This window comes from Oppia nitens, unplaced genomic scaffold, assembly GCF_028296485.1.
Source record: "Oppia nitens isolate AA-2021 unplaced genomic scaffold, nextdenovo-longstitch-racon4-pilon3 scaffold11_pilon_pilon_pilon, whole genome shotgun sequence".
NCBI classification, from domain to species: Eukaryota; Metazoa; Arthropoda; class Arachnida; order Sarcoptiformes; family Oppiidae; genus Oppia; species Oppia nitens.
The window spans coordinates 90,001-225,000 of NW_026533190.1; the positions used below are offsets into that span (position 1 = coordinate 90,001).

Here is a 135,000-nt window from a genome sequence, read left to right on the forward strand (position 1 = left end):
TGTTTGTGTGCTTATTATCGATTGTGTGGAAATTTTTTTGTTTGTATGAGACTTGAAATGATATATCATATCATGTAATGATATTTTGATGGACACAACACGTCCTCAGAGAAACATATATATATACGGTACACAGTTTACTGTATATATTAATACAATATATATATATAGTTTTTTTAGTCATATAGAGATATAAATAAAAATATTGAATTTGATTTTTATTTTTGTGACAAATCTATAGAGAATTTTTTGTTTTATAAAAGCATAACAACTCGTGAATTGTTATATATATATATATATATGTGTGTGGAAATATACACTGATTTTTTTATACAGTATGTATGATATAACTTATATATATATTCAATATATATATATATATATATATATATATATATATATATTGAATATATATATAAGTTATATCATACATACTGTATAAAAAAATCAGTGTATATTTCCACACATATCTAATATATATTTTATTTTTTTTATATACAGTATATCAAGTCAAATACATATATAATATATACAGTATATATATATATATACAATAAATTATATGAATGTTTACTTTGATTATGTTTTATGTATTATAAAAATATATTTTTAGAAAAATATTAATGTTTCATCTTATAGTAAGATTTAAAATAAATAATTTTATTTTTAAATATATTATTAATAATTAAAATGATATACCGTATATGTATCAATGTTAAATATTTGTTTTTTAATTATAATTAAATTCATATGTTAAACAAAAATAACATTTACAATAATTTTAGTAATAAATCATATAAATTAAATTATAGTTTTATGATATAATATTATTATAATATTAAAATAGTCTAACTAAAATAGTTTTTATATTTTTAAATAAAAATATAATAAATAAATTATTTAAAAAAATAGTTATCAATATATATATATACTATTTTTAACACTCTCAAGTGTTTTGTTTGTTATAATAGAAAATAGACTTATTATATAATATATATATTAAATATATATATAAATAAAGATATAATAGGACTAAATGGTTATATAATACTAATAATAATTGTTAGACAATAACACTAATAATAATAATACTGTAATAATCAGTGTTTGTGTTCAAATGCCGGAAGTGTTTTGTCATCAAAACATTATTTTTTTGGTTGAAGACATCAATATAATCATTGGGATATCATATCATCAAATATATAATATAATAGTAGTGTCAGTCTATCATAGCTTCTATAATATAATAATAATAATAATAACTAATAATATCGTCTCCACTAATCCAATAGATATTGTGATATTGTGTTCGCTTGTCTTCACAATACTATTACTCGTGTATCGACTTATTGTTTGTCTACTACACACACACACACACACACACATACATACATACAGTATAAACACAGGCACTGGTATTAAAGCTTTGTATTATAGCCCTATCGATCCACTCGTAAAAATAAAAAGATAAACAGACCGATAGATAATAAGTTAGTAAATGGAGAAACAGAGAGAGAGAGAGAGAGAGAGAGAGAGAGAGAGAGAGAGAGAGAGAGAGAATCTTAAGATTGCAGTAATCATCATATGGTCTCCACTTTCATTGTTTTACTCTCTCTCTCTCTCTCTCTCTCTCTCTCTCTCTCTCTCTCTCTCTCTCTCTTCGATATCCTTTTCTAATTTTTTTCTCTTCATTTTCATCAATACATTGTTAATACAATCCCTTGTCTATACCCCCCCTATAATATGTTATTATTTTTATGGCTCTTAATATTGCTATTATTATTATTATTACAGTATTATGGCATCACTTCATTGTAATATTATATCAATTTATCACTTGTTTATCTAATTATTAACTTTAATAACACTATTATCTCTCTCTCTTTCTCTCTCTCTCTCTCTCTCTCTCTCTCTCTCTCTCTCTCTCTCTCTTTTCTATTACAATATTTAATTATTTATATAGTATGTATAATATTTATCTATTTATTATTATTATTATTACCAGGAAAAAAAGAGTTTACTTATTTAATTAGATGCTTAAATATAATTATAAATTATTTAATTTAATTTCTAAACTCATATACAATAGTAAACACACACACATAATAATAGTATACTATATTTATATAATAAACACATTAGTTGAGTAAACATAAAAATAATGATATTTGAAAATTAATGTCAACTAAAAGTAAAGTATAGTATAGTAAAAATAGATAGTAAAACTAATTAATCAGCAAAATGTGGACAAATGTGTTACTAATATATCTAATGTTTTACTACGAAAGAGAGAGAGAGAGAGAGAGAGAGAGAGAGAGAGATCAATAAAAACATAGCAAATAATAATAATAATAATGCCCTGAGAGTTGTTGTATAGTATAAAACTTAATGCACTTTCTCTTATATACAGTATATATCAATATATATATATATATATATATATATATATATATATATATATAGCAAATGCATTGATATTTTATTGTAGTGTTTAATGTCATGCAATTTAATGCACAATATTTATAAGGAAAATAGCTTTAAGTATCGCTAATACAGTGGGTTATGTTTGCATTAATAATGCCTAAAACATATCATTAGTGCTGTTTTTTTTGTTGTTGTTGTTGCTGTTGTTAGTGTTGTTGTTGTTGTTGTATTCACATTATAAATATCTTATATATAATATATATTATATTAACGTTAAGAATAGTTATACATAAATATTGATTTCTCTCTCTCTCTCTCTCTCTCTCTCTCTCTCTCTCTCTCTCTCTCTCTCTTTATAATAGAATCAATTTTTTTTATATCCTTAAAACAAAAATATCTTAATATTGTAAATTATTATTTAATCTATAAATTGCACACACATACATACATACATTTAAAGTTGAGTACATAATATGTACTATACTATGTATATACTTATACTGTACTAGTATATACTGTATATTAATAATCACTAATATAATATAATAAATGATAAAACATAAAAAATAATAATATTAATACTATGTATGTGTGATAGTATACCTTTTTTAAAAAAAAACAGTTAAAATCTAATATTGTTTTTCATTATTAAACTTTAAAACAATATGATGTTATTTATATTTATTATTATTATTTTATACTATACTACAGTATATATTGTTATTAAATGCTAACCACACACAACATTATATTGTTTATAACATATATTAGATTAATATTTATAGTCTAATATAATAATATAAATATTTTTTTAAAAGTATTACTTACAATTGGACAAAAAAAATTTATTTAATAATTTAAAAGTTATTTAAAAATTTATATATTCATAATATATTTATTATTATTATAATTACAAAAATAACCTATTAGTCTATATCATTAAATTAATTGCTATTATATACTGATTAATACAATGAAATTTTTTTCATCAAAGTTAATTAATATTAAATATTTAATTTATTTTTTTGTTAAATACTTTATAAATTACAAATTTTATATTACATATTATTTTTATTAAATCATAATTGTGAATAAAATATATTGATATTAATTTTATTAATTTTTTATTATATAATATATATTTTTAGATCATTCATATTTATTTTGATTTACTTTATATAATCAATTACAGTATATTATATATATATATATATTGTATAAGTTAAATATGGCATTAAATAGAAAATATATTACTGTATATATATATAGTATATATAATATATACTATATATCTTAAATAATGATTGATAAATAGTTAGGTTTATTTTAATAGTAATTTATTAACAAAATTTATATACTGTATATGATACGTATAAATAATTGTGATAAATATAATATAATAGTGTAGTTTAGGCAAAAATATATATATATAAAAAGTCGACAATTTATTTGAATATTATATATTAAATGCTAATAGTGATAATTGCAAAAAAACATGTATAACTTATTATTATTATATACAGTATATAGCCCTTAAACAGCTATAAAAATATGCAGATTTATTATACATATATATACAGTATATATATAACTGACTGAAATTAAATGTTGAGATAAAAGTATTGTATGAATATATATATATATATAGCAAAAGTCACATACGATTAAAATGAACGTCAAATATAATAACAATAATATTATTACTATATATATATACACTGTATATACAGTTATTATATAATGAAAAGTCATTCATGTCTTTCATAATTTAGTGCTTATTATTAAAAATAAATCTTCATTTGAGAGGAAAGTCTGGCAACAAATAAAAAATTATGAGAAAACGTAATAATTTTAATCGTCAGATGAGAGTAGTAGTAGTAGTAGTAGTAGTAGTAGTAGTAGTAGTAGTAGTAGTAGTAGTAGTAGTGCTAATGTTATGTAATTTACTATTAATTTTTTTGACTTTCACATCCACTACTACTACTACTTGACTGTATACTGATTGTAGTTATAATATCATATATAATATATTGTATAATATAGTTTGGTTTGGTTGGTATAGTTTAGGAGTACAGTACAGTATAGACTACTGTCAGATAACTGTGCGCTCGACTGGTCTTCAATTTATTAAAGGATATCATTTAATGAATTGTGCGCCAGATTTATGAACTAAAAGCACTCATTATTAAAGTGTTTGTCAGACTATGTGTGCAAAACTATCTCTCTCTCTCTTTCTTTCTTTCTCTCTCTCTCTCTCTCTCTCTCTCAACACATGATATGATGACATTTGAATTATACCACAATTGCTGCCAAAAAAATAGTCCAAAAACTATTTGGCTATTGTGTACTGAAAATTTTATTTCTCTCTCTCTCTCTCTCTCTCTCTCTCTCTCTCTCTCTCTCTCTCTCTCTCTTTCATCTCGACGTTATTACCCAAAGAATATTCTGTTTTCAGTGTTCAGTCTATTATAAAACACATTATATATATATATATATTTCTCAACAAAAAACGATAAAATAAGAACAAAACAATACAACAACACAAAAAAAGTATAGTTGAAAAACATTAACACTTGAAAACATTAGTCTATAATAATAATACGGTATACTATAGGAAAAAGGTGTTTACAATTTATGCCACATAAATAACAAATTTTTTACACTCAACATAACTACCAGTAGTTTCAAACTAACACAACATTTAAACAACAGTAAACTTATAACAATATATATATATATATATTCCTATCCCTGAAATTTACTGCAAACATTGCAATTGTAGTTTTATATATATTTTTATTTTTCCTATGAATTAAGTCCCCAAAAAAATAAAAATAAAATAAAAACATTTCAACTATATATATAAGTTATATTCAATGTACTGTATTGAGTAAACAGATTTTTTGTTAGTATTTATTTTTTTTCTCTCTCTCTATGTATAATCATTTTAGTCAATACCATAGTGTTTACTATTATATAATAGATATTAGATTTATGAGAGATTAAACATATCTGTAAAACTGTAGTTTAATTTGTTTTCAATTGACTAAATTTTTAGTTTTTTTAGTGTATTTAGTTATTTAATATATAAATCATTTATAGTTTAATACCCAGGGTATTATTATTATTATCCATTTAAATCATTTTATACTCTATATATATATAGTATATATAAATATAGTGAATAAAGTATATTAGAAAATAATTTATTTGTTAAACATATTGTTCAACTCTATTAGAAAACTTAACTAATCTATTAAAATAAAAAAATAAATTTAAAAATTGTATTAAAGTTTTTTTCCTCAATATATATCTACAACAACAACAACAAAAAAATTATATATAATTATTTTGGCCAGTGAATACAAAAAAAATTATATATTATTGTTTAGTATTAAGTTTTTTTCATATATATATATATATATAATATATTGAATATACTACTACTAGTATATAAGTTATATAATATATAGTATTAGATAATAGTGTACCCAATAAATGATGATATGCTTTAGGTTTTTATCAGCCAATATGTAATTTAGTTAGGATTGGATGCACACACATATAGATAGGATAGACACACTTGGATTTATTGATTATTATAGTAAATTGATTGACCACCTACCTATACAATTGTATTATATTATATAATATATATAATATACTATTATATTATACTATATTATATATAATAGACTAATGTTTTTGAGTGCTCAGTACGTGTTATTAAATAGATTGTTGTCTCAAACAGTGGTCTCTCTCTCTCTCTCTCTCTCTCTCTCTCTCTCTCTATCTATCTATCTATCTATCTATCTATCTCTTTATACTGAATATCATAATATTTATATATATATAAAGTATACAATATAGTAGTATATCTTACCTCTGGTACTATTTTTCAAAACTAAATTATTGATATTTATTTTTTTGAAACAATTATTTAAATAATAATAATAATACTGTAATACTTGTATTTTATGATTTGCATATTATTATTATTATTAATTTATAATTATTTAGAAATATATATTTATATATAAAATATATATTTTATTTTAAAGAATTTATCTTAACATTTGTTAAACTAATAGATTATTATTAATTTTTTTTCTCTTCAATCAAATTATATATTAATTTGATTGTATATATATTATATATATACAGTATATATTGTAATGTAAATACAATAAAAACAATAGATAATAGACCTGTTAAAATTGTTGTAAATAAGTAGTCTATTAAATTAGTACCCAGTATTTGTCACTGAGTATTAGTGTATTTATTTGGTAAAATACAAACAACAAAAAAATAATTTTTTTTATTTCAAAAAATATATATAAATATAGGAAATTGCTTTTCTCTCTTTCCAAAAAAAATAAATAAATAAAATAAAATCCAAAACCTATTAATCATTAGGTTTACAATACTGACTATATATATATATATATTGTATTTTATTTTTTTATATAACATATTAATTTTTTTATTTGTTATTATTATTGTATTATTTAGCCGATAATCTGTTAATCAATAGATTAAGTTATTTACAAAAGAATTTATTAAATAAATAAAGTTAACACACAATTGCAAAGAAATTTTTATATTTAAAAAAAATTACATTTTATTATTATTATGGAAAGTAATAATAATAATAATAATATAAAAGATTTTTCTAAATAAAATTACAATTTTGTTGTTAATAAATAATTTATTTAATAAATTATTAACAACAAAATTGTTTAACATATTTTTAATAAAAATACTGTTAAAACACGAAACTATTTCAACACAACAATTGATTATATCTATAATTAATATATAAAGTTTATATTTATAATATATATATATCTGTTTAATAAAAATATACATAATATTTTTTTCATAAATTGTATACATTAATAAAATATTTACAAATATATATATATATATATATTATATATATATATATATTGTGTGTGTGTCAAATTATAAATATTATGTTTATATACTGTATATATATATATTATAGTAAACTCAAGATATTTTTATTTATACAGACAACGAAAAAATATATATAATATATTTTAATAGTTTTAAACAAACAATTTATTTATATAATGTAAATGATTTGTATCACGAATCACATAAATTAATGTAATTATCAGCTAATTATTGCAATTTTTTTGATTATTATTATTATTATTATTATTATTGTAAAACATTTGTTAAACATTACATTTATTTATTTATAAATTTGATTTTTTTTTCAAATATTGATATTACATTGATTTGTTGCGGTCAAATTAATTATAAAATTTTTATTTATTATGTTATTCAATATATATATATATATTTTTGTTAATAAATTATCAAATCAATTAATCAAAAAATTTAGGAAATTGAAAACTGTTATTATAATTATTAAAAATTTTATCAATTAAACTAATTTTTTTAACAACAAAAAAAACTTAATTATTATTCAATAAATCTATCAATAAATTAAATTAAATTTATTAAATAACAATATAAAAAGATTTATATATATGAATAATAATAATAATAATATTGATAGTTTAAATAAATATTAAACTGTTCCGGGTAATGTACCACACAATACAATAGATACTATATATTTAAATAAAATATTTAATAATAATTATAATAATATGTATACAATGTTTTTTAATTTTGTGAAACATAAAACATTTTTTTAGTAGACAATTGATTTTATTTTTTTGATAAGTCTATTGTTAGTCTATCTCTTTTTAATACTATAAATCTCTCTCTCTCTCTCTCTCTCTCTCTCTCTCTCTCTCTCTCTCTCTGTCTATAAAGTTATTGAAACATCATTTCTTCGTTTGATTATCTGATTAGTTGATTGTCTATTAAAAAGAAAAAAAGTTTTGAAAAAAAAGTTTTAAACTTTTTATTTTAAAACCCCAATAATTCAATTGATTGAAAATCAATTTAAACTGAGTCACAAAAATATATCTAACATTTATTATATAGGGATTAGTTTTTATTTGTTGTTTAAGTATTACATGACTTATCTTACATTTACAGTAACCATATGTTGTTGTAGTTGTTGTTAATACTGTTTTTTATTTGTGAATACAAAATTGTTTTTTATTTAAAAATAAATATTATTAAAATTTAATAATAATATCTTAAAGTATTTTATTATTAAAAAAAACTTTTTAAAAAATTATTAATATATATATATTAATAGAGGAATGATATCATTATCTAAACTTATTTAACATAATAATAATATTTAAATCAATTATAAATACAGTTTATTAATATTATAAATATTATTATTAGGTTAAATAAGTTTAGATATTTTTATTAATAAAAAAAATGATATAATTATTTTGTATGCATTTTTTTAATGTTGGTTATAAATAAACTATGTATAATATACAGGGTTAAATATTTTTTAAAAATTATAAACTGTAATAAATTAATATTATTAAAAAAATTTTTAGTAACATAAATATAATATTTCTATTAAATATATTTTTAGTCAATGTATTACAAATTATTTTTTACATATAAATAAATAATTATTTATTTATTTTTTAAAATAGTATAAATCAACTAATAATTAAATAACAATAAAATCAATAAAAAAATAACTAAATAATAATACATGACTTATCTTACATTTACAGTAACCATATGTTGATTAGTGTTTTAGTTATTATTTGAATAATTTTTTTTTGTTAATTTAAATATATATATATATAATAAATAATTTAACATAAAATCTTTATTTAAAGATTATTAATATTTAGTATCATTTTTATTGCACAACTTTTAATTTAATATTTATTATTTATTATAATATACTGTATATCTAATATATATATATATATATATTGTGCAAATAAATATCCAATCAGTAAATTAAATGTAAAATATATTTATGAAATTTTATTTATTATTATTAACTGTTATAAGTTATAATTAATTTTACAATCATACATAAATAATAATAATAATAATCAAATTTTTTATTTCTAAATCGTGATATATTTGTTTGCATTGATATAATATTTAATAAATATAACAATATATTATATATATATATCAAAAATACATAATTTATAATTATTTCATCCAAATTTAATGCCCATTTAATTGTCGCATAATTCATGTTTTTTTAAAAAAAAATCATATATTTATAAGGCATATATAAAGGCAATTATTTATTATTATTTTTTTTAAAAAAAAGGATTACCTGAATAATAATAATAATAATAATTGATTGATTATGTAATAAATAAAATATGTATTTATTAAAATTTATGCCTTTTTACTGCACATTATTAATATTCAATTGTAGAAAAATATATTCAAAAAAAATTTTTTATATCGATTTATGCAAATATTGCGGTAAAAAACTTATTATATATCTATTGTATAATCGATTTATTGCTGTCCCAGAAATTTATTTGAAAACTATATTATATATTAATATCAATGAATACTAAATACGCCTATATTTGTTATTTATATTTTTTTAATATATAAATATATATGTATATATATATATATATATACTCTACAGTATATTTACTATATATGCATATATTTTCAACCAATATTATCAACAATAATAAATTTATTGAGTTTATAATATTTTCATATATATATATATATATATATATTTATTATACTTGTTTTTATTACTTATTATTATTATGAAAGTTCATGTTTTGAAAGTATTGTTAAATACATTAAAACAATTAGAAAAAAACATTAATAATTAAAAACATTAAACAATTAGGGGAAAAAATTAATAATTAAAAACATTTTTTTGTTGATATTTTAATTATTAATTGTTATTATTGATTGATTAATTAATTATCTATCTAAAGTATTTTTTTTTAATTATTATTAATAATTTTTCTAATAATTGTTAAATTATTAATTCAATTTAATTATTTTTGTTTTTTCAGTAATTTCTAATTTGAATATAAAATTCATATACTAGAGTATTATTGTATAATAAATAATTTTATTAATTTTTAAAAAAATATGATACTAAAATCAAAATTTCTAATATCAATAAATTTAAACAATTATTTAATATAATTATAAATAGATATATTGTTAAAATTTATTAATTAAATATCTTAATAGTAGTTTCTATCAAATATTATTGAATCAATAAAATAAATAAATCTATCATTAAATCAATATCTTATTTACTTTTTTTTTATGGCAAACATTAATCAAAAATATGTGGTAATCTTACCGATTATGTCAATAAAAAAATAGCTAAACAAATATTATATAAATCTCAATATTATTATTATTATTATTATTATTATCATCTATACTCTTATAATAAATATGAAAAATATATTTATATATATATATATATATAAATTATAATTACAAAATTAATATTCTGTAACAAAAAAAATAAATAAATGTTTAGAGTATTAAAATAAATTTATAAAATTATTTTATTTTTAATAACATATGTTTTTGTTTGAATCAATAAAATAATCTTAATTAGCATAATATTTGTTGCACACAAATAATAAAAATAATAATAAAAAAACAATACTCGTGTCAATACACTCCCACATAATATATAATTGTTTTTTTTTTAATTTTTATATTTTTTAGTTAAATTTTTTTTCATAGGTTCCGGCATCTAATTATCCGACAGTGAAATTTTATGCACAAAATTTTTTTTTTAATATATCTATCAAACTATAAACTTAATATTTATATACAGTATATAACTGTTATTAGATACTACCGTATGAATGTTTTATAATAATAGATAAATAACTTAAAAAATATATACAGTTTTTAGTAAGTTTCAAAAAAAATTAAATATTCATTCAAAAATTTTTAAGTATTTTATTTTAAATATTATTTCATATCTACATAATTAGTATAACTATACATAAAAAAATACAAGTTTTTCTTGCAATAATATTTATGAATATATTAATTATAATTATTTGTGAAATATGTATGATGATTATTATATATATATATTAAAAACATTATGATTTGTATAATTGTATAAATCACATAACATTTTACTTCAAAAAAATATTTTAGTATAAATTATATTATATATAAATTTTTAAGTATAGAATATATAAATAAACATTTACAAAAATTATAATTTTAAGTAATTTTTAATTATAGTTAACTTTTATTTAGAAAATACAATTATATTTTTCTATACATATTAAATAATCGTTAATAAAAATATTAATAAATTAAATCTGATTAAAAAAAATAATAATCATATAATGTTTTTAAAGTTGGAAATTGTTTAGTAATATGAAAATAGAAATAAACAAATAAACAAAATGTAAAAAAATTAATTTATTTTTATTTAAATAGTTTGGTTATGTAATAATTGATTTAAAAAGCATTAGGCTATCAAATAATAATAATAATAATAATAATCACAAAAATACTTATATATTTTTAGATAACTAAATAGTTAATCGCATTTGAATTTCTAAATACACAGTAAATACAGAGGAAGTGCTTATTATATAACAATTGAATTAAAATAAATTATTTATCAGTTTTTTTTGTGTATTGAAAAATATGTGAAACAAACAATAAATACTTTTATTTTTTAAAAAAAATATTATATATTTTTATAATCAATGACCTGTTGTATATATAAAAAACACATAAATAATAAATCACTAAAATATAAAAAAATAATATTAATACTATCATGCTAATATATATTTATTTCAAATTTAATTTACTAAAATATATTGATACAAGATTGGGAGTATTGATAAAACCTAAAAAAATTTACATTCAATTGTTATGAAAATAATTTTTTAAAAATATATATTTCATACTAATTAATTATTTTATATACATTGTTAAAATAATTAAAACAATACTGTATAATAATAAAAATAATAATAAACTAAAATTATAACTTTTTTTTATAAAAAAAATGTATAAAACATTAAGGAATATATTCAATAATATATAATAACAATTAGTCAATTAGTATTATTTTTTTATTGTAAATAACTAGTGTTGAAATTGTGTGTAATTAAAAAACATAAAAAATGTTTTATCAGTTAATTTTAAAGTAAATTTATATAATATATATAAGTTATTATATTAGTATTTAATTAGTGAAATTTTTTTTGTTAGTTGCTTAATGAGAGTACAAAACAATATATATATATATATATATATATATATATATATATATATTATATATATATAATTATTTTATTTATCAATACATATATTGAGGTCAAGACAACCAATTGATTATTTAATTCATCTTTTAAATGAAAATATTTTTTTCTCTCTAAAATATTTAACTTATTTTTTATGACCGCAACTTTTTTTCAAAAAAAAACATATAATAATTATTATTATTGTTATTATAGTGATAATAAATAATTATATAATCTCTTCATAATAAATTTAAATCCAATATAAAGACAATATATATATGTATATAAAATAAAAATATATTTATATAACTTTTTTTTAATTTTATTTTATAGCTTTCAACAAAACAATATCAATGTTTTTAAATTATAGTTATAATAATTTTATTTTATAATATTTGCAATAAATTTTTTTCAAAAAAAAATTATTAGTAAAACACATGATAAAAATTTTATAGAAAAAAAATTTAACTATTGATTTATTTATCATTATTACAAATGATTTTTATTTATTTATTAATATAATATTATTTACAATAAAAAAAAATTATTTATTAATACCTTAAATATATTAATTTTTATGATTTACTATCATTATATAAAAGATTATTTTTATATAAAATTATAATTATAATTATTAATAGTACATAACAAAAAAATACTACAAAAATTGATTATTTTAAATACTTGCAATTATTTTTTGTATTTTTATTATTATTATTTAAAAAAAATAATTAAAATAATTTTAATAAGATATGTAAATATTTGTTTTTCAAAAAAAAAAATAATTAATTCATCTTTAATCAACAACAAAAATAATGAAAACATTTTTTTAATTGTAATTAAATTGCAAACAATACATATGTATTGAACTAAATATTATTTTTTTATAATAAAAAATATATAGATATATAGATACATATATTTATTTTTCGAAATAATAATAATAACTTTATTTTCTTACTTATTTATTGGGATTGCAATAGCAATAGTTATTATTATTATTATTATTATTATTACAGTATATAATAGTTATTATTGTGAATGTAGGCTAATATGGATCAACAATTGCCGGCCTCATCACCAGTCAAGTTGTTGGTGTTGTTGTTCATCACTTTCCCCAATACTAAGGAGTATTAGGAGCTAAACCTGATTAGTGATGCTATAGTACGGCCCACTTTCACTATGTATGGGCTCTCTCTCTATCTCATCCCTGTTCTCTCTCTCTCTCTCTCTCTCTCTCTCTCTCTCTCTCTCTCTAACAATAACTTTTGATGTCCACTCTTTTTTAACGTTGTTTTGTTTATAACAATTGTTAATCTCTCTCTCTCTCTCTCTCTCTCTCTCTCTCTCTCTCTCTCTCTCTCTCTCTCTCTCTCTCTCTCTCTGCATACCAGCCCTTACAATACAACCTTTTTTTTTGTTGCTTAACAGTATTATCTATGTTAATACAGATAGACAGACCCATATAGCCGATGGCATACATATATATATATATATATACATATATATATATATACAGTATATATACAGTATATATATAAATAAAACCATATATATATGTATATATATATTCAGGTATAAAATCAAATAGATTTTCACATATAAAAAGTGAATCTCTTTTAATATTTTTCTTTAATATGAAATAAAAGTGAAAACATTTTCTCACACATCAAATGAATTCATCAAAACAATCGATTCGTTAAAATAAAAATTGTTTCAAATTTATTGATTTATGTTTTATTATTATTTTATACTAACTTTTTTTTATATATAGTGTTATATATTTTGCTGTTGAATGTAATGATTAACAAAGTTTGACAAAACTTTTTTTTTTAGTTTTAATTTTATTTATTTGTTAACTTAATTGTTGTGAACGTGTAAAATAAATTATTATTTATTGGTTATTATTATTGTTATTGATTTTTGGTAATATTAATAATTATCAATTTTAGTTTTTTTTCTTAAAATTATTTTTTTTGTTTAGTTAATCACTGTGTGAAACAATTTTTATTGATTATTGTGATTGATTCACAAATAAAAAAATATATATATATATTAGACATCCCATCCCAATTGATTTGTTATTTTTTAAACAGGTATAGTTATAACTAAACTTTTACTTTTAAAAATCTATTACATTATTTAAGTAAATATTTAATCTGAAATTAATTTTATATATAAAACATAATCAGTTGATGTGTATGTTATATCAATTTTGATACAAACATTTAATTATATAACAGTTTTTTTAAGTTTATAAATAATATTATTTTCTTCTATATATATACTTAAAATTAAGTTATAGTTATATTAATTAATTAATTATAGTTAATTAGATTTTAACAAAATTATTTGATTGTTTAAATTATTATTATTATAGAAATAATCGCAAAAATATTTGTTATATACATCCAATACAATGATTGATAAAAATATATTTTTCATATTGGGTAAGTTATAATTATCTATTTATTTATTTATTTATTTAATATAAATCGATAATAAGCTATATTATCAAAAAATAAAATTACTATAATTTATTAGCATTTGATAAAAAAAAATGTTGAATACTTTTATCAACAAAAAAAATAATAAACTTAAATATCTATATAATCATAGATATACTAAATATCATCAATTTTATTGCAAAATTATAGTCAAAGCTAATAGTTTGATAATACAGTATCAATAATAATATGATATATTGTACATTGAATTATATATACTGTATATATTTAATAGTTATTTTTTATTTATTCAATGTAATGTCCATTATTTAATATATGAGAAATAAAAGTATTTTAAAAGCCTATAATTTTAATATATATACTGTATATATATATATATATATATATATATATATATATATATAGAAAAATTTGTTTTATTATAAATAAATATTTATTTATTTCCTCATGTTTATCAATAATTTATTTTATTAAAAAAGATTTTTTTATAATAATTTAGTCGATATCTAATTATTAAGTATTTATAAAAAATATAACTATTAGTATATCCAAACTATTAGTGTTATAATTGGTAGTAAAAAACATAATTTTTATTAATATACAGAAAAATAATAATAAAAAACTAATAATAATAAATTCACACATTTTTACATATAATTATTTATTTATTTTGTTGTTGTTGTAGTAAAATATTTTTTAGTTAAGTATTTTTGGAGTAATAAATATAATGTAATTTAATGAAAAGTTTTTTTTTAAAAAAGTTAAAAATATACTTTTAATTTGAATTATAAAGTTTTTTTTTGTAAAGTCAATGAATAGTTAAGGATCGTATTGTTGTTGTTGTTGTTGATTATAAATTATATTTTAAATTATTGTAATTGTTTTTAACTATTTTTAATGATTATTATACAACAATAATAATAATAATAAAAAAAACCGCAAACATTAATTTGCATACATTATAACCATTTAAATTATATACATTTTTTTTATTAATATAATAATAATATTATTATAAACCGAAAATAAACACTTTTATTATTATTATTATTATAAACAGGTTTATTATTAGTAGTATTAGTGCCGATAATTAGCGGACAAATAAGTTTTTTTGATAACAACTTTCCGCCGGCACCGGCAACCAGACGGGTATTACCGCAAAACCGGGCCGTAAATAATGGTGTCGTCAGCGGCGGCGGCGGTAGGACTTCGGCGGCACTTCTTCTACAGGAAGAACAGCCGTCCGTAAGCGGTGATGACCACCGACTAGTGGCTGACCAACAGATATCGCAAACACATGAACAAAACGATCACGAATTTGGCGGCCAATTGCCCGCCGATGATGTCAATGATGGACAACCTATCGTACAGACTCAGGTGCCATCACTGGCGACAACTCGTAAGCCATTTATACAGCAAACTAGTCGTCCATCAACTGGTGGTGCACTTCCAACCACAAGACAACCTCCTATTCAACGACAACCACAACAACAAACACAACAACAGTTTGAAGATATACCACAACTTCAGGTGGCTTTTGATGAAGGTTTGTCTTTATTTTAATTATTTTTTTTTGCTATTAGTATATCATTTAATTAATTATATTTTATTTATTAAAAAAAATAATATTAGAAATATTATTGAAAACTATTAATTGAATTTTAGTCTATAAATATATTTTTTAGACATTAAATTATTATAAAATTATTGTATTTTATTTTATTTATTTTTTTTTTGGTATAATAGTTGTTAGATTTTGATGAAACATAATTTAGTAATTTTTTTTGCTAAAGTATTATTATTATTATATTTTGAAACACTTTTTTTAATTAAAAGTGACTTTTATTAGCGATTTATATTTATTTTAGTCAATTTATTTGTTTTAATTTTATTATTAAATGACAGTAATCTTATTTATTTTTTTAAATAAAAAATCTTAAGTAAATAGTTGTTAATTAAAAATGTGTTTTTATTATATATATAGACTAAGATTTAAATTAAAAAATTTAATACAGATTTACTCTAATTAAAGATAAGGAAGTTTTTTTTCAACAAAAAAAATATATAAATAAATAACTAAAATGCAAATATTTTATACTTATATTTGGCAAATAATTTTATTTTATATATATATACTGTATAATGCAAATAATTTTATTTTATATATATAATGCAAACAACTTAAATTATATTATAATTTATTTATTATAACATTCATTGTTTCAATTATAGTATCAAATATTATATATATATATATATATATATATATATATATATATATATATATATATATATATATATATATATATACTGTATATATATAGATGTTTGAAATATTTGTAACATAAAAAAATGATAATTTATTCAAATCTTACTGTTATTTTTGTTGTTATTACTGTTTAACACAAATAAAAATATATCACATTATTAGAGTTGAGATGAAACAAAAAAAAACAAATTAAGATTTTTTTTTATATTCACTATAAGTTTTAAATTAAGTTTTATTTATTTATTTAGTTATTATTATTTGAAAGATAAGTAGTTACTACCGTTGCTGCTATAAAAAAAATATGAGTTAAATTATATACTACTAATTTTTTGTTGTTAGTTATATATATAAATAACTTTAACTATACAACAATAAAAAAAAATATTTTATCACACATTTTATCTAACATAACAACAACAACAACAACAACAATAGATTTATACGTTTGTTAAAAAACTACTTAAATATTTAATACATTTAACACTTTGTTTAAAAATCAAGTTTTTTTTTGTTGTAAACATTTTTTTTTATTTATTTAAACTCTATATACATTAATACAATTTTTTTTAACAAAAAAATATCTTATTTTATTTTTTTTTGAAAACATTGTATTTGTATTATTAAATACAAGATTATTAAGTTACCACAAAAAAAACAAAAAAATAATAAAATTTTTAATTTTTAAATTTTTATTATATATTCCTTATAACAACAAATGTCATATGGATTATACAGTATTATATATCCATCAAATAAATTAACAAAAAATAAATATCTAATAAAATTATTTTTTTTAAAAAAAATTATAGGAAATATAGGATCAGATGAACAGTTGACTCAGAAACAGGACTCAACGTTGACGGACATCAGTATGGAAGATGTGTCGACTGAAGGAGGTGTCAGCTCAGGAGGAGGACAGGGAGGACAGGGAGGACAACAAACTGGTTTTACAAGCGCTGATGATTTGGTGATAACAACGCCACGAACAACAACAACAGTAGTGACAACAACTACCGGTGCCCTAAATGGTGGACAACAACGAAAAGGCATACAAAAGCCGAAGACTGGCGGCGTCAACGGTGGCGTCGGCGGCGGCGGCGCTCGTAGACAGCCATCAAAAACTACTGGAACTGTCGTCAACACTGGAACTGTTGGTCAGAAGTCGTCGAAAACAGTACCGTCAGCTATGCGGAGGAAACCGGCTGTTATTATCAATAGACAACCAGCAGTAACAATGATAAGTCAAATGGCCGACGACACCACCACTGATGATGATGGCGATGGAAGTACTCAGACAATAGCGCAAGGATTTGATGGACAACAACAACAACAACCACAGCAACAACAGACTGATGATGGAGTTAGTGGTGGTGATGATGGTCATCAACAACAACAACAAGTAGACCAACAAACACCAACAACTGATGATATGAGTGTTAGAGGTGGTGGTGGTAGTGATGATACCACTGGTCAGTATCACGGTGGTGGTGGTGGCGATGATGTTGATGGTGGTGCTGGACATGATCATCATCATGGTTCAGGTGATCCCATTCAATGGCTACGCGATGCTGTTCGCGGCGAACCGGGAGCCGATTATCCGATATTCTATGAGCCGCCAGAAACCGGATTCAAGTGTCAGGAACAACAATATCCCGGTTATTACGCCGATATGGAAGCCCGGTGTCAGGTGTTTCATATTTGCCAGGAAAATGGCCGATCGGATGCCTTCCTCTGCCCGAATGGTACCATATTTTCACAGCAAAACTTTGTCTGCGTTTGGTGGCATGATTTTGATTGCGCCACTGCCTCACAGTACTACTCGTTGAACTCAATGCTGTATACGGCACCGGCAGCACCGGCACAGGCCGACAGTCAGCCATTGTCACCGCCGACGGACAGTGGTTTTGAGAGACCAGTGACCACAACCAGTGATGGCAAACAACCAGAATTGGATACTCCTAGACGTACTGGTGGTGGTGGTGGTGGCGGCGGTCGTCGACCGACGACTGCTGAAGAACTAACACCAACGGTTGTAGACAGCGATGTAATTGGTGGCCGACCCGATAGTGCCGGTGGACCGGCTGATGAACGCATTCAGACTGGTATAGACTTGTCGGATGATGTCCAACAACAACAACAACAACACGAATTTGGTAGTGTTTTGGATACCGAAGCACCGAAAACACAGTCAGTAGTAACGGTTGGATCAGTACTAGAGGACGATGTGGTGATGATTACTGGTGTCGATGAAGACATTGCAACTGCTACTACAGCAACACCGACACAACAACAACAACAAACCGGTTTGAGATCACCTAATGGTAGACCAATTGGTGGCATCAAAACAGGTGTCAAAACAGGTGTCCGAAGAAAAACTATTAATGGAGTCAAAGAAGTTGTCGTCAAAAGGCCTACAAAAGGGTTTGTTTGTATTGTCTATTAATTTGAATGTAATTTTAAGCAAAAATTTTTTGTTTGTTTGTTTGTTTTAATTGGTATTTACAGAGATGTCGGTCCATCGAGAAGTATGACTAGAAAACCGACAAAAAAACCATTGCCAGGTCCTCAACGTATAACAACTACCAGACCTATTGAAATAACTGGTCCTGCTAAAAAGACCATTGCTACTGCTACCGGTGCTAAAGGACAACCATCATCGTCATCATCAGGTGCACCATTGTCTCCGGCAGACACTGGACGTAGAAATGGTGGCCAAAAAACAACACCGCAAAAACCTCAACAAGACTTTGTTCAGACAGTGTCCAAACCGAGAGGACCTACCGGTGCTACAAAAACTGTATTTCATAGGATAGCCCAGAGACAGGAGGAACAGGAGGCTCAACAACAACAACAGTCGGCCTCTAATTGGTATTACTCTTTCAATCTTTAAAAATAAATAAATCAATTAATATATCAATCAATAGTTTATATACTGTATAAGTCATTAAATATTTCATTTTATTTTTAATTTTTTTTTAAATATTACATAAATATCATAATATATATCATATATATATTCAACTATTATTTTATTCATAAACTCTTTAATTATTATTTTATTTTTTTTGTAGAAATTTAAAAAATTTTTCTATATATATATATAAATTTTTATCATTTTATTATCAATTATCAATTTTAATATTATTATTATTATTACTGTTTAAAAATTCATGATTATATTAAATTATGCATTTATTATCATTTTTTTACCCCTTAATAATTGAATGTATTTTTTTCAATTGAATTTAAATAAATTAAATAAATAATTTAATAATAATAAAACCATCTATCATTTTATATGATAATTTATTTTTTTTATTAAATATTAATAAAAAACAATTAAATTATCATTGTTAAAATTAACCTAATAAACTAAAATTCAATAATATTTGATAAAAATAGACAAAAATGTAATAATTTACATAAATTTATTATTTAATTTTTTTTGTTGCTATATGCCAATTAAAATTAAATTTAAAAATATTTTTAAATAATAATAATTGAATTCATTGGCACTATTGTTTTGGGAAGCATTTAATAATTCAATTTATTATTTAAAAATTATTATTTTTTTACTTAAAACAAAAGTTGAAAAATAATTTTTTTTCTTTAATACTAGTGTTGAGTAATTTATTATTTTGATAAATGTAATTGTTTTATAAATTTATTAGTTAGTAAAATACAAATATATAATTACAATTACAATAATCAAATAAAAATTTTATAAATTTCTTATATATAATTTGTATATACAATATATATATATATATATATTATTTGGGTCATCAAAATAAAGGTATCTAACAATAAAGTTATTATTGTTACTGTATTTTTTAAATTAACATTTCTATCTTTTTTTTAATTTTAATGATATTTCAAATCAATCAAAAAATAATAATAATTTTATGAATATTTTTTTTTAAAAAAACAATTAATACAAATTGAAAATATTGATATTTCAATAGGATTTACTATTATATACTTATATATATATACCTGTATTATTTGTTTAATATTGCTTTTATTGAATTATTGAATAATAAGGCTTTCAAATTGATTTTTTTTATATATTAAATTAAGATATATTATTATTATTATTAATATTTAGTTTTTATTAAATTATTATCATTAATTAAACTGCACACACAAACACATAATAAATTTTTATATAATTTTTATATATATATATATATTGATATTAATAAAAATAAACCAAACAAATTAACATTGGTTTTTTTTGTAATAATAGTCTATTAAATATATTATTATTACTATTATTATTAATAATCTAATTTAATAAAGTATAATTGCTATAATAAAAATAAGATAATTTTTTTTTTATAATAAGCATTAAGTTATATGTGTAGTCTATATAGTTTAGTTCATTATTATAATATAATATTATATATCATATCATTATCTAAATATTATTATACAGTCAATTAGTTAAAACATTTTACTGTACAGTATTATTATTAATTTTTTTATCAATTAGATATAAATTTCAATATCAATTATATGTATAATTTATATATCTAATTAAATTATATATATATATATTAATTAAAACTCTTATGAATTTAAATTGCATATTCTATTGAAATTTTTTTTTATCTACAAAACATTTCTAATATAAATTTATTAATATAAAAATATAATTAACGATTGAAAATAATTGCAAGTATATTTAAATAAATTGAAATATTAGTAATATTACGGTAGTTATAGTAAATAAATTTTTTCATTGTTTTATATTTTTATATTAAATACCTTATTTTTTTTAATTAAAATATTATTTAAATTATATTATATAAATAAAATTTAGATTATTTTATTTATATTTTTCTAACAACAATTTTGTATTTTACAATAATAAATAATTACATAATAAAATAAATTATTCTAATAAAATGTTATATGATTTTATTGTTTTTTTTATTATTATTTACATACAAATATATATAAAATATGATAAATTATAGGTAATATACTGTATATATATATATATAATATACTGTATTATAAATAAAACTTATGGCAAATAAATTACTGGAAAAAATCGATAAAACTTAAAGATTTCTCTCAACTTATACTAACAAAACTTGAGTTTAAATCATTTTTTATATATACAAATATACTTAGATTTATATATATATATATATATATATATACAGTATATAATAATATTTTTATATGTTTACACACACACACACTCTCTCTCTCTTTATATGTATAATATACATGTAAACAAAAAATAACTCATAATATATATACACACAGTAGTAGTAGTAGTAGTAGTAGTAGGCATACCTTTTTTTATGTATATTTGTTGTTATGTGTATTATTATTAATAAATAAAAAAAACACTCCTAACCTAACTGTTATTATTATAGACATTACAAAAAGTATATGTAATTTTCTATAGTCTATAGTTTTATTTTATTTGGTTTGTATCCATTGGATACACAAATATATTTTATATGCAAAAAATATAATCAAAAAAATTTATATATATATATATATATTCAATGAAAAAATCATACCAAAAAAATTTTTGTGCAAAACAATAAGTACAATAAAGTGTGTGTGTGTTTATAAATAGTAAAACTATACAGTAGTATATGAATCATAAGTATACATATTATTACATCAATCACTTAGATTTATAAAATCATTACTTAATTAATAACTTAAAAAAATATTTGTATATATATGTATAGTTTATTTTATTATTAAACTTAAATAAATACTTATAAATGTATATAATTTGTGATAATATTGTTATATACAGTTTAATTAATTGAATTAAAATATAATAAGAAAAGTTATTGTTGAATATAAAAGTTATAATCAAATATTTTTATACAATATATTATATATTTATAATTTTAACAACAACAACAAAAATGTTTGTCAACCAAATAATTTTTTAATGAGCTTTTTTTTATTATATGTTTTGTTTTGTTTAAAGTGTTTTGTTAAAACTACATATCAGTAATAATTTATTGAATACTATTTTTTTTAAAAAATATGTTGTAATACCTAAATAAATTGTGTGTTAATATATGTTAAAAGTGCCTAAAATTTTTTAAAACACCAAAAAAATTTTTTATATATAAAAACCAAACCCCATAGGGATTACACCATCAAAAACAACTAAAACACAAACAAAAAATGAGTGAAACCGAGAACGTAAGGGTCGCCGTCCGGGTCCGACCTTTCATATCCTTTTCAATTAAAAATTAATAATAATTTAAATATTTAAAAAAATTATTTTAATATATAACTCAATATATTTAATATATATGTTGTCTATAATTTAATTTCTAATTACAAATATTTTCATATATATATATAACTAAATATATTCAATATATATATATTGTCTATAATTTAATTTCTAATTACAAATATTTTCATATATATATAATTTAATATATTCAATATATATATTGTCTATATTTTAATTTCTAATTACAAATATTTTCATATATAACTCAATATATTTAATATACTGTATATATTCTATAATTTAATTTCTAATTACAAATATTTTCATATATTACTCAATATATATATATTGTCTATATTTTAATTTCTAATTACAAATATTTTCATATAGTATAGTTGTTTTATAAAATTGAATGTATTATATTTGTGTATATAACTAATGTTTAAAATTTTAGTAAGTAATCTAAAATTTTTTTAACCTATATGATTTTTTTATTCAATTATAAATTACTAAATAAGTTTAATTTAATTAGTTTAATCAAGTAATCAAGTGTCAATTATTTTTTTGATAATTATATTGTTATTGATTTAATATTCAATATCTAATGGTATTTAAAGTTTTTTTTTTTAAATTTATTATTATCATAATAGCTATTAAACTTGCATTTTAGTGTGTAAAACATGTTTTGACCTATATCACTTATTATTGTTTTTTTGTTGGTATTATTATTTAATTTTTTTTGATTGATTTCCATAAAGATTTTTAATTATATAACATTTTTTAAATGTATATAAAATATATATTGATTTTTTAAACAATTTTTATATATTAACAATAAGCAATATAATAATAATAATAATAATTCAATATGTGGGCAGAAATATAAATCTAAATAAATCGTATTAAAAAGCATAAAAATCATTATTAATTTAATAAATATATAGACTATAATAATAATAATGTTGTTTATTATTATTATTACAAATAAATATATAATACATCACTTTAACTAAACTAATAAATTATTAGCAAATAACAACACAAATAATAATAAAAAAAGAGTTCAATATATATATTAAATTATATATAAATTAATATAATAATAGTTAGTTCCTCTTTAATACTTATTTATTCATTATAACATACAGTATATAAATATATATATTCAATATATTTAATTCATATAAACAAATCAATATTAATAATAATAATAAAACATGCGATTGAATCACAATAAATCAATATACCCTGAAAATTGATTGTTAACTATCTTAACAACTAATAAATTATGTTTGATTTTTTTATATTATTATTTAATATTATTGCTATTGTCTAGAAATTTATATTAGTTTTTATATACAGTTTATATTCAATCATCAATAATGAATACAATTAAAAAAATCTATGTTTAATTTTATAAACATAATTTTTTTTTTTAAATTATTATATTAGTAATATCATAGACTAAATAAATTTGTTAAATATTAGATATTTTCGTTATTTTTGTTGTTTAATATTTATTTTAGCAATTAATTTTAACTAATAATAAAAATAGATTATGTATTTATATGTAAATATTTTAAATTGTTATAACAAACTTTTTAGTAGTATTTAAATTATGTTTATTATTATTATTATTATTATTATTATTATTTTGTATAATATTGTATACATTTGATAATCATAGGCAATGAATTACAGCTATAAAAAAATATTAAAACAACAAAAAATGATATACTATTATCTACTAGCCCTCTATGTTAGTAAAATTTATATTATTATTATACTAATACTCTCTCTCTCTCTCTCTCTCTCTCTCTCTCTCTCTCTCTCTCTCTCTCTCTCTCACTAAACAATTGTTTATCATCATCATATGATACAGTAATGCATGTTATTAATAAATATTTAATATAGTGAAAGTGCATAATATTATATAATATTATTAATAGTAGTAGTAGTAGTAAATATATATATTGCCATTATATATACAGTAATTGCAGTGATAAACAAATACAGTATAAAAAACACAATACAAATGAGTGCATTGACTGCTCTATTAAATTTGTGTGTGAAAACTAAACTAACCAAATATACAATCAATTGGTTTATAGTATATAAATTATATATATATATATATATATATATATTGATATATATTAAAGCATCAAATTATTATACTATTTGCATGCTTTTATATAAATTAAATTATAATACCATTTTTTTAGTATTATTTGTTGCTACAAATACAATATGCACTTAAATTGATTTATCAGTATATATATATATATATATATATATATAATTATATATATAAAATAGATATATTAGTATAACACCCAATATTAATAGTCAATATAAAGTTAACATACAAAATTTTACCAATAATAAAAAAAAAGTTTTTAATTTTAACTATTTTCTTTTTAAAAAAGTTTAATCAATAATTTACTGTATTATTATTTATTTATTTATTGTCTATTAATTTTTTATTTGCTAGATTTATGATAAATTAATTGTATGTGTGTTTATTGATATGTATTGATAATATCAGTAGATTTGTTTTTATTAGCAAACTATTGATATTTACTTTGATTACTATTTTTAAGTAAAAACTAAAAATAAATAAAACTAAATTAAAAATTAAATAATAAGATTTACTATCGATTATTCAAAAAGATTTTATGATACTATAAAAAATATAATACAATATAATATACAATATAACTATCATATAAATAGAGATAATATAAACAATGATTAGTATTTTTTGTATGATTACAATATATTACACTATATTTTGCGATATATTTTCCTTAACTGTCTTCAAAAAAAAATATAAAATAAAATCTTTTGATTGACACCAACAACAACAAAAAAACCAAACAAACAAAAAATGTTTACAATTCACGTGAAAAACAACGAAACGCTCAGTCGATTGTGGCGATGGACGACAACACGACACTCCTGTTTAGTGTCGACACCACCGCCTCCGTCGCCGCCGCTGACGAACCCAAAAGGTTTACATTTGATCGGAGCTATTGGTCGCACAACGGATTTACTGAAGCCGATAATGGCTTATGTATTGCCGATGATAATCATGAAAATGGACTCAAATATGCCGATCAGGTTATTATTAACCAAAAACAATATCACATTAAAAACTTTTATAATGTTTTTTTTGTGGGCTATTTTTATTTTAATACATATTATATACATGTTTATAAAAATTTAATACTTATACTACTACTAATAATAATAATAGGAAACAGTATATCGAGACTTAGGACATACACTATTGATGAACGCATGGGACGGCTATAATGCAGCCATGTTTGCCTACGGACAGACAGGTTCGGGAAAGTCATACTCTATTGTAGGGTACGGTCAGAATAAAGGTATATATACTGTATATATAAAACAATTAAAACAAAATGAGATAACAATCAATAAATAAATCAACAAAAAAATAGGTATAGTTCCCAGATTTTGTGAGGAAATATTCCAGACAATTGAACACCGATCGGGTGACGGTATGCAAGTTGAAGTTACGCTGTCGATGCTAGAGATATACAATGAAGTTGCCAAAGATTTGCTAAATGTTCAAAAACTACAACAACAAACTAATGATAATAATAATAATAGTAATAATAACAGCAAAAATCAAAGCAAATCAAAGAAAAAGGGTCTCAAAGTTAGAGAACATCCGACTAAAGGATTTTATGGTATTTTTTTGTTTGTTTAACTAAATGTTTTTGTTGTGTGATTTTGATTAACAATTTTATATATATATATATATAAAATATAACTCATTATTAATCCATCCAAACAGCTGAAGGTCTGAAATCATTTTTGGTAACCAATTATAAGGAAATTGAAGACCATATCAATGAGGGTACGACTAATAGGAGTATTGCGGCCACAAATATGAATGAGACGTCGTCGCGGGCGCACACCATCATTGTCATCAATTTGATACAAAAGTCTAATAACACAACTAAACAGTCGTCAATTAATTTGGTAGACTTGGCCGGAAGGTGAGTCGACTGGGGGGTGGGGTGGGGGTGGGGTGTTAATTGTTAACATAATAAATTATGATTTTTAGGTGTTAGGTGTTTATTTTCTCAATTAAGTAATTATATAATTATAACATACAGAACATACATACACATACATACACATACATACACATACATACACATACATACACATACATACACATACATACACATACATACACATACATACACATACATACACATACATACACATACATACACATACATACACATACATACACATACATACACATACATACACATACATACACATACATACACATACATACACATACATACACATACATACACATACATACACATACATACACATACATACACATACATACACATACACATACATACACATACATACACATACATACACATACATACACATACATACACATACATACACATACATACACATACATACACATACATACACATACATACACATACATACACATACATACACATACATACACATACATACACATACATACACATACATACACATACATACACATACATACACATACATACACATACATACACATACATACACATACATACACATACATACACATACATACACATACACATACATACACATACATACACATACATACACATACATACACATACATACACACACACACATACACATACATACACATACATACACATACATACACATACACACACACACACATACATACACATACATACACATACATACACACACACACATACACATACATACACATACATACACATACACATACATACACATACATACACATACATACACATACATACACATACATACACATACATACATACTGTAAATCTACATACATGCACACACACACATACATCCACACACACACACATACATCCACACACACACATACATCTACATATATCCACATATATCCATATACATACACACACACACACACTCACACACATAGACATACACACACATACATCCACACACATATATCCACATACATACACACATACACACACACACACACTCATACATAGACATACACACACATTCATCCACATATATCCACATACACACACACACATAGACATACAGTGTCATACACACACACTTTAATTAAAAGCTGCTAAACACCGGTTACAACAATTAGCGCCCTATTATTATTATTATTTGTTAATATACTAAATACTCATTTAGTTTTTTTTCATCATAACATACCAGTAGATTATAATAATAATTCAATTATAAATAGTAATAGTATTTTATGTATAGTAGTTGTCCATTAAAAAAGTAATTATTCAAATGTATGTGTTTTTTGTTGTTCAAAGTGTTTGTTATCGTGTGTTTGCTAATGACATTAGGAGTTATTTATTTTTTTTATCACATAATAGAAAATGTTGTTTTTTTAAAAAAAACATTAAAATATTTTTTTTGAGGAGTATAAATGTAATTAAATAACAAACAAAATAACAATTTAAATATAATAGTGTTAGACAGTACCGTAATAGTAGTACATGTAGTAGTAGTAGTAGTAGTAGTAGTGATAAACAAGTTGTCGGTGAAATAAAAACATTGTTTCATTTTTAGTTATACAATACCTTAAAAATAAAAATTATTGAATTATTTTCACTAATACTACACTGTAATAGTAGATGAAAATACTATAGTTTTTTTCTGCATAATTATTATTATGTATAGTATTAGTCAATTACTACACTATATAAGCGCATCATTACTAGAGTTGTTAGCAATTAAGTTAGTCTACAGTCAGTTAGTAATTAAATTATTAATTATAATAATTATCCGTTAATTTAATTTATTTTTTTAGTGAACGTCTATCTGGTACTCAAGCAACCGGTGACCGACTAAAAGAGGGCGTATCGATAAACCAGTCGCTCAGTTGTGTCGGCAATTGTATCCATGCGTTGGCCGAAAAAGCTCAGGGAAAAAATGTTAAGGTTCCCTATCGGGACTCTGTCCTAACCCGACTGCTCCAGAATGCATTGGGCGGCAATAGCAAAACGGTAATGTTGGCCACCATTAGTCCAGCCGATATCAACTACGATGAAACACTATCGACACTGAGATACGGTAGGTATCTGTCATATGATATATACCCGTCATATATACCCTCATATATATATACCCATCATATCCATGGCCATACCCTCACATACATTATACCCGTAGAAACAATAAGATTATACACTTTAGATAAACTTAAGATATATTGATTGATATTACCGGTTAGTATAATACTCTACTGTTATAGTACCAGTGCTGCCGTCAATGTATATGAATACTACACTACTATTAAAGATCTTTTTTTAAAAAAAATTTTAAAGAATATTCTATATAAGTATTAGTGTTTAAAATTTTAAAAATAATAATTTGAAATTTTTTTGTTATTAATGTCTAATTATGACTGATATTTGATGATTATATATATACTATAACTACCGGTGCTTAATAGCCGACAGAGCCAAACAAATCAGAAATCACGCAAAGATTAATAAGGATTCAACTGATAAATTGGTTCGCGAGCTGCGCGAAGAAAATGAAAAACTTAAACGCTTAATGGAAACGGGAACTACCGGTTCGGGTATGGCCAATGGGTCGGCCACTCCTACGCCGATCAACGGTATGATTATGATGGGWGCAATGTCACCGGATGCGCTCAATGAGGCCAAACAGAGATGGGAGGACGAAATGCGGGCAGCGATGGAGGAAAACGAGCGACAAATGGCACAAATGAAACAGTCGTATGAGGAACGGCTCAGTAAGGAAGCTGAGGACAGGGCTGCCAGACATAAGTCAGATCAGCCGTCCGGTGGTGGTGGTGGTGGTCAGGATGACCGTCAGCAGCTAGAACTGGACAAACGGGACAATCCGTATCTGTCGAATCTGAATTTTGATGAACAACTATCCGGTAAAATCTGTTATATCATACGAAAAGGTGTCAACACTATTGGCAAATCGGAGGACTGTGCCATACAATTGATGGGTCCATCAATTCAGGAACATCACGCACTGGTACATCGGCTGGACAGCGGGAAAGTCATACTCGAGCGGTGTTCCGATGATTGTCGGGTTCTGCTGAACGGCGATGTTGTCAATACTAAAGTCAATCTAAGCCATAACGATAGGCTACTGTTCGGTACGACCCAGTTGTTTGTCTTCACCCATTCGGATCAGACACTCAAGTCTAAGATGACTTACGCTGACGTATCGTTTGAGTTGGCACAGGAAGAGATTGCTACCAAAGCCGGGTTTGCACTGAACAATGACGACCAATCCATGGAACAGGCATTGTTGAACAAGGATCTGCTTGAAGTGATACCTACTGTCGACGAGGCCAATGCCATCAGCGAAGAACTGGAAAAGTTTGTCCGTTTCGAGATAATGCTGGTATCGCCGCAATTCTTGGGCAAACCGGGCGACCGAACCGAAGTATTTTGTTGTTGTCATTATTATTATTATTATACCGAAAAATGTCTTGTATTTTAACCAAATTATTATCTAATTTTGTTTGTTTATCTATTCCTCTTGAGGTATACGTACGGATGCGTAACATTGAAAGCGGTCAGGAGTTTGAATGGACTAAAGATGAATTTCTTAACCGACTTTACGTAATGAAAGAGATGTACCAAAACTACGAGTCCGGCGAAGAGGACTGGGATCTGCCGCCAGTACTGTCATTATTATCTAAAATAATTATTTTTACCGATAAAATCTAATATATATAAATCAATTGTCGTTGTGATTAGGAAAGAGATCCGTTTGTCGAGGAYGCGCACCGGGAGTGTCATATCGGTACGGCTCAAGTCTATCTACAATCGCTGGCTTTTATGATTGAACTCAAAGAACAGTTGTCTATTAACGACTATACCGGCAGCGAAGTCGGTATTGTCAACGTCGAAGTGGTTCCGTGCGATCAAGTGGGCAACGAATACGACGAAAGGGACGACGTCTATGTTGATAGTCCTCAGGAACTGATGGGCCGATCCATACATTTTGTTGTCAAAGTTAACGGCTGTCGTGGACTGCCGTCAAGATTTACTGTTAGTTATTATCAATTAAAATGCTAATCAATTGATTGTTTGTTTGTTTTTAAAAAAAGGATATTTATGTCCGATTTCGGGTATTTCTCGACGAAGAGGACATCCGTACGGATACAATGTCCGACACATCGAATCCGGATTTTAATTTCAAAAAAATCTATTCATTCAGTAGAGTTACCCAACAGTTGGTCGACTATTTGAAGGACGGGTTTATTAATTTGCAAATCTGGGGCAAACAGTCGGTAAAGTTTACAAATATTGGTAAACAGTCGACAATCGGTGGCCGAAATACGAAACAATTGTTTCAGGAAGAGCTGGACAAACAGGGAAACGAATTGATGACTGGTTTCAAAATGAATGGTCGTATAGTTGATCCAAACAAACAAAGTATTATCGTTGAGCTGTTGCTGATGAAGAAACAACAGGCCCGACAACAACAGCGTATTGTATGTCCGAAAAAATAAATAAATTAATATAATAATAATTAATTAATTAATTATTATTATTATCAATAACAAAAAAAAATAAATACTATATAATATTGTTGTTGAAATACATACATAATAATAATAATAATATATACAGTATAATCTAATAATGTTAATTTTATTTTAGCTAGATTAAATTTAATCAACTAATTGTTGATAATAATAATAATAATAGTATATATACAGTATAATCTAATAATGTTAATTTTATTTTAGCTAGATTAAATTTAATCAACTAATTGTTGATTAAAAATATACCGTATTGTATGACCGAAAAAAAATTAATATAATAATAATTAATTAATTAATTATTATTATTATTATCAATAACAAAAAAAAAATAAATACTATATAATATTGTTGTTGAAATACATACATAATAATAATAATAATAATAGTATATATACAGTATAATCTAATAATGTTAATTTTATTTTAGCTAGATTAAATTTAATCAACTAATTGTTGATTAAAAATATACCGTATTGTATGACCGAAAAAAAATAAATATTATTATAATTAATTAATTAATTATTATTATTATTATCAATAACAAAAAAAATAAATACTATATAATATTGTTGTTGAAATACATACATAATAATAATAATAATAATAATAATAATAGTATATATACAGTATAATCTAATAATGTTAATTTTATTTTAGCTAGATTAAATTTAATCAACTAATTGTTGATTAAAAATATACCGTATTGTATGACCGAAAAAAAATAAATATTATTATAATTAATTAATTAATTAATTAATTATTATCAATAACAAAAAAATAAATACTATATAATATTGTTGTTGAAATACATACATACAATATAATCTAATAATGTTAATTTTATTTTAGCTAGATTAAATTTAATCAACTAATTGTTGATTAAAAAATATACCGTATTGTATGCCCGAAAAAAATTATTATTATTATCAATAACAACAACAAAAATTAAATACTAATATTGTTGTCGAAATATTTGAATATCTATTTTCAAGTTTCTATAGTTAATAATAATAATAATACATACAATATAATCTAATAATGTTAATTTTATTTTAGCTAGATTAAATTTAATCAACTAATTTTTGATTAAAAAATATACCGTATTGTATGCCCGAAAAAAATTATTATTATTATTATCAATAACAACAACAAAAATTAAATACTAATATTTTTGTTGAAATATTTGAATATCTATTTTCAAGTTTCTATAGTTAATAATAATAATAATATATACATTATAATCTATTAATGTTAATTTTATTTTAGCTAGATTAAATTTAATCAACTAATTTTTGATTAAAAATATACCAGTATCTATATATATATATATATATAAAATAATTTACCGTATAGATTTATTAAATTTAATCTAGCTAAAATAAAATTAACATTAATAGATACTGTATGTATGTATTATTATTAACTATAGAAACTTCAAATAGATATTCAAATAGTTCAACAACAATATCAAAAACAATAAAAATAATTATATTTATAGTATTTTTGAAAACATATGTTACAAATTTATTTATTAAATTATAGAAAATATTATTATTTATATAGTATTTTATAAATTTCATTGATTGACACCAACAAAAAAAACATTGATTTTGTTTTGTTTAGTAATACGAATATTATTAAATTTAATTTGTTTTTTTTGTATCATTTATATTATCACTTTTTCAATAGTAAATTAGTCAATCAAAATCATTAAATCAAATATTTTTTATAAACATTATATTTACTAATCATTTAGTTGATTAGTTAATTATTGGCGACACTAAACTGTCACTAATATATAAATATATTTTTTCATAATAATAATAATAGTTATCAAAAAAACATTTATTATAAAATTTTAATCAATTTTTTTATTAATATATTATTCATATTATTAAATATTATATACGATATTACTAAACAAATGAAAAAATCAATTATATTCAATCATTATATTTATACAATACTTAWATAATAATATTTTAATAACATATTTTGTAACATATGTTTTAAAATACTTAAATTAAATTTTTATWTATATATAAATATTTTATTAGGACATTATTATAAATTTAAAATCTCTAAAATTTTTCTATATTTAAAAAAATAATACATAACTATTACTTAAATTTAGCTAGATTAAATACCATTATTATTGAATTATAAATACCAGATTATATAACTTAATTGTTGGAATTTTTTTAAAAAAAATACTCATTATATTTAGTAAATGTACCGTAAAATTAAAATACCGTAAAATCTATTTATATATATATATATATATCCAAAATATAGAGTATATAATTGCAATTATAATAATTTAATRATAATAATGCTATATATATATAATCAATATTTTTATTTTTTAAAAAACATATACCAATTGATGAATTTATTTTAATTAAAATATATATTTAATTTTTTTTTAAAAAAAGGAAAATATCAGACGTTTAGTAGAAATGGCAGAAAATTGTAGGAAAAAGAAAATATCGGTTCAATTGGTTAAGGATTTACTTTTTACGACTACCCCTGAAATGGCCGATGCGCTCATCAATCAGGTGCCCGAAGGTATTATCAGATTTTTATTATTATTATTATATAATATATTTTTATTATAAAATAAATTYATATCAACAAAAAAAATATTTTAACATATAGAGTAGATTTATCTAAAAAAAAAATAATTTATTTTATCCAAAATATACTATTTTATAATTATTACTACTAATAATATTTCGCAATTTTTGTACTTAAAATTTTCTCTATAAATTATCAATTAATTAATTAATTAATTAGATATATAGATATATATATTTAAATAGATAATTAATATAAAGTACTTAGAAATATAGATATTAAATTTAATTGTCTATAATTTTTTTTTATTATTAGTACTGTAGTCATCATTAATAATGAAAATGTTAACCTAATTTAAATAATAATAATATTATTATTTTGTATAAAAATAATTATTTAAACTATTTTTACATGAATAGGTGCTTATTATATATATATTATAATATCTATACTTATTAAAATATAAATTTATATTTATAACTACAGTAGTAGTAGTATTATTATTATAATTATGTTGTAATAAATTTTTTAATATTAAAACAAAAAAAGTAATGATGAAATATGATATTTAGTATTATATTACTTTAGTTTTTTTTGTATAGCATTTTACATTATCAATATATATATATATATAAATACAATGCAATTCATTTTATTAATTTATTATAATATGTATTAAACAAAAAAATTATGATATATTTATTATCATTGCTATTATCATATTTAATCAATAGCGACCTTTATACCAATATAATATAAAATAATAATATATAGTGWATATATATATATATAATATATAATAATATCTATATAAGTATATTAATATCTAATATTTTATCTACATATTATAAATTAATATAATTATATATATATATATATATATATTATATTTATCATGCAATAAAAATGCTGTTTAATTTCATTATTATATATTATGATTATTATTATTATTAATACTAGTTATAAAATTACATCATATAAAAATGATATGAAAATTTAATTTAAGTCATATATATAGGATATAATATATATATATATATATATATATATATCATAATTTAATTCATGTGATTTTTATGATTATTTGATAGTTTACATATTGTTTATAATATCTAATATGAATTTCAATTTTAATATCATTTTATATATTTTTTAAAATATATAAATTACTTAATAATAATAATAAGATTACTGCAAATTACTGGATAGGACTGGAAAATAGCAAAATTAAAAAAACATAAGTCAATTGATTATAAAAAAAATCATTGATTTTTTTTGTCAGTATTTATTAAACTAAAAGCAAAACATAAATCTATCAAAAAAAAAGTTTATGTTATATTAACAACACGTAAACAAATAAATAAATAAATATACGGTTAAAATATTATAAGTTACTATAGTTTTAGGGAAATTTATCAGAAATATATACTATGTGTATGTGTATGTGTATGTGTATGTGTATGTGTATGTGTATGTGTATGTGTATGTGTATGTGTATGTGTATGTGTATGTGTATGTGTATGTGTATGTGTATGTGTATGTGTATGTGTATGTGTATGTGTATGTGTATGTGTATGTGTATGTGTATGTGTATGTGTATGTGTATGTGTATGTGTATGTGTATGTGTATGTGTATGTGTATGTGTATGTGTATGYGTATGCGTATGCGTATGCGTATGTGTATGTGTATGCGTATGTGTATGAATGTGTGTATTATTATTATTATTGTTGTATTAACATATGTAATTGAAATCATAGGAAAAATTATTATTAATATAATTTCTCCAAAAACGTTAAAAATTCATTAGAAAAACAAAATATTTATTATATTAGTCATATAATATATATATATATATATATATATATAATGTATTTAAAGTATGTTTAGAAATGATATATATAATATCTATCTATTTATTTTTTTTATAAATATAATCTCTTTATTTAATAGATTGAAATACAATCACACAAAAAAACCATATATTGATATATTGATAATAAATTAAAAACTATTACTCTATTATTAAATACTTTAAGGATATTTATAAAAAAAAACAATTGACTAAATTATATATATATATATTCAAATATAATTCAAACAATTATTATGCTTGAAAAAATTATGATGATGATAAAATTTTTTAATTAATAACTAATTTCAATGATAATAAACTTATATATATATATATATTAATATATGTATATATATATCTCATATATATATATAATAATACTGTATTATATTAGATGATCAATACGATAGTCTCAAGTCATCATCGTCTATATGTACTATACTATGATGATCACCAAAAAAAAAATAATAATAATAAAATTAAATAAATAAATTAAAAATTATTTAACATCACTACATCATTGCATCGATTTTTTTAAATTTATTGTAAATTTTTTTTATTTATTTAAATAAATATATGTAAATTTGTAATTTAATAAAAAAAATAAAATTTCTATATTATATTTTCTAACTAATGTAACAATTTGTGTGTGTGTGTGTTTTAAATTTATTTATTTATTTCATCAGCAAATAAATTTATTTTTTTTTAAAAAAAACTAAAAATATAAATATCAATTTACACTACACTAGTAGTTATTTTACGTTATTTTTGGTTAATATGTGGAACTTTTATTGTACGGTACAGTATATGTAGTGTTGGAAAATATACGTAAATTTATAAAGTAATAATATTAATAAATGAGTTCAATACAGTGTATAAAATTTATAAATACTACAGTATAAATAATAATAATATTTATTGACAATTAAAAAAACATTACAAACTAGTATGAAATCATTTTAATTTTTTTTAAAAAAATTATATCTATAATTTAAAAAAAAATATATCTATAATTTTAAAAAAAGTAAATCAAGTCTAAGACAATTATAAAATTTACTAATATTTTAAAAATAATTTATTAATATAAATTAATAAATAACTAATAAGTTTTTTTAAAAAAAATTGTTAGTTTTAATTTGTTTGGAAAAAAATTAATTAATTAAATAATTAAATAATATACATGTATAATTTCTAATACATATATATTTCTAAACTTTTTATACCTACAAAATTCATTAAAAATCATTTTAAAAAAAACTTAAACTATAATTACTATCATAACTAAAAAAAAAATTTCAACACTAACTACCCATTAAAATGTATTATTAATAATACAGGGCGGTTTTTCCCTTAGACCTTTTGAAATTACCCTGCTAAATTAAAAACTATAAATATTTGTAAATTTATTTTTACATAGATGGGGTTAGGGGTAGTTGGAATAGTTATTGTTGTTTTGAAAATCAAAACAGTTTAAAAATGGCGTCGGCACGCATTACAAAATATGCAACATTTTGGCACAAAAAAACCATTTTTGACGATTGCTCGGCAATATATATGGTGTGCTATCAAAGACGAAGAAGTTATTGCGTCAATATTTCTAACTTAAAGTGTAACATTAGAAGTTTACAAGACACAAATCACTGAAACGTTCAGCGCTACTATACCAAGAAAACGTTTGGCAAACAATCATTGGTTTTAACTTGACGGAGAAAGACAGCACAGAACACAGGATGTGTTCAATACTCTTAAAGAATGTTTTGGAGAGCATATCATTAGTTTTGATGCGCCAAAAAAACAGGAGGCGGCATTGATTGGCCATCATATTCACCTGATCTCAACCCTTGTGATTACTTTTTTTGGGGATATTTGAAAGATAGGGTTTAAGTTTCTCAACCAGAAACCATTGATCAACTTAAAAAAAACATTGAACGCGAAAAAAGGGCGATTCCAATGGATATGCTTCAAAGAGTTGCGCTAATTTTGAAGGCCGGATTCGTCATTTAATTGCAATTAGTAGCGGCCATTTTGAAAATTTAATTTATTAAAATTTAAAAGCTCCATTAGATAATTTTATATTAATTTTTATTTGAATAAAATATATATATATATATATGTTTTTAAAAGGACTAAGTGAAAAACCACCCTGTACTAATAAAAGTACATGTAATATATGTTTAATTTAATATTAATAGTAAATATATATTTTTTCCATTGCGTCAACATTTATTGTACACTCAATACAGTACATACACTAYACATAAATAACATAAAACTACTACTAAACYATAGATAGGMTATTATTATAGGTTTTTCTAACCTAACGTTTTAGTACTGTATTAGTTCAATGATAAACAGTATTGCATTTSAAAAACACTACACACAACACAACACAACACAATAAAACTTGTTTTAAACATTAGATATACTGTATATATAAACGCATTGAAAACTATATATATATATATATTTGGACGCCATTATAATATTGCAATAGATTTATATATATATATAAAGTATACTTAACTTATAATATCATATATTAATTAATTAATAATATTATTTAAAGTCATATATAAATTTAGAAAAAAAACTTATTAATTAATTAATAAAATAGTTTTTAATTTAAAGTTTATTTAAAAACTAAATAAAAATATCATTGAATTGATTGACTATTATTTGTGTGAATACTGAGTGTATAAAACCATTGGATCTCATATAACAACATAAYATYATAATACTTACGGTTATTATAATGTCTATCATTGATAACGACGTCGACATTTCCTGCGACTCCCGCAGACAATGTGGCCAAAGTGTCGACTCGTCCGCCGATGATATGACTGTTGCTAGTGGTAGTAGTGGCGGCGGCGGCGGCGGAGGACAACCAATGGCCAAACGATGTCGATTGAGTACCGAAGCGGATGACACGACAACACCGACGGGAGTCGTCGACAGCRACRAYAATAACTCCATGACTACWCCATCGATAGCCTATTGGCTGACCAAACCAGTGGCCAACAGTCAACCCGAACAGATCAATCAGTTGTGTCCCGAGGTTTTTCCAGATAATTTTGGCCAAATATTTGAAGGCAACCAAYTGGCGWCGGCTGGTACCGCTACGRTTGGTSTGCAAGTATTGGCGCAACAATATCGACTCGTATCTGGCCTCCCGACACGGTTTCCAGTATACGGGTCGYGTKACTAAGGGGGCGCCGCCGCCCGTCATGAACTACTACGAGTTCAATGCTATGTTAAGTTTTTATCCAAATYTGAGGCAATTGATTGTGAAAAACTTTACCGTCAGCGACCATTTGGTGGCCATTTTACGGCAAAAYGTTCMCCACATTTGGAACGTATCAGTYTGTACGGCTGCCCGAACCTGACCTGGAAAGGYATAACCATACTGGCCGTACGTTTTCCTCAATTAAAGTTTATTGATGTATCCAATTGTGAATTGGATGAAAACCGGTTTGTATTTTGATATTTACAGTTAGCTATTGATCTCATGTTTTAATTGAAAAACTTTTTGTTTGTTTTGCTTTTGCTTACAGATTAAGTATTTTGATTGAAAACTTGCAAAACTTGAAGATAATGAATGCGATTAATCCGGGCCGCGACGTCACTGGCCAATGTCTGGCCCGATTGGGTCCAAACATTCAGGATATATGGATCGGTTTGAATCATTTACGTGACGTTAATCTAGCTTTGCGGTCACTAGTGTCGGGCAATGGCAAGAATTTAGTACATTTCGGTCTAATTGTGTCCAATTTTGCTACGACTGACTTCTCCATCATAACCGATAATATGAAAAATTTGAAAAGTCTTAAACTGACGTTCGGGTCGTACAAGAGTTCGTCGCTGAAAGCGTTGGCAGCCCTGAAAAATCTGGAGTTTCTCGTATTGGCCGAAGACTCACGAAACGATAGCCAATCGGTACTGACTGATGACTCGCTGATTAGTGTACTCAAAGGCTGTACGCAACTGAGATCGCTGGCCATTGCMGGTACTAAACCGAATACCTGCCGGTTTACCCATCGATCCATAGCACAGATACCACAACTGTGCCGACATATGGAACAGATTCGCTTCTTGAATGCCCATAACTTGGCTGATGAAACCCTAGTAGCATTGGCATCGATACCGACACTACTAGTCCTGCATTTATCGTCGATGAACGGTATAACCGATCGTGGTGTATCGGAATTTGCCAAATTGGCTACGAAAGCCCGAAATTTTCGGGTCAGCGATTGTACAAATATTACCGAAGAAATTATCGACGCCTGGATAGAAGTGGCCACTAGACGATCGGACGAACGAATCAAATTGTTTGTCGAAGGTATCAATGTTACCCGCGATTTATCCGATTTACCCGATAATCTGAAATTGGATATCAAAAAGTTGCCGGATGTATGATTTTTGGATWTGGACTGTTTAGGTTACCGTTAATTATTTTTTTTTATAGAAAAAAAAACCAAACAAACGTCTAATATAGACATAAAACAAAAAAAATTGTCATTAAATTGTCGATATATATATATTTATGATATGGATATATATATTTAATTTTTGTCATTTAAAATATATATATATATTATTTATTTGTAATAATTTTTGAATTAATAATTATAATTATTATCTAATTTTTTCCTCTCTTTCTTTTAGTAGTTTTCTCATTCCATTTATACTAATTGATTATTTATATAAAAAAAATTGATTGATTGATTGATATAAAAATGTACATGGTTAAATATGTATAAAAATTTTTGCATTTTGTGTGTGTGTGTGCATATATTTTATCTGTTTCTAATAATAATAATTAAAATATTAATAATAATAATAATTTGAAAGCTTTTTAATTTTTTTTAAAAACAAAACTAAATGTACAAATGTTTGGAAAAAAAATTTATTTATTTGCAAATTAATTACATATTTTTTTTTTTTTGAGTGTATGGTGACTGACTGTAATAATTATATATATATATAACTATACAATATTTATAAGTTATTTGTCTTTTTATAACTTTTTTCTAGTGAGTATATAAATATATAGTTTTTTTTTGTGTTAAATTTAATATATGTAATAATTTTTAGTTTTTAAAAATGTAAAATTTTTAATATCATCTGCAAAAAAAATGGTTATCTATTATTATATGATACATTACATGCTTTCAAAAAATATTTATATATAATAATAATAATAATAATTTTAGTTTTTAAAAAGTTTTTAAAAAATATTTTTTTTTCTAATTGTCACTCATCATATTATCTAAAAAATAATTTATATGATATTTTTTAATCATCATTATTATTACAATTGTTAATAACATTTATATATATAAATAATAATAATAAGTTCATTATTATCATTATTATTAAATTAATTGATTTTATAAATATAATATTAATATTAATAATAAAAGGCAAAGCAAATTGCAAATATGTGTAGTTTTCAAGTGTTATATATATATATATTATATAATTGTTTTTAATTTTTACAAATATATACTTAGTCTGTGATTTATCTATAAATCATAAAATTATTGATTCATATATATATTATATAATTGTTTTTTAATTTTTACAAATATAAATTTAGTCTGTGATATATCTATATATATATATATATAAATCATAAAATTATTGATTCATATATCTATATATATATATAAATCATAAAATTATTGATTCATATATCTATATATATATATAGTATAATTATTATTATTATTATAAAAATATTCACTGTGTGTGTATGTGTCTGTCTATCATATTGTTTGTGTGTTTTTTTATTGACAATTATTTTTTTTTATAAAAAATTAATTGTTTGTTATTATTATTATTATTATTATTTGTGCTATCATTTGAACGGCAAATCATTTGTTGATGGCTTAGTTGTGTCGCATATCCTTCGCGTTAATTCAGCCTAAAAATTGTGGTAAAAAAATATATATTTATTTAAACGACAAACGGATAGACAAAAAAAAACAGTTAGAAAAAAATTAGTAGTTTTTAATTTTAATTATATTGTTAGTGAATATATATATATAAATAAATATTATTATAATAAAGTTTTAAATAATAGTGTAATATTCATATATATATATATATATAAATTATTAGTAATAATATTTATTATAGTAATCTAATCTCTCTTTTATTTTTGATTATTATTATTAGTTGAAATTACGGTAAATAAATAATGTGATAAATAAAATCTACAGGGTAAATATTTCCATTAATAATCATAATAATATAAATTTTAAATAATAAGATAATAAATAATATTATAATTTATAGTCAATAATAATGACTAATAAATGGAAATACATGGAAATTATAAGTTATTTTATCACTGTTTTTATATATCTCTAAAACTAATTTACATTTAAATAATTAATTAATAGTGCAAAACATRCAATAAAATAAAAGTGATAATACAAAAAAAAAATTAAAATAATAATATAAAAAAATAACACGAGTTTGTTATTCAAGGATTTTGTTTATATAAAATTATAATTAAAAACAATAAATAAAAATTTTTTATGTCTTATAATGCAGTTATCATTAATTAATATTTTCACTAAACAAAAAAAAAAGTTAAACAAATTTATTTACACAATAGACAGTCATTCATCACACATATACTGTATTATTATTATTATTTATGTATTATTACTATAAAAAGTATTGTTAATTATCAATTGAAAATTATAAAAAATATTATCGTAGGATAGGATGTATATATTATCAATAACAACAAAAATTACCGATAATTTATGAAACAAAAAATAATAAGTGTCTAATTCACACATTACTTAATTAATTAGCTAATCATTTTTTAAACTAACAGATTATATATATATATATATATATATATAATTATTAATACAATTAAATTACACATTTTTTTAGTCCTAAAAATATCATATGACTTGAATGGACAGTTATGTTATCACTGATACGTTATAACACATCCACACACACACACACACACACACACACACACACACACACACACACATAATGACATATATATTATTCAGAGAGAGAGAGAGAGAGAGAGATAGAGAGATAGAGAGATAGAGAGATAGAGAGATAGATAGATAGATAGATAGATAGATAGATAGATAGATAGATAGATAGATAGATAGATAGATAGAGAGTGATAGATAGATAGATAGATAGATAGATAGATAGAGAGAGAGAGAGAGAGAGAGAGAGAGAGAGAGAGAGTGATAGATAGATAGAGAGAGAGAGACAGACAGAGAGACAGTGATAGATAGATAGAGAGAGGCAGCGAATGATAGATAGATGGAGAGATAGATTGAGAGAGAGAGAGAGAGAGAGAGAGAGAGAGAGAGAGAGAGATACGGATACCGATAATACTTACGAGTGGTTCAAACTCTTTATGGCTGACCAGCGAAAACTGATTGACAAAATAGTAGAAATGTTTGTAACAGGTATTGCAATGGGCTTCGGCACCGATCTGCAGTAGGCGATCAAAGTGATGTATGTAGACGTGTACGAACACACGGAACAGTCGGGCCAAGATTTTCTTGCAAGTCGGCAGAAATTGCTTAGGAAATGGCACATCATTACGGGTCGGGAATATGGATTCATCGTTGATCTGGATTTCTATCCATTCCATCAGTAAGGTTATGTATCGGGTGGCCGGCAGCGGTACGGGTTTCTTGTATTTCAGACCATCAGCCCATAGATATTCGTATTTATGTCCGCCGGACATCCGCGGACACGACTCTTCGGTACAATGATCGCAAACAGTACCGTAGATTAGGTTAATCCTATTGAAAAAGTCTATCACATGTACGGCTATCCAATCGCATAGATCTTCACCTAATTATTATTAATAATAATAATTAAATAATTACTTATATTTTTTTATTAGTTAACTAAATACTATATATATATATATATATATATAGATTATAAACATAAAAATAATAATATATTATCTATTAATTATAATTATTTTAACTAAAATTACTTAAGTGTTTTTAATCACATACGATAACCAATATATATATATATATATAGTAATTATTATTAAATAAATTTATTATTATTATTATTATTCAACACATTTGAATGTGTGTTAATAAAACTGTATTAAAAAATTGATTTATATATAAATAAATATATATTTTTTCAAATATAAATATATTATTATAAATTTAGTAAATTATAATTTTGTTGTTAATCTAATTGAATTTTTATTATTATTATTATTATTAATTTATTAATTAATTATATTTTATTAGTTAACTAAATATATAAATAGTAATTATTATTATTATTCAACACATTTGAATGTGTGATAATAATACTGTATTAGAAAAAATTGATTTATATATCAATATATATATATATATATTCAAATATAAATATATGTTATAAATTTAATAAATTTAGTAAATTATAATTATTATGGTTGATCTAATTGAAATTTTTTATTATTATTATTATTATTATATAACATAAGTCTAATTAGTATATATATATATATTTATAGTTACTATTTTTAAAACATTTTATCACATTTTATTTATATATATATATATAATAAAAACATTTGACAACAAAAATTATAGAGTAGGTTTATTTTAAATTAGTGAAAATTACTTAATACTTAAAAAATAAATTTCAATTTTAAAGTAATAAATTATTTTATTAAATAAAATAAAAATAAATAAGAGTTAATTAAATTTTTTTTCTATTAGGAAAAATACATATTTTGAGGCTATATGTTATCTGTAAGAAAATTATTATAATTTAGTGTTTTTTTTATAAAAAAAATTTTAATCTAAACTTTTTATCTATGGATGATTTATATTAAAAAATAAAATTAAAAAAACAGTTAAATTACTATAAATAAATAAAAATTTATATTAATATTAAATTTATCTAGCTATTTTTTACTATTAAATTGAGAGTTCATTAGACCCTATTTACTAGAAATTTAATTTCAAATTTTTTTCACCTGTAAATTGTGACATTATGTGATTTTCATATTAATTTTATTTATTTTTATATTATTATTATTATTATTTTGTTGTAAATTTCCATTTAAAATGTTTTGTACTATATTTGTAACATAAAGTTTAGTTTAAATAATTTTTTTTGTATATAAAAAAAATATATATAAATTAAATACTAAATCCTAATCATTGCCTATAATATGATACAAATAAACATAATCATAAAATTTTCTATATATATATGATATAATTTCACGAAATTTACTAATCATAAAATTATTTTTAAAAAAAATAAAATTACAAATACACTGTATATATATATTTATAGATTAAAATTTTATAATAATAAAAAAAACATTATTATCATCATTACAAAACAAACAAGTTTATAATTTATACAACACAAAAAAATGATAATATAAATACTAAAAAAAATATAATTTTTTGAAATAAATGATTAAATACAGTGACAAAAATCGATTACTATTTATATGATATATATATATATAAATAAATATATACATTATTTTCTATGTATTTTTGTAATTATAAAATTATAATAAAAACAAAACAAACAAATAAAATTTATAAAATCCATTTGACTTTTAAAAACTTTTTAGGATTAAGGTTATGGGCAATAATAATAATATATTTAAAGTATAATATAATAATACATTTATCTATCTATCTATATATACATACAGAGATTATAAACATAAAAATGATAATATATTAATATATATTTAATTATTTTATCTAAATTACTCAAAGTGTTTTCAATCACATACGACAACCAATATATTAATAGTAATTTAAAAACTTTTTAAAATAAAATCATTTTTTAATAATAGTTGTTAATAAAAGTTTTATGTGGTGTTCACCCTTTGGTGATTTACATATTTATTGTTTGTTTGTTAATAAATTATTATTATTATTACTATTACTATTACTATTTGATATTTTTAGTATTCAAATATAGATTTAAAAAAAAATTATTATAATTTATAATAATAAACTAAAAAAAATTGTGGTCAACAACAACAACAACAAAATGTTGTTAACGATAATACCCACTAAAATAAAGTTATATAATAAACTGTAATTTTAAGAGACAACTTAAACATTATATTTAATATCATATATATATATATATATATATTAATATCATTCAAATCTAGTCATTTGAAATCACACACTGAAAATTGCCTCAAAAAACAGTGTGTTTTTTGGGGTTTAAAAAACTATTTTCATCTCCAATAAAAAAAAATAAACTAATCATCAAAACTGGTGTTTTGAGACCACAATAATAATAATCATAATAATAATAATAATACAGTAATAAAATTATAGTGTATTTATATTTAATGATAATTATATATTAAGTCGACAAATCTGCTGATGATTATTACTACTACTACTACTACTAAAATTGAAAATACAGATTGAAATATAATTGTAATTAATTGCTTTAATAATAGGTATCAAATAAAATAAAATTTCAAATATAACAGCAAAATAATAAATAATTAAATTTCTAATCCTTTTTTTTCTTACTAATACTACAGTAGTATATATAATATGAATAAAAATTTGTAATTAAAATAAATTTTAATAATTTATTTTTTTTGAGCTAAAAAAAGAGTCAAATATTTTCAATTTTGTTATTATAATAATAGTAGTAATAATAATAATAATGGATATTAATATTAAAATTTTAATATATTATTTTGCATATAATAAATTAAGTACAGTATATAAAAACTAGTTAAAACTAAAAAAATTATTATATATTAGTTAGTAATTAATATTACGGATGTTAATAGCTATTTAAATATATATATAAATACATAAATACATAATAAATAAAATATTAATCAATAGTTGTTTTGTTTTTGAAATAAAACTATTAATTTGACGATTATTTTTTGTTTTGTTTAAAAATACATTTTTTTGCTATGAAATTGATTGATTTGATGCTTTAGATAATTTTATTCATTTATATATATATTTTAATATATTTTTGTTTCTCATTTTTTTGACACCAATTTTTTTTGGGGATACTAATTGAAAATTGCCTCAAAATAATACATATATTTTTTTGTTATTATTATTATTATTATAATTAAATTGTTTTTTCGCGCATATATTTAAAACAGTATGAAATGATCGTGAAATTGTATTTTTAAAACAATTTTTTTTGTGTTTAAAAAATAAACATTTTTCATAACTTTTCAAAAGCAATCAGTTATATTAATCTTCATTATCACTATAATTAAAAAATTTTGTATTTTTTTTATTTTATCTGATTTTCTTCAATTAATTAGTTTTTTGTTTTATGGTATTTAAAAATTAATACTAAACAACAACAACAACAACAACACACCATAATTTAATTAGTCAAAAATGGGATAAACATTTTATACACACTATAGTAATATTATTATTATTATTTATTATTAAAAGGTATACTTTATATTTAGGTGTAATTAATAGCCTATAGAAAATAGATGACTATAATTAATAGGATACATAAATATTGTATTTTTTTAAAAATAAAAAATTTAAGTTTTTTTCAGTGTCAAACATTAATAATATATATATATATATATAAATAACAATTATATGACCCAATGATATAAAATAGCAATTGATAAATGATGTATTTTTTTTTGTTTAAAATTTTTTTACATCTAAATGTTATGTATATATATTATATACAGGTATATCCATAAACATTTAAATAAGTTATAAATATTTATTAATAGATTTATATATATATAACTTAAATATATTTATTATAGTTTGGATTTAGTTTTTTTTAAAAAAACTAAACACAAAACTAAAGTATTATAATTCAAAAAACATATGACTTGAAAAAACAAATAATGAAAATTGTGATAATAATAATAATAATAATAATAAATATTATATTAGAGACAATTAAACAATCCTTTAAAAGCAGCAAAAAAATAAATTATAAATTATTGAATATTTATTTATTTATACAGAAAAATACAGTAAAATCATTGACAAAACAAACAATTGTTTTTTTTTAATTTTGATTTTTTAAATTCATAACAACAATACACTATATTTGCCAGATATGGGAAACACTTGACCTTAAAGTTCAGGGATTTTTAATTTAAAAAATAAAATTATTTTACTGTTAAACACACGACAATCACATCAAATAGCTATTTGTAAATATATTATCGTTTAATGTAATCATAAATTTTTAAAAAATAATTATAAATACTTAATAACTTTATTATGTGAATAATAATAATAATACAGTAATAATGTTAATAATATTATTTTTCTCATATAAGCAAACAAATATCATTGTATTTTGAATACAATATATAACTTTTACATATACTATATGTTGTTATGTTTACTATGCAAACAAATTACAATTAAATGATTTTTTAGAAATAATAATAATAATAATAACTTATTATTATTATTATTATTAAAACATTTTTATAAGTGATATAGGTGCCAAAAATTTCATATTATATATTATAAGTTATAATAATCATTAAGTATTATTAATATTTATTATTTTTAAAAAATCATTATCATTGATTAATTTTTTCAAACTAAAATAATAATAAGCAATCAACTAAAACCACATTTAGTGAAATACAGGGTATAATAATAATTATTATTATTATTATAGTATATCTATTTTCTATGAATAATATATGTGAAACTTTTAGGGGGGGGGGTCTTAGACCTACACCAGACAACTATTATTATTATTATTATTATTATTACTATAGTATTATTGTTATGTCGAAAAAATATTTATTTTTTTTAATGAAAAATCATTATTTTTTGTTAATATTTATTTTTATTTATTTATTTTTTTGGATAATATTTGCCACTAATGGATGGCTGGCTAACACCAACACACAAAAACATCATATGAATCACTATATTATATATCATTATATCATTACACATACCACACAAATCTATTATAATTTTATTTTTTAATATCTTTTAACAATAAAAAATTATTTTTTTAAAAAAAATTCCGGTGCAATGAGCACCTGGTGCTCGACCCCACTCTACCTTAATCTACAATATATATATATATATATATATATATATATATATATATATATATATATATATATATATAAGTAAAGTATTAAAAAACTGGTAAATGACAACTAATTCGTGACTATAAGCTATAAAAATATATTTATTTTTTTTATCTAATATATAATAATAATAATTGTTATTAAATTATTTCATTTTCACTTATATATATATACTGTATATATATATATATATATATATATATATATATATATATATATATAATACAATATACAGTATATATAATACAATATAATTAAACTCAAATAACTACTATATATTTTGTTTTCTCAAACACTCAAATAATTTATTATAAATTATTATTTTTTTTCAAAATTAAATGCTATAATTTTTGTAGTTAAAAATCAATGTCATTGAGTGTTATTTGAATTAATTTTCAATTTGGGAATTAAAAATAATAATAATTTCTGTTAACAACCATTTGTAATAACATGTGATTCAAAATTATGGGGAAAATTGCAATTATAATTTTTTTTCGTTGTATAACAAAAATAAAATTATAATAATAAAAATTATATGTATTATACAGTATATATTATATACACTACTAGGGATATAAATTTATGATAAATGTATATAATTTAAACAATAATATATTTGTAACTTAAACTAGCTAATCAAAAATTAAAAAAATAAAATAAAATTTATATTATATTTTATCATAATAAATTCAATCGATCAATTTGAAACTATTAATTACAAATAAAAATTTTTGTATATATATATATTACAATACTGCCATTAATTACAATAATTACATCAAATAAAATATTACTAAATAAAATTATTTGCATATTTTTGCTTAATATTTACTTTAATTACAATTATTAATATTAATATTAATTATTAATATATTATAATTAATAGCACAAACAATTATTGACAGTTTTTTTTAAATGTTTTGTTTCAATTACTAGTCAAATATTTATATAAATAATTATATATATAATTGAGTTAATCTTATTTTTTTAGTTTTAATCTATACAAATACATTGTATATAATTTTTATTAAATTTTTTTTTATATATTTATTAGTAAATATATATACTAGAAATAATAACTCAATAATTAACTTATAATAAAATACTTTATTACTACCTAAACAATCAATTTTTATTTTTATTAAATTAAATTAGTACAGTAAATCAAAAATTATTTAATGAAAATATTATTATATTATTATTAAAGTTTTGTTTATAGGTTAGATAAAAACTAAAATATCCTAGTGAAATTTTATAATGTTAATTAATTACTATATATTTTTTATTAGTATTATTATTATTATTATTAATATAGAGTAGATACTGGCAGGAAAAGCTTACTAGCTTAATTTTTAAATAAATTGATGATGTAGTTTATTAAACATAATAAAAACTTATAAAAAATATCATCATTTACATATAAACTATTACTAATTTGCAAATAATAACGTAAAATTTTAATTTAAAAATTAAGCTAGTAAGCTTTTCCTGCCAGTATCTAATATAGAGAGTAATTATTGATAATATAATTATTATTAATAATATAAAACAAAACAGTTGAGTGTTGCGTATTAACAAACAACAAATATTAAATAAAAATTAAATAAAAAATTAAAACCCTATTATATAAGTGGCTGACATGTATTTAAAGGCCCCAATTTTTTTCACAAAAAAAAATTATAATAATATAATTAATTATTATAATTCATAATCAATGGGACAATCAACTGATAATATTGTATAATAATTATATCTATAGAAAATGATATATTTTTTATATATATATATAAAAACTATCGGATATGGCTTGAGGTCAACAATAGCCCCAATTAATATCCTATTATTTATTTTGTTATAAACATATTAATATATTAATTGTTTGAATATATTAAATAACTATTTTTTATATGTGAATTATTTTATACATTTATTTTTCATATAAATATAAACAAACATATATATCATTAATAATTGTGTATTAAAAAATAATAATAAATAAATAAATGAACCTAATTTTTTATATTAATAATAATTAATTAATTAAATGTTGATAATAAAAAATTAGTATTTAGTTTATGTAGATCTGATATAATTCACATGTTTATTGAAAATAAAGTATTTTATTCATTAATAATATATATATATATATATTACATAATAAATAACAAATAATATATCATCAATCGATAGGCATATATAGCCCTAAAAATAGTAAAAATACAAAACTAAATAAATTATTTGATAAATTTATATATATATGCCATTTATGATGAAATTAATCTAATGTAAACAACATTATTAATAATAATAATAATAAAATAAACTAAAAATACATAACAAAAAAATGCTTATTTGGCAAATTCAATGATAATAATAATAATAATACTAACAAACATTAAATAAATCCATATTTGAATTTTTCAAATTTAATATCATAGCAGTTATAAAAAAATTAAATGTTGATAAATATGCTGATTTATTCATATAAACACAACAAATAATTTTAAAAAAAATAAAATATATATACAGTATATATATATATAAATAAATTTTCATTTAAATGATTAATTAGATCATTAGAAAAAACACTTGAATTTTTTGAGATAAAAATTTTTTCTTAAGGAAATATATATACCCGGTATATATATATATACAACAACAACACCATATCATTAGGCAATAAATTAAACTAATAGTACATATATATATATATAAATAATAATAATAATAATAATAATAATCTTATGTATAATTAAAATAGTAGTTAATTAAAAAATCATAAATAATATAATAATCTCTATATATTGGTGTTAATTAAAATAATAATATCTGTTTTTTTTATATGTGTAGGTGTCTTATTATTATTATCTTTTAATTATTATTATAATTATTATTATTTTTAATTATTATTATTACAAACCTGGGGGCAATTTGACGACATCTTTGAGGTTGATTCCCGAATTTAGACTAGCAATAGCTTGTTTGTGTAGGCTGTACCTCAATGTGCCCGGCTCAAACTTTTTTTTAGGCCTAAATGTCTAGGATTTTTTAAAACAATTTTTTGTATATATATAAAAAAAATTATCAAATTATAAATTTTTCTAAAAAATCATATTTAACACATAAAATAGGACCAAACATAAGTAAACCATATCCCGGATTAATTAATTAATAAAATAAATAAACCACCATATCCCGTATATTAAAAAACTATACCCGGTTATTGTGTACCGGTTATTATCTTTAAATAATTTTTTTATTGATAATTGTTTAATTTGTTTTAATAGATAATTATCTAGCAATAGTTAAATTTTTTTATTTAATATAACATGCTAAATTTTATTTTTATTTTATTATTAAAATAATTAACTATATAAAATAGTTAATTATAAAAAATATTTACTAATTATATAAAGTTTAGCGAACTCATCTAGTTTAAATTGTTATTGTACAACAATGATTAAGGTAATAAATTTTTTTGATGACTATAATGTTAAAACTAAAACATTTTATTGTTATTATTACTATTATTATTATTATTATTATATTATTACTTTTTTAGTAAAAATTATTCATTATTATTATTATGAAAATAAAACAAATTTTTTGGGGAAAAAAATTAATGTGAAAAAATTTGTTTTATAACTAACTATTTGTTGCATTATTATTATTATTATAAAATATATAATAATAATTATAATTATTATTATATGATACTCAACAACTAGAAAAAATGTTTTATAAAAATACAAATAAAAAATACTGTATATTACTAAACATTATAACTTATAATTTATAATGTTTTCACAATTTAGCTATTAACAAAAAAATATTATTTAACAAAAAAAATATGTATATAAAATAAATTAAATGGGGAATAACCAGTAATTATACAACATTTTACACATAATAAAAAATATCTAACAACAAAAAAATGTGATAATAATTATTAAATGGGGGTCAAACAAAAATTTAAGGGAGGGGTTGATTTTACATATATATACATGCACTGAAAAAAACCATATTAATTGTATATAAAATCCATATAAACTTAATATAAAATTTTATAATAAAAAAAATATCGGTTATACAAAAAAAAGTTATAGAAATTGAATAAATAACTAATTAGTTAATTAAATGTTAAATACATATGAGATTATTATCATTGTGTTTGAGTAAGTGAGTGAGTGTCAGAGAGAGAGAGAGAGASAGAGAGAGAGAGAGAGAGAGAGAGAGAGAGAGAGAGAGAGAGAGAGAGAGAGAGAGAGAGAGAGAGAGAGAGAGAGAGAGAGAGAGAGAGAGAGAGAGAGAGAGAGAGAGCGAGAGAGAGAGAGACAGAGAGAGAGAGAGAGAGAGAGAGAGAGAGACTGATAATTATTATTATAATTAAAATACAATAAAAATAATTTGTTTAATAATTTTGTTAATTAATTCCTCCAACAAAACAAACACTAACACAACATATATACTGTATATACAGTATATATATATAYAACACATATCATAAATGGGTAAAACAATTATCAAATAACAATAATTTATTTAGAGATAATAACCACTACTATATAACTATACTAAATATAATTAAATACAAAAAATACAAAAAATAAAATTCACTGATTGTGTCCTACATTATGATATTTGCGTACTTTTTTGCTTTTGCCTCCTTTATGGAAAAACTCCAAGAAAGACATCGATGCCATCACTACTAACTGATCCAATGGGTGATCACACTATACCATCGATGATGATGAAGACAATTAATAATATAATAGATTCAGATATTATCAGTCAAACAGTTAATTATATGTATTATTATTGAGGCGCCAATCGCTAGTATATATTAATAGTAGTTATTATTAATTAGACAATTGAATTAATTTGAATAATAATTATTATCATAAATATTATTAACACTTAATGGTATTGTCTATTGATTACTGAGATAACAACCACACAAAACAATGACAACAATACTAATAATAATAATAACAATATTATTATAAATGGCTTTAAAAAAAATTTTTGATGATAAACCTAATCACCAAAAAATATATTGTCAATCAATTGATTGATTGAATAAAATTATTATTTAGTAGTAGTAATAGTAGTAAAACAATGGACAATAAGTATATGGGTTTATATCATATCATTTAAGTTATATAACAACAATAATAATCACTTCTATTAATAATAAAATTAAAATTATTTATTATTAAAATTATTATTTTAAATATCACTTTAGGTTTTTGTTAGTTAGTATTAATAGTAGTAGTGATGACTCATTGCATAACATTAAGTATTTATATATATTGTTTGAATAGTTAGTTATTTTTTGAAGAGCTATTTAAACAAACATTTTTTTTATTATTATTAGTATATTATCACAAAAAATATATAAAAAAAACTTTTATTATTATTATTTATTACACTATAATAATAATGATAATAAATATACCTATGATTTTGCACTTATATTATCAAAAACAATAAATACTTAATTGATTAAACAAATCACTTAATAATAATAATAATACAAAAATATTTATTGAAAACTATATATATATTTAGCGATAATATTGTTGTTATATATTATTAGACAGATTTCTCTCTCAATATATATATATATAAAACTCAATGTTTTTTGTTGTGTTGTTATTGTTGTTGAATAGTATTGAATGCCTTTCACTGTTTGTACGGAACGCATGAATGCATTGTGTGTTTTCCACCAATGAGTCTAAACTGTATATACACTGTGTGTGTATGACATTCAACTAAAAACCAAATGTCAGACAACATGTACTAAACTATTATAGATTAGAGTCGATGTACAGGTTTTCCTCAATAATTGTTATAAAATTTTTGTTTTGTTGTTTACTATTTTTAATGCATTTACTAGACTAGAGTGGTTAAGCTTTTAAATTTTTTTTTAAATTAGTTATTTGGATTGGATTGGGTTGGATAGGATCTACACAGTAATTTAATTTTCTTAAAAAAAAATGTGTTTAATAATTTTGTAATTTTTTTTAATATTTAAATTTTAATACAATAAATATAATTAATCGATAAAATTAAATTATAAATAATATGAGTAGGATAATTTTTAATTAGCAACAACAATAAAAAAATTTAATAATAATAATAAATTATACTTGTAACAATTTTCAAAATAAATCAATAAATTCTATTGTCTAATTTTGTTCATGTATGTAATGATTTTTTTTAAATTTTTATCTAAGTTATTTTCAATAAATTTTAGTAAATTATTTTTAAAAAATATACTAAAATTACTGTTTTATTATAATATAAAAATATTTTTATAATATTTTAATATAATAAATAGTATAACAATATTTTTATAATAATTAATTACCATATAATTTGTTTTAAAAAATATATATATTTTAGTTATCTAGTAAATACATTTTAAAAAAAAATTGTTTTTTAGAATACCCGATAAAAAAAATTATAATCTAGTATTTTGTACAATGTACAAACTTGTTTTATAGTGTAGAACTGTTTTATATAAAAAAAATAAAAATTTAGTGTAGAGGTCTTTTCCAACAATAAATTGAAAGTTTTCCCATAATTTAAAGGTTTTAAATGTTAGTATTTTTTATAAAAAAACTTGTATTTATAAAAAAAAATTATTTATTAATATTCAAAATATATATATAATTATCAGATTGTTTGGAAAAATTTCTATGATTTATAAAAGATTTATAATAATTATTATCAGTTTTTATTATTATTATTGATAATTAATATTTTTATATTTATACATTCATAGCATTTTTATTATATATATATATTTTTATTAAAAAATAACATAAATGTATTGTTAAATTAGATCATATTATTATTATTATTATTATTATTTAATATAATCATATGTTATATATTGTATAATAATTAGATTATTGTTTGTTTGAAAACAAATTATATATATATATACAAAAAAATTATATATTTAAATTATATACAGTACAACGTTTAACATGTTTTTTTATTATTGAAAAATGTTGTTTTTTATATGCATTTAATAAATTTATCAAAAAACAGCTATTTTTAAATAAATAAATAGCAAAAAAAATTGGATGATTTTATCTATAAATTAGATATTTTGAATAAATAAAAACTAGTTTTCAATTTGTAATGTTGACATCAACTTATTATATATATATATATATATTAATAATTAATTATATTTATAATATATTATTTTCGGTCAAATTTTTTTTAATACCCCACTTATATATATATACAACATATTTATTATCTATAGTATATATATTTAGTATAATATACATATATATCTTTATATATAACATTGGCATATTTTATCTAAATTTTTACACTAAAAGTAATTTTTTTAAAATTTAAGTAATATTTATTGATACAATGATTTTATCAACAAATCAAAAATAATCAAATGTTTATCAAAAAAACACTTTATTTATATTAAGACATATAWATGACATTCAATTTAATTAATTTCTAAATAAAAATTATTTCTTTTTTTTTAACAAAAAATAAATATATAAATTAAATTAGAAAATATTACCTTTAACTTTTATAATTATAAATTTTATATCAATTTTTATTATTTTTAGTAGTTTTTCRCAATTTTATCCATTGATTTGACAAATAGATATACTAAACATTAGGTGTATTCAAAGTTAATACTAAAAAWTTTTTTTATGATATTGACACACATTTTATGTTTAACTAAATAATATATATATATATATATATATAAAACTATTTATTTACTTTATATTTATTTTTTTTTTTGTTAAATCATAATGGTTTATATTATCATTAAAATTTTTATTATTTTTTTCAATTAAAAATTAATTAATTATTTACTTAATTACTTCTAACACCTACTAGTAGTTGACAACAACATTGTAAACAATTTTTTGCTTAAATATATTAATTGTTTTTATAAAGTTTATTTAATTATAAATTTATTTATATTTTATTTAAATAACTACATATCTATTTAATTCAAAAAAAAAAATTCAAGTGCATGTTAATTGTTTATTTAATTAATAATTAATTAATTCATAAAAAAATGTTTTTAAAATTAAAACTTTTAATCAATAACTATTAATCGATTAGTTATTAAGTAATTTTAAAAAATAAAATAAACAAATATTTTTTTCACATAAAATTTTTTTTTTTATCATTTAGTAATAATTATAATTATTAATAAATTAATACCAATTAAAGTGATGATACCATTGAATAAATAACCTAAAAATAATTTTATTATTAGTCAATTGGTTGCATCATAATAGTGAAAGTGTAATACATTATATTTATATAACATTTTACTGGTATAATACCAAACATAAAACAYACACATATTTTTTTGTACGTCAATACTGTACAACACAAACATAACATAACATTATTATTATTATTACATTAGTATATCATATGATTTAGTTTTGAAATACATTTTCTAAATATAACAACAATTATAATCACTTAAACAACACAAACAAACAACAAAACAAAAAACAACAAAAACTTTTCAATAGTTTTTTTTTAATCAAATGTATTGATGATATCGACAATAATAATAATAATAATAACGACAACAACAATAAAAACCTACGGATATTACTGATCGGTATATTATTATTACAATTATTATATGATATAAACATATTGTTATATAATTTCAATTATAATAAATATTTTTTGGTTTAAAAAAACAACAAAAAAAAAGTTTTAAGACATATGTTTGACAAAAACCGTTTGATATATCATTGATATATAGGATATACTAATCAACCAATCAATCAATTGGTGGTCAACCGCAACAACCGTAACAACAATGTGGTCACTACTACCCGAACCGTTGTTGTTGGAAATATTCAAACATTTAACGGTCGATCAGATGCTAAACGTATTGTTGGTTTGCCGCCAGTGGTCACGGGTCGGATCGGATGACTTACTGTGGAAACACTTTTTCTATCGGCGTTTCGATTCAATTGACCGCAGCGTTAGTTTGCCGATCGGATCGCTGGGCTATCGGTACGAATGTCGGCGACTAATATATCATACGCCAAAGGTATTTTGATTGATTGGCTTGGATTGATTGATTGACCCGATAACGGGTCAATCAATTGGTTGGTTGTGGTGATGGTGGCCAGTATTAAAAGTGTGGTCAAACAGATAGCGTATGCATGTATGGGATAGTAATCGTGTTAATAGACAGGTAATCGGTAATAGACACCTAATCGGTAATAGACAGGTAATCGGTAATAGACACCTAATCGGTAATAGACAGGTAATCGGTAATAGACACCTAATCAGTAATAGACAGGTAATCGGTAATAGACTGGTAATCGGGTTATAGACAGGTAATCGGTTAATAGATAGGTAATCAAGTGTTAGTTAAAATATAAAATAATATTAAACTACTTAACATTATTGTAATTAATTATTTTTTTTGATTAATTATAAAAACTAACTAGATGATTAGTCAAACTATACTATGTCGATGCTATTATCAATAGTTAATTTTACAATTAATCAAAAATATCAAAAAAATAATAATCAATTAATGTTAAGTAGTTTATAATATTATCTACAATTATGATCTTGGTCATTTTTTATATTACCGGTAAATTGAATGTATGGTTTACCAGAATATTTAATATTTTATCTAATACTCAATTATCTGTCTATTAACCCAATTACCTATCTATTACCGATTACCTGTCTATTAACCCGATTACTATCCCATACATGCGTAACGCTATCTGTTTGACCAAACTTTGTGTACATACTGGTGGTAGTGGTGGTGACCATTGAACATGATTTATAACTATAAATTTACCGAAAATTTTTTTTACCGATTATTTATATATAGTTTGAAAGCGAAACACTTGAGGCGCACGACCATCAAGTATTGCACGTGTCGTTCGCCCATAGCGGCCGAATGTTCAGTTCGTGCTCGAAGGACGGCTTCGTAATGGTCTGGACAACCGAATCGTGGCCAACACGACTGAAATATTCGGCCGACATGAAAGACTATTCGTGGTCGTACACACAGTTTTCGCAATTCAATCAGGACGACAGTCTGCTATTGGTTTCGGGCGTACACTTTGGTCCGCATACGGCCAGCGGCGAAATTGCTGTCTTCAATCTAGGGGCCGACAATTTTCAACTACAATGTCGTGTCCTGAACAAGCCGTACGATGTATTCGGTACGTGGTATACAAATGACTATTTGATATCAAGTCGTTTGCATTTTTTGGGTAATCTGGTCTCGTGTTCGGCACTCTGGCTGAACAAGGCCTGTCAGGAAACGGAATCCGAGAGGAAGCCAATCATCAAACGGTTGTTCAAGTTTTACAACAAAAATGCCAGTTCTGTACGATCGGTATTAGTAGCCGATTGTATTGCCGACGACGACGGCGGTGGTGGTCAGGGATCAGCAGCCAAAGCTGAAGACGAGGACAACTGCTCAAGTAATTGTTGTTCAAGAGGTGGTGGTCAAAGTCACCACAATCACCAGTGTATGGGTAGCGCACATCGCGGTAATCCAGTGTCCAGTTTGGGTACTAATCGACTGCTGAAGTCACTCCAGACGCCGCCGAACTATAGCCATCGTATCGACTATTTTGGTGCCGATTCTAACATTTCCTGTACTAACGAAAGTCCTATTCGCTATAATGCCGAATACCATCGATGTCAACAACACCAACAACAACAGCATCATCATCAACAACAACAACAGCTACAGACAAACCAAAGACACGGTGATAGTAGTTTGAGCCGAACCATTAGCAACGACTCGGATGGTTCAACTAATAGCGATTTCGATGATCCGCCCTTACCTTGGGATGAAGATTGGCTTAAATTGAGTGATGACGACAACAACGAAGCCGATGACGATGAGGAGGAGGAAGAGGAAGAGTTCGCTACTGATGGCAACGGCGGCGGCGGCGGCGGCAACAGTCGTAAAGTTAACAGAAATAATAATAATATACAGAAAACTAGTCAAACAAATGGTTTAAAATCAAACAAAACTCAATCTATGGATTCGTCGTCTAGAGCCGTCGGCGGTGGTGGTCAATCATCACATTATGGACACAACAACAACAACTACACCAAACAGCCGCCAAATAATAGCCGATTGTTGTGCAATACGGATAAGCTATTGATATTTACGTGCGGTTCCCAGACATATGCACCCCATCAGATCGGTATCAAACGTATTAAGCCGATCAAGTTTGACGAGTATGTCATGGAAACGGCCACTCTATCGAAACGGCTAGAGGAACGTCGTCAGGAACAGGAACTACAGGCATTAGTTCCGTCGCCCAATTGGCTGGAAGAGCAATCGGTGGCCCATTATTTCGATTCAATCGATCACGTTATCGATCTGAAAGGCCATATCATTGGCATGGGTTTGAGTCCCGATCACCGGTATCTGTACGTAAACTCCAGATCGTGGCCGGTGAATGCCAATGTCGATAATCCATTGGAACCGCCGCCGATTGCCCAACAAATCGATATACATGTCTACGATTTGAGGACATTCAAAAAAGTCGGTAACATGTTTCGGTCGCATCGGGCCTACACGCCGAACGACGAATGTTTTTTCATCTTTCTGGACGTTAGCGACCAGTTTGTGGCCTCTGGTGCCGAAGATAATCAAGGTTATATATGGGACAGACACTATGGGCTGTGTTTGGCCCGATTGCCCCACAAAGATGTTGTCAATTCGGTAGCCTTTAATCCACGTAATCCCGAAATGGTTGTCACCGCCAGCGACGACAAGACATTGAAAGTTTGGCGTTCAAGCAATCAAATGAAACTCATATCATAATAGTGTTGTCAAAAAAAAAAAATTTGCAAATTTTATTTTTGCTTAAAAAATAGTTATTTATTGTTTTATTTGTTAATAATTTTTCAATTTATTTTTCTATAAAAAAACAAAAATACCCGAATATTCACTAATAGATTTCAACTTATATTTGTTTTATATGTGAATAATAATAATAATAATAATTAAACAAAAATTGTTTAAATACTGTAAATATTATTACAGATACTTTAAATTGTGAAAATTTTTTGTTATTAATTTGGTTTTTTTATTTAAATATTACCGTATATTTATTGCATAATTTATTTTTGTATTATTTTGTTTTGTTTTTTGTTTCAACAAAAAAAACCAAATGGGATTTATAATATTGTATTTTTTTAAAATATATATTTATTATTACCGTAATATATAAACTTTTAAGCATAATAATAATAATAATAATAATAATACAGTAGTATTAGTAGTAGTAGTAATAATATTATATAATAATATTTTTAACGGACATTTTAATGTTATTATCAAAAAAAAAATTATATCTATTTTTTGATACTAAAATAAAGTGTGATGATGATGATAAAATAGTTAATATATATATATATATATATTTATTAATTATATAATTAATAAATATAATTTTTATATTACATAATACTGTAATAATAAGCATATGTCTATTTTTTATACATTTTATTAATCAAAAAAATTATTATTATTATTATTGTTAATAATGTAATATTATTATACAGGTATTAATATTAACAATTTGATTTTTTAAAGTTAAATAATAATTATAAATTGTTAATTGTAAAAAAATTAATTGTTTGTTTTAAAAAAAAATATTACATTATCTGAATGTTAAATTTGTAAATTAAAATAATTTTTTAATTATATAATATTATATATATATTTTTATAATATAAAAAAATTAAAAAAAATGTTAAATATGGCTAATTTTTGCTGGCTAAAATTATTATACTATTAAATAATAATACTAATAAATTGTATGTTAATATTTATTACGGTAATTATGATATATATATTTTTAAATAAGATATCAAACATTTGTATAAATAATAAAATTATTGTTATTATTGTTATCCTAATGTATTTTAATAGGTAAACAAAATTATTATTTTTTTTAAAAAAATGTTAAAATGATTTATTTATTTTTTTAGTTAAAAATGTTTTGAAAATTTTTAATATAATTTAATATTTATCTATTATTTTCTTCTTCATCATCTAATAACCCATAGATCCAAGTCTTTGAATGTCCAATCGTCTTCATCGATGGGTATATGTTGTTCATCGGGTAGACCAGTATTTTCTGCCAACTCCTCTTCGGTCGACACATATTTCTGCCGACTATTGGTGTCCATTGTTTTCAGTTCTGGTTTTCTTCTATTTTCAGACTGTTTTAACGGATCAGTTGTCTTATCGTTATTATTATTATTATTATTTGATGAATACTTTTGATATGTCTTAGTCATCGTCATCATCGGTGTCATCATTGGTTGTCTTTTAAAATTATTATTATTTTTACTACTATTGTTTGGACCAATACTACTAGTGGTTGAAAACTTTATCAATTGATTATCATTGCTATCATTATCCTTATAATTGTTTAAACCTAACCCCTGTTGTTGTTGTCGATGATTATGAATAGCTTTAAACTTAGTCCTATTAACAAGTTTTATACTATTATTATTAGTATTACTATAATCTTTATTATTATTATTTTTATGATAATTGTTAGGAAAGTTATTATTATTATTATTGTTTGATGTTTCAAACAATTTTTTAAATCTGTTAACATTTAGCCGATTCCAATGGTTTCTATTGAAAATATTATTATTATTATTATTATCATTATTATAGTCGATAATTGTGTCATCGATTTGATGGCTACCAGAAAACAAGTTGCTGTTACTCTTCAATGATTGTGACCTTAAAAAAATCAAACCATAAGATATTCATTACTTATATATATATATATTACATAATAATAATTTTAAAAATTACATATAATTTACAGTATAGTATATAGTAATAGTTAGTGTCATCAAACTAATTAACATAGGTTATATAATTAAATTATACACCAAAAAAATAATAATTATGCTAATATTTTTGACTGATGTTATTGACTTTACTGTATATTATATATAGAGGTATATGACTTTTAATTTTGTTTTTTTAAAAAACTTAAAAACTAATAAATAAAATTAGCAAAAGTTATTACTTTTTTTTTAAAAAAAAAGTTAAATATCATAATAAAATTTTTGTTGTTGTTGTTTCATAATTATTGGCAATAAAATAATAGCTAAATAAATAATTAATTTAATATAATTAATAATATCGTAAAATACCTATTATTTTATTTGCAATAATTATGAAAACAAAATTAAATGCAACAAAAATATTTATTATGATATTTAACTTTTATTTTTTTTGTAGTAATAACTAAATATTAAATTAAAATTAAATTTATAGAGTGTAAAAATAATGGTATGCTATTTAACTTTTTTTTTATTGATAGTATAATGTAATATAAAAATTATGTGAAAGTATTATTATTATTATAAACAAACATTTTTAAACAGCAATTTTAATTATACTAATTAACCTTTTAGAAATGTTTTATTTTACCTATTAATACAAATACCTAATATATATACTGTATATATATATTAGTTTAGTAATACAAAAACAATATTAGCATATAAATGCTATCATTTAAAATACGTGAATTTAATATTATTAGTTTATTATAACTATTAATATTATGTGTATGTGTGTATGTGTATGTGTGTGTATATTAGAGGTAGGCATAAGAGGCAAGTTATGGATATAATTACTTACATTATATGTACAGTATAAGTAAATTTTATGTATACAAAATTTGAATTTTAAAAGACAATACAAATTATAACTATTACTATTACTATTACTATTACTATTACTATTACTATTACTATTACTATTACTATTACTATTACTATTACTATTACTATTACTATTACTATTACTATTACTATTTATATTACTATTTATATTACTATTTATTATAAGTTCAAACATCATATGATATTAATTTAAGATTTATTTTGTATGTGTTATTTTATATAAAATATTTGTATATATATTAATCCATTTATCTGTATTTATTTAATTAAGTATTTATATGTTTATCGCCTCCAAACGCCTAGCCCTAGTGTATATATGTGTATGTGTGTGCATGTGTGTGTRTGTGTGTGTGTATATGTATATGTGTATGTATTTGTGTATGTATATGTGTATGTATGTGTGTATGTATGTGTGTATGTATGTGTGTGTATGTATGTGTGTATGTATGATATGAATGTGTGTGTGTGTGTGTGTTGTATTTAAATTCAAATAATAGCTAATTGCAAATAATTTTATTGTGTATTATATTAGTGTTATTTTTATATTAAAAATACACAATTCAACAAATAAATCCTCAAATTTATGTATACCTATAAATTATACAGTTTATATATATTTTAAAAAAATAATTACAATATATTTTTTTATAATACTAAATAAAAATATATTTTAAATCTACATTTTCTAAAATAAACTATATTCTATACAAAAATTTATTTTTATTTATTTTGTTGGTTACATTGTATTGTATAAATAAAATTTATCGTAATATAAATATAACAAAATTTTTGTGATCCAGCTAAAATTAGAAATATTATTTACTAACTAATAGATAAATATTTATTTAACTAATTTAAAAAAACCTACATATTTTATTTTTTTTAATACATAACATAATCTATTAAATACATTATATATTTGTTTTATACTACAAATATTATACTGTATTTTTTCGTATTATATTATTAATAGCCTTAATATACTGTATTATATATATATAATCGAAAAATAGTTAATTGTCTTAAACTAATTAATTATTATAAAAACAAGATAATTAAAATTATTTAAGTATCTAACCGGTGTATAATTTATAATATTAAAAAAAATATAATTTATTTAATGCTATTTACCTGTCATTAATAGCATCTTTTACGTAAACAGGTATCACTTCCATGGGATAGACAATTGGTTTGATTATAGACTCATCCATATGTATTGATTGGATTAGCATTGAATCCAATGGATTATCTATTAGATAGGGTAGTAGTGGTGGCGATGGTGGTGGTGGTGGTGGCGGCTGTTGTAATAGATAGGACAGTCGTGTCTCATGTGTTATTATTGGTGTCGACGATAGTGTCATCAGTGGATCAAATTGATGGTTATAATCATGATGATGGTGGTTAGTATTAGTTGATGATGCTATTAGTTTATCACTTGTTATTAACATATTATTATCCTTATTGATGACGGCTTTTGGTGCCGATGATGATGATGCTAACATTGGCTTATCATTATTATTATTATTATCACCAGTAGTTGATCCCAACACATGTTTTTTGCCTAATAGTTGTTGGTTTGGTTGGGTTTGTTGTTCAGGTGATGGCAAATGAATCTTTAAATTTATAGATTAATTAGTTAATTATTTAAATTTAAAATTAAATTAATATTTTATTTACAGTATATATATATATATATATATATATATATTGTATTTAATAATAGTTTAATAGTATTTAATATAATTATCAATTCAATTAGTTTTATTTATGTAATAAAAAAAATTAATTATATTAATCTTAAATTGTATGTAAAAATTAATAAATAAATAAAATAATTATTTTATAAATTATATTAAGTTTTATTAAGTAACTATTATTGATTAAATTAAATATATTTATAGTTAATTAAAAATATTTATATATATTTATTAATTGTTAATTAAAAATATTTATATATATTAATTGTTTAATAAAAAATATTTATATTTATTAATATTTAATTAAATTTTTAACAAAATAGTTTATAATTTTTTTTTATACAATACATACCGGCAATGGTAGAGGAAATAGTGTATAAATAAGTGGCGCCTGACGTGCATACAGTTCCCGACTAGTGTCGGGTCGGCCGCCGCCGCCGTCGATATAATGTATGCGAAAATCTTTATGTAGATGTTTGACATTTTTATTATTATTATTATTATTAAATTTTTTATTATTATTATTATTATTGCTATTAAATGTTTTTTCAAATATATTTTTCAAAGTAAAATCACGTTTTTTCGGTTCGCATACTTTCACTGTTAGTATTAGTACTAGTGATCCGATAATTAATAATAAAAAACTTAAAACTTTTATCGTATAAATCATATCGCAGTAAACAATTGTTTTCCTATCGATGGACATAATATTTTTGAGACATAAATTTTTTCGGAGTATATATACTATAATATATAAACTATATTTTAATTGTTTTTCAATGAAAAATAACATTTATATGTTGTTTAACACTAGACATCATATGTATTATAGTAATGATATAACTTTTTAAACAGTGAAAATCAATGATTACTTTTTCAACAACAAAAATAAAATGTGATAACAAACTAAATGATAGGTTTTTTTTTCTCTCAATATATGATATTCAACTAACTTTAACAATGATATTATTATTAAAACACAAATGCATAGCTAATTAAGTAAATATATATTAAATATACTTTATATCTATATATATATTTAAATACTACTTAAACCAACAACAACAACAACAAAAATACATAAATAAATATTTAATTGTTTTTTTGTGTTTCATTTTTGTTTCAATTGTTTGTCTTCAATATATATATATATATATATATATATGTATAACACATATAAATATTTTATTTGACGATACGATACGCTTAAATGATTTGTTTTGTTATTGATTAATTTTGTTGTCTTTATTTTATTTTTTTCATTGCATCAATTGTTACCATTATTTAAATTACTTTATAAGTAAAATCACACTTTTTTCTCTCTCTCTCTCTTTACTAAAAATATATATCCATTATATTACTAATTCAATAATTTCAATATTGACTTAATTTTTATGAAAGAGAGAGAGAGCAAAAAAAGTGTTACACTTTTATTATTAGTATTATTAGTATAATATAATAATTATATATTGTGTGTATGTTTATTGTAAGTGAAAAAATCACATTAACTTTTCAAAATATATATACAGTACTATTATATAGTATATATATATTACTACAGTATATATATAGATATATTTATACCTATAATCATATTAACTAAAAAGCAATTTTTGTGCTAATTTTCATAATCAATGTTAAGAAAATTTAAAAAAAATTCAATTTCAATGAAAAAGTTGGTATATTTTTTTACATAAACATAATAACACTTTATTTTTAAAATTGAAGGCTTTTAACTATAGTAAATGTTAGTCATACTAAAAGCTAGTTTTTAAAAATACAATTAATTTAATTTTTACATAAATTAATTTTTGTTAAAAATAATTGAATTTGCAACTAAATCATTTAAATAAAATAAAATATTAATCAATAATAATAGAAATTATATCGTAGTATAAAAATATTTTTAATATTTCTAAATATTGATAAATTTATATACAATAATGTAATAAAATTGATAATAAAATCTATTATTTTTTAAAAAATGTATTTAATTAGATTAAAAATATTTTTGCATAATAATTACTAATAATTTTTTTGAATAATAACATTGAAAAAATATAATTATATTATAAATAAAATACAAAATAAAATAAAATAATTATTTTAGAAATTGAAATTCTAAGTAAACTTTTAATGTCTAAATAAATTAGATTATAAAAATTATTTTATATTTAATACATTTATTTTATTTTTATATAACTTATTGTTTAATACTACTATTAATAAAGTATATTATAAATGTATATAAAATAAAAATGTGTTTAAAATATTAATTTTGTTGTATTAAAATTTTTTGCATATTTTCTATAGAGAATCAACTATTTATTTATAATAATCATAATATTTTGTGATTAAATACAAATATACTGTATATATATATAGATATATTTATTAAAACGATTAATATATTAATTATTATTATTAATAATTAATTAATTAATATCAGCTACAATAATAGCATCATCTTTGATCTCATTATCCAATTTGATATCACTATCATTATTATTAGTAGTTAATTGTTTGATAAGTTTTAGTGCAGATAAATCTATATATTTAAAAATAACAAACAAACAATATCTCAATAATTTAATAACTAATCAAAAAAATTATTATAATTACCAAAACAATTGGGTTCACTGCCAATCCATTGGCCATTTTTGCCGCAAACATGACGGCTGTCGCCTAACAATACTTGGGTCAGTCTACTGGAGCACTGATACGAAACGGTAGTTCCTTCGATGGCATACCATTGAGTATTGTTATAGTAGTAGACGTCATCGAAACGGACTATTTTGTAGACAGGATTCATGTTGTTGTTGTTGAGCACCAGTAGATCGTGAACGGGACATACGGTTCGGGGTATACATTCCGGATACGTACCTTTCCATCGCATATCAGTACTACAGTAACGCTTATGTATTGTTGTGTCTATTTTATTATATATATATATAAATTATATATCATATACAGTATGTTTGGTTATTAAGTATAAAACAAATTAAACAGTTTTATTAAATAACAAACATTTTTTAGGTATTAGTAAACTTAATGTAAATTTTTTCAACAACAAAAAACCCAATTATAAAAATTATAACTAAAAGTAAAATAATTATTTACAATATTTACAAAAATTGGTCTAGTTCATTAAACTAATAGTTTATTATTATAATTATAATTATTATTATATTTTTTTCAACTAAATTTTTTAAGTAATTTTAGATTAATGTTTAGATAATACTGTATACAGTATAATACACTAATAATTATAATACATTTAAAAAAAATTAATTTTAAAAATTAAAAAATCTATAAATACCGGGTAAGTCGGGATTATCTTTGGATACATAATCCCAATTGTTGTTGCAATCAATTGAATAGTTTATATTCATAGTCAATGGTCTAACCATTTGTCCTAAACGTTGTTCCGGTTCACCGCAAATAAATTGCTGTCCATTTTTATCCTCATCATCATCATCATTGACTTTATATGAATAGGACTGTCCCAATAGTATCATAATTAGCTTATAGGATACGGATGGAGAAGCACTGGTCACTAATACTATCTGTTTGGGTCCCATATTCATGATATCCATGTCAACCATAGCCATAGGGGAGTTGGTCTGACATTCAAAGTTAAGCTCGACTTTGGTTCCCCGACGCCACAACTTTTTCTGGTCAGGTTTGAACACATGACGACAAGTCCTCCGAGACTGACTACCACCGACACCGACACTGACATTCAAGACATTAAAATCAATAGCTAATGCCTCCGTAACCGATACGTTCAGCAAATGAAAGTTAATCCTAAAGAATGGTAACTCAGCTAATGGTTGTTCAAATCCCAGTGTCCAACGTATTGGCCGATCGGCCGCGGCTGTTATCGGCGGCGATGCCGACGGTAACGGTTGGACAATGAATTTTGTTTCGCAACGACTCGATAGGAAAGAGTTGGCAAACTTATAGTTTGCACTTAGGGTCACATTTTCGTCAAACAATACTACCGGTGCTGATGTTGATGATGATATGTCCTCGACTTTAACGTAATTCAAATCATTGTTTAAAGCAGTCTTACCTATAGTTTAATAAAATAAAAATCAATAAATTTTTTTTTGGTATGATTTTTATCATTAATTAATTAATTTTTTGAGACCACAAGTAAACGGGTGTCCAATCCATTGGCCTCTAACACAACGTTTGGTTTGCATATAATTCCAGTATTGATTGCACTGATAGCCGACTTCATCGCCCTCGCGATAGTAGTCTCTGACGGGAATCAATCGGGACTCGAATGGCCGTTCGGGTCGTCCGCACAAACCGTTTACATCATAATCAGCGGCGGCGGCGGCGGTGTCGGCGGCGGCTATTACTACAGTAATTGCTAACAAATTTATTGATAATAATAGCGACAAAACAACTTTCATAACTATGATATTCATTGCAAATCAAAAACAACTATTCAATACTAAACTTTAAATCTCAATAAACTCATCAACTTTTTTATAATTTATATTAATTTATATTATTATTATTAAAGGATGTCAACCAACTAAATAACATCCTCTCTCTCTCTCTCTCTCTCTCTCTCTCTCTCTCTCTCTCTCTCTCATTAAACCTCTAATCATTATAATATTATAATTATATGTAACAATTTTTTTATGATTATTATTATTATCGATAAATCATTAATTAATTAATAAATTATTATGTTTATCATTATACTGTATATAAATATATATTTTTATTTCGCAAATTTCATATAATAAATAATATTTAGATATAATTAAAAATAATTGGCATTTAATTATGATATTTAGTGTATATTCATATTTACAATATGATACAGTTAAAAAAATATATATCAATTTATAATATTTATTATTATTAGTAAATATTGTTTCAATTTTAAAAAAAAGTTAATTTTTTATTTATGTAATTTTTTTTATATTGAATCAAAAAAATTACTAACTTGTCAACCAATGTCAATAAATATCAGTTATTTTTATTGTTTCAATTTTTTTTGTTGATTAATTGTTTTTATTTATTTATTATCATCATCATTGTCATCATAAATATTATATATTAATAGATAATATATATACCTGTATAAATATATATAAATATATATATATATTAATTTACAGGTATTTATAAGTCAATAAACTTTTTATTTATTAAACAATGAACTTTTGAAAGATTACATTTTTTAGTTAGTAAACAATAAAATTATAAAAATATAATAATTATTGTTTTAATAATAATAATAATAATAATATTTAGTGATTTATATAATAATAATGACTTGTATTTATTTATTTAGATTTTTTAATTAAATAAAATGTACCTATTTAATAAAATTGAATTTTTAATCAATATACAGTGTTATATATATATTATTACTTATAGTACTTTTAACAACAAAAAATATAATGTGTAATTTAAAATTATATAAATATATTTTTTTTTGAAAATATTATTATTATAATTAATATTATCAATAAAATATTATTATGCTCATGGTTAGTTAATTAATTATTTGTTTGAATTTTTAAAATTTTTTGGTTTGTTTGATAGCATGACTGAAACAAAATTCAGATATTGTAATAATAATATTATTACAATATATTTTTAATTAATTTTTTGTTTAAAAATTCATAATAATAAGTAAAAACTAAATTATAAAAAAATAATGATTATTTAATATAATAATAAAATAATTATATAATTATCAGTTAGTATTTTAAGGATGAATAAAATTATATATCAATTAAATGTTGATTTTTATATTTATATTTTATTATTTTAAAAACTTTTTATTATTATATATAAATAAATTAGTAATACTTTAGACATTTATCTTGTAATCAGATATAAAAATAGTTATTTTTATCCACAAAAAAAAATATCTAACATTTTATCAAAAAAAAAGTAATTAAATTATGACTCAACAATGCAATAGTAGTTTTTTTGTAACAAAATATTTTTTATTTATTATAATTTATAAATTAATTTTACAAAAAGTGACACATATTTTCAATTTATAATAATTTAAACAAATATGTATACATATCTCTCTCTCTCTCTCTCTCTCTCTCTCTCTCTCTCTCTCTCTCTCTCTCTCTCTCTAATAAACAAGGTATTATAAAATTATACATAAATTAATTTTACTAAAAAAATAATAATTTAATATATATTGATTCAAAAATTATAATATTCATTACTTTATTATTAATAAAAATAATATATATATTTACAGTATATTAGTAGCAGTAAGTAGTCAATGGCCGACACATTTATGGTTTATTGCATTATACTGTACAGTACAGTCTGTACTTTATGTGGCAATAGTTTATGTGTGTGTGTGTGTGTGTGTGTGTGTGTGTGTGTGTGTGTGTATGTGTATGTGTATGTGTATGTGTATGTGTATGTGTATGTGTATGTTTTTGTATGTATTTATGTGTGTGTATGTATGTGTGTGTGTTTGTGTTTGTGTGTGTGTGTGTGTGTGTGTGTGTGTGTATGTATATGTTTTTGTATGTATTTATATGTGTGTATATATGTATGTGTGTGTGTGTGTGTATGTGTGTGTGTATGTGTGTGTGTGTGTGTGTGTGTGTGTGTGTGTGTGTGTGTGTGTGTGTGTGTGTGTGTGTGTGTGTATGTGTGTATGTGTGTATGTGTGTATGTGTGTATGTGTGTATGTGTGTATGTGTGTATGTGTGTATGTGTGTGTGTGTGTGTGTGTTGACTACATAGTAATACTAATACACTAGAGTATAGTCAACTATAAATGGATTGAACAAAAAATAATAAAACCAATAGTCAGGGGAACCAAACCGTATGTATAATACTACTACTAATAATAATAATAATCAATTAATTAATAATTAACTGATTTTTTAAACGCTTAAAATTTAAAATTTAAAAAAATAGTTAAATTATATACAATTATTATTTATAAAAATAAAATACAAAAATTTTGTTGTTATTTTATATATATATAACAATAACCAAACCGTTGTTAACCAATAGTCTCTAGTATTATGTGTAGAGAGAGAGAGAGAGTGAGACATACTGTATGTCACAAACATTGATAGTATAATAATACAAACCAATTGATTATACATTATATATATATATCTGTTATTACTTGTAATAATAATAATAATAAATCCATTGTTTTTTTGAAAAAAAAATAAAGTCAATTAATTCAGTGATTTAAGTGATATTTCAAAAAAAAAAAAATAAATTAAACAATAATTTAAAGTGTTTTTCATTTTAAACCAAAAAATATGTCACAAATAGACAACAATCCTATGAGACGCCTATCGTAAGTATACTTAGTATTATTGAAACCCATATTTTTTTTATTAATTATTAATTATAATTAACTAAATTATTATTAACTATTACTATTATTATTACCTACCTGTTCACCCCTCCCCCTCCCAGGGCTACGGGCGACACGTTGTACATTATATTGGGAGTACCCAAGACTGCCACCCAGGATGACATCAAAAAGACTTATAGACGAGTAATATATATATAGACATTAAAATTAATTTAATTAATTAAATTTAATTAGTCATACATTTAATTATAATTATCACATATATATATATATCACCTTGATTATATTACACACACACACACACAAATGTTCTAGGTACAATCATATACTATAGATTATGATTACCGGTAATTATAATTACTGTAATATAGATTTTATTAATTGTTAGTTAAAAATTTAATTAATCAATCAATCAATGATATATATATATATATATTGACAACAAAAAATACCTTGATCAAATTGATATATACATATATATACTATCTATCAAATTTATATATATATACTATTATATATGTATATATAGTATAATTGTTTAAACTGGACACATTTATTATTATAATAATATTATTATTATTTTTAATTACCCCGGTTAGATATACTACCTAGATAACTGTATTTATTTATTTATTTATCACTAAATAGTTAAGTATGTTTTGTAAAATTATATATATATATTTTTGCCGGTAAATTAACTCCCACTATGTGTATCCTAATAATATAATATATCAATTTGATCAAGGTATTTTTAGTTGTTATTGTTGATGATTTTGCTATTTGTGTGTTTTATTTATTTTATTACATCACTTATTATGTGATTACAGTATTTTTTAGCAATACTATTGTTATTTTAAAAAAATAAATAAATTATTTATTTATTTATAAATATATAAATTAAATATTTATTATTATTATTATTTAATGAGCTTTTAGAGTGAGATTTAGCTAATCATTGTATGATTTATATATAAAAAAATTTTTTTTGACACATCCGTATAAATTTAATAAACAATTATAAGATTATTAAAATATTTTTTTACCGTAAATAGGCATCTCTTAAATTATAAAAAAATTAACGAAAAAATAATAATTATAATTAAGTAGTAATATATTTATAATTAATTAATTAATTAAATATAAAATCAAATTTGTTAAAAAATAAATTAAATATAGTGTATATATTAGACCGATAAAATTTTTAAATCAAAAAAATATCTAATATACCGGTAATAAATTAATTTTAATTTTAAATATTGATTATATAATTAATTAATTTTATTTATTTATTTATAATTAAAAACAGTTAGCCTTACGCTACCATCCGGACAAAAACCCGAATAACGTTGAGGCCGGCGAAAAGTTTCGTGATATCAATAGAGCCCACTCTATACTATCGGATCAAACCAAACGAAATATTTACGATAATTACGGCTCACTTGGCCTCTATATAGCCGAACAATTTGGCGAAGAAAATGTCAACACATACTTTGTATTGACCAGCGGCTGGTGTAAAGCCATCTTCTTGTGTACGGCTGTTGTCACCTGTTGTTACTGTTGCTGTTGTCTGTGCTGTTGTTTTAACTTTTGTTGCGGCAAATGTCGACCAAAACATCCCGAAGGCGATTACGCACCCGATTTGGTCAGTAATATTTGTTTGTGTAATCAATCAATCAATCGATCGATTGGTATAATTATCGGTAAATTTTTTTTTATTAATCAATTTTTTTGTTTTTTAAATCAATCATAAATAGGAAGCCGAAGATGAGGACACATCTGAGTTGAAAAAGGTTTTTAATAATAATAATAATAATAATAATATCCTATTTGTGTCAATAATTTTTTTGATTTTTGTTTTTTAAAAATTATCGGTAAAGCAGAATGAATGGGGAGAAGAGCTATCAAACAATGCTAAGACCACTACCACCTCTGCCGCCACCACCGCTGCTACCGCTGGTCATACATCATCGGCAACAACTGCTGTACCGGTCACTAGTCAACCAATCGGTGCGCACGCCAGCGATCCATGGGCCGACAGACAGTCAATACCGATAGCTATGCCACCGCCACCGTCGGCAGCTGGTGGCGACCCGTGGGCGGCAACCGAGACCACTGGTCTTAAAGATACTCATCACTCGACATATAATTCTTAGGATTTTTTTTTTGCTTCGTTCTCGTTGTTGTTAAACAAACAAAAAGCAAAACAAACAAATAGTTGATTAAAAAACTATTATTAATTATTATTATTATTATTATATATCATATTAATAATAATAATAATTATTATTATTATTATTATTCCATTTTATCAATATAAATATATATACCGTAAATGATTGATATTTATTAAGTGATTTAATTAATTCAATTAATTAATAATTTTGGGCTTTAAAGTTATTATTATTATTAATAATAATAATAATTAATTAAAAAAAATAAGTCGAGTCATTAAATAATATTACCATTGATTTAATCAATCACTTAAATTATTTAATCACTTTTTCAACAAACAAACAAACAAAAAATAAATTATTATAATTATAATAACAACACATTTAATGTCGCATTAATTCATAATGTTTGATATTGATTATTAAAATCAAAAAAACAATAATTTTATTCAATTCAATACTACAATTATTGATATTATAATTATATATCATTTTTGTTATAAAAAAAATTAAACAATATATTTAAAAATTAAATATATATCTAAATTAATTTTTTTTTTTTTAAATAATAATCAAACATCATTTAAGTGTTAYGGTAAATATTATTAATTTTTTTATATATATATAAATATTATTTTAATTTATTATTATTATTATTAAATAATTGTTTGTTTTTTTGTTGATTCATTCAAAAAATTTTWAAAAAAAAACTTTTGTGAATATCATATATTATATTCTGTACTGTATTTTTAGGTCTAAATATATCAATTTTTTTCATTATTTAATAATAATGTATTGATATGATAATGATTATTGAAAAAAATTATTGAAATTATTTACATATGAAATGTGAATGTTTTATATATATATTATGTATATTAAAATAATATATTGATATTATTGTTTTATTTTTAGTTATTATAATAAATTTATTAGTTTTGTAATAATTAATTTATTAAAAAATAAATATTAATAATAATAACTTTTCGAATAAATCAATATTATTAAATAATTAAATTAATTATAATTTTATATTTATTTAGTTAAATTTCATAATATTATTATAAATATATTTATATCATATAAACACTACATATTTCTCTATCAATATATGATTAAAAAAAAAATTATTTACACAAATTTAATATTACAATATTATTATTATTTTTAAATTGCTAATTAAATGTTATTATTACATACATATAATATATATTATAAATATATATTTGTTATATTTAAAATTAAATTTTAAAAAACAAACAAAAAATTCAATCCAAAAAAGAAAGAGAGTTCAATATTATTATTATTATTATTAAATATATAATACATTATTAAATTAAATTACTTAATTAATTAATCATCATCATCAATTTATTATCCAACCAAACAAACAAAAATAATAATAATAACAAATATTAAATATGACCGCGATAATTTTTGTTTTGTTGTATGAAAATTGTTTGTCTTAATAAATTGCGAGAAACAAACAATATATATATATATATAWATATATAATATATTTTTTAATAAACAAAACAAAAATATTTCAATTAATTTCCAAAAGTGTATATTAAAAAAAAAATAGAAAAAAATTATTTTTTCAATTTTTTTTTATACACCAAATGATGGGTCGGCGTTGAGAGCATAGATTGCATCGAACCTGTCGTTGACATCGGGTTTCCGTAGAGTGGGTGCGCCACTGATGGACGTCAACGTCGTGGGGGTCAGTGTTGGCATTATTGTCGTTGTTGTTGTTGTTGTCGATTCGCTGTCGGAAGCGCTCGAAGACTTATTACTGTCGCCACCGCCACCGCTAACCGTATACGTCGGWCGCGACGATATCAGTTCCAACGGTGACATTATTGGCGGCGGCGATGGAGGCATAAGACCGATGATACCGCTGCCGCCGCCGCCGCTCATCATCAGCATAGATGACGACAAAGAYTTTTGGGGCGACATTGTTAGCGGCGGTAGAGGCGGCAGAGATGGCGGCGGAGAGTCGGGCATCTCTTTTGCTGAGTGATGATCGCTGGCAAAGGAGGAGAACTTGTTGTTGGCGGCGGTGGCTGTGGCAGAGGAGGACGAGTTATTGGTCAAAGACGACGACGACAACGATTTTTCTTTTTCCGATCGCTTTTTCGACATCAATAGAAAACTGATGGGTGTGACCGGCGGTGTTTTCAACGGTGGCGGTACAATACGGGACAGATTTTCCAGACCCGTACTCTCCAGATTGGAAAAGTATTTCTGTAATCGGGGATCGTTTTTGAGTCTGGAATCGACCCGATATAGTGATACATAGGTCGAGTAGTCGATGTCCGGTGCTTTCATACATATCAGTTTGTAGTCGATTTTGGCGTTCGGGTCGCATATCTTGACCGCCGGCTGYTGTTGCTGTAGCTGTTGTCCAGAATCGCCGCTACCACCGATGCTGTTGCCAACTGTGTTGGCGTTGCTGTTGTTGTTGTTGTTGGACTGTTGCTGTTGTGGCGACACTAATCTCTTGAGACGGGGATCGCGATATTCTTGAGTAGGACGCGGCGGAGTATTGTTACCGGCGGCGGCTGCGGCTGACGACGGCGAACCACCGCCGCCAATGTTGGCCATATTGATGCCGCTCATAAAGTTTTGCCAAAATTCTGATTGTTTTGGCGACGACTGATGAAGAGGATGATGATGATGATGACTGCTGGCCGATCCGATGGATACGGTCGACGAGTTGCGTATCGATGATATCATTTTGGATATATCGATGTTCGATGAATTGGACAACGAATCTCTGGACGCCGGATCCGCGGCCGCCGATGATTGTATATTCTTGAGCGCCGCCGCCAACAGTGTCTTGTCTTCGTCTTCATCGGAATCCGAGCCGATTGTCGCTGCTTTTGACGGATCGGATTCGTTTTGGATCTTATTCTTCATTTTTATATACAAATCGCGCGCAACTTGCGGTATATTCTGTGGCAATTCATTGTTGGCCACCAGTGTGGCCATTGCCTGTTTCATAGCCTCTTCGGCCGACAACAGCTGCGGTGGCCTACTGTCAATGTCTTGTACTGATGGCTGCTCTTCCTTGACAATCGGATTCATGTCGTTGGACAGAAGGTTGGGCGGCAGTAGCGGCGGCGGCATCAGTGGTCTCATAAATGTTCGCAGATCTTCATCGTGAGCTGAGGCGTCAATCAGTTTTTGTTCATCAGTTTGCTGGACAACTGCTACCGGTGTCTGGACGACGTTGTCTTTAGGCTGAGCCCGTAGATCTGTGTCTTCGTTGTTGTTGTTGTTATTGTTGTCGTAATCGGTTCCGTGTTCTCTGTAAAAGTTACGGATATGTTCTTCGACTTCGTCTTCGTCGTCCTCTAGTCGGGGTGTCGGCGGCTTTTCGGGCATTGCAAACGGTTTTTCAATACAAAACAGGTTACGTTTGTTACCGACATAGGCGTCCTCCAGTTCCTTCATTTCCTGTTGCCATGTCCAAGTAAAATGTGACGATCGCATATCTTGAGTCGGCTCGCCTAATAAGGCGTGACGTTTGACCACTGGCCTCAATGGTGCATAAGTAGTTGGTTGTTGTGGTGGTGCTTGTGTGGATGGAGGAGGCTGTCCATCATTGGCACCGCCGCCGGTCGTTGACTGATTATTATTGGTAGTATCACTATTGGCTTGACTATTGTTTGACAACTGATTTGATTGAGACTCTTTATCAGCGCCAGTGGTGGTGGTGTTCCTGTCATTGTTATTACGATTATTATTATTGTTATATCGATCGGGTTTCGGATCATCGGGCAGTGTTCCCGAATCCAAATAGTTGCGTAGTATTTCCCGAGTTTCATCGGTTAGCGGCTGATGACTGAATCGGCAATTATCACCCGAATAGCATTCGACGTTTGTATGGAAAAACTTGCAGGGGAACTGGCCGTGCATATAAAGACAGGCTTCTTCACCTTTACCGCAGAAGCCTTGCAAATAAAATTTGCACAACTCTTTCTTCTTGTTTGGCTGTCCCTCGTGACTGAACGGACAGTCCAGGCCTTTATGGCATTTGCCGTCCAAATAGAATTTGCATAACTGTTTGAATGGATGTCTTGGCTGATGATGATGTGGTGGTGGCGGCTGTTGCGGTGGTTGATGTTGATGTTGTTCGTGATGGCCGCCCATAGGCTGCCGATGATGGTGATGATGATGATTGCCGCCCGGGCCGATAGTACGCGTACCGGTTGGACCGGGCATACGATCGCCACCGCCGATCGGGGTCTGACCACTACGGCGTTTGTCCCGTAAACGGGAAAGTCGTCGAAATTTATCTGAATCAACGTTACGCTTCATCATCATCATCATCATTGCCCGCATCATCGCCCGCTTTTCGCTGGCATCGATTGGCCTCTTGTCGCCGGCCATAACCTTTTCGCCCATAATGTCCATCATGTCGTCGAAATCTCCTTCGTCAAAGTCCATCATGTCTTGTTGGTCATCGTTATTGACGGCTGACTGTTGTAGTGGCGGAGGAGCGGTATTATTGGGAGCAAAGGCTAGTGGCGGTGGTGTCGGTGATGATTGCTGTTGACCTACTGGTGGCGGCTGTTGTGTCCTGAAGTCAATATCTTCAAACTGTTGTCGACGACCACCGCCGCCGCCGACAAAGTCGTCGGCAATACTATTAGCGGTAATTCGGTTAAAGTTTGTATTATTGTTAACATTCATCTCATTATTGTAATCACTGGTCCAGACGTGATCACCGCCACCGCCGCCGCCACTGAAACGACTTCTTTTGCGTTTATCATCGGACGACGGCTGCAATCCTCCAACTCTTGTCGTTGTTGTCGTCGTCGTCGTCGACGACGACGACTGTCTATCATCTTTGTCATCATTACTACCCGATCGTCTTCTCTTTCTTCCGCTGCCGCCACTGCCGGTCCTGTCTTCTCGTTCGGTCCGCTGTCGTCGGCGGTCATCGTCAGCGGCAGACGACTTGCGGTCCTTATCTTTGTCTCTATCGGACGAATCCGATGACTTTCTCTCGCGGGAAGCTCTGTCACTACCACCTCCTGATGTCCGATCACTCCTATCATGTCCTCCTCGTTGTCTATCCTTATCTTTATTATTATTATCCTTATTATCTCTATCTCTGTCTCGTTTATTATCACCACCACCTCCTCCTCTGCTATCTCTGTCCCTATCTTTACCACTATTATTATTATCACGTCTTCGTGAACTGTCTCTACTATTATTGTAATCACTTTTATCTCTTGTATTATTATTTTCTTTTTCATTGTCTGATCTGTGTTTGTGATCACCTGTTGTTGGTTTCTTATCCGTTGTCTGCGGCGGCGGCGGTAACTCGTCTTCGTCGTCGTCCTCATCGGCAATCTCGCCGTCCTCTAAGATCTCGCCTTCTTCGGCATCTTCGTCGTCCAATTTGGTGGTCATATCATTATCATTGTCACCACCAGTACTACCGCTGGTGGCTGTGGTCACAGTGTCTGTCATTTTATTTGAATTTCAATTATATAGGCTATCATATAGTTGTCTCTCAATTATTATTTAAAAAAAAAATTAAATTATCTTTTAATTTAATTTAATTTTTTGTTTTTTTTTGCAAATCAATTGTTCATTGGATTCATTCATACAATTCAATTCAATTGGTTGTGCCTTTCAAATGCAAATACCATTTAATATATATATATATATTTAAATTAAATCATTGATTTAAATAAATTTTTTTTTTCTTAAAACAAAATTTCAATTATTAAATCATTTTATAGATATTTTTATCGTCCATTTCATAGTGTAGTAGTAGTACTGCAGTAATAATGGTTGTAATGGTATAGCAGTAGTAGTAATGGTAGTAATGCTGAGAGAGATTTATATAAAGTAGACACTAATGTTGTGTTGAAAATATATATATTATATATTTATATATATATATACTGTAGTACTGTATGGCCATACAGTGTATGGTATGGTATGTATAGTAGTAGTAGTAGTAGTAGTGGAAGTACAGTACAGTCAAGTATATAATGTAATGCAAAAAAACTTCAATGCTTTTTATGGTTATTTTCAAATGGGATTTTTTGTCCGATTTTTAAATGGCACTCAAATATACAATATATTTATACAGTACTACTGTATTAATAATAATACTGTAATAATAATGGTGTACATGTAGTAGTAGTAGTAGTAGTAGTAGTAGTAATGGTAGTCATATATACATACATACATACATACAAAATATAGACAGCCTTTATAACAAAATGTGTCTCTATTTTGGGTTCAATTTTTTATATACATATATTTTATATGATATATATATTACCGACATTTTTGTGTGCCACAGATTTTTTCGGGTATTTTTTTACTTTATATATATATATAATCACAACAATCCATATCTTATATGTAGTCAAAAAAAAATTTAAATTAAATTACTTTTTTAAATATATCAAAATGTTTTCAAAAAAATTTAAAAAAAAATTAAATAACTGTTATATGCAGTCAATTATATTCAATTGATATATGAATTACTGACAAATATAATGAATTAAAACTGTTTTTAACAGTAAAAAAAAACTTTTTGTTCATAAATATATAATCTTATTATTTGTCGGATATATATATAGTTTGTATTTATATATAATTAATTTGATTTAATTAATAATATGATTGTTTCAACTATCATATGAAATGCATATTAAAAAATATTATTAATAATAATAAATACGTTGACATTATTTAGACGCTGGCGTTAATGTTGAGGATATATATATATAATGTGTATAAAATTTTTTCAAATCAAAAAATACAATATTAGTAAACGTATTATAACCTCAATATTGTATACGACTGAGGACTGACTGAACCCTCGCATAAACTGAGTATCGCATACCAGTGCTGCTGATAGTAATGTCAGCCTATCCTATATTATAAGGCATACATACATACATACCTCTCTCTTCCCCCACCCGTTTACAGATTTACAGTAAACACCAGATACACTATATATATATGATTAAAAATAGGTATATTTCTATATATTCTCATATAAAATATAGAAATTTTTTCGTAATTATGAAAATATGATTAAATTTAGAAAACTTTAGTTTTTCTCTCAAAAACTAAATTATTTTTTTTTTAATCACAATTAAAATCGATTAGTTTGCCATTACTGGGAACGACATGTAACTATAGGATAGTTGTGTTTTGTTGTGTTGTTGTGTGTTTGGTGTAGTAGTAGTAGTAGTAGTCATACGTCTCTCTACTGTACAGTAAAACCTGATTTTCTTGTCTCTCTCTCTCTCTCTCTCTCTCTCTCTCTCTCTCTCTCTCTCTCTCTCTCTCTCTCTCAACGCTATATTAGAGTCGAAAAAACCCGAAAATATAGTATAAAACCAGTTTAGCAATCAATAAATAACAACAACAAAAACCTAAACCGGGAAAAAAATTATATAAATTATTTAAATATTATTTTTATTAATATTATTTCTAAAACCTTTTTTTATTAACTATTAATTTTTTCAATATAAAAAATACTAATTAAATATATTTCTATAATTTTCTAAAAATTTAATTACATTTTATTATTCAGAATTTATATATTTTTTTAGAATTTGAATTAAAATCTATAAATTATTTTTATTAATATTAAATTATTTTTATTAATATTAAAACCTTTTTTATTATCTATTAATTTTTTTCAATATAAAAAAATACTAATTAAATATATTTTTATAATTTTAAAAAAAAAATTTAATTACATTTTATTCAGATTTTTTTTATATATTTTTTAGAATTTGAATTAAAAATTTCCCGGTTTTTTTTCGGTTAGCGGTTTGCATCTCTAAAAATAAAAAAATCGATAACCGGGTCAACAATCCTAACGACTATTACTATAACACTACAGTACAGTACATGTATATCAAGACCACAGCCCATTATATTTAGTGTATAGGGCATAACTCACTACTGTAATCAATAGATGAGTTACGCCCCATAGGATAATTTGTTACTTTTTACAATAGCTATACAATTATTGTTATCGATAACAATAATGTTATTATAAAATGGTATAAAATAAATATAAAACTAACATAGACAATCAAAAAAAAATATATAATTTTTACATATATTACAAATTAAATAAAAACTAAAAAAAAATTTAATATTTTTATTTATTTAGCAAACAATCACCAAGGTAGTCTAGTTTTTATTTTTATTGACAATTTTTTTAGTTTTATAAATACTATTGCAATAAAATAATTAAAAAAATAAAATTGTATAAATATTTTCCTCAAAATTTATATTTATTTATATATTTTTTAAAAATAAAACAAAAATACATATTAAAACTTGTTATCATTGAAAACTAAAAAAACTATAAATAAATTTTATATTTATCTTATTATTAAATTAGTTAATACAATACTTTATTGTTATATACAGTATATATATATATATTATAAGTAATTGAAGTTTTATAAAAAAATAATTATTTGATATACTATTGACATAATTATATATATATCCTATAAATATAATAATATATTTAGTTTTAATTATCATATTTTTTATTTAAAAAAAAACTAAAATCTTATCTAATATTTTACATAACATTGCTATCAAATTATTTTTTAAATTTGATTTTTGTTATAATAACGCTTAATAAACTATTAATATTTTTTAAAAAAAAACTAAAATCGTATAAAAAATAAATTATAATATCATATATATTATTACCATACTCATGAAACATTTTTAATTAACCAAGGTCACTAAAAAATTTATATATTTATTATTAATATTACGGTAAATAAAATACATTTACAGTTATAATAATATAATAAGTTATAGAATATTTAAAAAAAAAATTATTTGGAATTTATTATTTGGAAAAAAAGTAATAATAAAATACTTAAAAATAATAAAACAATAAAACATATAATTATTCATATAATTATCTATAGGTATTTATTTTTATAGGTAAACAACATTTTAGTACACAAAAAAATTATTATAGATTTATTTATTTAATTATTTTTTTTTACTTAAAATTTATAAATTAATTTGAATAAATTTATTAATAAAAATAAACTATTGCCAAACTTTAATACAGTAAAATATTTTGTCAAAAAAAATATTTATTTATATTTTTTAATGAAAAACTTTTGTTTATAGTTTTGTTTTTTTTTGTTTGTTTAATTAGATTAAAACTATCTTGATAATTGTTCAATTATTGATTATTATATAACATTAATATTTACTATTATATAATTGTGTAATATAATTGTAGTAATAGTAATATGTATTACCAGTGTCAATTTTTTTTTATTAAACACTATAGTACTGTAATCTAGTGTTTAGCAAATATACTATAATATGATAATAATTGAAAATAATTTTGAAAATACATATTAAATTTAAAAATAAAACTACAATAATATAACTATTGGTAATAAAAAAAAATAATAAATAAATATAGTATTATTAAATTGACATAAATTGTATTCAAATAAAAAATAAAAAATCTAAAATTTCTAAAATTAAATACTTATAATTTAAGTTTTTTTTTAAAAATAAATAAAGTATTATTAAATTGATATAAATTGTATTTAAATAAAAATCTAAAATTTCTAAAATTAAATATTTATAATTTAAAAAAATAAAATAAATAAAGTTTGATTAAAATAAATAATTAACAAATCAATCGTTAATTAATAATAATTATAATAATATAGAAATTTATTTTTATTTATAGTTAAAAACTGTTTTTAATTGATAATAACGTTATTATTGTTTATGTTGTTATTATTAATAAAAAAAAATTGTTGAAAACATTAGACAAACAAATATAATGTATTAATAATAAAACATTTTATGAGAAATGCATGAATGATATGACAGAAAAAAATATATTAAATACAAAAAACTAATACAAAACTATTGACTAATAATTTGTTTGTTTTTTTTTGTTGATTAATGCAATCAATCGACTGAAGAACTAATTGATCCGAAAGATTCTGAAGAAGATCTGAGAAGAAGTAGAAGAAGAAGAAGTTATGGTTGGATTTGAATTGTTATATCAATCAGTTGGTCCACAGTTGAGATCCAGAAACGACTTGTTGGTCGCATGTCTTCACTTTCAGTTGATTCAGAAAGACTACCGTTTTTTGGGAACCGGCGAACAGGTATGCGATTAAAACAGACCGACCAATTGGTTGGTTGGTTTAGCCGCCGATGATATCATAGTTACAGAGATATTGTAATTGGTTTTTGTTTTTTTGTTTTGTTAAACAGTTTACCGAAACGGATGACACCAATGGCAGCGAACTGTTGTCCGACGGCTGGAATCAATCGCAGGACACGTATGTACTGAGATATGTTAGCCAAAAGAAGTCGTCGCCGAAACAAAAACTTTTGGTCAAATGTGTTGTCGCCAGCGATATGCTGATCATATCGGCTCTGGTCAGTAGTAGTAGTAGTAGTTATGTTATTGTTGTCCCGAAAATCCTTAAAATAAATGACATTTATAGTAATCAATTGTTTTTACCATTCAATTTGATGGCCAGATTGTGTCCGCCGACGACAAGAGCTCATCGCATACGTTCCGTACGAATGACTTCATTACCGCCGACTTTAAGACGTTTAACAAGTATTTTATTGAATATTATATTTTAATCATTAGTTCAAACGATTTACCGATAATTCTCTCTCTGTCTCTCTCTCTCTCTCTCTCTGTCTGTCTGTCTGTCTCTCTCTCGGAATTTGTCAGAGCCTTTACGTCGGGAAATGCAAACAATTTGTTGGACACAATCAATAGGGATATTGTTGACAAACTGTCGGCAACTACCACTACTACTAGAGAGTCGGGTACGTCCAGTCTGCGAGTGGATAGACAACGACAACAACAACAAGAACCTGATCCACTACTGGCCGATCCGCCGCCGCCGTACGGTATTCCCAATTACGGTGGTTTAGGCTACGATGGGATCTATGGCCAAGCCGGCCAATGGCCACCGCCAATAGGAGGAGCAGATTTAGGTATATATATAAACTAGTAATCCAAATGAATTGTTAAGTAATTTTGTTTTTTTCCATCGGGTCTCTCCCGTTCCCCGTAATAATAATAATAATAATAAACAGATCCATTTGGTAGAGGACAGGGCGGAATGATTATGGATCCGCGAGCCTTTCCCAATCCATTGGGCGGTAGACTACGCAATCCGGCCCCCGGTTTGCCTCCAGGCGCTGTACCGCCTGGTGCCCGATTCGATCCGTTTGGACCCGGTATCGGTCCGAGACCTAATCGTAATCCAAGACAAATGGGGTATATATTAACTAACTATCTATCTATCATTAAATTGATGTTTTATTTATTTATTTCATAATATTAGGCCAGACCCGGATCATATGCCACCCCCAGGATATGACGATATGTTTATGTAAATAATATATATATATATATATATATATACAGTATGTTATGATATATTTTTTTCAATTATATATATATATATATAATTTACCGGTATATATATGATATATTTATATAAAGTGTGTGTGTGTTTATTTTTATAACTACCGGTGTACTTAAAAAGTACATTAATAATAATTATTATTTTATTTTATTATCAAAAAAAAAAAATACAAAACTTGAATTTCTAATTGTTTTTTATGTGTGTTGTAATAAAATTAAATAAAAATACTGTACATAATTTTATACAGGTACACTTTTTTGTTGTAATAACCTAATTTTTATATATAGTGGTTATATTACAATCCAAAAAAAAAAAAATTATTTGAAAAAATTTATATTCAAAATAAAGTGTATTTAATATTTGTGTTTAATTAAATTTAGCGGTTTATATATATACTGTTTGTATTCTACTAGTTGTTAAACATTTAAATGAAAGTGCAATTTATTTTTGTAATAATAATAATAATAATAAAAATATTACAAATTCATAAGGGATTAGTAATCAATTTTTTTTATATATATATAAATAATATTAATTTAATATACTATATAGTAAACAAACATATGTTATTAAATTCAATCTAAATTTATTATTATTATTATTTGTTAATTATTTAACAGTATGTTTATAGTAATTAAAAACTATTGAAAACTTTTTAATTTTTTTTTGCTAATAAAGTGTTTTTCTATACTGTAGTTAAATAACTTGAATAACTTGAAGTTGAAATTTTAATCAATATAAATAAATCCCAGTTTAAAAAAATTGTTTATTTTGACAACAACTTGATATTTCAAACTTTTAAATAATAATAATAATAATTGCAATTTATTTCCCATTTTTATTAAAAAAAAACTCAACGTGGTTTTTTTAATATATCGTATTAATAATAATTTTATCATATGGTTATCAAGAAAATTGAAAAATACAAACACATATATTGTATTAAATATTTTTTAAAATTAAAATAGTTTTTAGTTTAATATATGTGAAAAAAATATTACCCAATACTGTCAATGTTGTCATATATCTATAATAATGTTTAATTAATTAGTTTTTATTAAAAATATATATATTTTTTTACAATAAATTAATAATTAGAAAACTTTTGTTGTGTTGTATTTAATATAACCTAATAAATATTGTTAACATATTTTTGTTTTAATTAATTAATTAATTAATAATAAAAATATATTTCCCAATAAAAAAATTTTTTATTACCCTGGTATGTATGACACATTGAAACATTTGATTGTATTTATAATATAATAATTATTTAATATAATAATAATAATTATTATTATTAATATAATATCACATAATAATAATTTTTACATTTAATAAAAATAATATTTTATTTTTGTCTTCAAATTCATAAACAGATAATCATGTCTTCGTCGTCGTCGTCGTCTTCGACAACAAATCTAAGCCATTATTTGCATTCAAGTCAATCGCATTCAGTACTAAGGGATTGGCAATCGCGGGGAACGACTGCATTCACGGCCACCGATTTTTGTCTACCGTTGTTCATTGTCAACGATGACAACGATAGTCAGCCAATCGGGTCGCTGCCCGAAGTTAGCCGAATGGGTGCCAACGTATGCATCGAATATCTACGGCCACTGGTCAGCCGATATCAGCTCAAATCGGTACTACTGTTTCCAGTGATGGAGTCGTCGTCGGACGACAAACAGATTGAACAGGCATTTGATGAGAAACTGAATCCAGTTTTAAGACTAATACCACGTCTTAGGCAAGAGTTTCCCGATTTGCTGATCATTTGCGATGTCTGTCTCTGCACTTTTTCGCCTGAAGGTCACTGCTGTGTATTTACGGGCAATGATAACCAGATGGACAATACCAGATCCATTGAAAAGATAGCTCTGATAGCTGTCCGATACGCTGAGGTGGGCGCCCATGTGGTTGCACCCAGCGATATGATGGACGCCCGGGTTGGCCGGATTAGGACGGCTCTGAACGCCAATGGCTACGCAACTGTTTCACTGTTGTCCTATTCGGCCAAATTTCAGTCGTGTTTTTACGGACCGTTCAGAGACGCCGCCGGTAATTATTTGGTGACTTTGTTGTTGTTGTTGTGATATTAATATTGCTGTCAATCAACAACAGGTTCGGCACCGAAATTTGGTGACCGACGAGCCTATCAGTTACCAATCGGATCTAAAGGACTGGCACTGAGAGCCGTCCAGCGGGACATTGAAGAAGGTTGCGATATGGTTATGGTTAAGCCGGGTCTACCGTATTTGGATATTATTTCGGAGATTAGCCGACGGTTTCCCGATTTTCCGATTGCTGTCTACAATGTTTCCGGCGAATACTCGATGATGATGACAGCGGCCAATCAGCACGGAGTATTTGATTTGAAGACAAGTGTCTGGGAAGTGATGACCAGTTTCAAGAGGGCCGGCGCTAATGTTATCATTACTTATTTTACACCAATGATACTCAAATGGCTTAGTAGTGATGATGATGACTGAATGAATGAATGATTGGTAGATAATTAAGAAATTAATTAATTAATTGAATTAATTAATGAAAAAAATATAATAAATAGTTTTTTATTTTTGATATCAATTTTTTCAATTAAATTTTATTATTAGTAACAGATCTCTGTCTCTCTCTCTCTGTCTCTCTCTCTGTCTCTCTCTCTGTCTCTCTCTCTGTCTCTCTCTGTCTCTCTCTGTCTCTCTCTGTCTCTCTCTGTCTCTCTCTGTCTCTCTCTGTCTCTCTCTGTCTCTCTCTGTCTCTCTCTGTCTCTCTCTGTCTCTCTCTGTCTCTCTCTGTCTCTCTCTGTCTCTCTCTGTCTCTCTCTGTCTCTCTCTGTCTCTCTCTGTCTCTCTCTGTCTCTCTCTGTCTCTCTCTGTCTCTCTCTGTCTCTCTCTGTCTCTCTCTGTCTCTCTCTGTCTCTCTCTGTCTCTCTCTGTCTCTCTGTCTCTCTGTCTTTCTGTCTCTCTGTCTCTGTCTGTCTCTCTCTCTCTCTCTCTCTCTCTCTCTCTCTCTCTCTAACTCTAACTCTGTATTTATCTATTAATCTATTGATGAAAGATAGTTGACGTCAAAATCAAAACATTAATTAAGATTGAAATCAATAGTGAACTTATTATTATTAAGTAAAATAGATAAAAAAAATCAAAATCAAATCTATAGACTAATGGAAAAACTATCAGTGAATAGTATAGTATACAGTAGTGTATTATCGATTTAGTAATAATTTTTGATTACATTTTTTTGATTATTATTATTATTTGAGAATAATTTATTTATTCATCAATTTATATATATCTAGTATATCTGTATAGAAACTTATAAAATCCATAAACTTTTATTATTATTATTATTATTACAAAATATAAAATATAAAAAAAATTTATACACAAGAGATAGGATTTTTTGATGAAATTTATGGTCAATTGATATCATATATTATTATTATTATTATTATTATTATTATTATTATTATTATTATTATTATTATATATAAAATACTAATATATAATTAGTACTAAATAATATATTGCTAATAATATATAAATTGCTAATAAAATAATAAAATATTTTCTATTAATTATTTTTTTTTTTGATAGACAAGTTCAACAATATTTATCATTATATAAATTAATTTCTCATTAAATATAATAATAATAAAAATAATAATTAAATTGATAACAAATATACAATTGGGTAATTGAGTGCATATTAAAGTTAATAAACATTTCTAATTAATTAACTTATTATTATTATTATTATTAAGTAATTATTTAATAGTAATTAGATATACAGTAGATTTTATTTTTACAAATAAATTTGATTTTGACATTTCATTTACAACAACAAAACAAAAATCTTATTTCAGGATTAAATGGTATTAAAATATTTTAGATATATTGTATAAAATATTAATTTTTAATTATAATAACAATCATTATCAATTAATAACTATAATATAAGTTTGATTATTTTTTAATTATATTATATATAATTTTATAATTATTATTTTTAAAAAAAATCAATTTATCGCTAAAAAACATTACAATTAAATATAACATTTTTTTAAATATTTTTAAATATATAAAATTTAATTTGATTTACCAAATTATTTACTGTGTATATATATCATATAATTTTTTAATTTTCAACACACTATCATCATTATAATGAAATATATTAATTATATAACCCAATCTAATAATTTATATAATAATAATAATAATAAAAAAATTAAATCTCTGTTTAGATAAATAAAAAATTATTAGATACCGAAAAAAATTGAGATATAAGTTATTGTCAACAAAAAAGCACTTTTTATATATTTTTTTATTATCATTTAAGTTATTTTATCAGTACGTGTTAGCACTTATTAACACTAAATAATAAAAATAAAATAAGATAATTTAGTTTATGTTTTATAATTTTTTACACAATATTTTTGTAGATAAAAATTTTAGACATTTTATGAGATTTTTTTTCGCATACTTTTTTCAACAAAAAAAAATAAAATAAAAATATTTATTAAGTATTATTAAGTTATTTTTGTTGGTGAAAATACTTAAATCAAAAAATTAATTTAAGTAAAACTTAATTTTTTAAAAAAATAAATATTTATTGTAATCATTTTAAGTAATTAAATTATTAAATTTAACTAATTATTATTATTATTATTATTATTATTATTTATATTTTACTTTATAATTTATACTTTACTTAATTATTAAAATGTCAAACTATTAAATATAATGTATTAGTTAGCAAAAAAAAATTATTATTAAATAAATAATTATTTATGATTATTTAATTCAATATATATACATACAGTATATACACACATTAATAAAATTAATATATTATGTCTAACATTTATTTATGTGTGTGTTATTTATTTTATAATATTTATTTTATAACCATAATTATATTATATAACTATTAACTATTAAGATAAATGGATACATACATAAATTTCTATTAGTTATATATATATATATATACAAACATATATATATTAATATATACATATATATAATATATTTTTTTATTATATCATATATGTATTCACATTTTAATAGCTATACAGTGACTTACAGTTAACAAAATTGTTTATAATATATATATATATATATGAAATTTGGACACAAATTTGTTTCATATGATATCAAACTCATAAATCATTGATAATAATAAAACTAATGTGTTTTTTAAGACCCATTAAACAAAAATTAGTTTTTTTTATTTTAAAAAAATGATTTTAAATCCAAATTTTGTTAAATATTTTATTTTAAATTTTTATACAATTTATTTCAGTGCAATAATTTTATCTAGCAAATAATAATAATAATAAATGATCATGATTGACAATTTTTTTTAGAAATAATAATAATAATATTATTATTATTATATTATTATTATTAAGTATTGAAATTTCCAATCAATTCAATTAGTTTGATTTGTTTTGTTTGTTTCATATATACAGTATATACTGTATATATATATATATATATATATATAGATTATAAAAATTGTTATTTATTAACTAATTGGTGACAAAAATCTTATCATTTATATATGAAATTATTTTTTATTAAATAATTAGTTTATTTTATTTATGAAATTTTTTATATTTCATAAATACAGTCGTTTAAGTATATAAATTAAATTTTAAAATTAAAATCATAAAAAAATATTTTTAATATACATTAGTTTAATAATAGCCATCAATTAGTGTAACAATTATAATGTTATCAATTATTTTTTGTTTTTGTATGTGAACTAATAAAAATTGTTAATCAGATTTATTATTATTATTATTATTATGTTATATAACTTGATATTATTGACATAATCTTAAAAAAAATTATTGTTAAATAAATCTATGAAAACAATTCACACGTTATTATTACAAAAAAAAAATATTGTTAGAAATTGTTTTCATATTTAATGTGTAATAATAAATCAAATTAAATCATCAAAAGTTATTACAATAAAATAATATAAGTTTAATAGATATATATATATTATTTGTGTCTGATTTTAGATTTATTTGTTTTGTTTGTATTTATGGCTTAAAAAATCTTGTGATAAATTATTAATATTATTAATATATTATATTACTGTATAAATATATATATTAATCCAACATTTAGTTTTTCATATGATATACTTAAATGACAGGTCAGTAATAATAATAATAATAATAATAATATATTGGATATAATATATATATATATAATATTAATATTATAACTAATATTTTTTTATATATATATATTTTATTGATATTTATTTTAATACGTACATTGAATTTAAGTCAAATTAATGTGTATTAAATCAAACATCAAATTAATCATTTATATTAAATATAATTTATATATATATATATATATATAAATATTAATAAATACATCTATATATTTATCTATCTATTTAAATGTGATAACTAATTAGACACATCTGGTAAATGTAATTTACATATTTATTAATTTATTTATTTTAATATACATGTATTATAATTATAATGATAATACTGAATATACATTTATCTATTATATTATATTATGTCATATAAATTATATTTTACGCCATTAAATTTAAATGTCACGTATTAATTCACATATATATACATATAAATTGATTTGATTTAAGATAATATAATTAGTGAATATATATATATAACTATATGATATATATATATATATTATTTATAATGATATATATATATATATTATTTATAATGAAAACAAAATTAATATAATATATATATATACTATATATATATATATACTCTTCGCGCCATATAAAGGTAGCGAAACGTTATTTATGAATGTTAGCCAAAATCTTTTTACACTCTCTTATTTGTATACATTTGATTTGCTTTTGGTGTGATTTTCATCAAATTTTGTTTATTTGTTCAAAAGTTATAGTCATTTAAATAAGTGGTGTCAGAGTTTTTTTGAACAGTCAAAATGATTTGAAAGCGAACCAGATTATATATATTGGATGAAACTAAAGAGTTATGATTCAGCGCATTTATAAGGACATATTACTTTAAGTTTTAGTACAATCACCAAATTGATATGAAAACAAAATCGGAGAATACCCCGGAAAATGCAGCGATTGTCGAAGACATATATAAGTATTACATATATATATATATATATATATATATATATATATAAATTATATATTAAATAAATTAATCACAGTATATATAAATTTTATTAAAAAATTAATCACTTAATACTTTAATTATATTTAATATTTAAACTATATACTAATACTACTAAATACAGGTAATTAAGTAATTTAGCAGTAATTATTATATGTGATAACACACACACACACACACACACACACACACACACACACACACACACACACACACACACACACACACACACACACAGTGTATTAATTAATGATTTAGTTGTGAATTGATTTATTTAGGATACAAATGAATGTTATATATATATAGTATATATATCTATGTTTGACATTTACAACAAACTGTAATAATTGTAAATGTTTATTAGTATAATACAATTATAAATATACAGTATATATCTTTAAAAATAACATTTATATATAATATTAATAATATTTATATAATAATATATAAAAAGTATTATATAAAAGGAAGTCCTTAATAGACAAATTATTTCCTTATTTTTATTTTTAAAAAATGATATATTTTATATGTGCTATTAATAGTACAGGTGTTTAGGTGTTAAGTTATTAATACTAATAATACTAATAATAATTTTCAATACATTAATAACTCAAAAAATTAACATTTAAGTTATGACGTTATGCTAAATAGTATGTAAAACATTAAAAATCAATAAAATCAATGGATTAGATATACTATTTAATAGCCAAATAGAGACCCAACAAAAAATTAGATAAAATAAAATATATAAAATTAATAACAAAATTATATATATTATAATTAAGCTAAAAATATACTTTAAATATTTAATATTTTTACTAATTTTTTTGTCTATCAATTGATTAATTGATTAACGATTCTAAATGATATCTAATTTAAATAATTATTTATTTTATATTTTTTTTTGAAAAAAAAACATTATCTAATTATTTTACATAATTTTTCTATTAATCAAAAAATAACTAAATTAAATATATATATATCTATATATAAATTTCCAGGGATCTATGTTTGTATAATAATTTTTTTAAAACTAATTAATTGCTAAATTTATGATTATTATGACACAAATTATTGCAAAATATTATATAAATATTTAAATTTTTATAATACAGTTGTTACTCCAGTAAATGCTTTTAAGCTATTAATTAGTTGTAAAATTTAAAAAATAAAATTAATTTTTAAAAATTTTAGTTTTTGTTTGATTATTAATTAAAATTATTTCATCTTTTTTTTAATTAAATTTAAATTTTTAAAAATTTATTTTATATTACATTTACCGTTTATATACATATATATATATATATTATCAAAACATAAAATACTATACACACAAAAAAAATTTCATCAAACATATGATCAACTAAATAAATACTGTATTATATCATATATTTATATATATATATTGATAAAATTTAATTTCATTTACTGGAAATATATATATATATATATATATATATAAATATATATATATATATATATTAATACTAAATATATTTAGAGACATATTAAACAAATAAGTTTTATATAATATTCTCAGTTATAATACTATATAACTTTCTGATAAACACGTTATTAATTATTATTTTTATTTTTTTATATAATAATAATAATAATAATTATTATTATTTAATATTATTATTATTATGCCAACAACAGTTACTTTTCCCATAGACTTAAACCCCCTCCTAAATAATCAGGTGATTATATATACTGTATATATATATATATATATAATTGTTTTATTTTTTTATTATTATGTTTGTTTGTTTGTCAAATAAAAATATAACAAAAATAAATAAAATTAAACTTTTTATTCGCATTTTTAATATTAAATTAAACAATATATATATATATATATATATATATAATACTATACATACATTTCTATTTAATTATGCCCACATATTAGTCACATATATATATACAGTCTATACTAGTCTATACAATAATGTTATTTATTTGATATTATCTAATATATAAATATTATATATATATATATAAATTTATTGTAGTCACAAGCATTTGTGTGCCTCTAAATAAAATAAAAATTTACAGATAATTATTGATAGTTGTAATGTACACACAATAAATACAGTAGTTTTATATAAAATTTTTTTTTTTTTTTGATAGCTTTGAGCAAAAAAAAAATAAATAAAAAATAAAACAAAGTTAACAATAAATATAATAAAAAAAAATCAGTGGGAATGAGTTTGCATTAAGATTAGTATTATTATTATTACTATTATATATTTTATTTATTATAGATATTAGTTTACTGTGTATTTGTTTTATTATTATATACAATCGCTAAATCGGCAAATACCTGACTATAATCACATGGTTTATTAATTACAATAATAAATAAATATATTTAAAAAACCTGATACACATTACACACACACACACACACACACACACACACACACACACATAAATAAATATATATATATATATATATATATATATATATATACATAAACACATACACATACATACATATATGTACACACACATACATACATATATGTACACACACATACACACATATATATACATAAACACATACACATACATACATGCACATGCACACACACACACACACACACACACATACATACACATACACGCATAAATATATTCAGGATCACTTGATCACTTAATTGTAATTATTTAGTATTTTTTTAAAAAATTTGAAACTTATTAAAATAATTTATAATTATCACCTGATTATAGCTTTTTTTGTTTGTTTTTTTTTGAAAAATTAGTTTTTTTAGTAATTTTTTTATTCAATACATTTTATATATAAATATATTAATTTAATTTATTGATAGTAATCAGAGAGAGAGAGAGAGAGTAATAAAAAAATCAATTGTAATACAGTATCATATTTTTTTTATAAAACAAAAAAAATTTTATAAATGTAAATAAATAATGAAAATGAAAAAAAAATTGATAACAAAAAATATATCAAACTAATAAAAAAAATAAGTTACTATGATAATTGTCCTGGACTTTTTTTTGCTATAAAAACTATTTTTTTAATGTTATATATATATATACAGTAGTAGTAGTAGTAGTATACAGTATATATATATATATAATTTATATATATATATATATATTATGTATTTATTTTACCTTGACTATGAAGGCTATGTGCTCTCTCTCTCTCTCTCTCTCTCTCTCTCTCTCTCTCTCTCTCTCTCTCTCTCTCTCTCTCTCTCTCACTCACTCACTCACTCACTTACTCACTCAATCAATCACACACTCACTCATTGAGATCTCTCTCTCTCTCTCTCTCTCTCTCTCTCTCTCTCTCTCACACACACACACACACACACACACACACACATACATACACACACTTTACACCATATAATATAAATCCTACTAACAATTTGTCACTTAGTTTTCATCTCATCGTTAGTTAACATTATATCTCAATATATATATACACTATATATATATATATATATATATAGTGTGTGTGTGTGTATTAAGTTAGACGACAATTACATTTTGATACGAATATAACGACTAGTTTTTATTTATATATATACTATAATAATAATAATAATAATTAAATAGTGTTTTATGTGTTTTACTGTAATTATTTATATATATGTGTGTGAATATATTCAGTTAGTAAAAGTAGTAGTAGTAGTAGTAGTAGTGTTTGAAAACATTTTGTTTAATACATAATAATAATAATAATAATAATAAATGTCATTCAAAATGCAATTCAACAAAATTCATGCATTCATTATAAATATTAATGATATTATATGATTGAATATCTTGAATAACTTTATACTAGTATTATATATACAAGTATATAATTAATATATATATATATATATTAAAGTATTGAAAAATTATTATTATTATTATTTTGAAACCATTAATATTGTTTTTTTTGTTGTTGTTATTGCTATTATATAATAACACATTCACATTAAATATTATTGACATAAATCATGCATAAATTATATATATATATACTGTATATAATATACAAATATATAATATAAATGTATAGCTATTTTATAAGTTATTTATTAAATAACAATTATTAGCATATTTGCAAATAATATCAAATATAATTCAAAATAAAAAATATTATTATTGTTATATTAATGTCAACTTTGTGTTATAATATAATTTCACTTAATTATTGATAATTAATTAATTATTCTATATATATATATATATATATATATATATATATATATATGATTTATAATAATAATAATAATATTATTATTATTACCTTATTTTACGTCAATTGACTTTTATTTATTAAATATGTATAAATTTTAATAATTTATTTTTATGTGTTTCAAATATATATATATATAATCAAAAAATATTTTAATAATAATTGTTATTAGTATACAATTTACAGTATCATAAATAACAAAATAAATCATCAATGTAAATCATAATAAACAATGAGTAAGTTTAGTTTAAATTATTTTTTTTTAATTTTATTATTATTTTTCAAATTAATATAAATTTGTGTTTTTAAATTTAATTATTTTTAAAAAATAAATAAATATTTTTAGCATATTTTTTATATATAACAGTATAATAATTATCAAAAAAAAAACATTAATTACTGCTCTAATTATATTATAAAATAATAAATAGATTTATAATTTATATTATTATTATTTTTTTAATTATTATTTTTATCATTGATAACAAAAAAAAATATGCTATTATATATATACTGTATTATTATTATTATTATTTTGTTTTAGTTAAATGTCATAATATTATAGTTAATATTTACAATTATTATATGATATTTACTTAAACTAAAAAAAATTATTATATCAATTAATAGACAATACAATTTATTATTTATTTATTTATTTTGCCTAATTAGTTGCTAAATTGATAAATATATAATACATTATATTATATAATTTTAATTTCATAATTTAAAAAAAATAAATATCTTATATTTAATATACTAATAAAATAAATGCTTTATCATTACAATTTAATTAATTAATTGTTGAAAAAAATGAGATTTATTTTAATAATTAAAAAAAATTATTATTTAAACAAAATGTATAATAATTTCTATTTCTAATATTATTATTATTATTATTATTACAAATGTCATAATCATTGACAAATTAGCTATAAATCACATTTTTATTTTATGATATTATTTTTATGATATTATTTTATTTTTTTTTTTAAAATGTATGACAACAATGTCGTTTAGATAGACACCATATGGTGACAACACATTTGTTTTTATTTTATTTATATATATATATATATATTAATATATATATATATTTAGTTATAAATTCAATATACCGAATAAAATACTATAGCAAACAAACAAACAAAAAATTTTTATGACATAATTTTAGTTTAGTTATTATTATTATTATTATTGATATAACTTTTATATACTAATATACAGTAAATGTTGTCATACATGTGTTAATGTATGAAATATCTTAAAGTTTAGATTGAAATATACAGTATATGTATTATAATAATAATAATAACAGTATTATTAGTATATAACTGGTAAAAATTATATATAAATTTATTTATATTATTATTATTATTATTGATAGCATTTAGATTAAAATTAGGTCATTATATATATATATATATACAGTAACTATAATTATTATATATAACAATTGCATAACAATTTTGTTAAATCTATAAAAATAAACTAATAATAAAAAAAACAACATTTTATTCATTTTTTTTTTATTAGAAAATTGATACTAATTGTAGAACAAAAAAAAATAAAATTACATTAATTTTATTTTTATTAGACGTATATAAATATATTATAGATATAAAAAAAAATTATATATAATATTAATATTATTTTTAAAAAATAAATATATATATATATTCTTAATAACTATTAATACAAAATCTAAGTACTTTTTTCAAAAAACTAAAACAAAATTAATTAATTAATTAAATATTTTTCTAATTAATTACTTTTTTCTTATTTTTGTTATTATTTTTTTGGATATTATTTCATAATATGTCTGAAGATTTGGAACAATTAGAGACTATTCTTCAACAAAATCCGGAACTTCTTGAGGATTATGTGATGAAAAACATTGATTCGTCTGTTTTAGAAAAATGGTTAATAAGAAAAACACAATTAAATTCAAACAAAAGATTAAGTAAAGCCAATGTTAAAGTAAAGTATCATTTATTATACTTTTTTTTATATATATATATACAAACATACAGACAGACACACACACACACACACATACACACATACATACATACATACACTCTCTCTCACACACACACACACATTTATTACATACATACATTTTTTTATATATATATATACATACATACATACATACATACAGACAGACACACACACACACACACATACACACATACATACATACATACACTCTCTCTCTCACACACACACACATACTTACATACATACATACATACATACATACATACATACATACATACATACATACATACATACATACATACATACATACATACATACATACATACATACACTCACACACACACACGCACACACACACACACATACATACACTCACACATACATATACATACATACACACACTCACAAATACATAGACGCATTACATACACATACATAGACACTTACATATATATATATACACACATACATACATATACTCACACACACACATACATACACAAATACATACACACACACACACACATGCATAGAGACAATAAAAATAAAACACAATTTTTTTGTAACATAAAAATAATCTGTTATTGTTATAAATTAAAAAACATTATAAGTTCAAAGTTTAAATGATATACACAAATGTTAGCTAATTTTTAAAAAATATTTAAATGATTTTTTTATTAATAAAAAATAACCATTTATTACTAATCTTAGTTTATTTTTTGTGTGGAAAATACAAAATTATGATAACTAATAATGTTTGGATTTTTTTTTTGATTATCAATAATCAAAAATTATTTACATGTTTTTATATTAAATATTTTTTACATTGAGATAAAATAATTGATATATATATATATATATATAGATATTAAATATTGATAGTTTTTAGGGTGAAAAAAAATATTTTTAAAAAATTGATATTTACAACCACAATAAAACATAAAAAAATACATAAATCAATAAATAATAATTATATATAAATTTATATATATATAAACTGTACTAGTACATTTTACAACAATTATTGAATTATTAAATAAAAATTCAAAAAAATATATTTAAAATACGCATTTAATTTATTAAAAATATTATTTAATGATAGTTATATATAAAAAAAATAATATAATTAAAAATTAATTAATATCTAGTATCGTAATAATCATGTTGTGGACAATAAAAATAAATCAAAATTGTTGGCCGATTTACAACAAAATTTACAACAAAATCATAATAGCGAACCAAATAAGTTGACTGTTTTGACACAATTGGCCGGAACGGTAGCATTTGCTACCGGTGCTGACCAATACAATGTGTTTATGTTTGATCATATATCTAATGTAAGTTATTATTAATTAATTAATTTTTATATATATATATATATAAATTTATATCAATTAAATATTATAGTATAGTATATATAATATACTTGATTTTTTTGATTTAGTTTTTTTTCAATTAAATATATTTTAATATTTTTTTATGAGTGGGAATATATATATATATAGAATATTCCGGATATTAAAAACCTCTTTATTATTATTAAAAAAAATATATATTAAATTTTGTTTATTTGATTTTATGTTAGTATGCAAAAAATAATTGAGTTTTTTATATATATATAAAAATAAATATATATAAATTTTAATAATAAAAATTTACATATAATATAAATGATTTTATTTTTTTTTAAATAAATATTAAAATCATAATAATGGTATTGGGTAAAATAAAAGTTCATTTACTTTTATTTGATGATTATATAAATATATAATTTGATTTATATATATATACACACACATAGTATTACTGTATTTATATAATAATTTATAGAAACAAAAATTAATTTATATTATATAATAATAAATTATTATTATTATTATAGTCACTAAACACATGTTTAGTATATATATATATAATAAATTAGATTTTTGAATATTTAATATATTTATAAAATAAAATGATTTATTATCAATTGCATTATAAACACATTTCTTATTATTTATATTATTATTATTATATTTCTATTAAAAATTTATTTTTATTAGAAAGTTATTTGAACTAACAATTTATATAAATTTATATATATATATCAATATAACACTATAAGAAAAAATTGTTTTATTTTTCAAAACTAAATTTAAATCAAATGAATTTTTTTGAAAAAAAATTTAATGGTAAATATTTGTCAATCATTTTTTATTGTTGATCAGCGCTGGTAGATTTTTTTTTTGGGGGGGGGGGGCAGGTAGTCCAGTTCATGTATTAATGTTTTACTAATTATTAAAATTATAATACATGTATAGTATATTTCCTGTATGAAAATATGTTATATATATATTACATAATTATGTTTTAGTATAGGTTTTGTTTTATAGAATATATATATATATTAAAAATAAAATAATATTTTTTTTTGTAGTTATTATTATTATAATAATATTTAAGAAAACTATTTATTCAATATTATTCAATACATTTATTGATTTATATATAAATATATTTATTATTTAATAGGAAATTAAATAGAAAGCACTTAAACTATAACTAACATTTAAATCAATTATTAAAGACAATTATTATTATTTAATAATAATTTATATATTTATTTATATAAATTTTATTTATTTTTACATAATTTCAGGAAATGAGACGAATAACCGATAATAATAATATTGAAAACCAAGTAAACGGTTTCGCAAAAGAGGATCAAAAACAAAATTTAGTTGAATTTGTTAATAAATCAAAGACAACTGTCCTCTGGACTGTCAAACAATTTGTATGGGATTTTATAATTAATTAAATTAAATTAAAATAAAAAAAAATAATAAAACATTTAGCATTTAAATTAAATTCAAAATATATATATATAATTGTTATATTTATTTAATATTTTTTAAAGGACTGTCGTTTTAAGGACGGTTCACCCTATATGCCTACCAAAGCTTGTTATGTAATGGCCATACCTATTACACTTAGAGACAATAGTGTACTTGGTGAGTGCAGTTTATTTAATTAGTTTTTAATAACCAAAAAACCATTTTTAGGTATAAATATATTAAATATAATAATAATAATAATAATCAATTATATATTTTAAGTACATTTTATATACATGTTGTTTAGGTGCATATTTTTTTATTGGTGCAAATAGTATATATAAAAATAATTATAATATAAATTAAATTTTAATAATTTGTTGTTGTTAAGTTAAGTACATTATAGTTATTAAAAATACATTTATATATATATAATAATAATAATAATAATATAAACTTATCATGTAGAATTTTATATTATAAAAAAAAATATAATTAATTGCATTTTTAAATTTTTTTTAAATAAAAAAATATAGGTGTAGTCGAGTTATACAAATTGAATCCAATGGATCCGTTTGCCAATAATATTGAAGAGGTATATATATAGTATAATATATATATATATATATAAATTTATATATTATAGATAGATATTAATAAATTTATAAATAATTTATTATAGATATATACTGTATAACAACAAACATAAACTCTTTTTTTCTGATTTTTCAAATTAAAATTTTTCAAAATTTCTGTCATTTATTAGTATTATTATTGATATTATTATTATTACAAAAAAAATATGTTTGTCGTATGTGATTGACATTCAAGGAAAGTCAAGAATATTCTCTCTCTCTCTCTCTCTCTTTATCAATATATTTGATGTCATTATTATCTATGAAAATAAAAATAAAAATTTGTTAATATCATAGTATAAAATGACATCAATATATATATATATATATATATATATATATTAAGTAGCATTTCTTATATTATAATATTAATATATAAAATTTTTATGATAATGCACTTAATAATAATAATAATAATAATAAAATCAATATTATAAATATTAAAATACTTATACTGTTTACTGTATATGAAGTTATTATTCATATCTTATAAATAATATGTTAATATATATTAAAAAAATGCTTATACTGTACATAATGTTTATTTAATATCTAATATTAATTTTTTTGTTGATTATTAATTAATTAATTAATTAATTATTATTAATACACAGATAGTTCAAAGTTATATTATATGGGCGTCTATAGCACTACATTATGCTGAGGTATATATATATATATTATATTTATAAATATATGAAACAAAAAAAATTATTAAACTATAATTATATTAATATAAACATATAAATACAAAAATAAATACTGATTTCAATATTGTTTTGTAAGTATATTATAATAAGCAAAACAACAACAAAACTTTTAACACTTGTATAAGTGTAGGAAAAATAAAGTAAAAAATAAAGTAAAAAATAAGTAAAAATAAATTTATTATAATTAAAACACAATTCTCAAGGTTGGAGATAAACGGAAAAAACTTTTATTATTATTATTATAATTATTATTAGAAAATAATTTATGAGTTATTTCTTACTTTTTTACATTTATTTTAGTTTTATTGCAAATCGATTGATTGATTATTTATTTGAAAAAATAATAATAATATATAAATAAATTAATTGTTATTTCTAATTATTTAATTTTGAATTAGAGATAAATATTTATTTAACTAAATTACTAATTATACAGTATTTAAATTTTAATGTTTGAAAATAAATAATTTATTTATTTATTATTTTATTATTATTAGTTATTTTTTCTTGAAGTTATTCCCCAATAACTTTATATATAATATAATTACAATGAAAAAAAAATAAAAATAAAATATTTTATAACAACTATTAAAATTTTAGTTTTTTTCTATAGATAGTGTATTAGTATTTAATTTTTAATTATTTTATTTTTTTCAAACAAACAGTTATATTCAAATATTTCACGTCAGAGAAAATTAAACACATTTTTATTGACAGTTGTAAAGTAAGTATTGATTTTTTTATTATTATTATTACTAATCATATAATACAACAACAACAAAATTATACAAAAAAACTAATAATACAATACCAGATAAATAGCCTACAAATTATACTATTATACAATAAATATATATTAATAATATACAAATTTTTATCTATAATTATATCTATAAATATATAAAAATAAATATATTATTATAATACAGATCCATATTTCAAGATATGATTAGCATGGATACAGTTATCGGCAAAATTATGGTCAGTTTATATAAATAAAATATTTAATAGTCTACTTAATAATAATAATAATATATTTTATTGACACATACTGTATATATTTAATATTTAAATAATAATTATTATTAATAATAGCAGGGTATATTCATATGTATATATTATTTTTCATATTAAAATTAATATAAAACCTAGGATTATGCTAAAACATTGGTCAATGCCGACCGTACGGCACTTTATTTGGTCGACTCCAATGATAGACAACTTTATCCATACATAATGAAAGTCAAACATCACAACAACAACAACAACAACAACAATAACACCAACAACACTAACAATAAGGTTTGGGATATAAAAAAAATACAAAAAAGTTTTTTATTTTTTGAATTAATTAATTATTAAATTATATTTCCTATTAATATATTACTAACAATGTGTGTATGTATGTATGTATGTATGTATGTATGTATGTATGTATGTATGTATGTATGTATGTATGTATGTATGTATGTATGTATGTATGTATGTATGTATGTATGTATGTATGTATGTATGTATGTATGTATGTATGTATGTATGTATGTATGTATGTATGTATGTATGTATGTATGTATGTATGTATGTATGTATGTATGTATGTATGTATGTATGTATGTATGTATGTATGTATGTATGTATGTATGTATGTATGTATGTATGTATGTATGTATGTATGTATGTATGTATGTATGTATGTATGTATGTATGTATGTATGTATGTATGTATGTATGTATGTATGTATGTATGTATGTATGTATGTATGTATGTATGTATGTATGTATGTATGTATGTATGTATGTATGTATGTATGTATGTATGTATGTATGTATGTATGTATGTATGTTTGTGTGTGTATGTGTGTGTGTATGTATGTATGTGTATGGGTGTGCATAATTGTTGATATTATTATTATTGAATATTTTTTTTATAATAAAAATAAATTGAAAAATTATTATTATTGTTATTATTATATAGTAAACTGTTATATAATTTAGACATTTCATTCAACAACAAAAAAAGATTATGTAAATTAAAAAACTAATTTAATTAAGTTTTAATCTAATGGGAAGTGGGTGAGTGAGTGAGAGAGAGAGAGAGAGAGAGAGAGAGAGAGAGAGAGAGAGTTAAAAGCTTTATATAATTACTGCTTTATTAATATATTTATGAAATTTTTCAGAAAATATTTGCATACATATTCTGTAAACTTATTTATAAAATATATTCAATATATATATATAGTATAAAGATATAGATAAAAGTATACTCAGATTTATATTCACTCCTAAATAATAATACAAATAATAATAATAAGCCTAATAATATTATAATTAAATAAAACAATGAGCAAAATATATGTATATGTTATATATAATATATATACCCACTATTATGCAGTAAATAATTTGCACTAAAAAATATATTATAATAATACATGACTTATCTTTTAATATCTATGCAAATGTGTTGTGTGTGTGTGTGTTTGTGAGTGTTATTATCGTTGGGATTACTTTATTGTTTGGGATTTTTTTTATATATCATATATTTATTGTCTCTATTATATCTATCTCTATATAATATCTTAACACTAATGTATTATATTATTATGCAAACAGTAGTAAATACAGTATAGGCTTCACAAACAAATATATTGCTTATATTTGCAATTAATTATCATATCATCATATAATATGATATAAATCTATTATACAAACTAAAAGTATTTATACTAAATGTAATAAATAATTCACTAACTATTGATGTCAAAATTAATTATATTTATACAATATATAAATTATATATACAGTGTATATATGATAATATATATAAGTTATATCACTATTATAAATACAATATAGATTTTATTTTTTATTTTTTTTTGTATACATAAATAAAACAAAAAGACTAACAATACTACTGCCGATGATATCGACAATAATGATGAGACAATAGTTGTTAACACCAACAACAACAACAAAAAGATGACCAGATTTCCCATTGGTTCGGGTATTGCCGGTATAGTGGCCAAAACGGGTCGACCGTTGAATATAGCCGATGTTTACGAGGACGACAGGTTTGACCGGGACGTCGACCAAATCATTGGCGATGGCGGCGATGACGATGGCGGCTATCCTATCAATAATTTGTTGTGTATGCCTGTAATGAACAAAAACAAGTAATATATTTATTATTATTATTATTACAATATATAACTAATATATATATAATTAACAAAAAAATAATAATTTCATAGAGTTATTGGTGTCGTCCAAATGGTCAACAAATTGAATGGAAATTTTACGAAAGTTGATGAAGAAAATTTCGGTACGTTTGCCACGTACTGTGGTCTGGCACTGGATCATGCACGGGTATGCTTACATATACACATACACATACACATACACATACACATACACATACACATACACATACACATACACATACACATACACATACACATACACATACACATACACATACACATACACATACACATACACATACACATACACATACACATACACATACACATACACATACACATACACATACACATACACATACACATACACATACACATACACATACACATACACATACACATACACATACACATACACATACACATACACATACACATACACATACACATACACATACACATACACATACACATACACATACACATACACATACACATACACATACACATACACATACACATACACATACACATACACATACACATACACATACACATACACATACACATACACATACACATACACATACACATACACATACACATACACATACACATACACATACACATACACATACACATACACATACACATACACATACACATACACATACACATACACATACACATACACATACACATACACATACACATACAATATATATAGTTAACTAACTTATAGACAATTATATAATACTGTATATAATCTATTAATATTATACTTTAATAAACTTTAAGTTATTAAGTATATGAACCGTACAAAAAAATCCTATTAATATTAGACACCCACTCACTCTCTCTCTCTCTCTTTTACTTACCCACCCATACTCACTGACTTTTGGTTAGAGAAATAATCATAAACAGTATATATATATATATATATATCATTTACAAATATATATAGACTATCAATACTAATAATATACCACTTGATTACACAATACAAAAAAAATATGTGATGACTTATGGACTAACTTATTGTAGATAATAATATGTTTTAACAATAGTATCATTGATTATTTTGATATATTTTCATATATTGATTATTTTGATATATATACAGTATATCACAATATAATATATATATATATATATATATATATATATAGGACTAGCTAGGTGAAAAATCTATCTATCTATATATATATACACACAAATTTAATTGCATCGATAATTTCACAACAAAAAAATTAATAAAATAGATAAATATTTTTCAAAATTTTTTGTTTGTTTGCTATCAATAGTTGTTATCTCCGTATTTATATATATATATATATTTCATAGAAAATTACTTTATTATTATATTAAATATTTTTTTTAAAAAATATATATATTTATCGGTAATTTAACTTTTTATCAATCAATCAATCAATCAATTAAATAGCTATACGAAAAAATACGAAAGTCTGAACAAAAAAACAAAGTAGCACTGGAGGTACTGTCCTATCATAACTTGAGCAATGATGAGGAACTGGCAGATACCAGGCTAAACATACAATCATTTCAAGCACCCGACGTTACTAAGTATATATATATATATATATCAATATTATATATGTTTGAAAATTTTTTTTAAACAAATTATAACTCATTATATACTCACTAATAATAAAATAGTCAATCATTTTCACCATACAATCTAAGTAATGATCATAAATTGTTGACAACAATCAAAATATTTGAACAAATCAATGGTATCAATAAAATCGATAATGATGATCTTTATAGGTATATTATTATTATTATTATTATTATTATTATTATTATTAYTACTACTACTACTACTACTACTACTACTACTACTAACTTAATATTTAAATAACTAATTTTTTCAATTAATTATTATATATATATRTATAATAAATTAATATATTATATAGATAAATAGCTAAATAGTTAAATAGATATATAAAATGTTATAAATTATAGCTATAAATTGATATTTAATATTTAATAATTTATTATTTTGTGTATATAAAAATATATATATATATAGAGATAAATAAATTTTATTTATTATTATTATTATTATTAATTAGTTTAAAAAAAGTTTATTAATTATTAGTTTTTTTAATAAACAAGTTTATTATAAGTTTATTATAATTTACTTTTAAAAAAATTAATTTATTAAACAGTATTTAGACCTAAAACTATATATTGAATATTAATAATAATAATAATATTATTATTATTAATTAGTTTTTTTTAAAAATTATTAATTATTAGTTTAAAAAACAAGTATATTTTAAGTTTATTATAATTTACTTTCAAAAAAAAAATTTATTAAACAGTATTTAGGCCTAACACTAGGAATATTGAATATTATTATTATTATATATATTAATATTTATTTTTAGGTTTACATTGAGTGTACGTAAAAACTACCGGCGGGTGCCRTACCATAACTGGACCCATGGTTTCAGTGTCGCCCAATCGCTCTATACGTTCATACATGACTGCCAACAGTTTACCGCTATGGAAAAGTTGGCATTTTTTGTTAGCGGCCTATGCCATGATCTCGACCATAGAGGTACTACCAATCAATTTCTGATACATTCATCGGCACCGTTAGCAGCCATTTATACGACATCACCGCTGGAACACCATCACTACAATCAGACTATTCATATATTACAAGTAAATAATAATAAAAAACAAAAAAATAATAAAATAAATAACAAATAAAAGTCTCATTAATTACTATCACGATAACGATAACAAACAAACAACTAAAAGAGATTAACAGAGAGAGAGAGAGAGAGAGAGAGAGAGAGAGAGAGAGAGAGAGAGAGAGAGAGAGAGAGAGAATTATTGTGTAATAACTAAACTATAAAATCAATAATAATTGTTTTAACAGTGATATAAAAACCTATAAACATATATATACTATATATATATATACCTAACAAACAAAAATAAAGTTTTTTTTGAGACCACAAAATTGGTTTCCCAAAGAAATAACCAGTAAATACAATAAATAAAAAATAAATAAATAAAAACTAGTAGACTATAAATTGTTTGGTGTCCATTATATTATAAATTTTATATATATATATATTTGTTAAAATAAATAAATAGATAGATATAAATTTATATTTGAAAATGTGTAGAGTGGTGTTTAAAACTTTATTTTATATATATATATATATATAATATAATTCCCAAATGAGACACCAATTTTTGTTATTGTTGTTGTCATTGTTGTTGATATTAATTCTAGTTTATAGTGTTATATCTGAGATAGCATTTTTTTTGGTGCCAATTTGTGTGTATGTGTATGTGTATGTGTATGTGTATGTGTATGTGTATGTGTATGTGTATGTGTATGTGTATGTGTATGTGTATGTGTATGTGTATGTGTATGTGTATGTGTATGTGTATGTGTGTGTATGTGTGTGTATGTGTGTGTATGTGTGTGTATGTGTGTGTATGTGTGTGTATGTGTATGTATGTGTATGTATATGTRTGTATGTRTGTATGTATGTGTGTGTRTGTRTGTGTATKTGTATGTATGTGTATGTATGTGTATGTATGTGTATATATATGTGTATGTGTATGTATGTGTATGTATGTGTATGTATGTGTATGTATGTGTATGTGTATKTGTGTGTGTGTATGTGTGTGTATGTRTGTGTATGTGTATKTATGTGTGTGTGTGTGTRTKTATGTGTGTGTRTKTRTGTGTGTGTATTTATGTGTGTGTATTATTATGTGTGTATAAAAACTTTTTAACTCAACACAACAAACATAAATAAAATAAAAAAAAAAAATTATTATMAAATCGATTGACATTTTGTTGTTTGTTTTTTTAACACTTACTACTAATACTAACCAAACAACCAACAAAAAAAACTTATATAAAACTTTTATATATATATATATAAATTATTTGTATTTTTTGTGCAGCAAAATGGCCACAATATCCTAAAGTCATTGCCTGGACATGAATATAAAAAAATGTTGGCACTTATCAAACATTGTATTTTGGCCACCGATTTGGCCCTATTTTTCCCAAATAAATCAAAATTAGAAAAACTATTGATTACGGGATTATTTGATTGGAATAATAGCGAACATAAGTAACTAAAAAAAATAATTTTTAACATTAATTATAAATTATATATATTTTTTTAATTATATAATTTTAGATTATTATTAGAAGCGGTAGCCATGACTGCGGCCGATCTTAACTCGACGGCCAGGCCCTGGTCGGAGGCCATCGAACAGGTTCGGGAACTTTTCGAAGAATTCTACGCTCAGGGAGATATTGAAAAAGGTTTGGGTAGAAAACCTATACCATTGATGGACAGGGATAAACTAGATGAACAACCGGCATCACAGGTTAGGGTAGTTTTTTTTTTTTTTTGATTGAACAACAAAAATAATTTTCGAAAATTTTTTTTGGAAAAAGTTTACTAAATATTACTTTTTTAAAAAAAAAATTCTGTACATTAATGATACATATTATGTATATATATAATATAATATACACTACACTAACCTAATACTACTACTATTATTACTACTACTACTATATTAATGTGATTCGTATTAATTTATAGAAAAATTTAATAATAATTATCTAAAATTTTATAAATACATTTTTATATATAATTGATTTTTTTTTGTTTAGTTAAACGTTCAAACTATAAATTTTTTAGTGATTATTAGTAATATTTATTTTTATAATTAATATATTCAAAGTATTAATAATAATAATATAAATTTATTTTATGTTTATAACTAAATAAAATCAATTATAAATAAAATTTAGATAATTATATTAATTTTTTTGTAAATTAATAAGAATCCCATTAATATAGTTTAAGTAGTGTTTAAGTGTATTGTATATTATGTTATTTAAATAATATGGCTATAGATATGGGGTTGGGTGGGTGTGGGGGGATTCCCCCCACATATAGTATAACTCATTGAAGTAGTAAAATAATTTTCATATAGAAATTTCTAATTACCTGATTATTCCTGAGAAACTTTCTAGAATTTTTTTTTTTTAGATAATTTATTTCTAGAAAATTTCTATTTAATTTGACAACAATTTTTTTGTCCTAATCGTAGGTCGATTTTTTGGCCAACATATCGATACCATGTTTTCAAATGTTGACACAATTGTTGCCAAATGCCAACAGCTATCTAAATCATTGCATGTAATGTATTGCATATATTAATTGAATTTATTATATATTATTATTATTGGTCTCATTACTTATTTTTTACAACAACATAACACTAATAAATTTATAGCACTTTTTATAAACTTTTATTTTTTTTTATTCAATACTAAACCATTGAAAATTTAAATGCAAATTGAAATTCAATACAAATTTATTTTTTGTTTGTTTAGTGTAAATGAATAGTCATTTATACTTTTAATGTTAAACCTTTAGACAAACATTTAGAAATATACAGTATATATATATATACTGTATAATATACAGTGTATATTTCTAATATATAATTTATATTAAAAGTGCATTTTTAAATATATTTAACATTATTTCTATGGTATTTAAATATCATATTTATAGTATTATTAGTGTATTATATAATAGCCAAAAAAATATACCAAACATTAAATGATATTAAGTATATAACATATATATATATTAATACTATAATAGTTTAGAGCATTAAATATTAGTATATATCATAAGATAAGACACATTTATATTTATATATATTTCATATTAAAATGTTTTGCATATTATGAATAGTTTGATATTATAATATCATATAATAATAATTTAAAAAACTTAAGTGAGATTTTATATACAGTATTATGATATTTCCATATTTGAATACTAATACTACTTTAATAATACATATTTGTATAAATTTTAATATACATATATATATACACTATTAGTTTAGTTTATCTTTTATTTGTTAAAATTATATTATTAATACAGTAATAATAATAATAATATTAATAATACTAACATAACAATAGCTAAATAAAATATTTTATTTATATATATATATGTATATATAAATCAATAAACATACAGACAAAACCTTAAGCTATGGAAAGACAGAGTGGAAAGGGATAGAAAACTAAAGGAGCGAAAGGCACTGATGGCGGCCATCAATGAGGAAGAGTCGACAGTCGGCGGTCATAAGCGAGACATTGGCCGTCGGGTCAGACCAGTCACTAAAGGACGGCTGGAAAGGACACGATCTCTGTTGCATTGATTGATTAGATTAGATGATTGGTTAGATTGTATGATAATCTATGAGATTAAGAGAGAGAGAGAGAGAGAGAGAGAGAGAGAGAGAGAGAGAGAGAGAGAAAGAGAGAGAGAGAGAGAGAGAGAGAGAAAGAGAGAGAGAGAGAGAGAGAGAGAGTAAAAACGGGTTTTTAAAAATAATACATATTATGTATACTAGAAATTAAACAAAAAAAAACTAAATAAATAATAATTTACATATTGTGTGATATATCTATAAAAAAATAATAATATTTTTATTTTATAAAAACTGTGTGTAATTCATAAGTCAATAAATTTTTAATTTTATTTTTATTTAATTTAATTTTTTTTAATTATAATTATTATATATTGCTATTTATATATCGTATATATTAAATATATGGTGTCTTTTTGAAAATACATATATCTATTCATATATTTATTTATATATATATTATGTAATTAAATTAATATAATATATGAATATATGGAGAAAATAATACAGTAATAATAATAATTGTATTAAATATTGTTTTTATTTATACTTTAATTGTCATATTATAATATTTTTTTCAAAAAAAACTTTACTTAAAACTAAAATCAACTATTGATTGCTATTTTTTTATATGTCAAATAATATTACTTATATACAGTATATATATATATATATATATATATATTTATTTATAATGTATATTATGTGTGTAAGCATGCATATATAATTTGTTAGTAATTGTTTTAAATAATAATAATAAAAAAAACTAAAATAATTTTATTTGAAAAAAATTTAATCTGATTTATACTTTATTTTTTGTTTGAAAACAAATAGAAAACGCAAACATAATAAAAAACAATTGTATCAAGGTTATTTTTTTTTAATTTAAATTACTTATATGATAGTTTGCAAATAAATAATTAATTAAATAAATAAAATTTTTGTTGTTGTTGTTGTAAAAACTAATTTATATAATTAATTTAGTTAACTAAATAACATATACTTTTTTTTATTTGTTTGTTTATTTAGATATATAACAAACCAAAACAAACAAAAAAAGATAAAGTAATTGAATCAGCAATTGGTTAAAAAAAAAACTTAAATATATATATAAAAAGTAAATTTGAAAAATTTGTGGCAAATTTGTGGCAAACTCTCCAAAAAAAAAAAAAATAAATAAATAAAAATAAGTAAAAATACAGTATTAGAGTAAATAAATATAATTAAACAAATAAAAACTTAACCCAAACTTTAACCTCAACTGTATGTCCAAACTTTTTTGGACTCTCAAACCTAACAGTCCTCTCAACTCAACTATACCTCTATGACCCCCTCCTTAAATTAAACCCCCTATAAGTTATGGACTCTCTCTCTCTCTCTCTCTCTGTTTCTGTCTCTCTCTCTCTCTCTCTCTGTTTCTCTCTCTCTCTCTCTCTCTGTTTCTCTCTCTCTCTCTGTCTCTCTCTCTGTCTCTCTCTCTCTCTCTCTCTCTCTCTCTGTCTCTCTCTCTCTCTCTCTCTCTCTCTCTCTCTCTCTCTCTCTCTCTCTCTCTCTCTCTCTCTCTCTCTCTCTCTCTCTCTCTCTCTCTCTCTCTCTCTCTCTCTCTCTCTCTCTCTCTCTCTCTCTCTCTGTAAATATCCTTAAAAAAAATTGGTTATAAATTTTATTATTTAAAAAAAACTGTTAATTTCTAAACCCAACCCCATGTTTAAGTTAAGTTAACCCAAACTACTCTATGATATATCAATAATGTATTTGTTTTGCATATTTGTTGTATATGTACTGTAAATGGTATTTAATATATGTGTTGCTATGGATAATGTGATTACAGTATTACTGTGTATACACTGTACTGTAATAATAATAATAATAAACTGGTAATAGAGTGACCAAATAACAACACTTTATAATAATAATAATTATTATTATATTAAAAAATAATTATTTATTTAAATTAAATTAATTAATATTATTTAAAGAAAAAATAATTTTGTTTTGTTTTTTATAAATAAATAATACTAGTATATTAACTGTTAATATTGTATAAATAAATAAATATTTATTATATTATATAAATTATTATTATATTTTATTTTTGTATAAATTTATTATAAAAAATAAATAAAAAAATAATTATATATATATACAATGTATATTATACATATGATAAATAAATATATATACAATGTATATTATACATATGATAAATATATATATATACAGTATATACATATGATAAATATATATATACAGTATATACATATGATAAATATATATATACAGTATATACATATGATAAATATATATATACAGTATATACATATGATAAATATATACATACCGTTACATACCTGTCCAGTATCCAGGGTCTATCCCATTCAAAAAAAACATAAATAAAGTCCAGGAAATACACATATATATATATAAATATTTGGTCACAATATTTAACAACAATTATAATAAAAACACATGTGTTTTTATTATCATACATTTTTGTGGCGCCTTTTGATTTGTTGTTAAAAATTTTTTTTTTTATATAGATATATAAAAATTTATATATATTTATAGTAAACACTTAAAACCCAAATAATACTGTTTTTAATATCAGTGGTAAAAATATTTAGTTAGTCTATAATAATAATATTGTATTGATTTCTAGTTTTTATTTATTTATTATTACAGTATTATTGGCTATTAGTTAGTTAGTGAATCACACTATTATTTTTTCAAAAAAAAAAATATATGATATATAAATAAATAACAGTATTATTGGTTTATAACTAATAATAATTAGATATCAATCATATGATTGTATTAATAATATTGTAATAAACTTTAAAACTAATTGTTTTGTGTTTTTCTATTATTATCCATTGAACCGACCGTTTGGTTAACTACTAGTCTCTCTCTCTCTTTCTCTCTCTCTGTGTATCTGTTTGTGTCTTATAAGGAGGAAAGTGACTGTCCGTCCCATTTGATCCCCAAAAAAAAAAGACATTTAGCCGCCGATCCATTCATCCATCAGTCAGTCAATCGGTTCAAGAGATCAGTCAATCGGTTCAAGAGATACGTCCGTCCCATTTGATCCCTGAAAAGATAGTCAACATTTAGCCGCCGATCCATCCATCAGTCAGTCAATCGGTACAAGAGATCAGTCGGTCAATCGGTTACAAGAGATCAGTCGGTCAATCGGTACAAGAGATCAGTCAATCGGTACAAAAGATACGTCCCTCCCATTTGATCCCAAAAGATAGTCAACCGCGAGATTAGCCGCCGATCCATACATTCATCCATCAGTCAGTCAATCGGTTAAATACAAGAGATTTATAGACCAAAAAAAAAAATGAAACTAAAGTCACGGACAACCAAATCAAGTGCTGGTGATAGTAGTAGTAGTAGTCGTAGTCATCGTAGTAGTAGTCGTCGTCGTAGTAGTACTACTAGTAGTAGTAGTAATGATGGCAATGAAGTCGTCGACAATGAATTGGTATTTACTCAAGAAATGAAAGATATGCTGAAATTTTTCGCTATCGATATCAAAACCGATGAGGAAGTGTCGGATATGACGGATAAGACCAGACGACAGTATTTATGTCGACTGAAGAGATGGCAATCGTTGATCAATACGGAAATGGACTACGAATGCTATCGTATTGAGTCGAGTCTGAAATCAATTGATCAGATGGTTACCAATACCCAGAAACTAATGGATCAGATGCGTACAGATCCGGATGAGTTTACTAAAAAGTATGGCAAAGATTATCGGATGAAATTGTTGTCAATTGAACGACAAACTCAGGAGATGTTGAAGACAGTCGACTCGGATCGCCTGCAGTTTAAGCGTCTGAAACAAGAACTAAACGATCGTAAACTGATGGACGCCGAGGAAGAGGAGGAGGAGGAAAAAGAGTTGGATATAGACATGAGTTGTGTTGATATCAAGGATGAAGAAGAGGAGGACGATTACGACGACGACGACGACAACAATGATTATAGAGATGCGAAAAAAGTGGCTAAAAAAGTACAGAAGAAGAAGAAAAATGTGGTTAAAAAAGAAATCAAAAAGGAATTGGTCGACAACGACGACGAAGATTTTGACGACAAAAAGAAAGTGTTGGTCGATATCAAACCAAAGATCAAAATGGAGATCAAGACTGAAATAAAACGCGAATCAATTAAACGCGAATCGATTAAACAAGAGGTCGTCAAACAAGAAGACGAAGAACAAGAAATTAAGATTAAGAAAGAAGAAGTCGATGACGACGAAGAAGTAGGAGAAGAGATGATAACTCCTCATGACTTTGATGACGACGACGACATCGAATTGAGTGATTGATTGATTGATTAAGACATGGATTAAATCAATTGATTGATTGATTTAATTAATTACTATTAATTTTTATTATTATTATTATAATAATCATATCATTTATCATATTTTATTGTTTCGAAACAATAGTTTATTAATAATTATTATTATTTTTTTAAATAATTAATTTTTTTTATTATACATTATATCCAAATAATTGATTTATAGATTATTATTATTATTATTATTCATATATGATATGATTATATCATTCAAATTTTTGGTCATACAATTTAAATATTATTATTATTATTTTTTTTAATACATTAGAAATCATTTATAGATTATTATTATTATTATTATTCATATATTATATGATGATATCAATCATTCAATTATACAATTTAGATATTATTATTATTTTTTTTAAATACATATTATTATTATTATCGTAGTTTTATACCACTATAAACACATACAATCACTTTCATATAAATTTTTTTTTATATACGTTTAGTTAGTAACAAACAACAATAATAATAATAAATATTTATGTAATTATTATTATTATTATTTTTCTCTATATATAAATGTTTTTTTTAATGAGAAAAACCAAATAAAATTATTTTATAAATACTGTATACAATACTAATTGTTTTTATGTGTGTATTAACGTATATGAAATGGACCCCCCATTATGTTGGAGAGGGGTGTGAAAATAAAATAAAGTTTATATTATTAGTTTTGTTGAAACAAATAATTTTTAAAATGACTTTTTTTTGTTCCTCTATTTTATTTTAGTTTTTTTTTCTGTTAGTATAAAAGCATTTCGTGATATATTACATGAAAAATGGGTCCAAAAAAAATAGTAGTCTACAGTAATTTTAAATGTTTAGAGAGAGAGAGAGAGAGAGAGAGAGATAAGAGATGTAAAAATGTTGAGCAAATAGGAGAGAGAGAGAGAGAGAGGAAAATGAGATAACAGTGCCTAAAGTGAGAGACAGTTGTGTTATTCAAAAAAAAAAGAGTTTTCTATACTATACTCGTCTATAGATTTTGAAGACACGGTCTCTCTCTCTCTCTCTCTCTATCTTTCTCTCTCTCTCTCTTTCTCTCTCTCTCTCTCTCTCTCTATCTCTCACTCTTTCTCTCTCTCTCTCTCTCTCTCTCTCTCTMTCTCTTACTCTTTCTCTCTCTCTCTCTCTCTCTCTATCTTTCTCTCTCTCTCTCTCTCTCTCTCTCTCTCTCTCTCTCTCTCTCTCTCTCTCTCTCTCTATCTCTCACTCTTTCTCTCTCTCTCTCTCTCTCTCTCTATCTCTCACTCTTTCTCTCTCTCTCTCTTTCTCTCTCTCTCTCTCTCTCTCCAACTTTCTAAGTGTATGTGTGTTATGTTAGGAGGAAATGACATGTAATTTTGAAAATATATCATCCGTTAGCCACACATATATTTTTTGTATATATATATATATATATATAATATACAGTACAGTATATACTGTGTTATATTATAACACAAAAGCATTTCTAATGAATAGAAATTTTTTTGCCACATCTAATGTAAGGCATATTATAATTTGTTTTCTACTCTCTCTCTCTCTCTCTCTCTCTCTCTCTCTCTCTCTCTCTCTCTCTCTCTCTCTCTCTCTCTCTYTCTCTCTCTAACTCTAACTCTAACTCTCTATCACTCACTCGCTATATTGTATTATATATATATAAATAATGTAAAAACATGCCATAATATTAATAATAATATTATTATTATTATATAAAGCAGCGAAAAATTGTTGGAAATAGCAAATAACAAAAAAATAATAAAAGCTTTTATATATATAAGGCATGTATTTTTGTGTACTTAATTATTTACATCAATTTAATACAAATGTTAGGGCTATTAAATAATTTAGTTTCCATGTATGTATGTTTTGTTGTTATTGCTGTTATTATTATTAAATTTGTATTTAATATATATTAAAATTAATAGCGATGAGTAATAAAATTATATATTTAATCTATAGAGAGATATTTATATATATATATAAAGAGAGAGAGAGAGAGAGAGAGAGAGAGAGAGAGAGAGAGAGAGAGAGAGAGAGAGTAAAGTGAAATTGGCTTTTATTTTTGTGTTTTGTTTTGCTTTAAGGAATATTCTTTAGAGAGAGATATACACAGTATATAAATGATATAAATATAAGATACTATATATATATAATACAGAATATTCTGTACATTAGTTTCCCCATATATTTAGAAAGAGAGAGAGAGAGAGCACAGGGATATAAATAAAAGGCCGCTCGCTGTGAGAGATGAGATGTATTTAATTGAAAACACATACAGTAATAGACATACAGTCATACACACACACACACACACACACACACACACACACACACACACACACACACACATACACATACACATACATACATACATACATACATACATACATACATACATACATACATACATACATACATACATACATACATACATACATACATAACCATACCATTCATCCATATGATGATAGTTACAGTTTAATGAATATATCTGTATGTATACAATATAGTCTTTAGACAATAAGTTATCGTCGATGATATAAATATAGTTTATATATATACTGTATATCTATATTATATATATTTTTTTTGGGGGGAGATCTTTGTGTGTATTGTGAATAAATGACATGATATATAAATTATATTGTATGATAAAAAAAAGTATATACAGTATATATATATATAAAATAACAGCAAAAATACAATATATTCTCTATAATGGATTCTCTATAATATTGCACACCATTTAGTAAAAATCTACTATTATTACTTGTATATACATTGTATATGTATTATACTGTATATAGTATAGTATTGTATTATACTTTTTATATTATATATATATATATATATAGATATTTTTGTTATTTTCTATGTATTAGTAAAATATTTCATCGTTGACTAACCTATTGTCTATTGAAAACAATCAGTCATATGCTCTCAACAAACAAAACAATAAGCAAACCATTCATAACACACACACACACACACATAACTAAGTCTTTAAATTGCACACTAACTAAAAAAAGTTAATTGATTTGTAGTTTTATATATATATATATATATATATATATATATACAGTATTTAATATAATTATATTATTATTATGTATACTATTGAGACACACATACATGACTACCATTGCTGTTACTATAATAAGCAATTGTAGTAATCGATTATAATATATATATATATATATATATTAATATATAGCATATAATTTATATCATATACAATATATAGATACACAATGATATATCATTTATTATTATTATTATCATCATCATTATAACTATCACTATCACTGTAATAGTATGGATAGACTAATAATAAATTTAGAGAAATATTATTATACTGTTAGAAGATATTTCACACATATATATATATATGATATTAAATTTATGCCAAAAAATATTATATAACTTTATAGTATATATGCTAACAATATATGGGGGAAAAAATATTTTTTATTAAAAAACTAAATTATATTTGTTAGTGAAATATTACTTACTATAGATATATCATCTTTTTTTGTTGTTAAAAAAATTTGTAGCATATGTGTCATAATATTTATTATTATTAAATAAATAAAATTGTGTCAAGGTTGCGTAATATAGTTGACTGCATATATATATATATATACATAATATATTTACATTTAGCAATAATAATAATATAAAAAATAAATAAATAAATAATACAATATCTATACAAATTGAAGTGATTGAAATAGTAGTCAATAATAATAATAATAATATACAGTATATATTTATGGCAAAAATCAAATTTTATTATTTAGTATTTTAATTTATTTTTTAATTTCAATTTTCTCACTATTTATTTTCACTATTATATACATTTTATTTTTTTTTATTTTAAAAAACAACATGTTTAAATCTAACAATTATTATTTTTAACAAAAAAAATCATAATCATATATATATAGTAAATATTTATTTTGTGTTTCAATTATGTAATAACAGATTATATAATATATATATATATATATATATATATATATATATATATATGTTTTACACAATTAAATTTTGTTCATTTTATTTAAAATTTATTATTAATTATTATAATTAAAATAATTATCTAAAATTATTTTAAAAAAAAATAATTAATTAATTCTACATTATTTACAAGTTTTTATTATTATTATTATTATTATTAATAAATTGTTTATTTGATCTCTACATTGGAATTAATTTATGTATTTAATTAATAAATTATTATTAATATTATTATTCAATATAACAAACTTATTATCATATATATATATATATATTATTTAAATAAATTTCTATTAACTAATATATTACAATCCCATAACATTAAATATTGTTTATCAAACACTATTTATATATATATTTAATATTTAATATAATTTGATTACAATAAAATGTATTTGTTATATATATATATATATATATAAATTATAAATTATTTATATATTAGTTAAAAATATATATATTTTAAGCTAACAATTCAAATATAGAGAGATATACCGTATATACTGTATACTAATAATTTTGTTTAAATATATTTAGATAATAATAATACAATTTAATAATTTTTAAAAAAAACTATTCGTTGTTAAACTATTCATATATATATATATATATATATATATATATATAATTTATATTTAATATATATATATATATATAGATAACGTGTGTACACTTCAAACAATTTACTATAAATTATTTTTATGTTTTTACAAAATCTTATTTTTTTAGTATTATTATTATTATGAGTACTAACAGTATATTATATATAAAAAAATGATACATAATTAATAATTCATATATATATATATATGTTTTATTTTTTTTAAATGCATCAATCAACACACACACACACACACATAAAACATATTTTTTAGTTTATTTTTTGTGTTCAAAAATTTTAAAATATATATATTTTTGGTTTTGTACTAGGCATTATTATTATTATTATTATTACTTAATTATTTATAACATATATTTCATATATATAGAGAGATATATGTATTTTTAATATCACTGATATTAGTACTACAATATATATATAATACAAATAATTAATAACACCATTAGTGTCTTTTTTTGAAAAAAAATCTCAATTACTATACTTGTATTATATATATATATATTTTTATATCAATTGTATTTTATATAATTTATTTATTTATATATATATATAACTTATAATAGCAACAAAAAATTCATTTGATAATTTGTTTTTTATTATGATGGTAGATTTTTTTGCAACAATAAAAAAATAAATAAAATGTCTATTTTTTTGTATTAAATAATTTACTATTGATATAATATTTTAATCATATTATATTTTTGTTTGGTTTCTTATATTATATATATATATAAATTATTAAATGTATTTTATTTTGCTGCAAAAAAACATATTTGTATCATCATTATCATCATTTAGTTTTTTTGATATATATATATATATATATATAGTTTATACTGTAGATAAATAGTTAGATAATAATGCATTTATTTATCTATATTTTTTTATATCTAAGAGTAATAGATATTTTTAAATAAAAAAAACTAAAAATTTTAATTATTTATTTACAATTTGCTAACAAAATTTTCTAAACAATTATTTTATAATAATAATACTAAAATAATTTATTTTAATTAATTATTTAATATATTATTTAATGTATAATAGCTAATATACAGTACAGTATATATATATATGATATATATATATATATATATATATATATATATGAATATATATATATATATATATATATATATCAATAAATTATTTATCAAACAAAACACTTTTTTTTATTTACAATCAAATTTTTAGTGATATTTAAATATATTTTTAATTATATAAAAAAATAATAGTTATGTTTATTGTATATAATTAACAAAAACATAATTGTAAAAAATAAATAAATAGATACTGAGATTTTATTATCTGTAATTATAATAATAATAATAATAATAATAATAATAATGATTATTATTATTATTATTATTATTATTAATACCATTATTAATACACACACTAGTCTTTCTTGTTTGTCATTTAAATATATTTATTATTATTATTATATATTTAAATATTTTAATAGTCAATTGTTGTATAGTATTATTGTATATACAGTATATAACTAAATATTGATTGGCAAACATTTTTATTTTTATTTAAATAAGTTATATATTATATATTTATATATATGTAGTATAATTTTTATCAGACATTAAGTATTATTGTTATTATTATAGTTTTTATTATTATTACAATTATTATAGTATTATTATAATGATTTTAGCAATGAAAGAAAAAACTAAAATAATATATATATATATATATATATATATATATATATATATATATATATATATATATATATATATAGAAAAAAAGAAATTATTTGCCATTTTATTGTTAAATATATAACACTTTATCTGAACTAATGTTATATTATATTGAATTGAAATCTAATTTAGCCGTCAAAACGAAAGCAAAAATTAGATAACAATTTATATATTTAATATATAGAAGAAAATGCTAATCATATTTAGTTTCAATATAAGTAGTTCAATATATTATATAATATATAACTACCAGTGCTCTCAAATGACTGTTCTATCGACATACCAGTGTGTGTGTGTGTGTGTGTGTGTATGTGTGCTGTGAACTAATGGCACTAAAAATATTAGCGATTCAGTTGTGTTTAAGTACATACAGCTTGTACTATGTGTATGTGCGTGTGTGTATGTATATGTATATGTGTGTGTATGTGTGTGTATGTGTTTGTATGTGTGTGTATGTATGAATGTGTGAGTGAGTGTGTATGTGAGTGTGTATGTATGTGTGTATATATATGTGTTTGTATGTGTTTGTATGTGTCTATATATGCCTGTATATGTCTGTATATGTGTGTATGTGTATATGTGTATATGTATGTGTGTGTATATATGTGTATATATTTGTATGTATGTGTTGTGATTGTTTTTGGTAATCACATAAAAATAAGGTAACGGTCGACACAGTCGTCATCGTTGTCATCATCATAATCGGCGTCTTTGAGCTTCCGTTATGATTGAATGCTATTATTATTATTATTTTTTGATACTCCAGATATACAGTACAGTACTGACTACTCCTACAACTACTACTACTTTATATAATATTAATGATAACTAAACGCATACAACAACAACAAATAAAAATTGCTAAAATAAAAGTTATATACATTGTATATATACAGTATATACACAGTATATATCATATTATCTTAACTTATAATATACTATATATATATAATATGGCATTTAAAATGTTAACCATCAACAACAAAACAAATTGCTTAACTCTCTAAACAAAACTTATACACTATATATATATATTGTTATATAAGTTTAACTATATATATATATAGTTAAACTTATATAACAATAACAAAAATGTTATTTATTTTTTTTTTTTTTGGTTTTCTAGTGATAATAATAATAAAGTCTTTATCTTTATAGACCCTACAAAACACACATACAGTACTTGAATGTAATGTCAAAAAAATCATATTTATTTTCTCAATCTCTTTCTCTCTCTCTCTCTCTCTCTCTCTCTCTCTCTCTCTCTCTCTCTCTCTCTCTCTCTCTCTCTAACTCTTTACTAATAACTAAATATATACAACTATAATAATAATAATAATATTAATGATAAATATTGACATTCAACAAAAAAAAATAACAAAATCAATATAACATTTARATATATATATATATATATATATAGACTATAATACAAATTACAATTTACTTAAATAAATATATATATATATATTATTGATTAGTGAAAAAAAATAAAATCTAGAAATACTATAATAATACTAATAGTAATAATAAATTTGAGATACAGTTGGCCAACAACAACAACAACAACAAAATATCACCAAAAAAAATATATAAAAATATAATTTTGTGATTTTTATTATATCAAATTATATTATTTACTAAATAGAAAATAAATATATATAAACCAACAAAAAAAACTTAATACTCAAATAACAAATAATATATATATATATAATATTTATAAATATTTATTTACTACTACTACTACTACTACTACTGTCTGTCTATAATAAATGTACTGTAATTTTAGTATTATATGGCATTTAATTAGACAAATAATTTGGAGTACAATATATATATCTATATATATATATATAATATCTTTTTTCACTGAATATATATATATATATATATATATTTATAGATATATCGATAAAATGATTTTCTGGACGCATAACATAAGGATCTTTCGTTTGACATTAAGAAACATTATGTGTGTCGGTATGTATGTGTATCAGTGTATGTATATATGTATGCATTATGTGTGTATGTATATGTATATACGTATGTGTATCAATGTGTGTATATGTGTGTCTATGTATGTGTATGTGTATATATATATATATATATATGTATGTGTATCAGTGTATGTATATGTGTATGCATTATGTGTGTATGTATGTGTATATGTATGTATGTATAGGTGAATGTGTGTGTGTGTGCGCTATCAATCGTTCAATACAAAGTTGAAGTGGACTTTCGCCTAAAAATCATGATTTACTACAACAACTACTAGTAGTAGTATTGCTGTGCCTAACAAAACCTTTACTAACTATACCATTAAATTGTGTAAAGATAAGAGTCAAAAGAGAGAGAGAAATAAAGTATTGATTAAATCGACTCAACATAACAACAATAACAACGGCTTGTGTTTGCCGTTTACTATATATATATATATAGAAATATATATTGGTTTTTAGAGAATATTCTGTAAATAACTATAAGACAGTCATACATACACACACACACACATACATACACACACACACATACACATACACACACATACATAAACACACACACATACACACACACATACACATACACACAAAGTCATACCAACAACAACAACAAAAAACTGGTTGTATGTGTGTATTGTTATTATTGTCGGCAAACAAATTGAAAATAATTGCCAAAAAATATTGGATGACTAATATATAGTATATATATATATATATAACTATATCATTGTATATACAGTTTAGTATTTCAACAACAATCATTGTTGTTGATTAAATGATTTATTTTATTTTTTGTATATTTGTTTGTTTGGCTATACTGTATGTATACTTTACAAATAAAAAAAAATAAAAATTTATCTATAAATATAAGAAATCAAAAAAAAATATTATTATAAATAAATAAATTGAAAAAGTTTAGCAAATTTTATTTTGTATTAATACTTGCTTTGACTGATAAATATTATTATGAAAAGCATTTCAAAAATAAAACACTACTAACAATGACAGCAAATAATAATAATAATAATAACAACAAAAAATTGATATCAAAATTTTTGACACTTTTTCTCTTTAGAAAAATAAATAAATAAAAATAAATACTAAAAACACTAAACAAATTTCAATGGGATTTTCAAAGTGTCGTTTAGTGTATAGACTATGATATTTTATTTTTAAGGATTTAAGTCAAGTGTGTGTGTGTGTGTGTGTGTGTGTACCGTATGTGTATGTATGTATGTATGTATGTGTATGTATATATATATATTTATATGTGTTAATATATGTATGTATGACTGTTTATGTATATATGTATATTTATATATATATATATATATATATATATATATATATATATATATRTGTGTGTGTGTGTGTGTGTGTGAAATAAATATTATTTGTCAAAAGTTTTTTTTAATTAAAATTAATTTTTTTTCTTTTGAAAAAAATCAGTATTACTTTGTTATAAACATTTTGTTATGATTTTCAGTACAAAATTAAGAAAATAATAATAATAATGATTTTACCAAAAAAATTTTCTTTTCTTTTCATTAATTAATATATAGATGACTAACTGATTGTGTGTGTGTGTGTGTGTATGTATGTGTGTATGTGTGTATGTATGTATGTGTGTGTATGAGTGTGTGTGTATGTGTATGTGAGTGTATATGTGTGTAAATGTCATAAATAATTCATGATTTACTAATGTGTGTGTGTATGTACTGTATGTATGTATGTGTGCTAATAGTAATTAATTATTAAAATTATGATTGTTATTAGAATTATTATATTATTAAAAACAAAAAAAAACAATAATAGTTTTTTCCACACACACACACACAACTAATTTAATTAATATTTAATTATCTTAAAAATTACTACTCTTTTATTATATATATATATACAGTATATATATATATATATATATATAATATTATATTTTTCATAATAATAATAATYGCAATCAATATTATTAATAAAATAATAATATTATTATTACTAAATATTAAATTATGTCAAAAAAATAAATATCGATATTATTAGAAAATTATTTCATAATTAGCTAATATTGGACACACATACACATACACACACATATACACACACACATACACACACATATACACACACATATACACACACATACATACACACACATATACACACACAYACACACACATACACACACATATACACACACATACACACACACAATAATTTATGTTAAAAACTTAATGTATTTGTTATTTAAATCTCATTGAATATATTTAGATAACTTATATATATATAATAGCCTATTAAGAAAAAGAGAGAGAGAAAAAAGAAAGAGAGAGAGAGAGAGAGARAGARAGARAGAGAGATAGCTTACAGAATAATCTCCAATAATAATAATAATATAATACTTAAAATATATATAAAAATGCTTAACAAATGTCTATTGAATTTATATATGTTTCATAGGCTCACTCATAGCTGCTATCAAAATGCTTTCAAATATCAAAATAATTGTTCATTCATTCGTATATTTTGTTCATTTGTATTGAAATATATATACGAATATAATAATAGAGAAATTTATTTTTTTATATATATATATATAATATAATATAAAGTCAATCAATTCAATCAAAAAACCAGTGGACGATATAATATAATATATATATAAAAAAATTTGTTTCATATAAGTTTCTAATATTTCTTAAATAATATTTTATTTTATTTTTCAACAATAAATTTTAACATTTTTATTATTACTATTATTTGTTGTCTAAACTGTATATATATATATATAGAAAACAACAACAAATTTAACCTTTCATATATTCAATATTTACATTGTACTAGGTCATTCATATAATCTATATATATATATATATATATTAGATATAATATTATCTATAAAACTAATATACAGTAGGCTATAATACATTTTTTAATTTTATTTTTATTTATTCACAAAAAAATAAAAATATTAAATAAATAAATACTACTATCTATTATATTTTTCAATGACACCCACTCATGTGTGTTAAATATTATATATATATATATATAATACTGTATTTGAGCCTTAATTTTTCTAGATATTTAAATCAATATCTATATCTATATATATATCAATATTAGTAAATATATAATATACAGTATTTATCTATATATATATTTTATATACACTATTATACATATTAAACTATTTAATAAATACTATTTATGTATGTATTTGTAGGAAAATTACTGTATGTATATCTATGTGTATGTATTTATGTATGTATGTATGTATGTATGTATGTATGTATGTATGTATGTATGTATGTATGTATGTATGTATGTATGTATGTATGTATGTGTGTGTGTGTGTGTGTGTGTGTGTGTGTGTGTGTTGTTTTGATTTAAATTATTTGCTTAATTAATTGCACACAAAACACACACACACTTTTATATAATATTATTTACAAATTAGTAATAAAAACTTTATCATTATTATTATAATGTATTTATAATACCATAGGTTATATTTAAACTAAATTAATAATTTATAATATAAATTGTTTATTGCAAGTGTGTGTGTGTGTGTTTGTTTGTGTACTGTATATTACACACTTGTATACTAATAATAATAATAATAATGGCAATGATCAATTAATTTTAAGTGTTTATATATATATAAACATATATATTTTATTTATAATTATTATCTAATAAAAAATTTTTGTTATATAATAAAACAAACAAACACACACACACACACACACACACACTATATATATATATATTATATATTAGTTAATTTGCTAGAAAATTAATTATTTAGATAATTAATTTCAACAACAAACAAACAAACAAATTAATAATTTATAAAATTTTGTATGTAATGTAATATAATAATAACCAATAATAATAATAATAATTATAATAATACCAATTGTCGCCTAWTTTTTTTTTTGTKTGTTAAGTGTGTGTGTAAGTGTTTGATAAAACAATTTATTAAATTATCATTAAATCTAATATATATAAAATCTAATAATAATAATAATAATAATAATCATAATTAAAACCTATGATGTTGATGTAATAACTTTGCCATAGTTGCAACCGGGAACAGGACAGGGATGTGTGGCCGATGATGTAGTTGTCGTAGTAGTCGTATAATTGGTGGCACTATTTTGCTGCTGTTGTTGTTGCTGTTGCTGATGGTGTTGTTGTTGTTGGTGTAGTAATAGCTGTTGTTGTTGTTGTTGGGCACTATCGGCCCGTTGTAATAGGGCTGTCGGTGTCGAGCATCGGACAACATGTGGACCACCGCCACCTACGCCAACACCCATACCGAGTACCGGTATGTTTGAACGGGTTGTACGCAATTTGAATGTCAGGGTAAATGTCAGAAACAGTACAAACAGGGTGAACAGGGCCAGTATGGCCAGATTGACATTGCTAATTGAACCGATGATGGACTTGTCGTTGTAGATGAAATAGACGACACCRTTGCCGCCGCACAACAACAATATAATAAAACCGTAGACAATCAGTAGATAGCTTTTGTGATGGTGTGCACCGCAATAGCCGACGGTAGTAAAGGCCATAACAAACAGGGAACAAATGGCCATTTGGCCRCCCGTATAGCCACCTGGCCAGTAGTTATGGGGATAGCCGATACCGAACAGTGCATTGAATATGGATAGTATGAAACCGAAAACATTGATAAATATTAGCGTGTATTTCATGCACGAAAATGCATTACCACGGTCCATTTTGTTATAATTAGGATAACCTCCTGCTGCAGCTGATCCAGTAGTAGTAACCATCCACTGGTCAACCATAATATCTTTTCAATCAATCACACACACACACACACACACCCGCAGCCACACTACTACTACTACCATCAGCAGCACCAGTAGCTAAACACACACCAACTGTCCCCCCACACACACAAACGTGACCACAAAAAAAATCAGTGGCAAATAAATATCAAACACTAGTAGTAGTAGTAGTAGTAAATAGTATACACTATTAAACTGTTTGGTAATTATTATTATATAACAGTATTATTATTATTATTATTTAGCAATTTTGTTGTTGTTGTTTATTGTTTAATGGTTAAATCATGATAACACACAATAGCCCATGATGACCATGATGCTATAATTAATTAATTAATTAATTTGTCAATTTATTGACGTTGCATAACTTAACTGTCATTATTATTATTATTATGTAATTTACTTTATTATTATTATTATTATTATACTGTATAGTTATATTTAGTATATATATATTTAATTTTTATATATAGAAACATTTTCATTTTAAATTTAAATTTTGAAATTAAATATTATTATTTAAAAACAATTTTTTATTTCAATAATCATGATATTATTATTATTATTATAGTATCATTAAGGTATAGTAGAAATTATTATATTTATTTTTTTTTAAATTATTATTATTTAATCACATTTCAACAACAAAATAAAATCAAAAAAAAAATTTAATATTTTATATTTATTTATATAATTTATGGCCACTTGTATTGATCGGCGACACACATATCGGCTTACTATACATACAGTCAATGTGTGTGTGTAATAGTTAGTCGTTCAGTAAAAATATTCACAAAAATTTTTTGTTTTTTTAGATTTATATATATATTTTTCTCGTTGTTGTTGTTGTTGTTTTTGAGTCAATAGTTTCATATCGTATATATATATATCAATAATGTATGTTTAGTATAGTATAGTAAAAAATATAAGGAAATCAATGAATGAAAACTATGATTCTGTATATATATATATATTCCTCTCTCTCTCTCTCTCTCTCTCTTTCTCTCAACTGTTTTGACTCTAGTTTTATACTATCGGTATATTCTGTGGAAACGACAGATTCAAATGCAAAAAGAAATACAGAGAGAGTCAGTCATTCAGACAGTCAGTCAGTGTGTATGTGTGTGTGTGTGTGTGTGTGTGTATGTCTGTGAGTGAGTGCACAGTTAGATAGAAAGTGAGAGTTGGTATATACTATATATATATATATATATATCAATATATGTGGAGCACATTACATACATACATACTGTACATACCATACATATTACAGAATAAAGTGTATACACTTACACACTCCACACACATACAGTATATATACCGACACTGAGAGTATACACACACACATATATGAAACCCGCGATTTGCACAGACATATATTACACATATACCAGTGCCAGTAGTATAGCAGTAGTAGTAGTAGTAGTAGGGATAGCACTGGTATGTGAACCTAAAAGTGTTCGATATATTTGTTGTACCGTTTATTATATCAATATGTACTCTCTCTCTCTCTCTCTCTCTCTCTCTCTCTCTCTCTCTCTCTCTCTCTCTCTCTCTCTCTCTCTCTCTCTCACTCACTCACTCACTCACTCAATGGTTATGCCCGATGGTTGTGTGTGTGTGTGTGTGTGTGTGTGTGTGCCCTGTGCTTAGTTTTGCTAAAAATTTCAATCCCATATACAGTGTACACCAAATAGATATACCATACCATACCATACCATACCGTAGATATATCATAAATATCTATATATAAAAGCTAACCTAACGTTGTTGTTTTTTTGTTGTTGTTGGTTTGGTGCGCGCAGTCGCTACCGGCGCTCACCGATGTCTACTTGGATGCCCGTTGTTGTTGTCGTTGTTGCTACTGTTATATGGGTCGATGATGATGATGATGATGATGACAGTCATCATCAGTATTAGTATTATTATTATTAGGGGAACTGATGGGGATGGGTGTGTATATAACACTTGGTTACCCCTATCTATCCACCCATCCATCCATCCATCCCTCCCAATGTCCCAATTCAACCAACCGAACCAAACCGCTGCTGATTTTTATTTATTTTTTTTGTGAAACAAAAATTTTTCTCTATTAATATTATTTTATTTAAACAATTTTATATTTTATTTTTGTGTGTGTGTGTGTGTGTGTGTGAATCGTATGATTTTATTTTGTGTGTTGCGTGCAGACAAATATCACACAATAATTTTGTAGAAATATATATATATATATATTATTGTATTATATATATATATATATATAGCAATTCTGTATAATTACCAGAATATTTCTATGGAAAATAATAATACAAAAATTCACAGAATATTCTATGTACTGTATTATTATTATTATTATATATATAATAGTACTGTATTATTGTACTAATTGTAGATATAAGACAATACAATACACATACATATAACATCACACACACACACACACACACACACACACACACACACACACACACACACACACACACACACACACACACACACACACACACACACATAGTATGCCTTTATATCCAATGCTTATTGTACTGTATATACAGTAAAGTATAGGACTTTATCTTTTTCCATAACGGCTGACCTACTCTTTCTCTCTCTCTTTCTCTCTCTCTCTCTCTCTCTCTCATGTTGTCAGCTGACACACACACATACATACACACACACACATATGCACATACATACATACATATATACACATACATAAACACACATACATACACACACACACACACATACAATCACACACACATACATATACACACATACATACACACACATACACACACATACACAAACACACACACATACAAACACACACATACTGTACATACATACACATTGAAATAGTAGACATAAATTTTTGTTGTTGTTTTATTTTTATAGCAAACGATTAGTACACACAATAGTCTAATAGCGTTTCACTGGTTTGTGATTTTTATGGGTTACTAAATGAAAAGATTTATTTATTTTTTGAAATTTATTTTTTCAAAAAAAAAATGAAAATAAATATATTAAACGACATTTATATTATGCTAAATATTTATTATGATTATTATTTGTTAAAAATTATATATAAAGTTTTATATATAAAGAAAATATTTAGAAAACTATTTTCCTATTTTTTCCATTTATTTATTTCATTTATTTATTTTATATATTTTTTATTTATATATAAAATCACTGTCTTTTTTTAAAGACATATTTTTGTTTGCAAAATATTTTAATATATTTTTTATCTGTTTGTTTGT

At 22.5% G+C, this 135,000-nt stretch overlaps 13 protein-coding genes across 14 annotated transcripts; 9 read left to right on the plus strand and 4 right to left on the minus strand.

Moving 5' to 3' along the window:
- Positions 1-14,800: 14,800 nt before the first annotated feature.
- Positions 14,801-20,232, plus strand: LOC128952838 (uncharacterized). Its single transcript, XM_054298294.1, has 4 exons — positions 14,801-14,804; positions 16,134-16,619; positions 18,152-19,763; positions 19,848-20,232. The coding sequence occupies exons 1-4, from the start codon at positions 14,801-14,803 to the stop codon at positions 20,230-20,232; spliced, it is 2,487 nt and encodes an 828-aa protein (XP_054154269.1).
- A 3,284-nt stretch (positions 20,233-23,516) lies between these two features.
- On the plus strand, positions 23,517-38,611 carry LOC128952848 (kinesin-like protein KIF28P). Its single transcript, XM_054298305.1, has 12 exons — positions 23,517-23,564; positions 26,473-26,697; positions 26,834-26,966; positions 27,042-27,293; positions 27,401-27,605; positions 29,471-29,733; positions 30,116-31,092; positions 31,194-31,331; positions 31,410-31,703; positions 31,763-32,149; positions 34,639-34,771; positions 38,511-38,611. The coding sequence occupies exons 1-12, from the start codon at positions 23,517-23,519 to the stop codon at positions 38,609-38,611; spliced, it is 3,156 nt and encodes a 1,051-aa protein (XP_054154280.1).
- Positions 38,612-39,385: 774 nt separating this feature from the next.
- Positions 39,386-41,261, plus strand: LOC128952858 (uncharacterized). The gene is made up of 3 exons (XM_054298316.1): positions 39,386-39,766; positions 39,938-40,101; positions 40,185-41,261. Exons 1-3 carry the CDS (start codon positions 39,386-39,388, stop codon positions 41,044-41,046), a joined length of 1,407 nt encoding a protein of 468 aa, XP_054154291.1. The 3' UTR covers positions 41,047-41,261.
- A 1,079-nt stretch (positions 41,262-42,340) lies between these two features.
- Positions 42,341-54,635, minus strand: LOC128952810 (MOB kinase activator 3B-like). The gene is made up of 4 exons (XM_054298259.1): positions 54,373-54,635; positions 52,662-52,779; positions 44,024-44,487; positions 42,341-42,556 (listed from the first exon to the last, which is right to left on the minus strand). The coding sequence occupies exons 1-4, from the start codon at positions 54,442-54,444 to the stop codon at positions 42,491-42,493; spliced, it is 720 nt and encodes a 239-aa protein (XP_054154234.1). The 5' UTR covers positions 54,445-54,635; the 3' UTR covers positions 42,341-42,490.
- Positions 54,636-58,200: 3,565 nt separating this feature from the next.
- On the plus strand, positions 58,201-61,595 carry LOC128952789 (F-box/WD repeat-containing protein 5-like). The gene is made up of 3 exons (XM_054298236.1): positions 58,201-58,382; positions 58,533-58,826; positions 59,631-61,595. The coding sequence occupies exons 2-3, from the start codon at positions 58,590-58,592 to the stop codon at positions 61,593-61,595; spliced, it is 2,202 nt and encodes a 733-aa protein (XP_054154211.1). The 5' UTR covers positions 58,201-58,382; positions 58,533-58,589.
- Positions 61,596-62,827: 1,232 nt separating this feature from the next.
- LOC128952867 (uncharacterized) lies at positions 62,828-70,670 on the minus strand. Its single transcript, XM_054298326.1, has 6 exons — positions 70,346-70,670; positions 69,512-70,267; positions 68,815-69,123; positions 68,646-68,740; positions 65,627-66,108; positions 62,828-63,269 (listed from the first exon to the last, which is right to left on the minus strand). Exons 1-6 carry the CDS (start codon positions 70,629-70,631, stop codon positions 62,828-62,830), a joined length of 2,370 nt encoding a protein of 789 aa, XP_054154301.1. The 5' UTR covers positions 70,632-70,670.
- A 2,750-nt stretch (positions 70,671-73,420) lies between these two features.
- LOC128966294 (dnaJ homolog subfamily C member 5-like) lies at positions 73,421-75,795 on the plus strand. Of its 2 annotated transcripts, none has more exons than XM_054313143.1 (5): positions 73,421-73,522; positions 73,645-73,726; positions 74,850-75,185; positions 75,298-75,333; positions 75,421-75,795. In XM_054313143.1, exons 1-5 carry the CDS (start codon positions 73,485-73,487, stop codon positions 75,694-75,696), a joined length of 768 nt encoding a protein of 255 aa, XP_054169118.1. In that variant the 5' UTR covers positions 73,421-73,484; the 3' UTR covers positions 75,697-75,795. The 2 variants fall into 2 exon arrangements, with proteins under 2 accessions (XP_054169118.1, XP_054169126.1); XM_054313151.1 differs by having other exon boundaries at positions 75,424-75,795.
- A 1,530-nt stretch (positions 75,796-77,325) lies between these two features.
- On the minus strand, positions 77,326-81,201 carry LOC128952877 (uncharacterized). Its single transcript, XM_054298338.1, has one exon. The coding sequence runs from the start codon at positions 81,199-81,201 to the stop codon at positions 77,326-77,328; it is 3,876 nt and encodes a 1,291-aa protein (XP_054154313.1).
- A 4,382-nt stretch (positions 81,202-85,583) lies between these two features.
- On the plus strand, positions 85,584-87,176 carry LOC128952769 (proteasome inhibitor PI31 subunit-like). Its single transcript, XM_054298212.1, has 6 exons — positions 85,584-85,892; positions 86,002-86,169; positions 86,274-86,356; positions 86,477-86,745; positions 86,848-87,031; positions 87,099-87,176. The coding sequence occupies exons 1-6, from the start codon at positions 85,764-85,766 to the stop codon at positions 87,148-87,150; spliced, it is 885 nt and encodes a 294-aa protein (XP_054154187.1). The 5' UTR covers positions 85,584-85,763; the 3' UTR covers positions 87,151-87,176.
- A 1,204-nt stretch (positions 87,177-88,380) lies between these two features.
- On the plus strand, positions 88,381-89,760 carry LOC128952747 (delta-aminolevulinic acid dehydratase-like). Its single transcript, XM_054298191.1, has 3 exons — positions 88,381-88,404; positions 88,562-89,243; positions 89,307-89,760. The coding sequence occupies exons 2-3, from the start codon at positions 88,568-88,570 to the stop codon at positions 89,672-89,674; spliced, it is 1,044 nt and encodes a 347-aa protein (XP_054154166.1). The 5' UTR covers positions 88,381-88,404; positions 88,562-88,567; the 3' UTR covers positions 89,675-89,760.
- A 9,018-nt stretch (positions 89,761-98,778) lies between these two features.
- On the plus strand, positions 98,779-114,301 carry LOC128952740 (probable 3',5'-cyclic phosphodiesterase pde-5). Its single transcript, XM_054298180.1, has 19 exons — positions 98,779-98,811; positions 100,404-100,555; positions 101,728-101,916; positions 103,221-103,355; positions 103,479-103,572; positions 103,932-103,990; positions 104,645-104,695; positions 105,406-105,464; positions 105,670-105,721; positions 105,893-106,042; positions 107,642-107,913; positions 107,992-108,106; positions 109,385-109,524; positions 109,618-109,728; positions 110,358-110,637; positions 111,907-112,079; positions 112,149-112,341; positions 113,077-113,165; positions 114,027-114,301. The coding sequence occupies exons 1-19, from the start codon at positions 98,808-98,810 to the stop codon at positions 114,208-114,210; spliced, it is 2,502 nt and encodes an 833-aa protein (XP_054154155.1). The 5' UTR covers positions 98,779-98,807; the 3' UTR covers positions 114,211-114,301.
- A 2,695-nt stretch (positions 114,302-116,996) lies between these two features.
- LOC128952758 (FK506-binding protein 5-like) lies at positions 116,997-118,551 on the plus strand. The gene has a single exon (XM_054298202.1). The coding sequence runs from the start codon at positions 117,545-117,547 to the stop codon at positions 118,535-118,537; it is 993 nt and encodes a 330-aa protein (XP_054154177.1). The 5' UTR covers positions 116,997-117,544; the 3' UTR covers positions 118,538-118,551.
- A 12,424-nt stretch (positions 118,552-130,975) lies between these two features.
- On the minus strand, positions 130,976-131,957 carry LOC128952888 (uncharacterized). Its single transcript, XM_054298350.1, has one exon. It carries the CDS (start codon positions 131,735-131,737, stop codon positions 130,976-130,978), a length of 762 nt encoding a protein of 253 aa, XP_054154325.1. The 5' UTR covers positions 131,738-131,957.
- Between the last annotated feature and the right edge of the window lie 3,043 nt (positions 131,958-135,000).

Excerpts from the sequence above, each read along its gene's own strand:
- LOC128952867 (XM_054298326.1), bottom strand. The coding sequence starts at position 70,631 with ATGAATATCATAGTTATGAAAGTTGTTTTGTCGCTATTATTATCAATA. Across the intron at positions 70,268-70,345 it reads TGGACACCCGTTTACTTGTG|GTAAGACTGCTTTAAACAAT; the intron begins GTCTCAAAAAAT and ends ATTAAACTATAG. Across the intron at positions 63,270-65,626 it reads AAAGATGCTATTAATGACAG|GACTAAGTTTAAAGCTATTC; the intron begins GTAAATAGCATT and ends ACTTGTTAATAG.
- LOC128952810 (XM_054298259.1), bottom strand. The coding sequence starts at position 54,444 with ATGGCATCGATGTCTTTCTTGGAGTTTTTCCATAAAGGAGGCAAAAGC. Across the intron at positions 52,780-54,372 it reads AAGTACGCAAATATCATAAT|ACATTTAGGCCTAAAAAAAA; the intron begins GTAGGACACAAT and ends AAAAAATCCTAG. Across the intron at positions 44,488-52,661 it reads TGTCGTCAAATTGCCCCCAG|GTGAAGATCTATGCGATTGG; the intron begins GTTTGTAATAAT and ends AATAATAATTAG.
- LOC128952769 (XM_054298212.1), top strand. The coding sequence starts at position 85,764 with ATGGTTGGATTTGAATTGTTATATCAATCAGTTGGTCCACAGTTGAGA. Across the intron at positions 86,170-86,273 it reads TGCTGATCATATCGGCTCTG|ATTGTGTCCGCCGACGACAA; the intron begins GTCAGTAGTAGT and ends TTTGATGGCCAG. Across the intron at positions 86,746-86,847 it reads AATAGGAGGAGCAGATTTAG|ATCCATTTGGTAGAGGACAG; the intron begins GTATATATATAA and ends AATAATAAACAG.
- LOC128952758 (XM_054298202.1), top strand. The coding sequence starts at position 117,545 with ATGAAACTAAAGTCACGGACAACCAAATCAAGTGCTGGTGATAGTAGT.
- LOC128952789 (XM_054298236.1), top strand. The coding sequence starts at position 58,590 with ATGTGGTCACTACTACCCGAACCGTTGTTGTTGGAAATATTCAAACAT. Across the intron at positions 58,827-59,630 it reads TAATATATCATACGCCAAAG|TTTGAAAGCGAAACACTTGA; the intron begins GTATTTTGATTG and ends ATTTATATATAG.
- LOC128952747 (XM_054298191.1), top strand. The coding sequence starts at position 88,568 with ATGTCTTCGTCGTCGTCGTCGTCTTCGACAACAAATCTAAGCCATTAT. Across the intron at positions 89,244-89,306 it reads ACCGTTCAGAGACGCCGCCG|GTTCGGCACCGAAATTTGGT; the intron begins GTAATTATTTGG and ends AATCAACAACAG.
- LOC128952838 (XM_054298294.1), top strand. Across the intron at positions 16,620-18,151 it reads TCAGGTGGCTTTTGATGAAG|GAAATATAGGATCAGATGAA; the intron begins GTTTGTCTTTAT and ends AAAAAATTATAG. Across the intron at positions 19,764-19,847 it reads GTCAAAAGGCCTACAAAAGG|AGATGTCGGTCCATCGAGAA; the intron begins GTTTGTTTGTAT and ends TGGTATTTACAG.
- LOC128966294 (XM_054313143.1), top strand. The coding sequence starts at position 73,485 with ATGTCACAAATAGACAACAATCCTATGAGACGCCTATC. Across the intron at positions 73,727-74,849 it reads TCAAAAAGACTTATAGACGA|TTAGCCTTACGCTACCATCC; the intron begins GTAATATATATA and ends AATTAAAAACAG. Across the intron at positions 75,334-75,420 it reads ACACATCTGAGTTGAAAAAG|CAGAATGAATGGGGAGAAGA; the intron begins GTTTTTAATAAT and ends TTATCGGTAAAG.